Source organism: Tympanuchus pallidicinctus, unplaced genomic scaffold, assembly GCF_026119805.1.
Source record: "Tympanuchus pallidicinctus isolate F22 unplaced genomic scaffold, pur_lepc_1.0 scaffold22, whole genome shotgun sequence".
Lineage (NCBI taxonomy): Eukaryota > Metazoa > Chordata > Aves > Galliformes > Phasianidae > Tympanuchus > Tympanuchus pallidicinctus.
In genome coordinates, this window is record NW_026294739.1 from 22,582,116 (window position 1) to 22,704,011 (window position 121,896).

The following is a 121,896-nucleotide window of genomic DNA, read 5'->3' on the forward strand; positions in this document are numbered from 1 at the left end:
TCATAAATCAATATTTCTGCTATGTTTCCTTCTAGAAGATTCACTGGTGTGGAGCTGGGCCAAACCCTGCTGCAGCCAGTGACAATCGTGCTGCTGGGTCCTTAGCATTGCAGCAGTGTAGTTTGGGTGCATTCCTTTTATTTCCACTGGCAGACGCATCTGTTTTAACATAACATAAAAATATGCACTGCCAGAAAGCACACTGATTATGGAACAGCAGCCATTATCTCCAAACAAAGGCCACAACAACCCAAACCTGTGCCATCTCTCTCCCTTGCTGCTGCCGGGCTGCCCGCAGCTTCCAAAGGCAAAGTGGGCACAGCCGAGGTGCTGCTCTGAGCTGCTCCACCAAGAGCTGAAACGGGGCAGTGCACTGCTCGGGGCAAAGCGCTGCGTTAAATCCAACCCGGCTCGCCCTGTGCTTTCCTGGTGTCTGCAGCTACAAACGACGGCAGCGATTTGTCTGAGAAGCAGAAGGTGCAGGGAAAAAAAGGAGAAATCAACATTCCTCCCCAGCCCTGGTTTGTTGCCCTCCACTATAGCTACAGCTAAAGGAGAACTGGGCCATGAAATGCAATAGAAAACAGCATTTACTGCTTCTGCTGTTTCACTTGTGTGTCTAGAATTGCACTGCAAACACAGGACTCTCTGCCTTGGTTTGATAAGATCCATAAACACAATCACTGCACGCTGTCACTTCTTCCAGTACTTCTTCAATATCGCCTAGTTTACGAGATTCTGAATTAATGTGGCTGGAAATAGAAGACAGAATTTGCCAAAGGACACAGCTTTCCCCAGTTCTGCCTCCATGAACTCAGAGGAGAGCTCTGGAACTCCTCCACCTCCTGAAAGCAGCCCCTCTGCCCTGCCTGGGAGCACAGCCCCGCTGCTTTGCCACCACCATTTCCCGTGGAACACTCACAGTGCAAGAAGATCAGAGGTTTTAGACAGGGGAATTCCTGCAGATATTTGAACTGTTAAATGCAGACAGCCTCATATTAAACCAAAAACTGAACAACCACCAAATCACATTTCTGATTCAGTGCGGTTTGAGACAGGCAGCCTTATCCTGGTTTGATGGCTAATTACATTCTCCAAACAGCCTAATAAAACAAAGCACGCCGCCAAACGGGGTCTCTAATTAGCAAGCAGTCATTTGGCTTCCAATACTCCCTTCAACAAAAACAAAAAAGAAAATCTAGCAATGCTGCCCTGCAATGCTGGAACAAAGAGGAAAATCATATTGAATTGTCAAGCTATTCTACCTGCTTTTCTACAGTAAAGAAAAAAATGAGGAAAAAAAGAGGAACACTCATGTCCTTTCTATCTCCAGAGAGCAGCTGGCATCCTAGCACTTCAGGTGCCACATTGCATGATGTGCAATGACATGAAACCAATTTATGTCACCTAAATGACTTTCCATTGACAGTGTGTATCAGCAAGCACATATTTATAGCTGGGACAAGCACATTCAGACTAATTAGCAGCTTTCTCCCCAAATGAAAAAGCAGCAGCGTTTCAGACAGTCTGTGTTACTGTGAGCTTTTAGGAAGACAGATTTTAACAGCGCTGGGAGAACAAAAGAGCTGCCTAAAAGAAATGATAGGACTTGCATATGGAGTTCATTGCTTTCGAGTGAGTTTAAGAGTTAAAAAGATGCATCGCCCATTGCTTCTCCTGCCACAAACAAGTGGGTCAGGCAAGGATCTGTGCTATAAAGTAACTGCATCCCAGCTGTTGGTGCTTCAACCCAGAGCGATTCTCCTCTTTGCCTTTTAATCTTCAGTTCCCGCCCTTCTTGTTTCAGCCAATGACATCACAGTGAATAATTTTTATCTGTTTATTAATTCTCGGAACCAACAAACTACAGTCAAAGTGACAGAAAAGACCTCACCAATGGCTCTAGGCATTGGGTACCCTATAGGCACACCTCCAGCTGTGATAGAAGCTGACACATGGAGCTTGGAGGGAGTTTTCAGCCAAAATGCAGCACAAGTCTAATGTAAAGGAGGTGACAGATGGTATGCTTCCTATTCCAATTTGTAGAAAATTATGAAAAATTAGAAGTGCTACAAGCTAAGCAAACCAGTGCTAAAAAGGGGAGGTGGGGGGTGAAATTGTTAGAACATTTGAATTAGATGCATCAGAATGCATTTGCTATTTTTCGGAAGCACAGATTCCTTATCCCCAAGGCAGATCTGCTCCCCCCCACCCCGCAGCAGGGGCTGCTCCAGGAGCAGGGCACTCACCTGCCGGGCTGTGGGACACAAACAGTGAGCAGCAAAGGAGGACAAGAATCGGGCCTCGTGAAAAGGGCCGGATTGCGATGGCTCCTGTAAGCTGTCGGCGCTGCCACAGGGCTGGCAGGCAGATCTGCACACCAGCACCCAGCCCATGTCCTCCATACACTGACATTCAGAGCCGGGATGGGCGCCCTGCGAGGGCTGCAGACTGCCCACACTGCACAGCAGTTTGGAGCTGCTCAGCAGCTACAGAACAATGCAGCAAGTGAGGCTTCTTTTGGGATTCGGCTTTACCTTCCCCTTTGGTTTACAGATGTCTGCCTACACAGAACGGGTCAGAGAGCCGGCTCCCAGCTCCGAGTGAGGAGAAGTCCCCTGCAGAGCCGTGTTACCGCAAGGCGCAGAGCCGAGGGGCTGAGAAGCGAGCAGCTGGCACCAAGGGGCTCAGTGCTGTTAGAGCTGCAACCTAAATGAGTCTCCAAACCACGCCGTTCATTATCGCCTTCCTGTGCTCGTTGCTTGCATTGCCTGGCAAGTATGGGCTGTGGGCTGAAACCAGAACTGGGCAGTAGCAGCAGCCTGCCATTGCCATGCCAGCCCCGTGCCCCCAAGCCACCAGGCTGGGCACCGACAGCCACTGCACACCTTCATACACAACGTCAAACCATCCATCTTTTCTCTTTCTCTCCTTGCCAGCTTTGGTAAAGCAGTTTATAGAATAATAGGAGATACTAAACACTGTATTCTGCTGTTTAACACATTGCTCCCAGTTTGCTTTTTTTTTTAAATGCAAAAGGTGATAAGTCCTGATCCTTATTCTTTGAAAACTCCTTCCGAGGAATAAAAGTGAAGATTTGTGTCTAATGACCCCAGCTTCCCCACTGCAGGCTGCCCAGTACCCACCCAGCCCAGAGCACCCACAACATCCCCTCCCTTGGGTTCTGTAGTAGATAAAGGTTTCTTTCTCAGAACAGAAAGGAAAAACTCTCAACAGCAAGAATTTTTTGCACTGCAGATTTGTTGCAATACACGAGTGCCAAATGATTCAAAAATTGTGACGACTTCCAGCACACATCACAGTAACTGCAGCTCTCTCTGAACAGAGAACAGCTCATAGGTCAGCAAGCATAGCTGCAGCCGTGCTGCCCAGTTCTATTTACATGTACCACACGTTTTTGCACAGGAACTTCTCCAAAAGAAACCTCAGCTTGAACTGAAATCTCTATTTCACTTCTACATGAACATATCACAGCGCTTAACCAAAGCCCCAAAAGATCAGAAGGGGAAGCAAATAGGCAGATTCCATTCCTCGTGCGATGAGGCCGGAATGGTGCATCACAGCTTTCGTCCTGCAGCCGTCCAGCGCTGCCGATGAATTCAAAGAGTCAGGAACATAACCATAAATCCTTTGTTTCAATAACAGCCTTCCTAACCCTTCGCTCAGGATGACGAGGAAAATACAAACCTGTGCTCTCCTGCCCAGCCCTGGGGAAGCCTGCCAGAGAAACGTGTGCTCCGCTGCGGTGTTTGGGAGCACTTCTGTGTTAGGTGGCAGCGGGGCCTGGACAACAATTGCCCGGTCCTGGTGTGTGGATATTTGATCAAAACAACTTTCCCTTCCAACATTCAACTGAGAGAGCTATTTGGTGTCAAAGTGCTGGAGGAATTCAGTGGGACCGGTTATTGCCTCTTTATGCATAATTCTGAATTTGCTGCTCTAATGAGCCCTTCTCTATTTCCTCAGCAACTGTCGCTCATCCTGGTGAAAATGACTTGGCCTGGCTGACCCCGTTAAGCCTCAGAAATTAATTGAGATCTGAAAATGCTTGAGTACACATCTGTAGCTTTACATTCTGTTCTGATCAGCACTGTTAGTTAAGTAAACCTGCTGGAAAGCCGATAAACTTCGAGCTATCAAACAGAAGCGATTAATGGGGGCTGAGAGTAACTGGTGCTCCTGAGATCAGGCCTGAAAGAGAGGATACAAAAAAATTAATAGAGAGCTGAGCTAACTACTTGGAACCATCTAGGTCTATCCTGGCCAGAGCACAGGATGCCCTACAAGAGGAGTTGCAGCAGAAATCCAAGCTTACCCTGCAGCAGTACAGCACAGAAGCAGCAAACAGGCTGCCTGGAGCCTTTAGCTCTACCCTACCACATCCCTGTCAACAGATGCTGGCAGAACTGCTGTTCCATCTTCACCTTCCACTGAACAGCTGGTCAGCAGGAAGAAAATCAAAAAGTTACACTCACCAAAGAATGGTCTGGATAGGGTAGCCATCAGGATTGGGCTGCCTGTGACAAAACAAGGCAGGAGAAGCTGGAGCTGGGGGAGATGTTTGGACAAGCTTTTGGATTCAAAGCCTTTGTTCTGGTCTCCCCCAGCCAAATCATGCTTCCAGGAATGGATTCTGCTGGTTATTTTTTAAATAATGTATTTAAACCAAGAGGTCTCTTAATACAGGTGAAAAGTAGTAGAGGCATTCAAGAAGGCATCTGGAGGAAAACACAAGAGTCAAATTTTGTAGTGCCGATTTTGAAGCTATGAAGTGAAAACTGACCACTGAATATTCTCTTGCACATCATAACTAGATAAAGAACACAAACACCAGGAAAATATCTAGCAATTACCTTTAGGGCTGGACTGAGAGTAATAAAAGCCACAGTGATCTCACAGCAACGCCAGGCAGAACCCGAGTAGTGGCTGGGGCAGAATTACACAAACAGATCCGAGGAGATGGTGAAACCAGGGGAGAGGGGCTGGGATGGCAGCGGGTCCAGCAGAACCCACCCATCTGCTTTTCTTCTCCAAGGTCTCTGCACAGCCCCACTGCCCGGAGCAGGAATTGCCCGCCCCACCTCCTGCTCACACTCAGAAATCATCTTGCCAGTAGCTCTCTTCAATTTCAGATAAGGTTAGTTAGGAAAATGGACTTTCAGACTGCTGTGCCCTGGCTTGTACAGAGCCCAGACAGCACAGAACTGCTGTTATGGCTGAGTGCCCATGCACCCAGCACAGCTCCACTCCCCAAATCAGCCCAGCACTGTGCTTGCTGCCCCATCTCCCCCCGCAACACAGAGCTGTGGCACACCGTGCCCAAGTCGAGCTGCCTCCCTGTGCCAGCAGCTGAGCCCACACCCAGCGCAGCACAGGGCGCTGCTCTGCGGGCACTGCGACCCGACTGGGCTCTCACCCCCTCTCCTTATCTCTTCTCACTGCTGTACACTGGTATTGTTACAGATCTATTTTTACTCAAATCCCCGATGAGCCGATGCAGGTCTATAAAGACTGATTTGAAATTCTGCAGCTCAGCAGGAGCGTCACAGGCAGGAGAAAACAGGCTGCGAGGGTGTGTGTTTCTTGGCCACATTCTCTGCTGCTGTCAGTATTTACAGGCAGGCTGGGAAGCCACATCTTTTTCCTCTAACAGCTTTCTCCAGGCTGATCCACTACCTAATGCAGAAAGCACATCTCCAAGTTGCCACTTGCAGACGTTTGACAGCCTTCAAGAAACTGATGCAGTGCCACAGAGCCAAGATCCTCCAGAAAGCCGTGCTGAGAAGGCTACAGACAGTCACACCTGAATCTTTAAGGAAAGAAAAACAACGCCATGGAAAAAAGCTTCGGAAGGAGGGAGATGGGCAGGGGTCAAAGTTTACAACCAACAGTGACATCCATCCCAGGAGAAGGAGGAAGTATTGAAGCAGATGATCTGACCAGAGATGCCGGGACCCAGCACGCGGAGCCAGCATTGCAGGGAAGCGCAGCACTCTTCCAGAGTGGAGAGGGGCAGAGGATTGTGCCTTCCTGCACGGGGCCAGCCGAGGAGGAGGTGCTAGGGCCTCACAGCAATGCCTGTCCGTGTCTTGGTGTCACCTCTGGTTTCTGGTTTTTCTGAGAACAAAACTGATGCAGTGGCCCAAACACACTCTGCAGGACTCCGGGATCATGAAACAGGATCCCTGACGACAGATACTGCGTTAAAATCAAAAGCTGTTTTGGCACATGCAGTTTGTATTTCTGCTCTGTCTCATGTATTCTTAAAGGAAATAGCACTGGTTTAAATAATTTAGCCTTCGTAAACTGCCGGCCTGATTAAAAACATCGCAAACTGTCGCATACCGAGAGACATCAGCAGCTGTCTCTTCAGTTACAGTAGGACTGAGATTCCTACACACAGATCTACAAGTTTAGGCTTCAAATCGAATAGAAAAACAAGGAGGAGAGGGCTGGTAATGACAAAAATATGTATCTGGTAATATTTTGATCACTCAAAGTTCGGAAGACACGTGAAACTCATTAATGGGAGTGCTCTGTTTTGGAACAAATTGCAGTGGCCACGCACCCCTCTGCAAACAAAGAGGAAAAAAAGCATTGCCAGGAACTGCTAGCTTTGCCTCATCTCTCCCATATGCAAACTGCACAGATGCTGTGACAGAGGCACAGCTCTCCGGTCTAAACTTCAGAAGCAAAACCTCGAGCCAACTTCAGCACTGTCACAGCAGAAACCCATCTGTGTGCTAAGAGCCAGGCCCAGCCCCAAGGCCGCGTGTGCCTGCAGACACAACGCAGCAGGGCGCTCCAGATACGGCCTCCCACCTTTCGTTCCAGGCTGTTCTGCACAAAATGCATTAAGCAACCAAAAAGAAACAAGCAGCAAGGAGAACCTTCAGAAAAGCTGCACTTCCGATTAATACTCCAACGTAAAACCCAGCGAGGCAAAAATGCTACACTGGTGTTACTAATTTATTGGTCGCCATATTCTGGATCACCTAGCGCTGCGTGACAGGAGACGCATATGAATTAAGTTTGTGCTGCATGGCACGCAAACTAGACAGAATGTGCATCTATCTAGTTATGCATATGGAGCAGCGATTTCTGATTTATTATGCAGAGCTCCTAGATGGCTGCCAAGTCACCAGAAACATAGTATATATTATATGGGTGCAATCTGAACAAAGAACCTATAAACATTCACATTATGCAAACCTTATTCATCCATGCAGCACGCCTTCTAAAAAAATCAAACCCCTTCCTTTTTTCTATCCAAGGAAGACAGCACCAGCAGAAACAATAAATCACATTGCTGCCTCGTGCAGACGAAACCTCTGCGGGCTGCCATGGCTGCTGAGAAGGCTTCCTTCATCACACGACCTCTTGAGTCACTTCCAAAGTCAAATCCTGGCTGATTAGCAAACATAATAATGTAAGCTGATTTTAACACCTCAAAAGCAACAAAAAGCAAGGGTTTGATAAGATGCAATAAGTGTGATCTTGATTTTAGTTCGTATTTTATAGAGGAAAAACTGATTATCATGTCAAGCATTCAGACGCCGTGCAAATACATTTCTAAAAATCAAATGCACAAAGGGCAAACTATTCCTGAGGAAATGAATCCCACAGTGGAAGGAAGACCCAAGGACCCAGCGACAGCATCTGATGGGTGCCATCAAACTAGGATGCTGGGCTGTCCGTTAGTGAACAACGAGGGAAAATACAATGGCCCAGCATGGAAACCATGGGAACAGTTACCACCTTTGCTGTTGCTGAGTTCATGGCAAAGGATTCAGACGTCCTAAAACAATCGCAACGTTCCGTTGGATGAAGCTTTCTGCTTCATTACTGGTACCTAAATCAAGAAATAACATCAAAAATTCAAGCTACATTGAAGCAGAATCAGTTCCAATCTAAAGCTGTTCAGCAAATAAAGAAACTCCATTTTTAGGAAAAAACAGCAGAAATACTTTGAGTTTTGTTCTAGCACATTCAGATCCAATTTAGACCAGTTCTTAAACTGAAAATTAGACGTCTTAAAGCAAAAAATATGTTTTTAGCGCTTCCCAAATGAAGCTGGGTTTTGAAGATATGGAACAGAATGCTTCCCACCGCTTCCCCCGCGCCCTGCTCGCCCCGCATGCTGCCCCCAGCTCTGCAGGGACAGGCGCCGTCCGACCGCCGCTTTGAAAGAGAAGTCAGAAGAACCTGTGGCACCACAGCCTCCTGCTGCCCCACGCCAGGCCCACGGACCCCAGCATCACCCACCTGCGTGCTGCACCGCGTTTTGGCTTCGAATGGAGCTGCCGTGCCAGCGAGGGGCCAAGGCACTGCACAGCTGGGACACCGCGTGGGAACCGACACTGGCAGCTGCCAGAAGCCCTGAGCAGCAGGCTACAAAGCCCCCGGGCTGTGCTGTGTCACAACTGGAGGCCCTCACCCACACATCCTCTCACCTGGCACACTGCCCCACTCACACAGCAATCACCCTTCTCCGGTGAAAACTCATTTCCTTCCTACATCTCGTTTCGCTCCCTTACAGCCAGCTCCAAGCACCACCTTTCTAATTAGGTGAAAATCCTCCAAACGCAGCAGTGAGATGGCGACAGGCAAGAAGACGGCAAACAGGTGCCCACAGAAAGGGCTGCGGGGCCAGAGGGCGGCCAAACTCCTTGGGACCTGCACTGACCCACCAGCACAGCACAGCTGCCCCTCTGCCCTGCAAGGAGTTGAGCACTGCTTTTGGCCATGAGAGCCGGGTGTCCGGCAGGCCCCACACCCAGGGACAGCAGTGCTGGAGGAACACAGCCCCACTGAGGCATCGAGCAGCCACAGGGCCCAGCCAGCACAGCCACCCCATGGAAGAACACTGCTGAGGGGAGAGCCTGGGGCTGGAAAGGGCAGGGGTGGCTTGGAATGCTCTTAGCACCACTGCGATAAAGGAGAGAATCTCCACGCTCGCCAGCCCCCTCTCACCTCCCTCATTTGCATCTCCCGATGCCAGCTCACTGATACAATATGGAACAGTTTGACCAAGCGATGGATCTGCAGGTTTCTATGGTGATCAGCACATAAATTGCCTGCCCAGCCGCGTGCGAAAGGAGCCATTCGTTTTGGAAACAGCACAGAGCGGCGGGCAGCAGGAGCAGCAAGCAGCCCAGCACAGCAGAGTGCTGCAGAGCCATGGGACGTGCAGCTAGCCATAATGTGGGAAAGGATAAATAAAATAAGGATAAAATAAGGATAAAAGGATAAAGTACAAAGCCATACTAACTACCCCTACAGAATTACACTACAAAGCCTCATTTCTCAACACCTACACACAGAAACGCAATAGAAGATACCTGTAAATATCTGAAATTCTGATTTAGCGACACCTGGAAACTCCACAGAGAGCTCAACGTCAGCGTTACAGCACGGCCGCTGGGCGCAGCTGGGGGACCTGACGTGCCTATGGGAAGCACTGAGCACTGGGCAGCTCAGGGGAAGCCCTTGCAGAAACAGCAGGGCTGTCACTGGGATTTTGGAGGAAGCTTGGAAGTAGGAAATGCGACAGGAACTCAGATTTCTGCTTTGTGCTTTTCTTGAAGATGGTGCCTGGAAAATATTCACCTTCTACCACAAAGCAGAAAACAAAGCTCCATGGAGCCAGAAGAGACAGCGCTGCCCCTTGCCATGCTGCACTGGGAGCATTTTTCACATTGCCTAGGAGAATTTTTCAGAGCAGTAAGTGGCAAAGGAGGACCTTGTACTACAACATATGATAGGGAACTTTTAAAAGGACTCCAAAATTCTGCTGAGATGAGAGATTATTATCACTGCTAAGAGAAGGAAACACAGGACAGAAAATGGTGTTAAGGAATCTGAAGCCAATGAAAGGTGCCCTGGAGACATGCTGAAATTCCTGTACTGAAGCTTGTGCTTTCTTTAACTTCACAAAGAACATGGGTCTGAGATTCTGCCAATCTCTTTAATTAAATAAACGCCCTAAAAATAAAGAGAACAGTTGGAGTGGAGCAGAAAGGGCTGGTTTATGCTGGTTTATTCATTTCCTTCAGTTTTTGTCCTGGCATTAATCCCAGAACAAATATGTTCAACAAAAGTAAGTTACGGTCAAATATATATGATCAGCATAAACACTAACAATACGCCATAAATAGGAACTTCTTTCAGAGCTCGAATCATCCACACAGCAAGTCCCTCCGCTGGCTCCTCACCAGGCAGTCAGCAGATTAACAGTTCTATCAAAAATCAATGTAAGACCTCAGGACGGGCATTTTATTCGTAGCACTCAAAGCATCCAAATGCTGTACAGAAAGCTTTTATGATCTACCCTGGAACCCATAGAAGTGATTTTACAAGTGGATAGAAAGGACTCCACGCCTTGTTTTCCTGCTGAAATAGCCAGTTTGGTACCAGCAGAGAAAACAGCTGGGGCCCACGAACGCAGCCCTGTTGTGGGCAGAGAGCAGGGCTGCCCCATGGCAGGTGGGCACCGCAGCCCGGATCCGGCAGGGCACAGTGGGTAACAGTGCTGCTCTGTGCAGAGCGCCTGCACTGCGATCAGACTCACAAGAAAGCACTTCAACAGAAGCACATTCGGCAGAGTAAACGATGCTTTCAGATGAATACATCTTATGTATTTTCTCTAATACGTCGGAATACCACTGGAGCAACACACACACTACTCCTGCTTACATGGCATGAAATACAGCAATACTGTCCAGGTACCTCCTGAGCACACAGCATTTTCCACTACACTATGAGGAAGCTAAGTGAAAAGCACCAATTCTCACATTTCAGACAGCACCATTTCTGATGCCACACGTCCTTTTCCATTGCAAACTGCCCTGCCCTGCTCCCCCCACACCAAGCAAGGCTGATGGGGCAGGGTGCACCAGCACGGCTGGAAGCCACATCTGTCAGCAGCAGCCATGGAAGGCATAATTAGCAATTCTTGTATGCTCTCCACAAAATATAAATTAAATACAAAAATTTTTAAAAAGAATCAGAAAAATCAATTCATACATACTCCTAAGAATGAACACCCATTGAAAAGAACTGAAAAAAAGTTGAAGCAAAGACATTTTCCCTTAAAAGTAGTATGATTGCTTCTGAAACATCTACGTGCGTAATAGCTGACATCCAACAGCAAGTATCAGCTACACTCATATATTAGTAGTGCAAGCAAGAAACGCCAGAAATTAACGAAATTACTGTACTTTGTAATTATCTAATTGTGTAATCTACGTAGAAGACATCTGACTGCACGTTCACCATCCCTGTGAATAGTGGCACGAAGCCTCACCTTTGAAGAAACATTAGTCCCTCCCAGACCTGTACGATGCTGAAAAAATCTTGAATCCTGACTGCCACATCCTTTTTGTAGAGCACTAACTGGCTCTATTTATTTTGGACATTGCCAAAAGAGAAGGGTGAATGTTAAAGTGAGCACTGGCAGGAAGGCAGGCCTTGTTAACCAGAGCCAAGTAAATGCCTGGCTGGCACTTCTCAGCTGAGGAAGCCTCACCCACCCTCCTGTGGAGCACTTTCCCCATGCCCTCCTGCCAGCACCACCTTGGAAGGGGACTCACTGACAGGAGGCACTCAGGCACCTCGTGCAGCGCATTCCAGGAGCCCGACCCAGAATCTGTCAGTTCCAGCAGCGCTCAGAGTAGACAGTGATGCAAGGCTAAGGGGAACTAGTTCAAAGTGGATGTTTATTCCCAGATTTCCACACTAATAGGCTTTGAAATGCCAGCCATTTTTGCTTTATCCTGTTATGGAGAACATAAATGCTAAGTCCTAACACATATTAGGAAATTAGTATGGCTGAGAAAAAGAGTATAACACACACAACAATTTTCTCTTACAAAGTAAATTGCCCTGGTTTCCAAGTGTGAATTAAGCAGCTGCAGACCTCTGAAAGCAGCGGTGCCACGTGCACACCGCGCTCTGCACAGCCTGCCTGCATGCAGCATCCAGGTGCTCGGCCAGAACTCACAGCCACAGCTCAGAGCAGGAACCAAAGCCTGCTCTCCTCTCTCCCGACTCCGTGCAGTCACCTCAGGCTGCACAGCTCCCATCCCATCCACTAGGTTTGTGCTTTGTGAAGTACCAGGCGAGCTGAGCGCATGGGGGAGAGGAAGGAGATGCTGGCTCCACACTTCCTGCATCACAGTCTCACTGGACTTGCTCAGAGCACGGCTGCGCTCCTCTTTATAGTTGCCATACAGAACTACTGACTGGCAGCAGCTCCTGCCACTGTCAGTTTAAAAAGCTGAACAAGGAGCACTGTGGTACCAAGGCACATCCTTTGAGGACCTGATGCAAACACAGATCCGGGAGGTGCCACGAGAAACCCCTTCTGGAGATACACTCCCACAGAGAAACAAAATCCAAGCACAGAGCCAGAGCACCACTGCTGCTCCAGGGCACCTCCTGCAAAGTCACCCAGCCCTGAAGGCTTCACGCAATGGAATTCCTTCCCACACACATGCACGCCGCTTACACGTTCACCTACCTGCACCACTTCGGAAGAGGAGCCATCATCAGATCCCTGCTGAGCTCCAACCGCTGGGCTTCTGTGCGGGGTTTCGTGCCATGCAGCCATGACCAGGCTGAAGGGTCACACTGCTCTGCAGCCCTTCTTCCAAGCAGGCAGGAAAGGCACCAGGTAAACAGGTCACCTCCAACCCCCTCCCCCCCACCTCAGCCCACAGGGGCTCTGCCGGCCACCAGCAGCTGCCAGCCCACACACAGCCCTCAGGACTCAAGACGGCCCAGCCGCCACAAGTTGAGGTATTTCCAGGCAAACAGGCGTTCATCGGATGCACATCACCAGCAGTGCCGCCCTGCACCATGGCAGCCCACTGCTCCTCACCCGCTGTGCTGCCTGCTTGCAGGGATGGGCGCCCATCACATGGAAGAGAGGAAGGAGGGGGCACCACAACTGCAGAAGTAACTGCCGCTCTACTTCTGCCAGCAGCAAGCTGGGCCTGCTCCTCACGTGCGGCCTGGCAGGGCTGTGCAGCAGGACGGACCTCTGCAGGGCTGCCCTCAGCCCCACACACTGCGCTGGGCAGGCCGAGGCCAAGGCTGCCGAACAAGGGGCTGACGTGCTGCCTTCCAGCCACAGCCCACGAGATCAAACTGAGCACACTGCATCCAAACACCGCTGCTCATGCTAAAATTCCCACAGGATGGTGAAACACGGAGATACACGTCCCCTATTCTGCAGTGGTAATTGAAAGAAATTATCATGCTCTGTCAGAGCCCTGCAGTCACCACTTTTCTGACTGAACCTTTCTCAAGAGTAGTAAATAACTCTTTCCTCTTCCTTGAGGGTAATTATTAAACTTAAAAATTAATGTTTTTCCTTGACAGAAAGCAGCAGCCGCTGCCGAGATTGGCCTTGCTACCTGCTACAACCCTCCCAAACGTGGGAAAGCACTCCTTTTTTCAGCACACCCAGGGATCTACTCTTCCTGTTGATTCAATGAGCAGCGTAAGGGGTCATCACAAAAGCCCTTTTGAAGCAAGCACGCTTTATCCTTCAAAAGGATTGATTGGAAATTGACCCAATTTCAAGCAAATGAAAATCATAACGTTTACAAATGAACCCCACTTGCACACCCTCACACAGCACTTTTCACAAGCAGCCCCTGGATTTCAGACACAAACATCTCCAGCTTTCTCCAAAGAGCCCAGGGTGAGGGAGGCAATCTAAGGAACAAATGGTTCTCTTCCCGAAGGTTCTGCAGCACAGCACAGTACTCACACCAAAGCAGCACAGAAGTCTTACTTCCCGAGGTGCAGAACAGCAAGGCTTTTTATTACAGAATCTATGTTTCTATACACGTGGACCATACGCCTCTGCAGTGACCCATAGACTCCAACACTCAGAGTTCATCTTTTTCTGAATGCAGAAAAGGCAAAAGAGTAGGAAGAAAAGGAAAGTTGAGGGCACCTTTGTTCTCCCTCCAATGCTGACATAGTTCAGGGGTTTATGTTGCTCCTGGCATCGGCCTTTAAAGGAAAAAAAAGCAACAGCTTTGCTTAACTTTGCTCTTTGGCTAAAGCACAGAGCAGCTGTGGTGCAGAGCGCTAGGGGCACAGCCCAGCAGTCACAGCACAGCAGCCTCGGGGCTTTGGAGCCATCAGGCGTTGCTGCTCTCTTGGCTGCCGGCTGCTGCAGTTGCAGCAGGCATCATGGACTGCACTGCTGGGACAAGGATTAGTTTATGCATCAGTTCAGAACCGCTGCAGATTTCAGTCCGATGAACTACCACACAGAACTCACCTGGCAGGATCATTATCCTTTATGTAGATAATGCACGGTGCTGAGCAACAAGTGTGCATGAAGCTCAACGCACAGCCAGCACGCAATGCCTGCACCTGGCCCAGGCATGCTCTGAGCAGCACTGCAAACACCAGGGACAGGAGCAACCTGCAGAGTCTGAGCAAGTCCTGGAAACCCATACAGACAATGCAGAAAGAGCACAGTGGGAGGCTGCTGTTTGCTCTGGAGAGCACACCTCCAGCAGGGCTCCGATCTGCAAAGACCCAAGCACTTCTGACTGCTAGTGAAAGCTTTCCCTCTTATCTCTGCCTCTTTTTCAAATAAGTTTTTGACAAAAGCAATTTTTACTGCACACACACACACACACATATATATATATACATAGGTGCCATCAGCTATGGACTCTGAAAATAAACCTTTGTGCTTGTAAGCCTACCTCAACATCCTTTGGGCCATACAGGGTGAAGGGTTCTTCCGTGATTTTTCCCACAAGAAAAATGCCATTGAACATAGTAAAAAGAAGCAGGATTTGGTAGTCAGTATCCTATTTAGAACTGATGTCTTGAAGTTTTGCAACGAACAACCAGGATGGAGGAGAGGCCTCACCCTGTGCACAGCTCAGCCCCCAGCCTGCCAGCGCGCAGCACCTCTGCACAGCACATTGGATTAGATAACACTGCAAGGGTAAAAGGTTGCCTAATGAATGTGAACAACAGGCATGAACAAACCTCACTGAACAATTACTATAAATCCCAATAGAATGGAAAGAAACAAATGCATCAAATTTACTTTCTATCAACCTTTTGCCATTTTAAGTTGGCATTTCACAATTTATACTACCCCAGTATGATTTCAATTTGAGAAAAACCCACAAAGGTTGATAGAAAGCTGCATTTCAGACATCTGAAAATCCAGCTAAAGTCACAGGGGAAAGCATTCAATTAAGCCTCCTCAATAATGCATTTAATGCTCGTAGTAATGCTTACTATGAGCTCCCCGCGCCCCACACGAGGCTCTTTTCACTCCCTTCTTCCTTCCCAAGAGTAAAGGAGAGCAATAAAGAAATCCTCTTTGAAGCAGATATTCAGGAGCAGCGGGACAAAAAAGAAACAGACTCATTTGTGTGGGGGCAGCGCAGGCAGGAGGCACAGCCGTGTCCTCCCCACTCCCCACGATGTGGCTGAAGGCGCTGCCAGTGTCCTCACTGAGCAGGTGAGCGCCACTCTCAGGGAAGAGCCTCGGTCAGATCAAAGAATCACACAATACTTACAATTGGAAAAGACCCGTAAGATCCCCAGCCCAGCGCCCTGTGCCCACCTCCCTCAGCGCCCATCCCTGCCCTCCTGAGCACACCCAGGTGCGAGGAGCCCAGCACCGCAGGCAGCCTGAGCCCCTGCACCACCGCTCTGCCGGGGATCTGCGGCATCTTCTGAAATCTGTGTGGTGAAAGCGTTCAGCTCATTTACTGGCAGAGGGACTTGATGTGCAGTAAGAACCCAGAACTCTTTTAAAGGGTCACTGCTCAGGTTGTGGTGCCCCATCCCTGGAGGCATTCAAGGCCAGGCTGGATGCTCTGGGCAGCCCAGTATGGTGATTGGCAACCCTGCACATAGCAGGGGGTTGAAACTAGATGATCATCGTGGTCCTTTTCAACCCAGGCCATTCTATGATTAGAGAACAATGTTATTTTTAAAGTATATTTCAGTGTTTTTTTGGTTTTGTTTGTTTGTTTGTTTTTTTTACAGGCTCTTTCTCAAACTGACCACACAATTTAGAACAAACTGGGCTTCAAAACCCTGCAGAATTACTTAGGATTCCTAACAGTGTCCACCAACACATCACTGAAGTTACATTAGAAGCTCCACTGTATCCGCTGTAGACAGCCAGGGCACTGAACACGTCACTTTGGTCTGTTTACATCCTGGAATATTACAATTATGCCTTCGTATCAGTATGCACAAACACACTTGCCAAATGAACTCCGGTTACCCATCAATTAATTTCTGTTAAATAAGTGCTGAAAACCCCTGAGTGACTGATACAGGAAGTCAGCATCCCACCAACACCTGAAACAAGCTATGACCAGTTGCACATTGGGCAATTCCAATTAATCATAAAGTCTCCAGGGAATCCAAGAATGCCCATCCTCGAACTCTCAGTGTTTCTGTCAAGGCAGGTTTGGTTTCAATTTACTTATCACGAGCAATGCAGCAGTGAGACACGAGCTAGAAGGTTCACCCACAGACAGCACTGACCACAGACACTTCCAACTAGTTTAACTGGTTGCCACCCCTGCAGCTGGTGCAAGGCTGCACACACCGAACAACCGCTGTGATTTTCTGGCTTAGGAATGCTGAAAATTAATTTGTGCCAGGCCAAAAATGCCTGAAAAGGAACAAGAGGACTCTGTTTTGTTGCTCCTAATTGGCTGTATAAATACATGCCTATATTTCTATGCTACTACTCTAACATTCAGTGCTTGTAGGCACCTTATTCCTGGTTTTCTATGCCCAGCGTAGAGAAATCTGGACATTTCCCAAATTGTGGATACCAGATACAACTTCGTATGCATACATAAATATTTATGCTCAGAAATTTGTGACTTTTGCTCAAGGGTTTTAGCAGAGTAATTCTGTAAGTAAATGAATACCAAAGCACCTATGAGCATTCTAGTTCACTCCACCACTGACCTGATTCTTTGGTAAATCAATTTTTTCAAGCTGTTTCTCTGCTGAAAGTCCCAGCCTTGGAAATACCTTAAATATACAGTATTCTCCTTGTTTTCATGGCAAAAATACATAAAATGTAGGGCACGTATTGCTGGAATCTAGGCAGCTCATGATTGTACAGTAATTCTAATGCGAATCTTCTCCCTGTTTTTTCCTGTGGTTTAAGAAAAACACAAAAGATCCAACAGCTAAAGAAAAATCAGAACCCATACTAAGGGAAACACAATATTTGAAACAAGGAACCCAACAGAAGAACAGCCAGTCTGGAATGCAGGCGAGTATGCAAAAGAGTCTGGAAATCAAGATCTCAAGTATTAGAAACTTAATTACTCAAGTACTTCATTAGCATGCTTTCATCTTAACTCCGTTAATCATCAAGTAAACTTGGCAGGAAACTCCCAATACCGAATTGAGGTATGTAGCATCACCACAGTTCATCCACAGAATAAAACTATCACAGATATAATGCTTAAATACACACGGCTCCCAGCTGAGTCACACTGCGACCATCGCCAAGTCCCATCCAGGTTAGCAGAGATTTTGGTGAGCTATAGCGTGCAGAAGCAAGGAAGACCTGGTGTCACATCACCCCTGGTGCACAAACTTTCTTTGCAGTTTTGAATCCACTCAGAACCAATGAAATCCACAGCAGATGTTCACAAGGCCTTATGAACTGCATGACATACATATCAGCTCTTAGAACAGCCCAACAGCCCCTCAGCACCTCTTTGAGATTTGGGCTGGGAAAACGTATGATTTAGAACAATAACTGTTTAGCACATCACCAGTTTGACATCTACTCGCTTAAAAATGGATGCTTTCATGAACTTGTGTAGTGCAACAGACACTGCTGCTGCTCGGTAACAACACACAGGGACATCAGATGGCCTTCCAAAGACCGTGCACATTTAATCCAGAATTTCAGCCTTTACAAATGCGCGTTTTGTGCCCAATAGGTTACAAGACATGAAATCAGAGGTCAGCCCAAGCTGCGCGGGTACGGCTGCGTGCAGCCCAGAAGTACAGACTCACCCAGGAAGCAGGGAGGAAAAAGAGAAGTAAATCTGAAGGTTAGGAGCCACTCTGCCCATGACAGACACTAACAGAAGGCTATTATTTTACCCATGAAACAGAAAATTTCAAGCAGTTCTCTCCCAGAGCACCCCGTCCCTGCAGGCATGCTCCTGTCTCACACCACAAACCCGAGATCCCTGTCCTCCCCAGGCCGTGTTCTACAGGCCCCACACTGCCAGCCCTTGGTCACGTACTCCTGCCTCACAGGAACGCACAGGAGGAGACTGTTCAGCGCACAGGACGTCATGGGGACACACATACAATAACCCTCAAACTGACTTTTGCTACGGGCCTGAAAAAAGCACACGTGCGACTTGTGATCACCCCCAGATTTCTGAAGAAATAGGCCTCTCCAGCACACCAGCCGTGACGTGCAGGGGCAGAAACACAACACAGCTGAGGAATTTAAACAGAAGTCACCTAAGTTTCTTAAAAACAATACACACAAAAAAAAAAATACCCAGAAAGATTCTGCTTTCACCCCCAGAATCCATCCATAGAACGCACATGTGAAAAGCACTTTCAGGATACCTATGCAAGACCTCTCTTGCATGCCAGCTCTCTGGACACACAAAAGCGAATACAGAGCACGTGTACCAGGTGGTGAAAGTGGCAAAGATAATTCTCTGAAATCATCCAAGTGCTCTGCCTCCAACTCAAAGTGCTCTTAAGTGTCTCTTCTGAATTAAGCATAAGGCTTAATTAAACTAAGATCTCTGCTAGACATTCATTGAAAAATTGGCTTCCAATGTTTGCCTCTGTCTTAAAGGAAAAAGGTCACATCCTCTTGCAAGAAACATTTCTGCAGCATCCTTACTCTCTCTCCATCTTCTTCCTTTATTTCATTTGGTACTGCAACTCCAGTCTGAAAACCTCAGGAGAAATCAGCGCACCCGGACCAGAAGTGATGCTTTGACAAAACACACAGTGCAAAAATGGAGGTGTGGAAAGCAGAACAGGCGTGCTCAAGTATACAGGAGTTTCACAATGAAGCAGGGAGGCAGAAGCAGGGCACGGCACTCCACAGGGCGAGGGGGCACCTGACAGCCAGCAGGCCAGGCCTCACCCCTCCTCACGGCACAGGTGCTGTAAGCCGCCTGGAGACAGCAAGAAGGCGAGGAACCGAAATGCTGGCTGTGAGCAGGGACGCACCGTGCCCCTGCCCCCGGCCACACACCTCCTGCTGCCTGCCCTCACTCTGCAGAACACAAGTGGGCACACAGCTCACCGACAGCCTCAGGAACACCTGCAGTGCAGAACTTTTAATGGCAAAACTGAGACTTCTTTCCAAACACCCACGCTGGTGTCCATATCTGCTAATCCTGCCTATTAATAACAGCAGGTCAAATGCAGGCATACACCCGCAGCTCAGTGCTTACGGTCTTACCTGTAACTCTAGCAAAATAACATGAATCTGTAGGTATTCACACCAAATATTTAATTGGTTTCACAGTAGCATGGTAGAAACAAAGTATAACACTGACATACCAGAGAGAAACTGGCAAAGGAATACCGATACAAATGCTGGCCTGCACCTTTCTCAATTCCCAATTCAAAGGGAAAACACTTCTTTGGTGGGTTGTTTTTCCCTGAAAGCTGATTAACGACCATCCTCACAAATAACCTCAAGCATTCCATTGCATCATAGTGCCATAACACAAAAAGGCAACAACCCACCTGTATAAACAATGAATATACAGATGTTATAATTAAGAAATTAACAGAAAAGTTTGGATAAACAGATTATCACACCACAGAAGAATGGATGAAAAGCTTACCCTTGTCCTGGGCTCGCTGAGAAGACTCCAGGAGGAGCAATCTCCAAGAGAGACCCTTCCCCAGTGGCAGTCAGCTCTTAAATGGGCTCCAGGGGAGGCACAGCCCAGCACAGGAGAATTGCCTTCACCTGTGCTCCCAGGGCTGACTCACGGCTCACCTCAGGTGGTCAATCAGAGGCTCAGGCCATGATTCAGCAGTTCCCATACACCACCAAAATCAGTGTCACTGATCAGACTGTTTGCCAAGGGATTTCTTGCAGCAGAAACATCTGAAATTCATTACCTGGACTTTAGATCTATTCATTAGGCACTTTTTATAATGTTCCCTCAAAACCAAAGAATTTTGTAGAAGTAAAATGTTTTCTTAAATCACTAAAGCTGAAGTTACACGTCTGACACTCTCTAAAACCCCCCTTTGCCCAGATTGTCAAAACAAAGCTTTGGACTCCAGACCACTTAGCCTTGTCTGAGCCCAAACTTCCCAAAGACCCAGATGCTGTGGAGATATTAAAGTTACTGCACAACAGCTGCTTCCAATCTTTTAAGACTTACTTGAACAGCTTACAAGTTCTAGTTAATTCACTTCTAATTTTACAGTCTTTTAGATAGGATCTAAGACACGTTAGATTTTGCAGATTAAGTATTTATCTATAGTGTTTGGTTTTTGCACAGTACGTCATCTACTTGAATCACCACGCTTGGCATCAACAATATTATATCAGCACCCAATGTTTTGGTTAGAGTACTCATACCCCCCAAAAATAAGACTGCTACAGAGAAATTTTAATGTCAGCATCTCTCAGCAGTTCAGGTTTCACTGCGTGTTTTCTCCGTGCAGTAGTGACAGTGTGCAGCACGGAGACCACAGAGGCTGAGGTCGCTGGTGCTAAGGATGAGAGTTTTGACTCCAGCCATGTCAGCAGAAACACACAAGCACACACCACACACAACCACTCTTCCTTGGGAAACACAGAGAGCTTCTCCATTACAGACTGGCACAGTGTGAGGAGTAGTTAAAGCCAGACCAAGGCGGCCCAGTGCTGCACCCCAGGTGTCTGGGCTCAGCTCACTCAGGCACCTTTAACCGTTCGAACCATCGCTATTTCATCACTCTCATACACGTGCATATGTTTCTCAGAGTTCCTCACTTCCAAATAAAAGATTTTAGGAGTCAGGCAGATGCTGAATTCCTAAAAAATGAGATTTCAGACCACGATGTTACAGCAATATGACAGAAGAGCCTTTTTGACATAGACGTTCTGTACGAAGCTATAAATGCTGCTGACGAGGCTCTGGGCTGTGAAGGCCATTACTGAAGACCATCCCACCTTTGACACAGCGCACACACATCCTTGCTTCCAGAGCAGTCTCTCTTCAGCCCGCGGACGGGCGCTGATGGCAGCAGTCCTCCAGGGTACAGCAAAGCTCTGCCACGAAGGCTCCCGGGCTGCCTGCTCTACTCATGTGAGTCGCAGAGCTCCTCATGGCACGCTGCTCCAAACGCTTCCCATGGCCGCCCAGGGGAGCTGAATGGCAGAGGATTCAAGGACGCCGCTCCTTTTCACACAAAGCTCTTGGAGAAAATGGAAGGTCTTGCATTGTGTCACTCCTCGAGGAAACGCGAAACTTAGCAACACCTGCACGCGAGGAGGATCCAGATGAAGAGGTCACAAAGAGCCAGCTGCCCTTTAATGAAAATAAATGCTCTTTGACAAAAGCCTGCCACACATTCTTTTGAGAGCAGCAGAACCTCCAGGAGTCCCACAGCCAGAGCACCGCCCTCAGAACTGCACACATCAACAGAGCCTGAGCAGGGGTTGGGAAGAACCACACTTGTATTTGCAACGAAGTCCGGAATACGGCATGGTTACAATCACAGAGACTGGGATTTCAAAGGCATGCTTTCTGGCGATAGAACAAGCTTGGATTTTTAAAAATACCATCATTATGTACAGCAAAATATGTGGTCATAAGACCAGCCTTAAACCAAGGCCTTGTTTATACAATTTCTGCACTGTCAGGAAGTATTCTGGCTGGGAATGTAATTTTTCTTCCAAATCGATTACATTTTTGCAATTCTCACTGTGAAAAGAACTATATACCACCTTTGTATTGACACTGGTATAACATATTCCCACAGGGAAAAGGAATAAAAGAGTACCTTCATATTGATACAACATTTTTTTTCTAGTGTAGAAGCAAATATAGCTTTCATTATTCAGTCAAGTTAAAGCAGTGTGATTTTGTTTCTACTTGATAGACAAGGCCTATGTTTAACAAGCACCAGAACACTTCAGAGGATTTGGAAGATCAAACACTGAGTTCTACTTTTGTGCTGTCCTCACCGAGGCATAGAGAACACTGAACACCTCCATACATTCAGAACTCCGTCAGACCCACGCCATGGTTTCTCTAATCCTTCGCCGTTTGACGAACACCCCTTTTTGGCAAGAATTAAGAGCAGAGCTACAAAAAAAGCCAGCACAGTCCAGAGTTTCCTTAGTTGCCTTCAGCTGCTCTGCCAGGCTAAGGAACACAGGACTCTGCGTCCCACCGTATGCTGCTAACATCCATTTGTACATCATTCCTCAATCACAACACGGGCAACAGGAAAACAGGAGGCACTACGAAACATGACAAATCTGCTGTCTGCTGCAGAGAACTGCTTTTACCAAGCTGAACGACTTGCTTTCAATACATCGATCTGGCACGAGGCCGGTTAGGTGCTGAGCACTACACAGTCTCACTGAATTTAAGGCAAACGTTGACCATCGCAATAGCTGAAATGTGAATTTATGGCAAATTTTCTTCCGTAAACTTCAGTGCAAGATAAGCCTGCAGTCAAGCTTTCTTTCCAATGCATCATTCCTGTTAAAAGAAGCCCCTAATACTCAGCATCCAATTTTTTAGTAGGTATTGGATGCTGCTAAAATCAATACTCAATCTTCAACTAAAACATAATATTGTAATTTCAATGTCAATCATTGGGGTGAATTTAACAAATTCAGCCAGCGCTGAAGCAGAAAGCTTTCCTACTTAAAAGAAGAAATGATCAGATCGGTGTTGGGCATCGAGGCAGCCAGATCGCGCCAGCCTAACTGAAAACCCTTCATGCAGCACTGCTCAATTTCTGCTTTCATGCAGTAAGACAATTTCAAGTTTTCTCGGCAGGGAGAGAAAGCTGCACTTTCTGTGTGCTAATCTTTGAAGAGGAGCTAAGAGAGAAAGGTAAAGGAGAACAGCAAAGCCCAGGTGCCCCAGCTCACTGAAGGTACAGCGTCCTCCCACCCCGCTCCCTCTTCAAATCATGAAACCACAATTTCCAGGCATTAAAATGCAAAGAGATGAAAAGCTGAGATGTCATAAATAACTGACTTTCAGACTCTTGCTCTACCAAACCAGGCCGCCCATAGCGAAGAACAGGGTGCTAACCTTCCGAGACACTGCTGTTACAGCACAGGGCTTCCTACAGCTGCCCGCTGAGCGCAGCGCTCCGCGCCGGCTGCCTTCACACAGGACCGGGACCCGAACACAAGTGAAATTCTGTCTTACTGTTCTACTGGCAATTCAGTCACCTTGGGCTTCGGCATTTGGCCGTTTTGTTTAAACACCATCCTCAGCTAAACGAAGCCCCTCACACCCTTCTTACTGTGACTATGCTATGAACCAGGATTAACAGCCGATGTAATTAACGTTTAACAATTAACGTTTGTTCCACGTAGTACACAGAAGCGCACAAAGTTGTTTTCTAAAAAACAGCATCTGTATTAAAATTCTTAAAATGGATAGACATCTCTTAACTGCAGGTCTGGAATCAAAAGGACAGGTGTTAGAATTTTCTTGGTACGTCGCAATGTTGAGATTTCTTCCGCTGCTGGCTGGAGGTTCACCCCACACAACAATCATCATAAAACACAAAGAAGGAGGCGGAAAAAAAAGCCCACCAAGTCCCAAAATGCTGAATTCTCACAAATTTGAAGTAAATGAAGGCCAAACTTGCAAGACGTGGAAATTACAGCTAAAAGGCTCGGGTGGAAACAAGAAATAAATCCCACCAACAATGGGCCCTTTTGTCCTGGCCTGTTCGGCACGATTACCGAGAGGGAACTGCGTGTGGGTTCCGAGTGGCAGAGAAGGGGATTCTGCGGCGCTCACAGGTTGGCACCGGCCGGCACGGGGTGCGGGGAAGGCACTGCGGGCACGGGGTGCGGGGGGCGGGGGGGCCGCGCCGCTCGGAGCGGGGCACTGCGGGCAGCGCCGACCCAGACAGAGCCCGGAGAGGAAGGAACGCCCCTCTCACCCACCGGAGGGGGGGGATAAAATAACGAAATCACACACGCACGCACACCTAAACATTGTGCAGACTTGTAACGTTTTCACAGCTGATCGCAAAAAAAAGAACCATCAAAAAATAACGCCCTGCCAATCTCCTGCGGACCCCCCGGGATACAGCAGGTCAACAAAATAGGGAATCCTTTCACAGGCGGTCGCGCCGCCCCGCGCTCCGTCCGGTCCCGGTCCGGGTGGACGCGCCGCTCCCCGCGCCGCGCTCCACCTTGCATAGCGTGTCGGGGCGCCCGGCCGGCCCCGTTACGGCGGCGGCCCGGAGCGGAGCAGCGCGGCGGGGCGGGCGGGAGGCGGCGCCCCGTGCCCGGCCCGGGCGGTGCGGGGCCGCGTCCGTCCCCGCGGGCGCTCAGAGGATGGCGCAGGCGGCGCAGCAGGGCTCGTCCCCGCCGGGCTGCGCGGCGTAGTTCATCTGGCGGACGATCTCGGCGAACAGCTCGTCCACCGAGGCTTTGTGCTTGGCCGAGGTCTCCATGAAGGGGCAGCTCCACTCCTCGGCCAGCGCCTTGCCCTCCCCGAAGGACACCTCCCGCTCGCCCTCCAGGTCCACCTTGTTGCCCACCAGGATCATGGGCACCCGCTCGTACCGCTTGACGCGGATGATCTGGTCCCGCATGGGCTTTATGTCCTGGAAGCTCTGCTGGTTCACCAGGCTGTACACCAGGATGAAGCCCTGCCCGTTCTTGATGTAGAGGTCCCGCATGGAGGCGAACTGCTCGGTGCCCGCCGTGTCCAGGATCTCCAGCACGGACGGCGAGGAGTCCACCTCGATCTCCTTGCGGTAGAAGTCCTCGATGGTGGGGTCGTACTTCTCGATGAACGAGCCGGTGACGAACTGCACGGTGAGGGCGGACTTGCCCACGCCGCCCGAGCCCAGCACCACCACCTTGTACTCCCGCATGGCTCCGGAGCGCCTCCCGCGCGGCGCCGCCGCTCTCCGCCCGCCCTCGCGGAGGGAAGGAGGGCCGCTCCCTCCGGCCGCTCTCCGGCGCCGGGGCGGAGAAGGGGCGGCCGCGCCTCGCGGAGCCGCGCCGGGCGAGCCCCGCCGGGCAGCGCCGCGCCCCGGGGAGGGGCGGGCAGCGGGGCCTGCGCGGAGAGGAGGGGAAGGGGCGGGGAGCGCCCCGCGGAGCGGCCCTCCGCCCGCGGCCGTCCGTCATTGGCGGCTTCGGAGCACGGCTCCGCCTCGCCGCCGCTCCGCTCCGAGTGCGGGAATGGCGGCTCCTGCCCGCCCGCCCCTTGTGGGCGGTGCTGCCCGGCTACCGCCCCGCCAGCCCGCCGCCGCTATCGGCCCTGCGCGGGGCCGCGTGCTCGCGTTGCTCGTGCCGGGGGGCGGCTCCTCTGGGCGGCTTGCGGTGTCCCGAGCCCCGTTAGATCCGCCCAGGCCCGGAGCGGCGCTGGCTGTGGGCGGTCGCTCCCCGGTGCCGGAGCGTCGTGCCTCACTGTGCGCGTCCTGAGGGCTGAACGCCGCTCACGGCGAGCCTTGTGCGCCCCCCTGTGCGCCCCCCCGGTGCGCCCCCCCCGGTGGGCCCTCCTGTGCGCCCGCCGCGCTGCCCTGCAGCCCCGCACGCCCCGGCCGGGCGCGTTGAGTGGCGGGCGCTGCCTGCTCGCCTCTGTTCGTACGGGGCTTCCTTCCACTTTCTGTCCGGAGGAAGTTCCTTTCAAGGAAATCCCGCCGGTTATTTTGGCACGGCAAGCTTTTGCATTTACATCCCACCCGGTTCCTTACGGTTCTCAGCCTTTATTCAAGTGTTTGCAACGTGTGGCTCTTTCTGATTGCAGCCTGATAGCTGATGCCATTGGAGCACGCCAGTGGGTGATACAGGCCATGGGAGGCAAAGTACCCCAAATAAATCATCAGCTGCACGCTGTTGTCACTGAACAGTGCTGCGTCCATCTGTGGGTCAGTGCCACACCTCAAGCCAGGAGCTCACACCAAACCCCTCTGCTGTTCTTCGTGTGCGTGTTTGCCAACCATGAGCACAGAGCTGCATTCCCCCAGCCCTGCTGTGCCATCGGTGGCTGCACAAACCACTCCTGCTGCCAGCACCGCCCAGTGCTGTGCTGCGGCTGCAGATAAGGGTTGCCGCATTCACCCAGGATAGAAGCAAAGTGTCAGGCTGCAGCCTGCTTCAGGAGGTCACGCGCCTGAAACCCAGCGCTCTCCTGCTCGGTCTGTGGGAGCAGGTCGTGTCCCATGTCTGTCTGCTGGGATCCCCCAGCTCTGCCAGGCCACTGCCTGGTTCCCCAGGTGCGCGCTCACCTGCAAGCGTGGACTGCAGGTTGGTCCTAGGCTACACCTGCAGAGCTGTACAGAGCAACCTGGAGATGGATGGAATATTTTAGAGTCATAGAATCACAGAATGGTTTGAGTTGGAAGGGACCTCTGAGGGCCGTCAGTCCAATGCAATATGGGGACACCCAGAGCTCCTTCAGGTTTCACAGCCCGTCCAGCCTGCAGGGTGTCTGCAGGCTGCAATGAAAAGACCAAATCATGTTCTGCTGACTCATTTCGCTTGCAGTGCTATGAAGTTTTGGGAACAAATGTGTTTGTTGACTTCCACCTTCTCTATAACAAACCCACACATAAGTTACCTATACTACATTTTCTAACATGGCAGGAACAGCTTTTATAAAGACCAGCTAATTATGATGCTGGATTGAATCAGCCCCTCAAATCCCAACTCACTATTGAGTTGGGGTTGGTTTTGGTTGTTATTGTCTTTTTGTTTGTTTGTTATTAGTGACAATAAAATTTCAGTATCTGTTTTTTCATTCTACGCAATACTATTGATTGTTGTTACTTCTGAAGAAGAAAATGCACTGTGTTCAGAGCAAAACCTGTTCTTTATGCTGTCGGCATCTCAGAAATGTCACGTATAAATCAGCATAAAAAGCACAGACGTGATCGGTAGGCAGTTTACCATACAGTATTTACATCTACAGCTGGCTTTTGCTGTGTAGAGTAACCCTGCTCACTTGGTAAGCCAGCAGACAGGTAATGCTTATTTCTCTGCATGATGTAGAAGATGAAGCCGTTAGCTTTTCTGTTTGTCCATACGAGTATCAGCGTCACACGGCTCCAAAGCAGTGCTGTTTGCTCTTTTTAAATTTCCCCCAAATCTATTTAATTATAGGTAAAGACTGAATCAACAACTCATATCAAACTGTGAACTGCAGTGCCATGAAAGTTCATCAGCACCTGATGACATCAAGCTGTCTGAGCACAGGTGCAGTGTTCTGGTACAACCATCCAGCCAGCTCCCCTGTGCTCCTCCTGGAGGAGACGTAGCCAAACCACTCTCACACACAGCATTGCCCCCACCAGGGTCAATGTCAACAACGGGATGCATAACCTGACAGCTAATTAAGTACAACTGAGCTTGTCTGGGACGAGCGAGATGTGCTCTGCTGAGCTGGAGTTGATGTGCTTCTGAACGTCAGAAGGCCTGAGCTCTGTGAATGAACCAGAGCCAGAACCTGCAGGAAATGCCCCGGTTGGTTAAAACAGACCCTCTGAAAATGCGCTCAGAATTCGGTGTGTGTAAATGTGGTTGTATCTGAAACTCCTTAAAGCTCAAGCGGCAAGAGATGAGAGCCTTCGTTTAGGCTTTCTTTGGCTTCTGACAGCGGCTGCTCATTTAAAACATTTTTATTAATACACAGGAAACGCTTCTGACTGAATGAGTTCATCTGAGATCACAGTGCTCTGCCACTGACTGGGGGGTGGAACTGAACTGTAAACTACAAACAATACTGAACACATTTTGATATTCAAGCTTAATGAGGTAGTAGTGATTTTAGTGACAATTTCGTAACACGTTTTTAGGCAATGATTTTCCAGGGAAGAGGCAGCTCAGTACATACTTTTCCTCCTTTCCTCCATGGCAATGTGACAAAATGACTTCATGCCCTTTTTTGCCCTCAGTTACACAGTAATAGTTTTTAGATCCATGGTGTAAACAGGCCCTGCAACAACCACCAACTGATCTGTGGCAGGAATAAACCCTTCTGATGTGGGTTTTGTTAAATGCTTATGGGCCACTGGGGCCGAATGCAAAGAACTGAAGAGGGAATCGGTACCGCTGGGGCTGAGGATGCCTTAATTCAGCTCTGCTGTTGGTAAAACCCCACAGCAGTCCTGGTTGAGGAGCACTGTGCAGAGTCATTTCACCGCCCGACAGCCGAACCGTTCCCTGGATATATCAGAGATCTGTTTCTTTTCACTTAGGTTGTGACTTAAAAGGCTCATAATCCAATATAGAACAGTCGAACTGAGAGGATTTGGAATCATTTGGGAAGAGCTGCTATTCTCCCACTCCCATACAGCCAATATGTAACACGAGTATTAGCAGTGTACTGTAAGTAAAGGGAGAATACTGATTGAGGGAAGCTAAGAAGATGAAATAATCTCCAAAAGTTCAAAGTACAGAATTACACTAAGTGTTTTCTGGCATTGGACAAATCTGGAGAAAATGTTCAATGTTTATTCATTTTGAATATATGAATGTGAATGATCTGTGGGCCTGAACTAGTTTTCAATTCAGTGGCATACCGAAGTCTTCATTGCGGATTCACCGGCTGTTTGACTGCACATTGCTTAGGGAGCGCAGGAAGGAGAAGATGACCTTCTGAGCACAGATATGTAAGTGTTCACACTTTAAAGTATTTGCCATTTTTAATAATGATTTGGAAAATGGTACAATTTTTAAGATTCTGGGTGCTCAGTAATACCTCCCCTCACCCCTCTGTTAGCTGTGAGTGGCTTTGGTTGGTATTCTGTTATGCCTGTCACAGTAATTTCTAGTACTATTAATACTGACATTCAGTGCGCCTCTTTTGCTCTGGAACAATGTCTTCAATTCTCCTTATCCAAACTGGATTGCTCCCCTTGAATGGTGGTCCTGCACTCAGCACTGTGCAGCAGAGATGCTCGGCCCTTAAAACCTGCTGCCAAACTTTAACCGGAAGTCAGCAAGAAAGATTTGTGCGGTGGGTATGAATTTGTTTTAGGAATAGAAGTGGAAGCTGCTGACTGCTTCTGAGCGTGTGACCACATCCTGGCAATGGGTGATTGAAGATCTCTTTCATCCTATCTCTACTTCTCCACTTTCATCCTTCCTCTTTCCAATAACAGGAAGTCGGAGTGCTGATCAGAAGGCAGTGCAACAGATTGCTGTAATAATGCATGCTGCTCTCCTGCTCTCCCCCAAAAATGTGCCAACAGTGGACATGTTGGTGTCCTAATTATGGGATTGTCAGTAACATTGCACTTGTTTTCCCACAGAAGGTTCATATTTAAGAAAGAAAAGAACAGAAAAGAACTTTCAAATTCTTCACAAAAAATAAACTGGCATTCCAAGAGAATTTAAATTAGCAATAGTTAACTTGTCTACACCTTGAGTTACTCCCAGTAATTCTGAGTGTGAACAGATATCTAAAACAAGGCTGCCTAATTTCTGTTTATCTTTATCCTGTGGTATAAACTACTCTTATTCTAAATCAAGATGCCCACACATGGAGCTAAATGAAGTAGTCAATTAGGGTAATTCCACGGGTAGAGTCGTTTTATTGTAAGCGAAACCGTTCCACCAGTTCCACCCAGATAATCAGAAAGAAACCGATCAGGCGGATCGCACGGTGACTGTGGGCAAAGGTTCTGCCTGATGCTGCAGCGCCAGGCAGTGCAGCGGCGCCAGCTGCTTTCTGCCCTGACTCACCCAGCAGAACAGATCCCCTCCGCCGGCTCCTTGCTGAGCAGGAGGGGCTCTGTGCCCTGTCCTGCTGCCTGCCTGTGTGTGCAGGGCCAGACGCGGCTTTGGGAAACGCGGCCTGGCTGGCGCTACCTGCTGCAAAAGGAACCTGTGCACATGGAATAGCTGCGTCTCGGTTTCGTGAGATAGTAACAGCTACCAATGAACGTGAAGAAATAGTAATTGAAGTTAATCTGTAGAAAAGAAAGGCAGTTTCCTCCAACAGAAGTCCTGCCAGAGATCAGTGCTGTAAATACAGCCCATGCTGCCACAGCTCTCTGCACAGGGCCTCATTAGAACTGATGCAATGATGCCGGCTTAGCTGCCTGCCTTCCGTTTCTTGTTTGTATCCCACTCATAGATACGATGTTTCTAGTAAAAGCATGCATAACACATCAAAGCTCAGGTCTATTTCACAGAATCACAGAATTGTAGGGGTTGGAAGGGACCTCCAGAGATCATCGAGTCCAACCCCCCTGCCAAAGCAGGTTCCCTACAGCAGGTCGCACAGGTCGGCATCCAGGCAGGTCTTGAACATCTCCAGAGAAGGAGACTCCACCACCTCCCTGGGCAGCCTGTTCCAGTGCTCCTCACCTCACTGTACAGAAGTTCCTTTGCACATTGGTGCAGAACTTCCTATGCTGCAGTTTCCAGCCGTTTCCCCTTGTCCTGTCTCCACTCACCACTGTAAAGAGTCCGGCCTCACCATTCTGCCCCCCACACCTTAGATATTTCACCAAATATCAGTCCTCTTTTAGGGCATTTGCCTCTGAAGCATCTTAAATATGAGGTGGTGAGGACTGGGGTTTTACCACTTGAAACCAAGACAGAAGGCTTATCTGTCAGTGCGTGCAGCAGGCAGGCTGCAGGAGGTGTGCTGAAACGGCTTGTGGAGCCACAAATGTAATCTTGATAGCACCTGTATGGAAATGGAGCTATTGTATGTTAATGGAAATGGTATCATCAGCATGAACCGAAACTGATGACTAATTTCGAAAATAAACTTCCTGTATGCAGCAACTGCCCTTTTTGTTGAAAAATGCGTTTTCCTTCACCTCTGGCCTGGTGTCACACTGCAGAACAAACTCTGCTGGCAATAAACAGCAGCGAGTCAAAATGTGGAGAGTTTTCCCCCTTTAATTAGTTGAATTTGCTTCTTCTTCCCTCACCTGACCAGGAAGAAGGAGCTTCTCCTAGCAGACACTTGTGGTCACATGGCAGGGAGGCACGAGCCCTGTTTCGTAAGAGAGGTGGGAATTTCCAGAAGTCCTGAGGAAGCAGGAGGCAGGCTGTCGAGAACTGTCGTCACGGCTTATCTGCTGCCTCAGAACGGAGATGTGAAATTATGGCTGTAATTACTGGGAGCCACTGAAGTCCGGGGATTTCTTACCTCGGTAACGGTGAGAAGAGCATGCACTCATCTGAAAAAATGAGTGTGTCTGTGGATGGAGGTGTAGCAACAGCACATAAAAAGGTTTTCATTTTGGGGGTGTTCATTGTTTATTGTTGGTTGGAAAAATAAAATGCCAAGTTAGGAACACGGATCGTGACAAACTGGATGGAGATGTGGAAGAATTTCACGTATTCTACCTGCAGGAACATTGACATAAATTCACATCTGACCCAGTAGATCAATGCGGATCTGCCAACTGACTCATTGTTCTCAGCCCTGTGTTAGCATACCCCATCCTTCAGGCTCCTGAGCCAAATCAGATAGTACTGAAAAAGGCTTAAAATAGCATTTCTCTGATGGCTGCTGAAGACAAGCTGCAGTTTGTCTCTCCAGGTTTAACAAGGATTGTACAATAGTCAGTGAGCTGTCAAAGCTTTAAAGCCATATAAATGCACAGAGCACATTTGCCTGCTTTTCTAAAAAATATATTTTTAATTCTTATTCATGGTTGGGAGAATCAGTGGTAAGAGCTGTGCAGGATGGAACTCTGACACAGAGCGTGTTTTTCTCTCTGAATCTGTCTGCACACAATTTTATCAAGAACAACATTGCTAGACTTGCAGAAGCTCACAAAAAATTGCACCCATTTTAAGGCACTTATACAAACACGTAAAATATTTACAGCTTTACAGTACAGCTCTTTGGGAAGCTGGGCGTCTCTAGCTCTCATGAAGGCAGGGAAACCTTGCACCCTCAGCCTTACTCTGACTGAGTCCTGGAGACTGCAAGAGGAAAGAAATTAAGCTAGACGAGGGGACCTGCCTGCTCCATTGAGCTCATTTTGCAGTGCACAGGCAGACTGCAAGCTCAGCGAATCTCTGCAAGCTCTGTGGCCATATGGGCAATGGCAGTTTATGAAACAACTGTGCCAAATTTGGCAGTGTTTCTAATGGCCACATGGCAGGTCAGTGAGAACCATTTCGGTGCCAGTTGCATAATTTCACTCTTCAGTCACCCGAGAAGAATACATAAGGCAAGATCTTAGAAAGGATGGCATTTGTTTCAGCACGGAAACCAACGCTGCTCTTTGTAAAGTGCACACGCTTCCTCTGTAACCAGCAAAGTTCTTTGCTGCATCTTAGGTGATTGATAACATTTAAGCGTAGGTGTTAGTTGCTATTATTTGCACGTGTACAGCCCTGTGTTTGAGTATTTCTATGTACATCTTAGGTAAACATATCAACAATGGAGCATTTTTTTAAGAAAACCACGTGACAGGCTCAGACTATCTAGTTCAGCCCCAATAAACTTCAAATCTCTCAAAGTCCTCCACAGGAACAAAACACGACTTTTCCTGCACGCTGTAAGAGGCCGGCTGCTCACAGCTCCTGCTGGGTTGTTTCTGTCTGGTCAGGGTCAGAGGGCTGGCTGCTGGCCGTGCCATCAGTGCACTCACCAAACACTCCTTCATCTTCCCAGGCCTGTGGCTGCCGGGCCAGATTACCACAAACGTGGGAGCAAACCAAGCCTTGCGACACCTGGCCTCTGCAGATAACCCCACCCAGCCTGACTCCAGGCCGAGCCGCAGCACATCAGCAGCCTCTGCTCTACTGACGGATGACCTCATGAGAACGAAGAGATAAGATGGGATGTTGATTCTGCTTGATCTGTAAGCCATGTTCGGTGCTGTCTGTCCAGGCAGCAGGAATGCTGATGTGACCACACACTTTAGAGAACGCATGTGGAAGCGGTGATGGTCACGCACCGCCGCCACTGGCTGCTCCTGTGGGCGCTGAGCCCCAGCGCCGTGCTCCTGGTGCTGCAGGACACCCTGTGTGTTTCTGGCTGTAACTGCAGCAGTCAGGACAAAATAGCATCACTCGCTGAATCAGGACGTATTTATATCCATGGACACTTTGTCATCAGCGGGTTCAGTATGAAGGAACTGCTGTTCAACCTGTGCCAGTAAAACACACCCCGGGCCGGACTGCACACATGGGAAAGAGCACAGGGCTTACCTGAGGAATGTGTGGATGAAAGTACAGTAACATAGCAGGAGGTGATCCATAGTAAACAGGAAATGCACGTGAGTTACTTTATGTACAGGATGTGTATCCCCAGGATAGAACTGAGCTCTGCTTGTTTGTCCCACTCATAAACAGCAAACACAACATCTGCTCCCAGCATCTACCCCTATCAGGTTTACTCATGCTTCTGCTCATCTGGGTGGGTTCTGACTGTTCAGGAAGGGGTGAACTTTGAGGATCTCTTAGGATGAATGGAGCAGATGAGATGTTATCCCTCAAGCATAACATAATGCAAAAACGGTCAGAGAGGTTCAGTTTTCAACCACCCTCCACTTTTTGCTTTGGCATCACCCTACTAGTGAAGCCAGAAGGCTGCTGCACCGTGTGAGAAGATTCTTTTTGTGTAAGAGCAAATTAAAACTTACAACTAAATGCATCATTAAGTTTGACATGCAAGGCACAAATGTTGGACAGCTATCCAATTTATCAAAGCCACTTAAAATTCTGATTCTCTTCTCCAGCGTGCTCATAACCATCGTGATAGCAGCAGCAAATTTTGCATTTGGACTTTTAGTGTTAAAACTACATTACAATTTTTTTTTATCTCTTCCAGTTTTATGGCAGACTATTGATAACTACTCTGAATGCAATAAAGGAACGTCATCATGGTTTTCTTCCTAGAAGCAGAGGATGTGGGAGAAGCTTTTCCACAGTCCAGAACACATCACAGCCACTGATTTCCATTTCTTCTAACAAAAGGAAGACTGAGTACACCGTGGTGTGGTTTGTTCATAGCTAGATCTGGATTCACGTTCACTTCTTATCAGGTTGTTCTCTTCCTGATCCTTTCACAGACTGTTTAATGAAGCTGTGTGCTGATGCTGGGGTGACTGACTAATGCAAACATATGCATAAGAGTCAGTTTTGGTTTCACTGTGGACTAATCTCTCAGTATGTCTTTGTACAGCAAACAACAAACATCACAGTTTAGATGGGATTGATTCCTTCTGCAAACAAATATAAATAACTGCTCTTGTGAGAACAGGAGAGTAAACTCTGTGGAACCTTTGTGGCTGCACTGACAAATCAATTAGAAACCTTTCAGTGTTTCGTTTTTTCTGACAGGAGCACTCAGCATTGCAGGGCTTAGCACCTGAAACAGGAGGACCGTGGGGCTGATGGCAGCAGCAGCACTGGGGGCAGGGCTTTGGATCCCACCACAGCAGGGACTGAGCAGCAGGGCCCGGTGACAGTGTTGGGGTGCCTGGGAGCGTGGTCCCTGCCATTTAAGAAGTGTGTGTCAAGTTTGCTTGCTCTCTGCCAGATCCACGGCTGATGGGAAAGGTGCTGAGCTGACCCAGCCTGGCTGCAGCCCAGCCTTATGGTTTTCTGAACAAACTGGTAACACTGAGGTAGAATCACAGAGTCACTCTTTTTGTCTGAAGTTTCTGGCCTGCACTGGGCACTGCTGGGCACAGCAGGGCTCAGTCCTCCTGCACCACCCTGCAGGGACGCGTGGATGTGGAGGGGCAGCTCGGCGCTGGTCCTGGCCATGCCTGGCCCACAGGCTCCAACCGTTCGGCACGCGGAGCCTCTTTAAGTGCACGGTCTCAGAATTCGGACATCTATTGCTTAATTAAAGTGTTGTGGCTGTTGGAATAGATGAAGTGCTATATAAATGCTGAGTACGATTCAGCTGCCAGTAGCTGAACGTAACTTATGCTTCACACGGACTTTGGGATAAGAAATTCCATAACATTTTGCAAAATGGCTTATGCATTCCCAGTAATTTTACATAAGCTCTATTCATGGTGTCCACTGACTGGAAACAATATATGTGATTCTTCTACTCAGACTACTTAATTCAGCAGATAACCGCTGCTGCTCCGTAGCTCGTGGATTAGAATTTAAGAGAGCAGCTGAGGCATACATTAGAATTCAATTAATGACAAAGGAACCGTTTCAGAAAACAGAGGGCATGCTGTCCGCTCGGCTCAGCGCAGAGCACAGAGTCACAGTGACCACTTCCAGCCCAGTGCAAAGCGGGAGGCGAGCACAGCTCTGGCACGGCGGCATGAGGATGAGGATGGAGCAGCAGCAGGGCACAGGGCCTGGAGAAACGTTGGTGGTGCCTGGAGGGGAGGAGAGGTGACACTGCTGTGCAGGGTGACTGCGGAGTGCAGCTGAGCGCAGTGATTGCCAACATTTTCGGAGAAAATAAACCTGAATTCTGATAAAAGAATTGTCTAATATTGTCTGAGACTGACTCATCCAGACACGGAGTAACAGAACGGGGGCTCCTTGTTCATCGTTTTGGCCAAAATCCACAGACTAAACTCAGAGCTGTGAAATCAGAGCCCGTGATTGATGGCACTAGTTACATCCTATGTGCTTGCTCCCTTGCTTTCCTGTTTTTTGCTTGCTTGAGGTGGATCCAGAGATGGCTGCTAAAGGCTACAGAGAAGCTGTGTTGGGTAGCTGTGCTGCTTCAGGGATCTGCCTGGGGGCAGCTCGGTCAGGGCTCAGTCTGCTGGAGGACCAGGCCAGAGCTGCTCGTGCTCCTCTGACATCCTCACTGTCAGCAAAAGCTGCCCTGGGCTGTGAGAGCGCTTTGTGCCCACGGCACAGCAGCAGCACAGCGAGGGGAGTCCAGCATGCTGGGTCTTTCCAGTGAGTTTCATGAAACACAAACTACTTTACCAGCTCCTAGTGGACATGAATGACTCACAGGGTTGGGAACGGGATTAGGTCATTGGTTCAGAACCAGTTCAGGGCCCATATCCTGTAACCTGATACACGGCACTGAGCTCTGTTTGCTTCGGGGCTTTGGGAGGCACACTGGTTCGCTCCTGCAGATCTCCGTGCAGGAGGCAGAAGGACACAGACTGATAAGCACTGCCAGACTGATAAGCACTGCCACTAAATCGTTGGTTCTTGCTCACATTCTCCTTTCTGTTCTCGGCTCACGTTCTCATTGCTGAGTTGCATAACAGCACTGAAACCCCTGCACAGAGGAGGAGCGCCCAGCTCTGCAGAGCCCCCGGCCCCAGTCCATAGCGGGGTCTGAGAGCCCCTCGGGGTCCCGCTGTGATCAGCACCATCTGGAGCTGCTGGTGGAAACGGAGAGCCCCTGGGATGGGGGTGAGGGGACACCTCAGTCAGATGACACCAAGGCTGTGCAATGGTGCAGGGCGAGGGGAGTGCCTGCATCACGTGAAACCACAGCTAGTCTGAGCTGGGCAGAACGTGCCCGACCAAATACAATATTAATGTTATTTTTAACACAGATAGTTGAGGAACCATGTTAAATTGGAAACATGCATGACATGGACAACTCCCAAGAAGACTACAGGGACAATGACTGGATCCAAACAGAAGAGACAAATATAAAGCATTTAACTTGCATGTTAAAAATAATTTGCAATAAGTTCCAGCTGTCTGCTCTGTAAATCTCCAGCAGTAGTGCAGTGCTGAGGCTAACTACCGTGTCAGCCACCATTGGCTTTGAATGATTTGGAATTAGGCACTCAACTATTCAGCCAACAAATAACTAACAAAAGGTATCAAGGCCAGTGCTTTCCTAAGAGAGCAAAGAGAGCTCTTGCAAGCCCAGGTCTTGACTCAGGGACACTCTGCCATGGGGCAGCAGCACTTGGTCCAAGCAGAGGTTTTGTAGAGCTTGTCCATGGTGTTTCTTAATTCTGACCTAGGAATATCTGCAGCAAGAGGAGCTCTCTTTGTGTTTCCTGTCTCTGAATGGTTGGTGTAGCCATTCTATCTCATTATTTAGCAGTATTTTATTACTTCTGATACAGAAGAGTGGGATCTTCCTCTGTAGTGCACGGAAGTCCTGCTATGGGTAAGAGGCTAAGCTTCCAAGTGGCTTGAGCTCAGACATCTCAGAAGATTGAGGTTCACATCTGTGCAGGCTGGGATAAAAAGCATTTTAATTGTGTTTTGTGAGAGCATCGTTGTGTCACCATGTCTCTCTTTCAAAGAGCTTATGGAAGGACAATGCAAGATGTCACAGTTTGTCACCACGTTCATGTCACCGCCTCCTGCCTTGCCATCCTGGTGACAGCACTGCTTCTGCCCAGCATGGGCAGCTGTCCCCTCCCAGAAGCCCTTTTCTCCCTCTCTTAGGCTTCATGTATCTGATAAAATTGCTATTCTAGCTTCCAGGTCTTCCTAAACGACTTGCAGAAATCAGTGACAGATTGCAATTTCAAACCATGTAGCCCTTTTTACGGTGGATCATCCTGTTGGATGGGCTGCTCCTCCTCAAGTTGCTGTGGTTCCAGCTGAGCGAAGGGCACACTGATGGTGGGGAGCCACAGAGGGGAGGGCTGCAGACACATCACCTCAGCAGGAACAACAGCACTGGTGGCCAGGAGCCGGCTGTGAGGCAGTCTCAGTGGTTTCACACCACGAACACGTTTTGAAAAGCTGACGTGGTTTTACAAGTCATAATGGCCACATCTACTGCCATTGTGTTTAAGGACTATTCACCCCCACAGCCAATCTTCCAAATAATTGACACACACAGCATAACGCTCCCTGACAATTATTATTTCAGAGGAGAAAGGAAAAAAAAAATAGCCTCCTCCTGCCTTGTAGCTGTTAACTTCCCATTTAATACAGCAAATGACAATCTGCTGATGCAGGACAGATAAATGTGGTGTGGGCCCTGCACTCCATTAAGAAAGCAACAGTTTGATTTATTATTAAAGAAGCAAATTGAAAAAGTATATCAGGAAAATATACTAGAGGTAATATTATTTTCTTGAGCAGATAATAAATGCAGATGGTTTCCTCCAAATGCACAAAGTCACAGGCTCCCCTAACATGGCACAGAGGGGCTCACACTGTGCGTGCTGCGGTGGAGCAGCGGGCTCTGAGGTTGTGTCTGAACTCGGGGCAATGAAGGGATAAGGGCTCCAGAGAGCTTTGCCTCTCCCAGCATTTGCCAAACTCCTCCTGCATAGATGTTCACTCATCATTTGCCCTTTGTATTTCATCTCTGTGCAGGCAGAGGGTCTGGAAAGCCTTCACTCATCCAAGGAAGGAGTCTGCTGGGGGGTTTGCTCTCAGAGCCCAGTTCCTGCAGGCTGCACACGGGGCTGCAATACCCTCAGCCTGCAGCTGGGGGTGGCCATAAGCACCAGCCTGAGCTGGGCATGGCAAGGGGCTGGGAGTGCAGGCTGTACTTACTTTCAGATTTCTGGCCTTAGTACCAGAGCCCATATATTAGGAATTATCTGCCCTTGAAAAGCGCTTCCTTTCATGCTGTCTTGTCATTGCATTTCTGGCATTGCTCAGTCATCTGGACCTAGACTTTGTTTTAGTGGAAGAGCCTCATTAGCTTCAGCGAATGGTTGTATAATCAGTGAATATACAGATGTTACAATTAAGAAATATATACAGGAAAGTTAGGCTAAACAGGCTGCCACACTAAAGAACAGATGCAAAGCTTACCCTTGTCCTGGTCTTGCTCAGAAGACTCCAAGAGGAGCGATCTCCAAGAGACCCTTCCTCAGTGGCAGTCAGCTCTTATGTGGGTCTAAGAGAGGCGAAGCCAGGCTTCTGGTGCCACCCTTTCTGGTGGCACAGGAGAATTGCCTTCACCTTCACCTGTGCTCCCAGGTTGACTCACTGCTCACCTCAGCTGGTCAGTCAGAGGCTCAGGCCGTGATTCAGCAGTTACTGTACAATGGTCTACAAATCCAGTCCAGACTTACTGCTGTTTGCTCGCACTGGGGCAAATTCTGTGCTGGGTGTGTGAGCAGCCACACACAAAGGAGGCGTTTGATGTTCAAATGGGGAACTTCCAGGAGCATGGGAACTTGGCTAGTGGGCATGGTGGGGAAATTTAGGTTTGGATGTGGGCTAGGCTGTGTATTTAGACCAGCTACATGGAACCATGCAGCCAGTGTGCTGCAGTGCAGGACATGCAGTTCCATCACACTGTGAGTGACTTGGGCTGTACTGTGGGAGCCAGTGGGGTCAGCAGGAGCACCTGCTTGGCCAGGCTGGGAACAGCCCAATGATGAGAGAGCACAAAGACTTCACGGATCTAAGGAACAGCATGGGGAGGCTGCTGCACTTCCACTGGCTTCCACTGAGCTGCCCCAGTGTATAAATGCTGAGTCCTGGGGAGCTTATGAGGACTATGGCCTGGTGCCACCTTACTGCTACCTCTCGTGCTGGTTTGCAGGAGGTAGGCAGCACCAGGTAGACTGCAGCCCCAGACCAAGGCTCTGTGTTCAGCTCTGTTCCTGGTGCCCAGAATCCCTCCAGCAGCTCTGGCTGCTGGCCACAGCCATTGTGAAGCATGCTCCTGCACCAGGGTGTGAGCTGCAGGGTTTGTGTGCACATAGGGAGCTGGGAGCTGGGATGAGAGTGGAGAGCACTGGGCAGGCTTCATCTGGAGGCAGTGCAGCCACATCAGGCAGCCCGTGGCCACAACACCTGCCTCCCGTTGTGCCCACAAGGGCCAGGTGTGCAGCTGCTCTTTTCCTTCAGGGCACAGAGGGAGCAGCCACCACCTGTTCTGTGGCAGCCCCCAGCACCCCGACCCAGCACTGTGCCAAGGAGCTGTGGGATTGGAGCTTTGCACGTGCTGCATGACAAATGTCTCCAAGGCAACGCAGCACAGCCTGCAATGCTCAGCCGGCAGCTTGCCCTGAGCCCACGGGGTGCCCTCAGCATCATGAGCGCACCTGGGGCTGAGTTATACCTTTCTGCCTTCCTCTCATTGTGGTTTGGTCACTCTGATTTAAGAATGAAGACAACAGAACCCCCCTCAGAACAGCCTCTGCCCCTCGCTCAGATATGGATTGAAACTGAAGTTCCGATTCCAAGCAAAGCCCAGCACTAAGAGCTCTCTGGTCCAACAGAGAATTACTGTGGTTTGGTTATAGCCTCTGAATGCTGCGAGGAGGGATAAAGCACTGACCACTTCGCACATGGCTCCAAGCAGCACTGCTTTATCCAAACACAATAAATTGTATTCCTGGCCAGGAGCAGCTCTGATCTGCCTGGGGAGAAGCATCATGCCTGGGGAGTGGGCAGCGGTTGGGACATCTTGCAGGTGAGCTGAGGGCTCCCCCAGGCAGGGATCGTGGGGTACTGACATCAGATCAGCCATGAGTGCCCACCTGCCTGCACCTCTTTTCCTTTTCCTTTTCCTTTTCCTTTTCCTTTTCCTTTTCCTTTTCCTTTTCCTTTTCCTTTTCCCTTCCCCTTCCCCTTCCCCTTCTCCTTCTCCTTCTCCTTCTCCTTCTCCTTCTCCTTCTCCTTCTCCTTCTCCTTCTCCTTCCCCTTCCCCTTCTCTTTCTCCTTTTTCTTCTCCTTCTCTTTCTCCTCCTCCTCCTCCTTGACCTTCTCCTTTCTTTTCCCTCCCCCGGGCCGTACCGCAGCCCCACGCCCGCCCCCTGGTGCATCGGACGCGCAGCGCAGCGCAGCGGGACGCGCACGGTAGCGGAACAGCTCTGCGCTCGGACATTGCGGGAGTTCCGCAGCGCGGGGCGGCCCTGACCGGGCGGTAGCGGTGGATCTCCTCAGTCACAGCAGTTACCGCAAAGCTGCGGTCCTTTAACTCCTTCAAGCAGCAGGTCGCAGAGCCGCCTAACGTCCCTCCTCGGATGGAAGGGACCCACAGGGATCACCCGAAGCCAATCCCCGCGGATGAGAGCGGTGTCCCAGTGCTCCCCGAGCCCTGGCGCTGTGGGGCCGTGACCGCTGCCCTGAGCCGCAGCTCCGTCCGTGTGCCGGTGAAAAGCACGCCGTGATCCTCGCACTGCTGCCCGGTGCTGCTCAGCCCGACGTGTGCTCTGTCCCTGCAGGGCTGTGGGCAGAGCAGCAGAACCTGCCGTGTGCGGAACGAAGGGAAGCAGGCGGAACGAAGGGGAGCAGACGGCCCTCCGCCTCCGCTCTTTCCACTGCGCTCCGAGTTGCAGTGGTGCCATACACCAGCTCATCCCCATTCTGTTGTTTTAGCTCTGGCTAAATTTGAGAGAGCACGTTCTCAGCTACAAAACATAATTTTTCAACACAGTCACCACCATTAGCTGTGCATTTTCACCAGTGATGAATAAGAGCTGCATGCCACACTTGTCAAAATCCATGCCAGCAGAGATGACCTCTGTTGCTGTCACCTCAGCTGAACATTCTACAGTGCCTGGCTGTGGCTCTTTGCCTTGTGGCTTGCAGGGCAGCAGAAAAGCCATTCGCTGGGGGGGGGAGGGTTGCATCAGTTTGTTCTGCCCCCTCTTCATGCTTTCCATGCAGCAGCAAACCGGTGTGGGATCCCTGCAGGATGTGGCTGCGCTGCAGCCGGGAGCTTTGCAGAGAGAGCCTTGCTGTGCGCATGGCTGCGGTGGGTGGCAGTGGGTCTCCCTGCAGCCCTCTTAGCAGCTGAGGGTGTTGTCGGGGCTGGTCCTGCCTGTACTGCCCCTGTCTGAAGGCAGATCCTGAAGCTTTTCAATAGAGGAAAGAGGCCCATTAGAAAGCACCAACCCTGGCCCGTGCCAAGCAGCGCATGTGTGATGGGAAGAATCTCTGAGACACTGAGATATTGGGATCCAACAAGTGCATTACCATACCTAAAGGGAATAGAGAACCTTCAGTGCTCAACAGTCTGGCACACTTCTAAATTGACCCATGATACATTATTTAGGAGCTCACATTAGAACCTCTTCTCTCTTTTAGTGGGGTTGGGACACTATGGAGCTCAAGAGCAATATATCATCTCTCCAGAAATAAAACCCTTCCTGATTTTAATGCAACTTCTTGCTACTGACCTATTTGAACAGGCCTCGGTGCCAGAGCACTCTGTAAGCTGCCATGGTGGGCGGACATCCTTTGCTTTGGGTCCACTCTACCACACCTCCATACTCAGGTCGCTGTTTTCTGAGCATGCTGCCAGGACATTTTGCATTTTACCAAAACACCATGGCTCTGCTCTGGGCCTCTTCCTGCCTTCCTCACTGTTGTGGCACCACATGCTGTGCTCAGTGCTGTGCTGGCAGGGCTGGGACTGCCTGCTGCAGGACCTGGGCACACAGAGATGCACCTGGCTCCTTGGCACCCCTCCAAGGCACAGGGTGCTGAAAGGAAGGGCAGGCTTCTGCTGGAAGGGTGATGGGCAGCAAACAGCTGCTTGCTGGTTCCAAGCACAAAATGACTTTCTAAATCAGCAGCAGTTTTCTCCCTCATTTACATTGAGAAGCCTTGTGAATTGCTCAGCCTGCTGTAAACAACATATGAAATGGAACCGCTCCTCCTGCCCGCATCGTGGGCACAGCCAGTGGAGCACGGGTGACATCGGGCCCAGTGCTGCCAGCATTGCCTCCACAGTGCCGGAGCCAGAGGGGCCATCCTGCAGCCCCTCTGCAGGCCTGGGCTGTGCGCAGCGCTGTGTGCAGTGGGCAGCCGGGCCTCTGCAGCATCTCCCTGCAGCCAAGGGGAGCACACACAGCTCCAGCTTTGTTCTCCCCGCAAAAGCAGTTTAAGGTTTGTTCCCTTCCCCAACAGAAGTTTAGATTTTGTTCCCCCCCTGGCTTCTTCTGCAGGCACTGGTGGGGGACGGAGCTGAAGCTGCAGCAGTGCGTGGGCTGGTGGAGCCCAAAATGCTGTGCTATTGCAGGAAAAAGCAAACGTGGGTGCGCGGTATCCCTTGTATAACATTTCTGTTCCTGTCTGCTATGCAATACTAAATGTTATCTGAAGTGCAGGCTGAGCCCCGAGTGTGGGTGCTGTGCTTGGGGGACACGCAAAGCACTGGCTGGGCCAGGGCAGAGCAAGGGCTTGGTGTGGTGTGCAGGATCCAGCTGGGGTGGAAGCACTGGGCAGCGGGAGCTGCTCCTGACCTGGGTGCCAGTGATCACTCTCCTGCAGCGGCTCCTTCTGTTGTTTCCAGCTTTGGAAGCTCTGGGCTGAAAGCACAGCTCACACAATCACATCCATAGGATGAGTGCTCCGGAGTGCGGCTTTGCTCCCTGTGATGTGGCAGCTCACAGGCAGCGGGTGCGGGGCTGCTGGTGTGCTCCAGGCACGGTCCACCGTGCTCAGGGGTGGCACAGCTGCCCTCAGGCACTGCTGCAAGAAGCAGGACCAGCTGCGGTGGAGTGCTGAGGGGCAGAGCTGCACTCAGAGGGGGACTGAGGAGCTCCAGGTGACACCGCGCTGTGCTCACAGAGGTGACACACAGTGTGTCTGTCTGTGACACGCTCTAACTTCAGCCCAGTGCTGCTGTGACATATTTTTCTGTGCATTTAACAAATGGAGTCTGAATGAAGCTCAGCACACTGGGAGACCGTGTGGAGCAGTCAGAGAGCGGACTCCTGCAGCAAATCTTTCCTAATGATTCTGGGCTGCTGAGAAGAAGCATTTTACTCCTGAATGCATTTGGTAGAGAAGATTTGCTACCATATGGAACTAAACCTCTTTCAGTTTTAATGGCACTAATCAGCTTAGCGCAGTGACAGGCACAGCGAGGTGTGGGGTGATACAGAGAACCCCATCCCTGCGCTGTGCCCCACAGTGGGCTGGGTCCCACACCACCCGCACTGTGCCCAACACATGGCTCAGTTCAGTCCCATCAGGTGCCATCAGTTCTCTGGTGCCTTCAGCACACAGCAGACCTGCGGGCTGCATGGGGACCAACAGGGGATACCGCAGTCCAAGACAGCCAGCTCGCTTCTGGAGGTGTGGAACCGCATTTCCAGCAAGCAGCCAAAACGCTCTGAGTGCCAGGTGAGCACAGCAGCAGGCAGTGCCCAGTGCTCAGTCCATGCTGGGGTTCACAGCACAGCAGTGTGTGCCCACACCAGCAGCGATGTGGGTGGGAGTGGTGGAGAGAGAGAGAAAATAACACAAAGCTTTCTGCTTCCCGAGGGGGTGTGCAATGTGGTGTTTAGGGGACGAAGATGCTGATTAATTTGAACAGGCAGACAAAGACCCTGACATCAATTAAATGCTGCTGATGAGGTGAGGTCAGTGGTAATTACAACCTGCTCCTACCTTCATGTGCTGCAGTGTTGTTTAATCTTTGTGTTGAAAAGCTTTTCGTTGAAATGATGTGGTATGATAATTTCCTACAGTGTCCCGCTTCTAATTAAGTGGTTGGAAATGTGGTGGGCTGCACTTCATCACCTCAGCTTCACATAAGGCTTTGCTAAAGAAATACCCTCACTTTTAGCTCCGATTATTGCTAACCCATGGCTGCTTGGGCAGTGCAGGGCACAGGGCACACACTGCCCGGGGGTGCCACGGGGTCTGGGGGGAATGCTTTGTGTGGGATGGAGCAGCAGGGCCGTGCTGCATGCTGGAAGTGCTCCCGGCGCTGCTCAGCAATGAGTTGCCACCCAGGTGTGGCCGGTGGTGTTGGTCTGTCTGCACCATTGATGTCCAGGGCTGCCACCGGCTGCTGCTTTCTGCATGTGCTGTGCTCACTGCTCATGTGGAGGGTGCTGCACGATGCAGGTGCCGCACACTGTGGGCACAGTGCTCAGGCTGTGCATGCAGCTGAGGTGGACAGATGCTCTCCAGCCACGTGCTGGGGCTCTCTGTGACCACGGGCCACCCCACAGCTCCCCGCATGGCTGCAGCCGGGGCCGGAGGTGCAGCAGGGATGAAGGTTCTGCCTGCAGCTCGCTCCAGCTCCTGCCTCCAGCACTGGGACACCAGGCTGAATGCCACCTGCAGTGCTGCCACTGCAGCAGCACTGACCCCATGGTTGGGTCAGGAGGACAGAACCACAGCCAGTGCCAAGAGAGGCGTGAAAGGGAACGAGCTGCATCCCACGTGCTGCTCCCCTTTGAACAGGGTGGTTTTTTGCTCCGGGGGCATGGATAAACCCTGCAAGCACTCAAGCACTGCCACTCCCAGGGCCATGTCCCTGCACAGAGCCTGCTGCTATGCTGCTTGCCAGCCCCAGCCTGGTTGCCTCTCCCAGAGCTCAGCAGCTTTGCTTTGCTGGGAGCGCCCCTCTGCTCTGCGTGAGTGCGTGGTGCAAGGCAGGCAGCTCCCAGCCATGCCCTGTCCTGCAGCTGCCTGCCTGCTGCTGCAGCCCTGACCCTTCTCGCACCAGAGCTGCCTCTCACAAGGTTGCATCTACTTCTTTTTGCATTAACATCTGCAAATGGCAAATTGCAGCCCACGAGGAAAGCAGCAGGCTGGAGATCAGCTGACAGTTTGCAATCTGATGATGAAAGCATGTATGTATGAGGGAAGGAAGTGGTGCCAGCCCCGATGTATGGTTGCTGTGCAGCAGGGAACAGGAGTGCATGGAACCTTTCTGTTTTTCCTTTGCTGCAGCTGACATTTCCTTAAATCCCAGCAGTGACATCAGTGCCAGCACAGGCATTCCACTTCTTTTTCTTTGCCACACTTGTTGGAGGGATGAGGCACAGTAACAGCTTCCTGGGTTTGGAGCCTATGAACACAGTGTCACATGTGAACCACTTCCAAAGCAGAGAATGTGAAAAGCCCCAGCAGCCCAACACCCTTCCCCATATGCTCTATAGAGCAGCTCTGTTTACAGCATGAGCTGGCAAATATCATGTAATATAGCTAATAATTAGATGACACTGAGGGGTGACTCACTTGGAGTGGTCTCATGCATATTTCTGCCCCTGGAAGCTCACAGGTTGGGGCGGGTAGAGGTGCACCAGCTCTGTGCCTGCCCCTGGGTGAGGGCCCCGGGCACAGCGCTGTGCTATGGTGCTGTGACGTGGTGCTGTGACATGGTGCTGTGCTGTGATTTGCTGTGACGTGGTGCTGTGATGTGGTGCTGTGACACAGTGTGGACATTCCTGCAGCCACAGCATCAGCTCCGTGGTTACAGGGAGCAGTGATGCCACGTGGGCCATCATGCAGGATGGACCCTGCTCTGCATTCGGTCGCTGCCATTGGGCATAAGGAGGCTGTGGAGAAAGGCACAGATGGGCACACCTGGCTCCTCACCTCACGCCCCAGGGCTTCCCTGCACTGCCGATCTGCAGAGTGACTTCTGGCACTTGCTGCAGACTGTGTCCAGGTGTAATTGCTTTACCTTATTTGGAGGGGCAGAATATGACCTGGTGTCCTCAACAACTCCTACTGGAGGGCAAGTGTGGCTGCTGGAGCACAACGGTGCATGGATGGATGTGGCTGCTGGACCTGGTGCTGCACCTGGAGCACAGCAGGATCCCATCTGCACTGTGCTCAGCCCCGTGCCGTGTGCCTCCCCCCCAAACTGAGCAGCAGAGAGGCAGCAGTCTCCAGCAGAGAAATCCTGAAGAACTCACAGCAGTGGCTTCAGGGCCATGTAAGGCAGAGGGCTGCCTGGAACAGCACTGTGGCACTCTGGGTTCAGTGCTCATGGCCACAGAGTGGTGTTGGCATTGTCTCTTTGACCATTTCCAAGCAGTGGTGATGGGAACTGAGATCAAAAGTGCACAACATTTCTCCCCGTGTCACAGTGAGCAAAGACCAATGGGGCATTGAAAGTGGAAAAGGAGCATAAATCATCACTGATTCCTGGCGTTCCGCATATGTGCACATGCACAGATTTATATGCATGGATATATGTGTGTCCGTGTAGCTCATGGTATATTTTTAGGTACAGTGCAAACTGATCCTGTCCATAAGCTCACTGGTGAGATTGAGCAAAATGGCAGCTGAAGTCTTCTGTCCCTGTAACACCACAAAGAGCTGTGCTGGTCCAGAAGAGCAGCAGGAATTGACACAGCAGGACTGGTTGCAGCAGGATGCACGTGGCAGGACTTGTTGCAGCAGGCACACTCCTGCAGCCTGGGCCAGTAGCTGGTTTTGGATCCAGCTCCCACCACCTTCCCCTGCACACCTCAGCTCGCTGCTGGTACCACACACAGCCCAGCTCGCCCTGTGCTCTATTCTGGGTGCAGGGCACTATACTTAGGGGTGAGTCATCCCTCCCAGCATCGGCTGTAGGAGAGCTCCAAGCAGCAAAGCTCGGGGCAGCCTGGCCCTGGCGCAGGGCTGTGGGCTGGGGCAGTGCGGCCAGAATTGCAGCTGGGACACCGCAGCTGGGACGCTGCCCACCAGCCCTTCAGGTGCGCCTCCCTGTGTGTGCTCTAAGGCAGCTGCTGACACAGCACCGCCTGGGCGCGGCGGCTGAGCGGCATTCTGCATCCTTCAGCTCTGGGCAGTGGCTGAGGAGCCCGCGGCGGCCGGAGGAACCAGCCCGGGTCTCGTTGAGGAACGCACGTGCTGCTGGCCGAGCAGTGCAGATATCAGCGGGACGATACCGGCCCAACCGCACCGAGGAGCGTTCTTCCTTGCAGATTCATTCCCTGTGCAGAATGGAAGGCTGCAGAACATGTTCATTGAACGCCGTCCAAGCGCTCCGTCAGCCTCTCCCATCTGCTCGCAGTGAGGGCTGCGCTGCGCTGCTCCCCACTCTTGTATCACCATCGTGCTGCTCCGGGCAGCCCCTGCCCTTCCTCTGATCCTCGCTGGGCTCAGTGCTGCTGGCGGTAGCTTTCTGCCCAGCAAAAGAGGGCTTGGGAGCAGTAGGTCGTTCTGGTGATTCTCTGCCTGCAGGAGGAGCAGGCTCACAGAACAGGAGCTTCTGCTCTCAATTGAGTCCCCTAAGTAATATATGAATATTGGCATCGTTTTCTGAAAACGTTTAACACCGGCAGCTTTATTTTTAGTGTGTAAATGTCAGCAGCAGCGTTGGATCGCTCTCATTCCCGCTGCTGAGTCCCAGCTCACGCTGAGCTCTGATGGGGGCTGACGCCCCCAGCTCCCACTGTGCCATGGAGGGGTCCTGGTGCGGGCCCAGGGGGCAGCCCCCGAGCTCTCACCTCCCCAAAGTGATTTTGTTTTAAGCAAGCAGCCTCCAGAAATGTAGGGCAGGAGTGGCTCCTGCCAAAATTAGTCCTTGTGTGAGAGCGTGAGCAGGATGCTAATGGACAGCCGGCCGCGTGCAGGGGGGAACGGGGCTGCTTTCCCTGCCCAGCAGTGGTGTCAGCAAGGCCTGGAGCAGCACACACACTCGTGGGCATTTTCTGCAGGAAGCTTCGATGCCACAGCCCTGGGACATGCAGAATATCAAACAGCTTGCTTCTCCCTGCGCCCGACGTGTCCCAGCACATCTGGGGTGGAGGGGAGCTGCAGCTGGGAGGGAGTGCAGGCAGAGCTGTGCCGTGCTGCTGTCTGCCCGGTGGCTGCCGCTCACAGGGGTTGGTACAGGAGTCTCCCAGGCCTTTGTTCGGGTATTTGCACAACTGCAGAGCTTCCTCCCCTGAGAACAGTGCCTGTCCTGGGTGTGCCAGGGAGCGGCGAAGCCCATCCTGCGCCTGGCAGAGCTGTGTCCTTCATGGAGCAGCAGTGAGGATGGGGTAGGATTGAAATGGGGATGGTCCCTTCCTTGTGCTGCCACCCTGAGCAGCTCCATGGAGGTAAGCATTCTGGTGATGGAATTAGTAAAATAAAAAACAAGAGGTGTTGGTGGCAGGGAAGTACCTACAGTGTGCGCACCCAGCCTCGCTGTGCCCCTTCCTGGCACAGCCCAGGACATCTCAATGGGCTTCTGCTGCCACCAGCACCCCCTGATCTCAGCACCTGCAGGGCTCACACACAGGATGTCTGAAGGGGATTTGACGTTTCTTTTTAACTCTGTCAGATGAACTGCATCAGCAGTCTCCTCCTACTAGCAAAGGGGTTGATTATTTCTGCTGTGGATGTTTCAATCTCTGCCAGTGCTGGCTTCCTGCAGCATGCTGTGGGTGCCTGGCAGCACAAAGGCAGGGTCACCAACTCAGAGCAGGAATAAAACCACAGCATTTCCTGCTGCTACTGGTGCTGTGGAGTGTCCTGGGCTGTCCCCGGGCTGTGACAAAACCTGCATTGCTTTGCTTTGAATTAATTTACAGTTTTGAGGGCCATACTGTTCCAGAAGGGGCCTCTGCACTAGTGAGGCTTTTGTCAGTGCACAAGAGCATTTCTCTGCATGTGACCCAAACCATGATTATCTGCAGCACCACCAGCACTGCCTGCACAGGGCCACACTGTGCCACGTGGCACACATAGCTGTGGGGCAGAAAGAAGCTCTAGGTTCCCTTCAGCAGGAATGAGCTCTGGGCTCTCTGAGCCCACACTGCACAGCGTGGCGGGGACATTTGTGTCAGAGCAGTGACAGCAGAGTGGCCCTGCACGTGGCATTTGTGGCCACCAGAGCACCAGCATCAGGTGCCCACAGGATGGCTGTCAGGAGGCTTAGAAGGAGAAAAACCTCATCTCGTAAGACCACTGCCATTCAGTGAGTCTCCCATAGCAAAGGGCCAGCAATGTAGGACAAATGAGTGACATCTCCTTTACAGCACAGGGGGAATCTGCTTGCTGACACCACTCATCTGTGACCAACCACTGTGCACAAAGGGGAGCAGTGTGGTTCAGCACACACCTTGGGGAAGGAGGCAAAGCCATGATGCTTCTCCACAGCTGAGGTGCATGGAAGCTGCCCAGCCAACAGCCAGCAGTGCACTGGGAGCTGCCAACCATGCTCTAGAACAGGGCTGCTGCCCATGCTGCTCGGTGAGCTCAGTGCCCATAGCACACTGACACCAAGGGGCTTCAAAGTAAAGCAGGTACAAGTGAAATACGGCTGCACTATGTGCCACACACCTGCAGTTTGGACTTCAGGATCACAGTCAGAGCCCCACATCAACACCAGCAGCTTCAGCATCAAACACTTCTCAAAAACCAGAAGCCGCCCCCCCAAAGCAGAGTCTGGGCCCCAGGCACCAGCAGCTCCCAGCTGTGCACGACTGGGGGAGGGCTGTGCTCACCTGGTCCTCATTAGGACAATCAGCACTAAGAGGAGTAGCTGGGAGAGTGCTGGCAGGGATCTGGACTGGAGCTGCCTGGGCTGTGTGCTGGAGTCGGGAGAGGTCTGTCAGTCTCCTCAGAGCATCTCGCAGCACACATCCTTTGCAAACCTTCTATTATCTATTTTTAAGCGTGTATTGCTGTCTGAGGATTTGCCCGGGAGTGTGAGCTAATGGCAGGAGCACAAAGGCAGGAGGAGGCTGCTGCTGAGCCCTTCCCATGCAGGTTGCTAGGTGCAGAGCTGCGTGCTGCAGTGCTGGGCCACTAAAAATAGTCCCGGCTGCAGAGCTGTACCTGGCACTGAGCATGGCTGGGCTGGGCTGGAAGAACAGTTCTTGGTCACTATAATTATGCAAATTGGGATTTTTTTCACTACTATTTAATGAAAGCAGGTGAGTAAGCCAAGAAGCTTCAAAGCTGGAGTACTGAGAGGTAACGCGTCTCTGTGGGAGCTGCAAAGCCAGATCTCACTGGAGCTCCTCAGAAATGGAGCTCACCAACATTAAATCACAGAGCAGTAGAAAACAAACGCTTTCACAAATACCATGAACTCTGATGGCGTGGGGCTCAGACCATTGCTGCCGTGCGGGCTGGGATGGGGCCTGAGGTGCTCGGTGCTGCCTGCTCACAGTCCTTGGCCAGCATCTCATAGCCTTTGTGTTCTACAGAGTGGGTACGAAAAAAACAGGATGGTTCAGCTGGAAGGGACCTGCTGATCCTCAGTGCTGTTCTATGAAGGTGCCTGAACTGACAGCAGAGCCTGTGTATGTTTCATCCCGACTTCATTTTGTATTAAAGATTGCTATGTGTGGGAGCTAATGGGCATAAATGAGAAGAAAAGCAGCCCCATGAGCAGCAGCACAGTGCAGCCGCTGACAGCAACACCTTCCTGCATGGATCCCTGCGTGCTCAGCAATGGCAGTCCTAGGCTCACAGAGAGATTCTTACCTCAGGCTGGTATTGGCATCTTCTGCATTCATTATAAGATTCCCAGATAGAGGAAAAAAAGTTAGAGGTGTGTAAAAATCAGAAGGACCGACGCAATGAAATGGTGATACGGGAGGAATAACGACTAAGGGACAAGCGTGATAGAAAGCTGTTGCAATGAAAAAAGGAAAGTGCTCACCCATCTCTGAAGATAGGCTTGCAGGGAAAGCTCCATAGGACAGGAATCTCCAACCAGAGATCCTTCCCCAGTGGCAATCAGGCCTTAAATGAGGTCTAAGAGCGGTGCAGCCAGGCTTCACCCCTTCCACTCACACCACTGAATTGCCTTCACCTGAGCTCACAAGACTCACGGGTCCTTTCCCCGGGTTCTCCATCAGGCCAGGACTCAGCAGTTCCCACACAGAGGTGCGACCTGGAATCCTGGTGCATGGAACCCCGTTTGTAGCCGAAGGTGGACACAGAGCAGTGAGGGGAGATGGGCTCTCAGCTGGCGCTGCAGTGAGATGAGGGGTAAAGGCAGCACTGCCCGCTGCCAAAAGCGCTTGCTAATTACCGGCTCCATGACCTGTCCGCCCTGGGTCGTTGCCCTGCAGGTGACGGCGGGGGCTGTGCCCACGGGGGACGCAGCGGGGCAGGATGTGCGCTGAGAGTGCTGTGCTGTGGGCTATGGGAGCAAAAAGGACGAAAACGAGCCGTGTGAAACGCCCGAGGTCCTGCAGGGGCCGGGTCTGCCTTCACTGCCATCGGGAGCGGCGGTCCCGGCTCAGCAGAGTGCCGGCACGAGGCTCCGTGTGCTGCCCTGCCCGTCCACTCAGGATCTACTCACAGGTGTGACTTAGCAGAACGTTGTGTTTCCAACTGACAGAAAAGAGAGAAACAGCCCCGGGAACTCAGAGCTGCAGACCCGGTTCCCACCCAGAGCAGCGGTTCGGAGCATCATCCCAGCCCCACGCTGCAGCTCTGCTCCTTGTGAACCGCAGCCCTTCCCTGTTGGTGTGAACAGGCTGCGCTGTTCGGCACTGTTTGTCAGCAGGGATTAATTAGCAGTTGACCCCTGGTTGGGGTTCTTTTCCCCTCTGCGTTCTTCACCTTACGGTGCTAAATGAGGTCGTAATGTTGCTTCAAGAAGCTGTGCTTCCTGAGCAGTGTTTAATTTATCAAGGGGCAATCCATGAGCTTAATTTGTCTCCGGGATACATAGAAGAGTGAAAATCAGGGTGGAATTGAGTTTATTATAAAGACGTTCTGTCAGAAGACATGGTATTACAGTGACTTAAACATGCTGCCAAATTTCCCACTAATGCCCAATTCTGATATGAACACAGAACCACACTTTACAAACTCGACATTTAGTCTTCTAATAAATAAGTTCAATAAATAGGGATTCTGCAGGCTGAGCTGTGTGTCCGAGCAGAAGCTGCTGTGACCAGGGCTGCTCCTGCTCCTTACTGACCGCTCGAGTCCGTGAGCAACGTAGAGCCGTCTCACTCACCACGAAGACCGGAGGAACGAGGATCTGCTGAAGTCACCCCCAGCATCACACAGAACCCGATTCTGCACACCGAATCTATAACGTAAAGCATGCTTTCATACTGTTTGAGCACAATATTTTCAAACACGTTTCTTAAAAATATGAGAAAGCACTCAGACCGCCCATGGAGGAGCTCAGCCGCGCTCCGACCGCTCTCGCGTTACACAACACCTGGCTAATTTTAGATGACCTATTCCATGTTGGGAGAAGATACACCGAGCAGTGGGTTTAGTCTGCGGAATATCGCAACGTCCTCTTAACGCAGTGATGTGTCACAAAACCGAGAAATCAGCTCCCTCTCAACTACTTCAATGTAGAACACAGTCCGTGTGTACGTTTTCATTTTGATGACTGTTTTCTTGGGAAGCGACAGGCGCTGCCGAAGGGCTGCAGCACAGCGGTGTTCCCGCACCCAGCGGGACGCAGGCAGCTCAAGGACCGCAGCCCCGCTCTTCTGGGAGCTGTTTCCAGCTCGCGCTCCTGGCGCTGCCCCGTACGAACCGCACGAAGAGCCGGCAGCGCGGCCCGGCCCGGCACCGACGGCCGCACAGCACTGCGTGTGCCGGGCGCTGCCGCCCCGCCTGCAGAGCGACCCGTGCCCGCTGCCCCTCCGCCGAGCCCGTGCCCCCGGATCGTCCGACGTGCGCGGCGGTGGACACGGCTCTGCGGCGCCCGCGTTCGGCGCCGGTGCTGCCAAAGCTCCGGGCGATCGCCGAGGCCGGGAAGGAGCGGCAGCGCTTAGCGCGCAGAGCCGGCAGCCGCGCCGGGGCCGTGGGCAGCTACCAAAGGGGCAGCTCCGGGGGCCGTGCTGAGCTCCTCGTCTGCATTTCCTGTTTGCAAGGGAGGCGGGCGAAGATCCTTTTGGAGTGTGGGAGTCTGAGCCATTAAAACAGAAGCACTTTGATTGCTCTCTTCCTTCAGGGGATTTGCTTCATTTTACTTCATCTGACACAAGTCAGAAAGAAATGAGAACTCTGCAAGGAGCAGGAGAGCTGAATTCTGACATGTTATTCTCCACTAAGATTAAAATTCTTCCACTTACTGTGTTAAGCTTTTTCTAATCTTAGAAAAAGAGCCTTTATCTAAAATGAATGGGGATGGCAGACCATCCCAACACACGCGTGCGCAGGGCTGTCCGGCGGTGTCAGGATGCAGCGTTACTGCAAAAAGGAGTCCCCACACCTTTCACATCCGTTCACAAACTGGTGTCCCCGTTCTGCTTGTACTCTGTCAAAATATTGAGCGTCATCTCCTCGCTCTTGGACTGCACGTTGGGCTCGCTCCTCCGGGACGACTTGCGGGTGGCCCTGGAGAGCCGCCGGCGGAAGGTGTCCCCGGCCAGGAAGTAGAGGATGGGGTCGACGCAGCTGTTGAGGCTGGCCAGCCCCCGCGTCACCTGGTAGGTGGCGTACACCTTGTCGTTGAAGGCACACATCTGCGGCGTCTGGAAATCCAGCCTGGCCCTCAGGTTCAGGGTCTTCATCACGTGGAAGGGGAGGTAGGAGACGGCGAAGACCGTCAGCACGATGATGACCAGGTAGATGGACTTCCTCCGCAGAGGAGAGTTGTCCAGGTCCTTGTAGATCAGAGCTTTCACGATCAGCCCGTAGCAGCCGAGAATGACGATGAAGGGGATGCAGAACATGAACACCGTGGTGCACATGCTGTACACGAAGTAGCTCCGCAGGTACTCGTCGGCCGTGGTGTCGTAGCACGTGATGGTTTTGTTCCTCCTCACCCCCGTCCCCGAATAGAAGAGGATGGGCGCGATGACGGCCACCACCAGGGCCCACACCAGTGAGCTGACGTACACAGCGTTCTTCTTCTTCAGCCTCCCCAGCGACTTCAGCGGGTGCACGACGCCCGTGTACCTGTGCACGCTTATGCACGTGAGGAACAGAATGCTGCCGTAGAGGTTCACGTGGAAAATGAACCTCTGCAGTTTGCACATGACATCCCCGAAGATCCAGTCGGTTTTGTTGAAGTAGTAAAAGATGAGGGCGGGCAGCGTGAGGACATACAGGAAGTCAGCCAGCGCCAGGTTGAACATGTACACCGAGATGCCGCTCCACGGCCGCATGTGGAAGACGAACATCCAGATGGCCACGCTGTTGCCCAAGAACCCGGTGATGAAGACGAGGATGTAGACGGTGGGCAGGTAGTAGAACTGGAAGCCCGTTTTGGTCAGGGAGCACTTGGTGGTGGCGTTCCCCGCGGCCCAGCCGCCGGCCAGCAGCTCGGGCTGCGTCCCGTTCAGAGCAGCAGAGATGAGGGCTTCGGTCATGATCCTCCCGGCGCGCTCACGACGGCCTGGGGCGAAGCGGCGAAGGCTCTACGGGAACAGCAACGCATCTGGAAAAGGAGAACGAAGCAGGGGAGCACGGCGCGCCGGGCGGGAAGGTGAGCGGAGCCGCGCAGCCCGACACACCGCGCCGCGGCCGGCCGTCCTCCGCGGAGCGCAGCGCGGGGTGGGAGCGGTGCGGGGCACCCGGCGGCGGATGGCCGCTCCGCCCGCTCCGCGCTCTTCCCCCCACCCCACCCCGCGCCGCCCCACCTGCCTCCCTCGCCGCGCTCCGCTCCGCTCTCTCTCCTCCGCTCCCCGGCGGCGCGAAGCGGCGTCCAGCCCGCAGCTGTGCCCATGGCGGGGCCGCGGCTCCATCCGCCGCCTCACGGCCCCGCGCCGCGGGAGGGAGGCAGCGCCCGAGCCGGGCGGGGAGCGGCGCTGGGGGCGGCCCCGGGCAGCGCTCGGCCCAGGGGCGCGCCGCCCCGCACCGCCCCGCACCGCCCCGTCGGGAGGTGCTCCCGGCCCCGCGCCGCCCCGCCCGCGGCCCCCGGCCCCGCCGCGTGCCCGCCCCGCGGGATCGCTCCCCCCCGCTGGGTCCGGCCGCCCCGAGCCCCCCCACGCGCCCCGCGGTGCGCGCCCGGCTCGGCGGTGCTCCTCGTCGTGGCGACGCTCATTCCGCCTCTCCATGCCGCCTCTCCTCGTTCGCGTCGGTGTCGGACGCGCGCCGGGAGAGACGCGAGCCGGTCCGAGCGGCTGTGGGATGAAAGCTGCGTCTCAGACGGAGCGTTGTTAGTGCCTCATGCATATGGATTCATCCCTCAAACTTCGGAGTCTGGCTCAATTACAGGAGCGCTCCGTCGAGCCGAACCGGGCCACCCCCTGCGCCCTGCGCTGTGCGGGGGGGCCGTCCGCCCGGCTCTGCCACTTTGAAGCAACGTCTGGAGTTCTGTCCTAATGAGAGCTTTCCGTCTCGTATACCCATTTTTCTGTAACTGCACGTTTGCTGCTTTGAAGACTGCTTAAGTTTAATACCAAAGGAAGAGAAAGACCAGGGGCGGCGCGGGGCGTTGCGCGGCGGTGCGGGGCGGTGCCCTCAGCCGCAGCCTCAGACGGAGAGCCCCGGCCCCGCGCTGTGCGAGCCGCGTCCTGCCGCGGGCAACCAGGGTCTCTGCTGGAGGCAGACGGGGCTCGTGGCAGGACACTGAAACGCGAAGCACCGCTGTCGGCACATAAGCCGCGCTCCGGGCACCGCCCGCTCCCCACTGCGTCCCGGCAGCGCGGAGAGGTGGCCCTCGGTGCGACGCTCCGGAGGGGCCCGCGTGCAGTCGGGGATGGATGTGAAGACGTAAATGAGAGGAGAGCGGCAGTGCGGCCGGACGAATCGGGCGAGGTGCCGCTGGGCCGCCGCTGACGGCCCCGAGGGCTCCGAGGAGCTCCGCCGCCGCGTGCTGGGCGGGATTCTCAAGGTGTCTCGGCCCCCCCGTGCCTCCAGTGCTCCCGTCTCCCTGTTGCTTTCTGTAGAGCGGACGCGGCGCTGCGATGCTGCTGCCTGCACAGCGCCCTCGGGTGCTCCGCGCCCACCTCGCCCTGCTGCCCCGGGAGGAACGCAAAGCACTGCGGGACAGCAGCTGCCACGGAGACATTCTCTTTCACACAGCATTTAAGCCCCTTACACACAGTGTTTATGTCCCTTTCGTGCAGAGTTTAGGTCCTTTTCATGCAGTGTTCAAGTCCCCGGCGTTCTTGCCTCCTTCCTCCGGTGGTCCCACGCTTTGCTTTAAAGTTTGCCCATTCCAGCTGCAGTACTGCAACAGTTAAAGGCCCGGCGCTTCCACCAGAGAAGAACGAGGCATGTTTTTTAGCAGCCATGCTGTTACATGACTTCATCTGCAGGCAGCGAATTAGCGTCTTCCTGCTTGTGCCACTGATCTGTTCTTATTTTGGAGCCCAACCATCCAACATGTTCCATTTGCACCTTTCCTCCGTGCTCTGCCATGTGCTGCCGGGAGCTGCTTCCCACCGCTGCGGTGAGGCTGAGCCCCTTGCAGCTCTGCCTCCCAGCTCCCCTCCTGCACACGCTGCGCTTTATGACGCCGACTTCCATTACAACGAATGTTTTGTTCTTTTAACAGCTGATTAAACTCCAAGGGATGATACATCCCTAATGAGAAATGAGTGCCCACCAGAGAGCACATGGAAATTCCCAGCCAGGCTGATGAGTGCTGCACTGCAGCGCTGTGTGTGGGGACGGCCTGGGATCGCTGCGGGGTGCAGCCTGCGGGGTGTGCAGAGCTCCGTGTGTTGGGGAGCCAGGGTGACGAGTGGGCCTGAGCTCGTGCCTGGGCTCTGGGTGTGAGCACAGCAACAGCTGCTGGTGGTGAAGGTGTGGGCACGACTCTGTGTATAGGAGAGTGTGTGCAGATATGTGCAGGCTCAGGAAAGGCTGGCTTAACGGATGTGGGCAAACTCCGTGCAAGAGAAGCAAGGCTCATTTGTGTCCGTTTAAAAATGCTTAACAACAGGCTGTTAGCAATGCCAGCTTTGGTTTGCTTGCTGAGAATGCCCAAGCTCGGCCCTGACTCGGGAGTGATGCATTTGGGAAGCATGAGTGCGAGCAGACAGGTGTGCAAAGGACAGGCAGTGAGCGAGTTCTGCCTGCTGTGAGCAGCCTGTGGGACAGGGCTGAGAAGGAAGCCAGGGATATCAGTGTGGGGCTGATAAGGGCTGTGGGGTGTCTGCAGCAGATAGGGTCTGAGCCGCTGCCAGGAAGCAGCCTGCCTGCTGCCTACCCACACGTTGCAGCAGAGCAGAGCCCAGCAGTGTCCTCAGGGTTGGCTGCTGTGCCTGGCCACACTTGGTGGGCCGGTGCCCCCAGCCTGGGGCACTGTGCACTGTACTGCCATGCCCCGTCCCATCTGGTGGGAGCAGTGCTGCTGTGTTGTACCCGAGCTGACATTTGGCTCTCAACAACACAAGCCATTGGTGGGCTGGGTCTGGTAGTGGCAGTTAGGGTGTAGAGTATGGTCCCATAATCTAAAGATTACAATTTTATGGTCAGCAATGGGTAACCTGAGAACTCAGAGTCATAGTCCATACTGCACAATACCCAGCACAACTGTCACACATTCCTATACAAACTGTCTTTTCCTCTCCCTCTCTGATGAAAACTTCCTCATACCATAATCCAAAGGGTATCTGAGCCACAGTTTGGAGCCTGAGCCTTCTGAATTTCAGAGCATGCGAATGGCTCCCGCTCCGCGCTGCTGCCGTGCTGCACAGTGGAAGTGGCTTCATGGTCCCAGTCGAGCAGCCGCGCTTTGGGTTCTAAAGATAACAGGAGTGCTGGAGAACTGCTCTCATTTCAGCATGGGGCACTCTGCCTCCTTCCCATACTGCCATTTTAAATGGAATTACTGTTCTCCATAGATAAGGTATTTGGTTCAGCTTCTGGCAGAGGAAGGCAGAAGAGTGGGCACTGCGTAGGGAGGGAGCCGAGCCTTGGGACCAGCTGCCTCGCACACCCTAAGTGCCCTGCTGTGACATGGGTGGGCAGAGCCAGGACTGGGGGCGAGGGCTGTGCCAGGCAGAGCCTGAGCTGCTTGGGCTGGGGGTCTCTTGGGGATCAATCTTTGATCCCAGGGCTGGAGCCCCAGCAGCCTGGTGCAGAGCCTACTCTGAAAATACAGTGGAAAATAGTTGGAATTATCAGAATCTTTTGTAATCTCTAGAATTTATCTACGAGAAGTTAAAGAAGGCAAATTACCTCTGTTAATGTTCAGACATGAGCGGGTATGTTTGCTGTTACACAAACCTCTTAAAGTTATTAATGATTGATTTTAATGTCTTGTACTTAATGGGGGCAGATCTGGCTCAGCGCACAGCGCTGGCGGGAGGGGCACGCTGCCTCGGCCATGGGTTCCCCATCCAGTACTATGGGGTGTGCAGAGGGGCTCCCCTGGCCCCAGAGCCCCCACCCCATTCTGGGACCCCCAGCAGTTGTGTCACCGCACGATGCCGCCCATCTTCACAGACTCCAGGTCAGCTAAACACAAGAGGTCGGTTCCCCACGGCCACATGGTTTACAGGAAGTGACCGGGATGTGGCCGAGCAGTAAATACAAATTGCTTTCATCTCGTGCCACGCTCTTAGTGCGATCCCATCCCAGTGCACAGCTTCAGGAGAGCGGCTGTGATGTGCTGGTGGTGCCGGGGGGATGCAGCTGAGCTGTGAGTGCAGCCGCAGGTGCCGTAGTGCCACCCCTCGCCCGTCCCCCATGAGCCCTTTGCAGGGTCCCCACGCCGTGTCCCCATGTTTGCATGGGCACTGCTAGGAGAGCCGTGCGGGCACTGAGCAGGGTCAGAACAAACACAGCAGGTTGGTTCCATGGCTCTGGGGCTGGGTGCGGTGTCCAAAGGTGGGCAGTGAAGACAAGACGGCCGCTGATCCTCAGGGCTGCAGCGAATGCACGGAACCACATTCACCATTAGTTACTCTGTGCTTGAAACTGGTGTTTGGCAACTACTGTGCTCCTCAGAACAACAAGCCTGGAATTATAGAATGCACAAGAGATGAATGCTCAGTTCCCTGTGTGGGGGTTTCCATGTGGCCGGCGTGGGAGGGCGGGAGGGTGTTCCTCACACAGCTCTGCAGCTGCTGCGGCCCTCAGGGGTCACAGGGGGACATGCAGCGAGGGGCAGAGCCCCACAGTGCACGCAGTCGGGGCCCTGAGGGGTGCGGGTGGGACAGCAGCTGGGCAGCCAGACAGGGGAAGGGCAGTGGGACAGAGGAAGGGCTCTGCTCCCTCCAGTGAGTGCGCGCTGCCTTTCCCCAGTGCCCCCCTGCACTGTGCTCACAGAGATGTTGGCCCAGCGTCAGCCCACCCCCCTTCCCCCCCACTTCAGGTTCCATTGCAATACGTGCTCTCTGTGCAGTGTGTCTGTGTTTTCAGACCTTCTCCAAGTGCTGTTTCCCTCTGCACAGCTTCTGCTTCATTATTCTGATTGAATCAAGCTGTAGCTGAGGCAGAGGGCAGACTTTCTGGCTAATGGCAGACCGTGACTTGTTTGTACTTCTTGTTATAGATTTTTCCTAATTACCCACACTTCTCGGAGCCAGCTGAAAAAAAAACAGCGAGCAGGCAGTGGATGTGAACCCCACTGCATCTCCTGCAGCTGCAGAAAAAGCACTACACTCACAGGGCTGCACACAGTGGAGGCAGAGGGGCCAGCAGGCTCCCACCACAACCCCTCCTGATCCCATCGCTGCCTGGGAAAGATGGGCTCTCCCATCCCACGGTCCCACTGGGGGACACACGGGTTTGGGGTGAGCAATGGGCTGAGTGGGACCGGGCTGTGCTGGAGGCTCCCGTTTTCGCAGAGCAGCGCAGGATGCAGAGCACAGTGATGGGGCAGCACTGGTGGCATTCCCTGCAGCACATGGCCGCTCTCAGTGACCTGCATTGGATGGCTGAGCGTTCTCGTCCATGACTCACTGCAGAGCAAATGCCGAGTGTGACATGGGGGAAGGAATACAATGGCCCTCCATGCACTGCGGCCATGGCTTTTGGCCTGCTGCTCATGCATGTTGGCCCGTGCTGTGCTGCGAGCTGTGCAGCTTTGGTTTCCTCCCTGCAAACCACGCTGGGGCCTCTGCTGCCAGCTCCTTCCTGCAGCAGTGCAGGGCAGGGTGGGCCCCAGCCTGACCACAGCCGGCGGGAACCACCACCACTGAGCAGAGCAGACAGCAGTGCACGTTGTGCTGGGTGCTGCCACCCCGCTGCAGTGCTGCTCACCTCCTCCTCTCCCAAATGGAGGAGTGCTGCAGGAGGAGGTCCTTCCAGGCAGCCCCGTGTTCCCACAGAGCCCCCAGTTGTGCACAGCTCTGTCTGCACTTGGCTGCAGCAAGGGGGAGTGAGCTCAGGTGGGCCTGCAGGGAAGGAAAGCAATTCTTCCTCTTGAGAAGTCCCAGTTGGTTCCCAAGGGATGACGAAAAGAGTCTACAATGGTCCCAACTTTTGAACCTTCAGCTGCTCCTGTAATGCCTTTGTTTACATTTAATAACTTTTAATTTATTGATGTTCTTCCCATGCAGTTTGCTGCTCAGCAGATGCAGCTGTTGTGCACGAAGAGCTCTGCAAACAGCACTGTGGCTGCTGGGTGAGTTGAGCTCCTGGCCCTGCAGTGTGAATGGTGCTTTCCTGCTGGGATCGTCTGCTTTGGGCAGGGATGGGGCAAAGGAGCAGCACCGCCTGGGGCCCCACACAGCCCTGTGCCAGCACTGCTGTGCTGTGGGGAACGGCGACATCCTGAAATGAGTGGCAGATGTCTGGTGCTCAATTTGTCATTCTGTAGTTGGAGTCAAAATGTTCATGTTTTCACACTGAGTGGTGTTAAAACTGAGATGCCGGAATGTGGCAGCTCCTCAGGATGCTGACAGCATTTCTCTGTAAAACGTCCATGTGCATGGGGCAGGAAGTATGGATGTCCCACATGGATGCAACCCGAAGCTGTGGGTGAAGCCAGCAGGACCTGGCAGCTCCAGCACCCAGAGCTGAGCAGTGCATCGTGTGCCTCAGAACTGTCTCCACTCCAGAACTGTCCTGACTTAACAAGAGATCCATGCTGGCAGCAGCAGTGCTGCGGGGATGGGGCTGAGAAACAGAGCAGGGCTGTGGCTTCTGTGCTTTGGCCGTGGGGCTGCAGTGGGGACCTGGCCCCCCATTGAGGTCCCCCCCAACGTGGTCCTCCTGGTCAGCAGCTGATTTTGCCATCAGCCCCACTCCTGCAGCCTCCGTATCCCATCACGCACCTTATGAGACAGCTCGTAATTAACACAAAGCCCCACACGGTTTGCACACAGTCTGTTTTTAATCCCAGCCCCACAGTGCGTGGGGCACGCTGTCGTGTTCACACAGAGGCTCAGAGCAAAGCCTGCCCTGCTGGGACACGGCAGTGCCTGCACACAGCGGTGCTGAGGGGCCCTGCGGTGCCGTGGGGCTCTGGCTCACCGCCCTGCAGGCGGAGCACAGCCGCGCACAGCCCTGGTGCTGCCCGTGACACGTGTGCCCGCAGCACACAGCCGGGCCAGGCACGCCGCTCCGACACGCAGAGACACGAAAGTGTTGACACATTTCTTCCTGTTCCCATCTCAAACCGAACTGCGAGTGGTGCTGCCGGAAAATCATGTGCCTCATTGCACAGATTTCTCTGCAGAGCGAGCGCTCGCCTCGGAAGGGCAAAGCATCGCGGACTGAAATTAGTAAATACTCTGATTGGTGAGAGGCTGTCACAGCACGCCTGAACCAGCTGCCAAATTTTTCACCGTCAGCGCGGTGAGTCGGTGCCCCTCGGAAAGCAGGAGACCTCAGCGCGGCTCACACAGCCGTGGATGTCCGTGATGCCGGGGGAGGACTGACAGAGAAACCGCAGCACGGCGGCCGTTCACCTGGAGGGACCGCAGGCTGCTGCGCTGCAGAGCTCTGCTGGGACAGAGAGGAGAGAGCCGCTCCGCGCCCCGGGCCGGCGGGGGCTGCCGAGAGGCTTCACCTCTGTGCCCGGGGCGCCGCCGTGCCCGTGTCTGCAGGCAGGAGAAGCGCGCGGGCAGAGAGCGGCAGCGCGGCTGGGTTTGGCCGTGCTGAAGGCAGAGCGGGGGCTGATTCCTGCAAAGGAAAACAGATTGCGAAACACAGGATTGCCCAACGTGCCCACCGGTGACTCACGGAGCTCAAAGCCACACGCGCTGCTCGAGGGGCACCGCTGCCCATGGCCGGCAGCCGGGCCCACAGCCCGCCCTACACGCGTGGCCCCGCGCAGCGCCGGGCTGCGGGCAGGCTGTGGGGCAGCAGAGCTCTGGGTGCGGGTAATGGGAGCGGGACAAAGCGGCGCTGCCCCGTGCCGAGCACCCGCCTTAAGACGCTAACGCTGCCGCTGCGTTTATCGCCGAGCGCTGGAGGCCAACGTCCTGTTTGCCAACCGCCCGCCTCCATCTGCTGCGGCCCCTCCAAAGGACAACAACCGGGTCCTGAGTGCTGGGTGCGAAGGTCAGCCGCCGGGAGAGCAGCACTGACCCGAGGGCTGGCGGAGGGGGAGGGATGGAAGCCTAGAAAATCACTTCAGGGCAATTGTGAAAGGGTTTTTTTTACAGCTCAGAGTGCAACGGACTTCTTCCCTGGAAATGAGGCCACTGAGGCGTGGGAGGCCGGGGCTGGGGAGCGGGGAGCCAGGGAGGGGGGCAGGGGCCAAAAATCCTAAAGCCAGAAAGTGGAAGGTTGAAAAAAAAACAGGGGTCAAAAAAAAGACGGAGAGGCTGAAAAGGAGTGGGAAACTGGAACAGAAGTGGGAGCTGAGAAAAGAAGTGAAGACCAAAAAATCAAAGGGTTGGCCAAGAGACCACGAGCAGCAGCCAAGAGGGGCGGCCTGGTGCCACCTACAGAGAAATGGCAGAGCTGGGACCTGGAAAGCCTGAGCCCATCTCTGAACCTGCAGCAGAGCTGGGAGTGCAATTAAAACCCCCTCAGTGCGCCCAGCAGGGGTCTGCATGGGGTGGTGGGGGCTCTGGGACAGCAGCATCTCCCACCCAGCACCCGTGGGATGGGATACGAAGGTGGCACTTTGAGTTTGGCACTTATGGACCAACTGCACTCCAAAAACAAAAACTCCCCATGTTTCATTATGAGCCAGAGCTGCTCAGTATATAACGTGCCAATGCTCCTGGGGTTGGCAGCGCTCGGTGCCCAGCCCAGCTCTCAGCTCTGGGGCTGCACCCAGAGAGCACCCCGAGGAGGAGCACCCCAGTGCAGGGCAGTGCCCACTGTGGGGGCAGCACCGTGAGTGCAGGCACTGCACGGCTCCCGGCAGCTCTGCTGTAGGATGTGCTGCAACCGGGAGGAGTGAGGGCGGCAGGAATGCAGCAATTGAGCCACACAGGGAGCTGCAAAGGAGCCCCATCTGCAGGCACACAGCACTTGCAGCTCAGCCTCCTGAGGCCAGGCCCGCAGCTCCCCACAGTGAGCACAGCAGCAGTGCCTGCTCACATCTCGGGGACGCAGCGGCTCTCAGTGGCTGATGCGGGTTTTTACCCAGCACTGAGAGCTCAGCGTCTGAGAGCTCCGTTCTGAGCCAGGCCCTTGTGAATGCAGCAGCACAGCTCACGCCGCCACAGCAGCACTCAGCAGCAGTGCGTATCGGGAGCGGGAGGCAGCCTGCAGGGCCGGGGCTGGCACAGCTCTGCACTCCTTCTCCACAGAGGTGCTGTGGAGCTGTAAGCTGTCCCCGATGGAGCAGGGACAGGCAGAGCCCTGTGGAGGTGTCTGCGCTCTGCAGCGCCGCACTGCACAAAGCAGGACCCCCTGGGCAGCTCTGGTGGGACCGTGAGATTCCAGGAGGAACTCATCAGGTGAGCAACCAGATTTTCCTCTATACAGATGGAAGCCAATGGTTCCTGGTGCACGCTGGGCACGCCGCTGCAGGGCACAAAGCCCGGTGCTGACCTGAGCAAGGCACTGCCCCCGGAACAGGTCGGCTCGCCGCAGCGTTCTCCCCTGGCACCGCACACTATTAACGCAGGGAGGCACCCAGCTCATTTTGCTCGAAGCCCTGAAAGACAGCAGTACTGGAGGGGCAGGTGGGAAGAGGGACGGCCCACTGCTGAGCCACTCCCGGACCAGAGACGTGCTTTTAGAAGACGAAATCGAGCAGCGGGTGGACGGGGCTGTGGGCAGCAGTGCTCACAGGGGGCTTTGGGGCCCGCAGCTCCCGTGGGACTCCAGGTTGGGAACCCCAGTTGCGTCCCAGCCCAGCGCCTGCAGCAGTGCAGCCTGCGGCGCGTGGGGCTCAGCTATGTGTCCAAAGCTGCCATCTCCGCCCCACTGCCGCCGCAGCTCAGCCCTGCAGAGCCCACGGCTGCTGTGTGCTGGCGAAGGAAACCGAAGCCCAGGGGCACCTCAGGCTTCTTCCCCCGCAGGTAGAGGATGTTCTCTCAGACGCACGAACACACGGACACAGCTGTGTGAAAGAGAACGGTGCAATTTTTAACCTGCTATCAGAAAACGTAATTAAGAAAGAGAACTTTTATTAGGGCAATTTCACTTTATTTTTCCATACAGCAAGGTCAACTATAGCAGTAAGAATAAAATAAGCATAAAAACAAATTGCAGCCCAGGACAGAGTACATAATTCGGAGCAACTACAAGCAAAAGTAAGTTTGTGATTACATAATAGTAAAACCAAGCACATCTGTCCTTTCAGCAGATGAAAGTTGCGGGGTTGCAAATAAGTGCAGCTTACCCCTCGTTGCGTCTGAGCACCGGAGGGAGGTAAGGAACGGCCCCACCGCCTTTTCTTTCCAGCTTTGGCATCGGCAACCACGAGGTTTATTGAGTGCTTCCCATTAAAACTGTAAAATTTCGTCTGTTTTTTTTTCTTTTTTTTCACCTGCTAAAAGAACAGGACCACTACAGCAATAAAAAATAATCACGTAACAACTACAGCTACGGTGTGCTGTTCGGTTTGCCTGTTCATGATTCAACTCTTTTGTGAAAGTCAGTATCGGTTTTGAAGAATCTTTTTTGTGAACAATAAACCACTGAAATGGTCAGAAACTGGTCGGAGTAGTATATACCTTTAATATAGCTTTGATACTTTAAACATGCAGTAGTTTCTGAGTAATGTACGCAATACTGGATCCATGGGTTCACCTTGATGGTTTGAAGTACCGGCTTTTTTTTGTTCTTTTTCCTTTTTTTTTTTTTTTTTTTTTTTCCTTTTTTCGTAATGGTTTTCAGGCAGATTTGAACCAGTGGAGCTTTTGTCAGTCATGAGATCTCGGAAGGATGGCAGATCTTTCCAGCTGAAAAAATCCTGGCAAACTACAAGCTGTCCACATAAAGCAAAGCAACTTTTTCGAAGGGGTATGGAGTGCTAACTCTGTGCCACTTTTGCAAGCAATTTTGTTCAGCCTGTCATTTTATTAGCCTTAACAAAACTCCTTGTAATTATAGACATTTTTATTCAAAATAAGATCTTACTATTATACAGGTTTCTCTCTTTTTTGACTATATACAGAAGTGCAAAAAGTCAACCTTCTCCCGGTCCGTTCCCACATGCTCAACTGCAGCATAATCAACCCTCACGAGTTTGCACACACACGCTATAATTCTCATTACGTAAACTTTGAGTATTTGGATTATCAACAAAAAGTCCCTTGATCTATCGATTATGCAGCTTATTTATAACAAGGCCTGATATCCAGGGATCTCAAAAAATAGTTAAACAATATTTTAACATTTGAAATGGATACAGTAGAAAATAAATTTTATTCTAATATCTAGGAACTAGATTTTCTCATAATAACTAATTACAAACAAAATAAATCATCAAAATATTACTCAATTGTCTGCCAGGATCGTTGCCATAGCAACAACTTAACTCCTTACTTAGCAATGATTATATAATTATAAGATATCCATATAAAAGATCTTTGTTCTTTTAATGAGAACTAGACAAGAACTAACGATGACTGACATTCTTACATTGTCATATTAAATTGGCAAAATAGAAGTCATTTTGTCAACAAGAATACGAATATTCGGATGACGCTACAGAGATCCAAAACTGAGTTACGTGATGAAGAAAACTGCTCTCTATTTCAGAAAACTCATCGCTCAGCTCTGACAAAACACGACCCCAGGAGCTGAAACGGCACTCAGCTGGTAATAGGAAACGAAACGACCTAATAAATGTAAGAAATGAAAACTACACTTCCGACGAGAAGAAAATAAGCAATATTCTATAATGTCGAGTAACTACGATAACATGTGAAGTCACCTATACTTTCTTAACACGATTGAAATTACATTGGTATGGGTTGTAACCCGTAATGTAATAATCTAAGGCTTTAATAGATGTACAGTACAATCAGTAAAATCAACACGTCATTCTTAGACTATAAAGCATCTCTCTCAAGCATAAAAACTCGCCGTAAACTCGGAAGTATGGAGGGTTCTAGAACCGAACCCGCGCTTCTTCCACCCGCTGTGCTGCCAGTGCCCTGGCCCCCACGTCAGCACTTTGCTGAACAGAGCAAAAATACCCTTTACGAGCTGCAACATCCAAACCACAAAGAGGAATTCCTTTGGATGAATCCGTTCTTAAAACTTGAATGCACATCTATCTGTTTTTTATTATTATTTTGTAAAGGCTTTCTAAGGCTATAAGCAGTTAATCTGAACAAAAAATCACATATAAAACTCACCCGAGCATTTACCCCCCCCGGTTCCTACGCTATTCAACATCTCCGTTTCGCCACGTTTTGGTTTGTCGTGCATCTGACCCAGTGCTTCCGCCGCCTTAGTTTAGAGTCACCAGTTAAGGCGTGACTGTGCGAAGGGAAGGCGCAGCCCGTCTGCAGAGCGTTTAGAGTCCTTTGACTTCTGACAGAGGCTGTACAGAGAAGCAGGAGAAGTTCCTCACACACTTGTCACCGCGTCTCAGAAATGGCTTTTCCCTTTCCGGCGCGCGGCAGCACAGCGAGCGCCATTTCTGAGACGGCTTTGGTTTGGAAACAGAACGGTGCCCTTTGCCTGATCGGTACGAGCAAGGAAAGCGAAAACGTGGTTCTGAAAGTAACACTGCAAAATAACACTCTGGTCTGATGTACAGTCTATGGCACTTCATGAGAATCCTTAACAACGTGGTACTTAAAGCCATCGACGCGCTTTAAAATAGACACGGTTGTGGTTTTGCTTGGCACATTCATCTCTGTCAGATACCTCTCTTACCGCTTCTTACAATCTATTACATTAAAAATATTACTCTTAAAACAAAAATTACTGTGCATGCACGCTCTCATCTATAATGGCAATTTTAAATACAAGGTGCACCTTTGTTATTTGTAAACCTTGAAAGAAATAAACTTACTTTAAAAAATTATATCTTGGTCTACAGACGTACCAATACATAATAGATTCATGGTTACATCATAGTCTGTCTTTTCAAGGTGACGCACGTGGTTATGTGGCAAACAGGCCGCACACGCGAATGCGAGCGCGTACGCACACTGCTGTGCTAGAAAAGACAGACAATGTTGTAGTTCTTAGACAAGAAGATCACCTCAGCACAAATATCAATTAAATGTACAAAGTATATAGGCAACAGTGTGCAGTGGATTTCCAAGTTCTCGTTCGTCTCCATAACATGCAATGTGTGGATGTCTTACTGCTGAGGGGGTTCTGAGTGTGGCTTGACGGTATATACATTATGGCTAATGAACTTGTCCTTCCTCAACCCAAACACACTGTCCTTTTCTCCTCAGTGATGATCTGGAAAGGAAAGAAGAGTGCTGTTATCCCCGCGGCCAGACGAGGGAGCAGCCAGAGAGCACACAGCACAGCGGGGCTGTCTGCTGGGCGCCCTGCCTGCTGCACTCATGGCCATAAGCACGGCACTGCAAGGCACCCCTGCTGCACTCATGGCCATAAGCACGGCATGGCACTGGCCAGCCATCACCCAAAGCAGTGCCCTGCTGGGACCAGGCCCTGCAGTGGCAAACACTGCAGAAACAGAACACAAAACGTAGAAGGATAACACAAACAGCATGGTACCCAGAGGTGATGTGCTGCTGATAGTCTGAATTCAGCATGCCAATTAGCAACAGTTTGAAAACTACATCTGGCTCAGAGGAAGACACAGGAGGGGAGAACCTCTCCGGCTCAGGCACTGACCTCAGGCTGTGCAGGAGGAGAAATGTGCTGCCACACACTGTCTGTGGGCACAGCTCCAGCAACACATGAGCAGCACCCGCAGCGACACCCCTGCTGCACTGCCTGGCACACTGCTGCAACAGGCCCTGCAGACAGCAATCGGGCTGCAGCTCGGTGACTAACCCTGCACGTGGTGACTAACCCTGCCTTTCCAAATGTGGAGAGTTAAAATTGCTTCTTTCTATCGAGAGCTTGGCATGACTCCTTCACCTAGAGCTGGCATCATCATCCTTTATATATAGGAAGCAAAACCCCAATCAGAGAGACTCTATTTTGCTATCCAAAAGTACATCCGCACGCAGAGTGCTCCCCATGCATGCCTGTCCTGACACCAGGCCAGCACAGGGGCTGGCGGGGCACTGCCAACTATAGGCTCTTCCTTCACAGAATGGCAGCAGTGGGAGCTCAGCCTCCTCCCTCATATCTCAGTAGTTTTCTTTGAAAGGAAATAAAAACATTATCCCCCTGCAAATGACAAATTAAGCATGCGTAAGAAAACTGCAGGCAGAAACACATTGGAAACTTACTGTTTGATGACAAAATGTCTACATCTGTGTAACATACTTGTGGCTAGTCAGATGTTCGGCAGATATTATGGGTATCTATAGGTAAAAAAATGTAAACAATGAGTAACACGTGCCACAAGCCAACCCAGAGAGGCAGTATTTTGCTACAGAACACAACAGTCTGGAAAAGTAAGCATCAGCTGTGAGTTGGTGGATTTTACATTGTAACTATAAGTTAAAGTCAACTGAAGTGCTACAATAGCAACTTAAAATGAGAAAACATTGTGCTAAGTACTACTGACAAATACAAATAAGTATTATTGGTCATTGAGGAAATAACAGAAGTTAAAATCTACAAAAGTCATGCAGTGCGGTAATTGAAAATAGCCCTTTTTGTTGGCCTACACAAAATTTGGTGCTTTCAGTGTATCATTTCAAGTCATTTAAAATGACAAATCCCACCCTGGCTTTGCTTCAGCCCGATTTTGTGAAGTGCTCCTGCTCTCCGTGTCCCTGGGCCCAGCCCTGCAGCACCCCGGGCTGGAGAAGAGCGCAGCATGGGGCACAGCTGGGGCTGCCTGGCACCGCTGGGCGCCGTGGGCCTGGCTGCCGAGCTGGGACTGCCCCAAGCAGCAGAACGCTTCTCAAAATCTCCATGTGCACAGGCAGAATTCACTGCACGGCTTCTTAAGTGTCCCATCAACCCATCAACTCATTTTCCTCTCTTCTTCAAAACGAAGTGAAGATGCCAGCGGGCTACCAGCAGTACGGCTATGGAACGCACGCCCTGCCCCCCGCGCCGGGCGCAGCCCCGCAGCACAGCGCCCCAGCACAGCTCCGGCCTGTGAGGAGACACTAATGCACACAGGACCAGGAACTGTGGTTACCCAGAGGAAAAGGACGTCCTGCTGGATGGAGCAAATGGATTTGTTCGCGTGCAGGAGGACGTGGCACAGCACACAGAACAGCTCCGTACAGCCACACACAGCTGCTGCACTTGAAGAGACTCTCTCCTAATGGCACTAACATTGGTCTATTAACCCAAGCACGAAAGGCAATGAAGAGGACTTCTCCTAACCAAACCGGCGCTAGGTCTCGGTGCTGTTTTCTCCACCCTCTTCCCTCTCCTCCCCTAGCAGTGTCACACAGCTCCACCGCACTGCTCACTTGCACGGAAATGCCTCGAGGGTAAGGAATTGTCTCGTACCATTCTCCTACTGCTGCAGGCAGGCTGGCGCACCCAGCTGCGGAGAGCATCGGGGCGGTGCTGGCGGGACATGGCAGGGACCTCCAACACCAGTCAGTGAAGATGAAGGGCCAGATCTGAAGACTTTGGCATGCATGCACATTGCATCGTGTGGCAGTAAATAACTTTAGCATTGCTCACATGGTATATACATATATCCATAATATATGTATATATTGAGGTTTGGCTGCGGTACTTTACTAAGTGTGTTATGAGGCTCCAGGGAGGAGATGCGTGAAATGATCCATTTCTACAACGGAGAGCTTCCCTGTGATCTGTCTGGGAAAACGCATGGCAATTTGGACAAAGAAAACTTTAGAACTGATGATGACTCTCTGCTGCTTCTTGACTTGTTCCCTTTGCTCTAATGGAGAACCTACGGACAAATCCTGAAATGAACCATGCAGTGCAGTCCATTGTGGCACTGAGATGCTTTGGGGACACGCAACAGAGGCAGCTGCAGCTCTAGGCTGGCCCTGCCAAACACCCAGCAGTTCTCATACTGGTTTGCACCCAGGACATGGGCACTGGGCAAACATCTCCTCTTCCAAGGCAGAGGCACAGGAGCTCTGTTTGGGATGCACAACACTAAGGCCTGGCTGCCAGCCCTGTGCATCCTGCAGTAGAATCACCTCTGGAACGGCACCTCTGAGCCCTCGCTAAGTGGCCCCAGCACCACGGCACAGGCAGGGCGCTGCAGGAGATAGGGAGCCTCCCTCACAAACTGACCTCCCCCACCGGGATCAACACCCATACAGTAGCACACTTGCAAGACGTTACAGGCCATGTTTCCTCTCCTCTTCTAAAAGGCACGTAGTGATCCCTCACTCAGAGCAGAACTGACGGCTTAAGGACATATGGCAATTCTCACTTGCTAGTACAACTCACAAAATCTTTTGCTTTTCTAAGAGAAACAAGACTGTCATTTAAAAGCTTCTGCTGGTGCACCTTCACCCACATACTGTGTGAGACTGCCTGCCCACAGCCCAGCCATGCAGGTGCAGCCCTTGGGGCCACTCTGCTCCCCAGCCCTGGTGCTTGTCCCCACCGCAGGCTCTCTCTGGGGCTCCTGGCAGGGTTTCCAATTGCTCATTCATTAAAACACTATTCTTTTTTTCCAAAATACATCCGAACATGGGAACAAGTGGGGTAACTGTCTGGAAAGAAAGTCAAACCTTACTGGACATTTTATTAGCAAAAGTTTGTCTAGCGCAGAAAGTAATTGGCCTTTGCCTAGCAGAATTGTAAGTAGAAAAAAAGGCTTAAATCCTGCTTCTGCATGGCCCAGCCCCAAATGTCTTTGCTTTGCTTTTGGAAGAGCTGAGGAGAATCAGAACACGGTCAGGCTGCTAAGCTCAGAGTTACAGTCCTGATCCTGCCATCCCCACGCACAAAAGTTGTACTGATCTGAGTGGAGTTCTGCACAAAGAGGAACTGTAGGCTTCACAGAAATAGAAATAAGTAATGGGTTCCTTGTATTATCCCTTTCTCTTTGCATCTCTGAGAGCAGAAATAAGCAGCACGGCCCATAAATGTCGAGACTGAGTCAGAAACTCCATTATCGATTATTTTTAGCATCAGAAATGGAACTGCAGCACCTTTGGAGCATGGATAAAGGCTTATTAAGCTGTGCCACAGATCTTACAGAGAATGTGTAGGCCAACAAGAGGCATAATCAAAACCCCCATGCTCATTAAAGCACTGATTTCAAGATGTCTGTAAGGAACAAAGCTGTAAATTAGCAAACCTGGTTGGCTGTGGCTGTTGCAGCGAAGGGAACACTTGTGGCAGATGTTGTTGCTGCAGACACAGTGGCTGGCGTAGCACCGTGCACCATGGGAACTTTCGGAAGGAAAATCATATAAGCAAACATACAGAAGAGTGTAGCAGTATGGGAACCAGAGCGACATGTGGTAGGATCATTGAGCATGGTATTTATCACAGCAAAAAGCCCGAGACGTCATTGGCAGCGCGTGACATGCAACCACAGTGCAAAGCAGGACAACATGCCGGAGAGAGAGGGGAGGGAAACGAAAGAGAAAAAAAGGGGAAATGCTTGTTACCATCAAATTGAGAAATCGACACAAACAAGCTTCATCATTTCAGTACAAAAATCAACAGAAGAATTTTAAAACGCCCTTACACTTACATGTTTTTGTCTTTAAAATTTCAACCCAAATATTTACTCAAAACAGAAATTACTCTTGTCGAAGGACAGTATACTCGCACGTCGCTATAGCAAGACACAGTCTTTATTTAAAACGAGATAGTCTCTGAACACTGGAACTCATAGTCCAATCAAAATCCACCAAGGAACATTGTGCAATTCAAACGAGTGCTATAGGGGACTGACAACATCTACGTGTCTGTGTCAATTAAATAAAACGACTGCATTTAATTGACAGGTGTTAGTGCGGGAGGCTGAGGGGACGGATTGGCACAGGAGCTACCAGTTACGATCTAGCAGTGGATTTTGAGGGTCCGTGAGCTGCACCACAGGTTTAAGATAATCAAGAAACAAAGCTGGCACCTACCAACACTTGTAGCGGGTGTCATGCACAATATTGAGCCTGCCCATCATGCATTGCAACAGGAAGGTGGATTTGGAAAGGGAAAAGAATTAAAACAACCCATCACACGTGTCATTAGAAAATTCCATTTGAACAAAGAAGAAAAATTGTTATTATGGGAACAGTGGCACGTAACCGTCAGCACAATCAAACCACACACAGCACAGTGATCCATCAGAACTGGCCTTCAGAAAGGGAGAAGCGGGCTGAGCCGGATATGGGGCTGAACTGGGGGCTGAGGCTAAGCTGGGAAATGGGGCTGAGCTGGCTGTGGGGCTGTGCTCGCCTCTGCGACTGGAGCACCAGCACTGCTACGTGGGGATCCTGCAGCTGAACCTCACTGCTGTCCCGCATCTCTCTGCCTGTCGACACAAGTGTGCAATGCTCTCTAACTGGAATTCCTCAGACACAGCAAAGACTCAACTGCACCTGCCTACAGCAGCCCAGGTCTGTGCTGTGTGGGCACTCTGCAGCCCTGCAGCCTTCCTTGGGCTGTGCAGAAACTCCAGGTGACACCACCTGCTGGATCCTTCCCTTCAGCTACAGAGCCACGAGGAACTTCATGAACCAGCTTTAAAATGACAGTAAGCTGCTAACTGCTTATGTTACACAGCAAAACACCTTCCACCACTCAACTCAGGCTTCTCTATTTTTGATTCTGTTTTGATGTGAATGCCGATGTTTCAGAATATCTATTAATCCATTAATAAATATCTAATTAAGCTTGATGCAGCAGACAGTAAGTCCTGAAGTCCAGGAATTGCAATGGAGATGGAGCTGTCGGTGGTGCAGTGCTGCTTTGGTGTTCTGCAGAGCTGTGGCACAGAGCTCTGCTCTGCAGGGGACCCAGTGCTGTGTTGGGGCACACACGGCTTCAGAAGCATTGAAGTAAGCAGGAAAAGAGTCAGTCATCAGCACTGCTGCCAAGGACAAGGCGATTCCCTGTCAACACTGTGTCTGTAGGGCTACAAAGAAAAGGGAAAGATTCTGTTTCCTCGTTACTAATCTATTTCTGTGTAATGGAGAAGATGAAAAATACACAGAAAGGTTAAAAGAAGGGTATCTTTCCTGATTTGCCCCTGTGTGAATCATTGCTGATGTCAGTGGGACCACTTATGAGATTAAGGAATGGAACAACATTTGGCCATGAAGTACAAACATGAGTAGAACTGTTTTCTCAGTCATGTTCCTGACACTCAGGTGTTAATGGGGATTTATAGAAGAACCTTCGAGTCCTGCCTCTCCAAAGAACAGCCCTATTTATAAGGTAGTGCAGTCTTCACTATATCTGGAACATTAGATCATTCCACGGATAATTAGGCCTACATGCTAAAAACAGGTTAGACTTTTGTAATGACTCTCTGCAATGTCCCTGTGAAGATTTCAGCTCAAAACTGCACTCTGAGTTATCATCATTAGCGTTATAACCAGTGCACAAAGCTCTGGATGAATCGCAGCAGATGAACTTAAGGCAGAGACGAAAATCCTAACTAGGGTGCAATGATGTGCAAATATGAAGACACAATGCTGTATGGCCCTCTTACCAGCAATAAAAACCATTTTTGCTGTGACCTTAATATTCATCTTGACTTCAGAAGCTCTGACTAATGAGAACACATGAATAATAGATGCCCAGTCGCAGACATTCCCGAGCTGCTCAGCACAAGGCAGAGCGTTAACGCAAGGATGTGCCAGTAACTGATGGCTGCCTCACTTCCCGACCATTTCAGCAGAGGAGTTGAGCTAACTTGAATATTCTATGTTCACCTGTGGCTTAAGCAGTTTCTTCTCTTCTCCCCTTCACGTTGTTTCTTTCAGCCTATTATATTCAGTCCAGTCCAGAAAATCCCAATGGGATGTGTCACCTCACAGCACCAGCGCTCCTGTCCGGGCAAGGACTGCAGACACCCGGTGCTTTCCTTCGTCACACACGGAACTCTGTGCTTCCACAGCCCCTGGGAGCCCCACAGGGCAGCGCCCAGCAGCTCCCACAGGCAGCAGCAGTGCAGTGGCTGAGCCCCTGGGAGCAGCCCACACGAAGGTGCCTCCCTGCTGGGATATCTACTCTCAGAGCCCTCCTGTGTGCACTGGGCGTGCGCAGGCCAGGGTCAGCCGTACAGCCAGCTCAGCTCAGCTCAGCTCAGCAAGCCAGCACCATCAGCGCTGCTCTCCGTGCTGAACACCTCCAGCCACTGTCCAGGATGGGGAGCCCCAGCAGCCCAGAGAGCAGGCACTGTGACATCGGCTCCCTCGGGGCAGCACGGCTCTGCTGGCCCCTCACTGCCCTGACCCTCCTCCTATTGCTGGGCATCCACTGCACTTGAGTGGCCAAGACAGTTCAAGTGAAGCACCAAACTTCTACAGGTTCCACAGCAGGTTGGCTAAGTAAGAAGGTAGGCTGTGTTGATAAGGTCTGGTGTACACAAACTATAACTTGTGTTTCTAAGTTTAAAGGGCATAATTCAGAGCAGTTTGAGTACTTCCAGAAACCAGCCAACCCCCCTTGACTTAATGGAAGTGGGAAACCTCTGCAGATAACTACATCAGCCACTCGTTACAAAGCTTGTGAAATTGTTAACATCAGCAGGATGGGCAGTGATTGCTTATGCATTTGGTCTGTATTTTACAATGTGGTCTGAGTCCTGGCCTAATGTCTGCTCAGTCAAAGCCTTTCCATTGACCCCACGAAGCTTCTGCTAATACACACTAGAGGTTGCAATTAAATTAAATTAAATTAAAAGTAAGTTATTACCACTCACTACATCAAACAAATAGTTTTTGTGGCATTTGAATCACTGTATGCCAAAATTCTACCAATAAGAAAGAATGGTAAAAGGCATTGCACCAAATTCACAGGAACGCACATGCTGAACATGCTTGGGTAAAGACTCAATAGCTGCATTCTTCTTTCTCCCTTCCCCTAGCTAGCCTAAGTTACAAAGGGCTGTCCTCAGCCTCCTTCCAGTTTTGAGTATGTACCTGTCAGATGTCCCCAGCTTTCCATCACTTACCTCCTAGACTGACGGTGCTGCTCTACCATGGGCTCATGTGCAAAAACCTGACTCGCCTGCATTAATACAGGCAGAAGCTCACAGAGTGGGCTAAAATACGCTTCTGCGTGAAGTGCTGTTGGCAGAACCACAGCCATATTCAAGCTTTGTGTCTTGTTTACTTCAAAGGGATTTCTGCTTATGTGCGTAGCACAGACATCAATGCTTCAGCAGCTGCACTAGGATGAGTGTAACTGTGGTTGTGCTGGATTAAAACCAAGCACACCTCACTTCTGCTTAGCTGAACTCAGCCCCGACGCTCTGGCAGCAGAAGCGTGGATTCTGCTTGCGTGTGCTCACGGTCAGCTACCTGCAAGACTGCCTGGCTGGGCCTTATGACCACTGCACCGAAACTGAAACAAAGCCCTCCAGTTTTGACTCACACCTGCCTCTAAGCACAGCAAAGCTAAGGGGTCTCACAGCAAACAGAAACAAACACAGGAGCTGAAGAGATGTGTCATAAGGAAAAATTAATTGAGGGAAAGAGGAACAAGAGAAAAGATTTCCAGTTCTGATTTGGGAGGACAGAGCACAGTGCTGATTTTTATGTTAGAGAGGAAAACACCCACCCAGCCTCTGAAAAGCACCGGAGGGAAGCAGCCTCCTTGCCAGCATCCTCCGCTCAGCACGGCCGCACCGCACTGCGGCACCGCACGGCGGCTGGTGCTGCCCCACAGCTCCCGCCCTCCCACCCCGCCAGGCACGCGCTGGCACTTACCTGGTGGGAGAAAGGCTGTGTGCTGCTGCAGCTGCATGTTGGCAAGAGCTTGCTGGTATTGGAAAATACCAGTATTGAACACTGCGGTGGCACCATTGGTTTTTTCAAGCGCAGGCCTCTTTGGTAAGGGGGGAAGTACAGCTTGAGGAATTCCCTGAATGGTGGATGGGCATAAAAATAAAGTCCAGTAAAAAAAAAAAAAAAGGTGAGGGTGTGGGATGTGGAAGATGGGAGGGAGACAAAAAGAGAAGAGAGAAAGGAGAAAAGAAAAATCAGTAGAAGGCAAAAAAAAAACGGGCAGCACCATGTTTATCCATGAGCAAGCAAGCAGCGCAGCAGACTTTTAACTACCAAATAAAAGGCGAGGTCAAAGCTTCACAAGGGAGCACTACTTCGGCCTACCATGGCAGCAGTACAGGGAGACGTGTCGGAGCCGCGCGTTGTAAGAACTGGAGTAACCATTACACTACGGTAAAGCTTCAGGGCTCGGGCGAGGAGCAAGGCTATCGGGCGGGGGGAAGCAGCGCTGAGAGCTCCATGAGGATCAACACGTAGAAGCGATGTTAATCGGCACGGCGCGGCGCTGCCGGCACTACCCCACTCCCGGCCCCAGCGCCTGCCTGGCATGCAGAGCTTGCCGCATGCCGGCTCCCCCGGCCGCCTCCACGCCGCAGCGCCGCCAAGCCATGCCAACGCACCCTGCACCGGGCCCGGCCCTCGCGGCTCCCAGAGAAGGGACGGGGATGGGACTGGGATGGGACAGCAACAGGAAGGACAGGATGGGGATGGGAGGGGATGGGACGGGGACTGGAGGGGAGGGGACGGGATGAGAGGGATGGGATGGCATAGAAATGGGGATGGGGATGGGAGGGCAGGGCGGGGGGCGGCAGGGCCTGCGCAGGCTAAGGTTGCCGTGGGGCCTGGTCCCACTGCCCCCACGCCCATCAGGCAGGGAGGGAGGGATCCGGGAGCTTTTGGATTCTGCACGTTAACCCCCAACTCGACTCTACAATACAGCTACATGCCAAGCTAAAAGGTGAAAGGTCATAGTACCAGGTCAAAGGTTGCCTCGAGGGGTCGCTTCAGTGATTTGACAGCCGACTGAGTCTTAATTAGCAGGCAGCGAGCACATGATGGCAATGGCCAGTGGGGTCAAGCGCATTAACATAAACAGCAAGCAGAGGTGCATCATGGGGGCAGCAGTGCATTTGGGTAGGTGAGAAAAAACAAATAAAAACAAATCACCGGATGCCGTGTACAACGGTAACAAGACTAGGCATGCACATCGGGCCCGGGGCAGCGGGGGGCGGTGGGACGGGGGCTCTCAGAGCCAGCCCCCACGTGCCCCGCACCACAGCCCGGCTCCCTGCACCCTCCCTGCACTCACACACATGGATGGCGCGGCCAGGGCCTGGGTGGCCAGGGCCTCAGTGCTGTCACGGCCTCTATGGTCAGGGCCGGGGCCTGCATGCGGCCAGGGCCTCAGTGTCACCATGGTCTGCATGTGGCCGGGGACCCCACACCGCATCGGCCGCTTGTCAGAGCCGGGCCCTGCGCTGTGGGCTCCAGCAGCCTGCCCATGCTGCCCGCCGCGGGTGCAGGGTGGCTGTGGCCTCAAGATACTCTGCCGTGCACGCAGCCTGGTGGCTGCTCACCACCATGGGTCTGTATGTGCCTCCACACAGGTACGCATCTACCCGCACACTGACATACAATAGACTCTAGATACACGTATGCACACACACACACATATGCACATGTACATGTACATGTACTCCATACACCAGCAGGCAGAATTAGTGACATACTGTAACGGTCTGAAACTCTGCAAGAGCCGGTCTGGCACCACGTGCTGGGGCAGCTCGCTGTGCCCCATACCAGCCGGGACCCCAAGCACATCCCAGTAACAGTAGCTAACACTGCTCACTCCCTCTCGGCGCACTCATACCGTCGGATGCGGCTTCCCAACTCACCATGGCAGCCGCCGTTGCTGCTGCCTGGGCAGCTGCAGCCTGGTTAACCTGGTACTGGGCAGCCTTGATCTTGGCTTGCAGATGTGCTGGAGGGTGGAAGTATTTGCACTTTTCCCGTGAGCATCTCCCTTTGATGTAATCCATGCAGACCGTAACGGTGTTATCGTTGGTGTCGATCATGGCGCTGTCGGCGGGGTGAGCGAACCGGCAGTCGTTCTCGCCCCGGTTGCAGTTCCCGCGCTGGTACTCCCGACACACCTGCAACACCGGGAGGAGAGCTCAGCCCGGCGGCCATCCCACCCTGCCAGCACAGCACCGAGCACCAACAGGAGCACTTGTGGTGCCAGGGAACACCGGGAGCGGCGGTGCCAAGAGCCACACACACAGCAGGCCTTACTTCGGCCCCACTGAGCCCCACTCAGGGCAGCGCCCAGCAGCGCGGCTCTCGGCCGCCACCCGGCCATCCACAAGTCAGCAGGGCCGTGCTGGGCAGGCCCCTGTGCTGTGCTGAGCATGCACAGCACTCTGGCTTCCCATGGCTGTCATCAGAGAGCAACCTGGAGCGGCACCTGCACATGGGGCTCAGGCCATGGAGCAGCAGAGCAGCCACCAGCCTGGCACAGCCACGTCATGAGCAGAGCAGCAGAACCGTGCCGGGGGACCAGTGAGGCTGCAGAGTGCAGCCGTGTCACTGCCACCACCACATGGTACCAGCTGGCACCACCACTGGCTGCATCCCGGTGCCAACAGTGGTGGCCCCACCTCAGACACCTTGGAAACGTTCTCCTTAAGAAAATGGCATGGGTTCTATGGCCAGCTCTTCAGAAACCACAGACAAAAACACATCTGTCATTTTAGGTTTCAAAAGTTGTAGGAAACAGAAAGAAACAAAAGCAAGCAAGTTCCTAAAAAATAAAACTGCTTTAGTAGGTGGGATTTCCTTTTAAAAGTGGGTGCCACAAGCCTGGATCAGCAGCACTTCCTCGAGACCCTTGGCTCCGATCCACACAACAAACCAATCTCAGTTGATTACTGCCTCTCCATCACTGCCAGCATGCTGGCTGCTTTCTAGCCGCTGTGCTGCTTCAGGCCCAGCTGCCCATCACCCACAGCTCGGGAACAACACCCCAAGGACAGGCACCCTGCCACGCTCAGACCTGCTTGCAGGGAGCATCCTTTCTTCACTGTCATCCCTATTTATAGTCTTTTTTCCATATGGTGACAAAGGCTGTGAATGTATGTTTGGCAGTAAACACACTGACCCACAAAAGCCAGCCAGGGCACCTCCCTTCCTCTTCCATCCCCACCGCCTGGCTGCTTGCAGCTCCATGCTCGCAGGCTGTTGTTGTAGCACACATGGAACAGGCTGGGCACATTCCTCAGCTAGCAAACAACCACTTGCTTGCCGGATGACTTTTGGGATGATTGGCTCCTAACCAGGCCCTAGTTCCCCTTCTGGGCTGTAAATCAGTGTCTGTTACCCAAACACAGGCCTCCTAAGTAGACAGGAGTGGATAATTTTGTTTGATTATTTGCTAGAAGTCTAGAAAAGCCTTTTGCTCTGAAGATAAAAGATGCAACAAACAAGAGCTGGCTGCCTCTGCTCATCTTCTGCGCTGGTAATGCACAGAACCAAGGTCTCAGAACAACTCTGCATGTAAGCAGGAACTGCTCAACAAATAACCCAAGGATGACACACAAAATACACAGAAAAAGAGAGAAAAAGAAAACACACATAGAGGTAAGGAAACTTAACCCAGTTAAAAGCCAAAGGAAAATGACCAGAAGCCTAGAATAGCTGGGCAAAGGCCTTGGCATACACAGTGCCAGCTTTCACAGAGCTGTCACATGGTGGCCAACAGGGCAACAGGGCTCACAGCGCTGCTTGCCCATCTTTGAGTACAACTCACAGCACCAGACACAAGCCATGAAGCCACTGTGCCTTCTAACCAGGATGACCTGCATTGGCTTTGGAGCCACTACGATGCTAGCCAAGTGGTTCCAATTCTTGTTTACTTACAAGCAAACAATGAAAATGGTGTTACTTCTTGCCATAGGCACACAGTAATATATCACTCATTTGCTGGAGCACAGAGAAGCTTGGAAGCACGAGATGTGGTCTAGCCTTTCAGATCTGGAGAGTGTTTATCTGTTTGTTTATTAGTAGCTCCGTAATTAGCATCATCATTTTCCACTTGGTAAGCTAAGAAGCACAAACAGAACCTAAGACGCTGGCAGGGAGCCGCAGGACTCCAGCTGCCAGCCAAGGGAACCGCATCTCACTTGGACGGCGCGGTGCCAGCCCACCCCCAGCAGCCTGTGCTTTCACCTCCTTCCCTGCACCGAACTTATCACAAGGGCTGCACTGTCATCCAGCACGCTGTGAGTATCTGCAAGTCTCTGAGAACTTATAAGCTGCTTTTATCCAGAAAAAAAGTGGCATCTGTGAAGCATGCAGGAAACATGTGGCTGTTCTGATTTTCAAATACTTTGAATATAAAAAGATAGCACTCAAAGGGAACAAACAGGGCGGTGAGTGGCTTCTTCCTCCTCCACCTCCCCTCCTTTGAGGGCTCTCTTCTTGCTTACCAGAAGAGCCAACTTCTGTTCAGGATCTCTACGGCTGGGCAGGAACATGAGGGGAGCTGAAGGAAATTCTGAACCCAGGAAATCTCCACCCTGAGCCCAATGCCTTCAGTGAGTGGCTGCTGACCACCTGCACATCTGCTCACCATCAGCATGGGCAGTGCACCCCAAAAGCTTTGGAAGGAGCCGTGCTGCAGGAGCAGGCACCAGCCCAGCCCCACCAGCACCCACAGCTGCCCAGGACGACACTGAGCCCTGCTGCCTTCCTGAGCCCTGGGCACGCGTGCAAAGAGCTCTCCGCTGTGGGACAGTGTGATTCAGTAGCCTGGAACACGTGTGCCAGCTGAATTAACAACCGAGTACATCAGTCTTGAAAATAAGTATTTAAAATTCTAACCAGAACAAATCATATTCCAAGATTAGATGCTAACATCACATGGTTATTTTTTCATGGGACAGCTCATTCCGAGAGAGAGCCAACCATATAAAGCTCTGCAGTCAGGAAGAACAAACGGCAGCACGGTGGCAGTGCAGGGAGCAGAAGCCACGCGCTGCTTGCGGTGTGCCAGCTGCTGGGAGGTAAAATCTTCCCAATCTGCTCTGCATTCTTGTAATCAATAAAACACATAACAATGACCTACTGTTCATAAAAAATATGCGTTGATTCATCATTTGTACACTAAATCTTGACAGCTCAGATTAAACAGCCACTACACTGGACAGCAATGCCACATTCCCTACATATTAAACTACTGAAACTGCATTTGCCAAGGGGAAAAAAGGAGGAGGAGCAGCCCCTGCCCACAGCAGGCACTGCACGTGTGTGGGAGAGGCGTGGAGCTGCAGAACGGCTGCACCGAGGCAGGCTTCTTGTCATAGCAGAACACACAGCTTGAGGAGAGCAGGAGGCTCAGGGAGCTGCAGGGTGAAGGCAGGGCCGTGGGAAGGCCTGCTAGGAAGGCATGGGCTGGGGGGAGAGGAGGTGGGATAGCTCTCCTTCAAGGACAAAGGCATCACTGAGATGCACAGCCAGCTGAGGTACATGCAATCACACCAGAGAAGCTGCCAGATGCTGGCAGGCTGAGATGTCAGGAAATGAGAGGGAACTTGTTTGATTTCAGGTATTTTTGCAGACCTTTTTCTAACTGTGAGAGTAACACTCTCACAGCTCCCTGTCGCATGGAAAAGTGTGGCCCAGCAGCTCAGAACCTCTGACAGAATACGCTGCCAGCAGAGGGCTGGGCCTACAGGCAGTGGCTCACCTGCTGCAGCCCCTTCCCCTGCACCCTTGGCTGCAGGCAGGGTGCTTGGAAATACCCATCTCCAAGTTTTATTTCTGAGCCCAATGTGGTTTATTTAGGAGTTTATCTGACAGCATTTTATTTTAATCCCTTTCCTGTAAATCTCTCCTGTGAAATAAAGAGCAGGCGGAGGAGAAATCTCTTACAGTGGAGGACATGCCTGCCCGGGAAAGCTGCCCCTCCTGCAACCTCAATGTGCTCCAAGGAGCTCCTTCCTTTGATACACCAACTCCATGGGGAAGCGCTGTGACCCTGCAGGAGGGCACCTGTGTGGATGTGGCCCAGGAACACCAGTGCCAGGCAGCTTGCTGCCTTCTGTGCCTCGCACCACACGCTCACAGCATGCTGCTTCTGAGGTGACACCACTGAGGAGAAGGCACTCATGGCCCCCATCAGCAGACGCATGCCCCATCACCGCAGATGCCTAGGCAGGTAGAAAGGCACTACCATTACGGCTGGCTGCACTCTAAAACAGATCCCTGCCACTGCTCCCACCACACGCAGGGATGACCTCTACAACATCAGCTCACCCTGTGCCCCCAGACACCTGTGGTGCAAGGAGCCGGTGGGTACCCCGGGAGCTGCTGGGTGCTGCTTCACATCTGTGCTGGCACCAAGGGCACCACACACAGCATCACACAGCATCACACTGCCTGCTGGGACGTCACCCACCTGCACCACCCAGTACAACGACTGCATGGCACGGCGCTGCCTCCGAGCACGACGCCAATATGGTACCGAGGACACGGCCAAGACTTTCAGATCAGAGAGATTCAGGGCAAGGGGGAGCGAGAGCCAGCGAGGACCAGCGCTTGCCAGGGCCACAGCAAAGGAGCACACAGAGGCGCCGGGCAATGCCAGCAGCACGTGCCCAGAGCAAGAACACGGCAGAGCTGGAAGCGGCTCCCAGCCGGCAGCTGCAGCAGGCCCTGCGCCCGTGCCCATTAGCAGCTGCTGCGCACACATTAATGCGGCCTCAGGACACTCTCAGTGCTCCGCTTCCCTCTGGGCTGCAGGGCCAGGAGCAGAGCCACAAGCACGGCATGGGGCTGCGCGCTCTCCCTGCCCTCAGCCAAGGCAGGACACCATCAGCTGAAGTGACGCTTGCGGTTTGCTTTTGCCAGAGAACTACATTCTCCCTGGCATACGCAGCGGCTGGCACTGCGGGAGCAGCTACCATTGGGCTCCTACCTCCAGCCTGTCCGTCCTCATCAGCTTCTGCGCAGCAGCAGCGGCGGCAGCAGGCACCGGGACACCAGGGTTGCCCGCCACCAGCATGGGCGCGGTGGGCAGGATCTCCGCCGGCACCAGCCCTGGGGACACAGGCCCCAGGTAGGGGTTGAAGGCAGCCGAGGCATTGGTGGCTAGGCTGGGCGCGACGGAGAACATGGGCTGCAAGCAGAACAGAGACACGCGTAAGTACGGGCACCTGCCGCGCTGCCACCCGGCGCTCGTGGGCACGGGACTGGTCTGCGGGTCTCGGAGGAACGCAGCCAAAGCACGTGCAGGTGTCTGGTGCTGGTGAGAAAGGACCGGCACGAGGGCTGCGGCACGCGGCAGCAAGCTGCAGGATCAAGCGCTGCAGCGCGGATCGGGACCTGCTGCCCCACCGAGGGCAGGGCACGGTGCTGGCACGGCCCGTCGGACTCTGCCCAGCTCTTTGTCTCCAGATCCAAATAAAGCAGTTGCTCAAGGCGTTTCCATTTTTCTTCCACGTAAATTTTTAGAAGGAAAAACAACGGAGTTAATGCAACTTTTTTCTCTGTTTCCTATCTATGTAGGCCAGCCAGCACAGAGCACCACATGGCTTTGAGTTCCTGAGGAAATGACCCAATTGTTTGCAAGCAAGGAGCAAGTCTGTCTGAAACACTGCACAAAAATATATGCAAAGGTTACTGGAGAAAGAAAGCCTGATATTTGCATAAACCAGAGGCCTCTCTTCGATGTATTTGCTTTTTCATCCACGTGAACAAGGAAGAAATACGTAAATTTCACAAGAAACAAAATAGTATTAAATTTGCTATTAATTAACCATACTTTTCATTACTGTGTTATCGTCTATGCAATAATGAACCTATTAGTAGGATGATAGAGAAGAATCTTTTAAGCAATGGCTTTCACCATCTGCTGTACGTTGACTTTCAGCTTCTTCATAGCCCCCTTCATAGTAAGACTGCATTGGCACCAGTGCGGCATCACTGTACTCCAGTCAGGAAAGAAAAACAAAACTGTGGCATACTGTGCAGTTGAAAACATACGGGGAGGCAGCTCTGGAGTTAACGCCTGCACAGCAGCACAGTGTGGCCTCACTGGTGCTCACACGGCAGCACGGCCTCAGCTCGCTCCCTCACTTCGGTGTGCAGTTGTATTGAAGGATGCTCAACAGAGCACGGAGAACGCCCTGTCTTCGCACACTGTGGTAACTGCAACCAAAGGCAATTCACTGTGAAGATCCCTCCACAGCGCTTTCTGATCTTCCCAGCTACATACACTTTTTCTTGAAATAGGTGAGGCATAAAGTTCTATGGGAGAAGTTGTATTAAATAAACCAAACAGGCCACAGAGTGCAAGCGGGCCATTCTCTGCATCTGTCCCCCTGCTGCCAGCCCCATGGCTGCAGGCTGAGCTCCATGCATGACTCACACTGAGCTCTGCCCCGCAGCATGCAGCCAAACCAAAGCCCACACAGAGCACCCGGAGGGCTCCCCTAAATGGGTGGAATACAGCCAGCAGGAATCTTCCCCACAATTTCTCAAAGCATATGAAATTGCAAAGGAAATAGCTGTCTACTAAAATCACACACACATCGCTCACATTCCTAAAATTAAGAAATATATTATAAAAAAGACAATTAAATTAACAAGTGAAACAGTGTAGTCTCAAGCAAGGAGGAATTGAGTAGCACAAAGACATGCAGCCCAGCACTGGATTTCCCCATTGGTTCCTGACATCTATGGGCTCCTACAGGCTCCCACCCCCCAGCACTCACTGCCCTGGCCCCAGGCACATACCACAGGCTGCAGCGGGGCTCCGGGCATCATGGCATTGGCAAGCTGCATCTGCTGGGCCAGCATGGCCATGTTCTTCTGCTGGATCAGGTTATTGCGGCCATTGATCTCCAGCTGCGTTTTTAAGTGCGGCGGCGGGTGAAGGTACTTGCAGTTCTCCCTCGAACATCGCCCCTGAGGAAGAGAAGGAGCACAAGAGACTTAGGCAGGCAGAGGCACATCTCCTGGGGAGCCCCCATCAGCCCAACCCAGCCAACCCTGCAGCCCCAGCCCCTTCCAGGGCAGCCAGGTGTGGACGGAAGCGACTGCACGGCTCTGCTACCAGCTGCCTGCTTCGCCTTTCTAAACCACGCATTTTGCAGAGCAATGCTAATAAAATGCTGCTGCTGCTGCTGGAAACCAGGCAAGCAGCAATGGTTGTAAAGTAAACCATGCACATTCCTTACAGGGATGCATTTTGCCCCATGACTGCAGCACATAGTGGGGCTGGAAAAGGCTCACCTGGTGCTGGCCCCACACTGAGCAGCTCTGACCCAATGTACAGCACCAGGGTCACCGGGTGGCACTGAGGCCACTGCAGCCATCTCAGAGCCAGGACAGAGGGGTCACCTGCATGCACTGAGCAGATACATTTCATGCACTGCTTGCAGGGTGACAGAGCAGCTTCAGCTTTCACTGATGAGGAGATAATGCAGTAATGAAAAAAAAAGTTAAAAGGGAGAAGAGAATTGAATCCTCTTCTGGAAAAACAGATCCTTCAAATTACAGTTCTTCTCCTTTACTCATTCCTCTTTGAAACAAATCCAAGCAGGAACAGTGACAAGGCAAAAGAGAGCCTTACGTTCAGTAAAAAAGACATTTTTATCAGGAAACAAATCAATTCAGTGCAGTTTGACCTTATCCTGCAATTCAGCTCAGAACACTGACTGCGCTCTCGTTACAGCAGCTGCCAGCAGCCTGCACTGCTCTCTGTCCTGCAGCCCGGGCACCCAGCTCAGCGCTGCCTGCAGGCCCAGGCTCCTACAGCACAATCTCATGTCTTGCCCGCTGGCTCTGCCCGAGTCCTGCGCAGAAGATGCAGCTGATGCACAGGGCGGCAGCCCTGATGCTGGCTCCCAGCAGTGAGGATGCACACTGTGTTTCTGGGAAGGCAGATTTGTGTCAGCACAGCACAGTGCTGAATGTCACATCTCCCCTTCCCACAGCGGGGCCTACATGGGTGCTTACTGACACTCAGCAGTCACTGTGGTGGTCTAATCAAACCACTCACCTCTGCAAATTCAAGCCACCCTGAAACTGAGCGCAACAGCAGCATATGAGGATGTGCACCGAGACACTGCGGGCTGCCCCTGGCCCAGCCCCCAGCTTCCCCCCGGGAATGGACAGTGCTGCTCTGCCCCCTGTGCCCCACAGCCGCCCCACTGGGGTGCTGGTCCCACCTCCCAGGCACAGGATGAGCAGGAACAGCCCCGTTTTCCAGCTGTCCTGGCCAGGTCAGCTGCTGGATGCTTGTGGGCAGTGCTTCAGAAGCTGTCCCTGTGACCTCCTGGTCCTCACTCAGGCACATAATGCACAACATTCTGAGAGTAAAAGGGGCATCTTTGTGTCTGGATAGAGAAGCAGATGCAAGGTGTCATGGATTTACAGTTATTTAGCACTGCAGACCCACACACTGCACCTGACTGCCAGCTGCAGGCATGGAGCACAGCTCAGCACAGTGTGATAACAAGTCGCTCTCCCTCCTGCTTAGTTCCCCTATTTCAACTGCCACCAGCTGCAGATCTGCTGGGTTCTGCTGAAGCTGCCCAACGGCTGCACTGCAGCAGCATTAACGTTGAGTGTGATGTCCAGGGTCCCAACCTCCTGGTGCCACAGGACAGAACACAGGCAGGTTGGCACACCCTGCACCCAATAACAGGGACCTTGCTTCGAGGAGCCTGGAAACAGTTCTGCGTTACCTAACTCCAAGTTAATGGAAAGAGCACCATAAGAGGGATGGCATAATGGATAGCATCATACACTTGTTAAATAGCCAGCAGGTCTAAAAACTGCTCTCTGCCCTGGGAGGAGGGAGAGCAGCCCCTGCAGGCCATGAGCCTGCTGCTCTGTGTGGGGCTGCTGCCCTGCAGCCCCAGCAGGATGGCCTCCTGCCTCCCCTTGGGCCTGCGCTGCTTTCTTTCTCCACTTTGAAGCAGGCTGCATGCACTCCTAGGTCTGAAAAAGGAGATGCAACTGCTTGCACATGTTTTAGCGGAGCGCTGGTGCGGTGTGTGGCTGTGCTACCTGTGGGAGGCAGGGGGCAGGCAGAGTGGTCACTGGTGATCCCACCATGGGTAAATACGCTGGCACTCACCGTTATGGACACTATATTTAAAACTGAATTGCTATTATACAAAAATAAAACCTTGCTTTTGTGATTTAGGAGCAGGCAGAGACAGCGCACAGCAGGACCCGGCGCACGGCTCTGCAGCACTTGTGCCGTGAGCAACAGTGCAGGGCTGCAGCTGCAAAGCACTGTGCTTCCCTCTGCACAGGGGCACCCGAGAGCAGCCCCATATACCCACTGCTCAACCAAATCATCCTTTGCAAATATATGAAGTATTTTCAGAGTGCTTCTTATTACACAAGCGACCAATGGCCCTCTTCAAGCGGTGCATCTCATCCCAGCACACTGTGCTGCACCCACCTGCTTTACCCACAGCCACCCGAGGGCAGTCCTTCAGGAAACACCATGCAGCTGCCCACATTCTCATTTCCCAGCACTGCAAAATGCTGAGGCCACTCCCTGCTGCAGTGCAGCTCTGCTGTAGGTCAGGTCTGCTGAATGGCCAGGGTTGAAAAGGACCTCAAAGATCATCTAGTTCCAAACCTCTCCTGTGGACAGGGTCACCAACCACTAGACTAGGCTGGCTGCCCTGATGATGTTGCTATGGATGTCCCTTCCCAGCCCTGGCAGCCCCAGCCCTCCTGCCCTCCGAGCAGCACCCAGCTTTGGTGCTCTTCGCAGTGTGGGAAACACAGCTACTAAATGCAAGACCTTAGAGCACTCAAGGAGTGAAACACGTAATAGCATTTCTAACATGCAGAAATAATGCAGGAAACTGAGCAGAAGCCATTGAATTCTTAGCAACAAAACTACCTGGAGCTACCACGCGTTATGCCTCGCCACAACTGCTGAAATGCGCGCTTGTTTCTCAAGGCACAGAACTGCAGTGCACTTAGGACTAATTCAAAACCTGAAGATAGACCCACGGGCTGGCAGCACCCAGCGAGGTGCAACGTGCCATACAGCTGGGATGCAGAACGTGAGCACAGCTGCTTACAGCGCAGCCACCAAGATGCTGCAAAGCCCCAGCAGGGGCCATGTCACTGCCTGGGGTGTGGGGCAAAGCAGGGCACAGGAATGCAGAAGGGCCGAGGGCTGCTGGCTGTGGTGTGAGGCAGGGATAGCAGCAGTTCCTGCAGCACTCCAATACAAACAGGCAGGAGTGCAGCTGTGCTGACAAAGCCATGATCTGGACAGCAGGCACAGAGGAATGCTTTGCTTTATGGTCAGCGCTCATCACCACAAGAACTGTGGAACTTAACTGGGGATGTGTCCTTTACTGTGTAATTTATTAACGTGCAGAATTCAGCAGGCAAAAATTAAAACAATTGCAATTAGTACTTTTTATAGTGCTATGGTGCAGTCAAAAGGAAAAAAAAAGCACAGGCTCCTGCCCATGCTCAGCCAGGCCTGCATGCTGCAGATCACCAGGACTTGCAATTTTGTGAGAAACTGCTTTACATTCCATATCATCCCAGACCAGCTGGGCACTACTGTTATCTACCAGCTTTATGTCTCTTAACTTTTAGAAAAAGGTTCTCTGAAGGAAAGCCAAGCTGTAGTCCTGCCTACAGAGCACACCCTGCTGAGCATCCTGCAGCAGCCACAGCCCCGCAGCACCTGCTCCCCTTTCCAGCTCTGAGGCCAGCAGAACCAACACTGCCACTTACAGAACCAGGGATCGGTGTCACATCAGCTAACTCAGGCCGACCTCCAGCAGCACGGAGCGCTTCAGACACCGCAGCACACAGCAATGCACCGCACCTGGCCCAGCACCAGGAGGAATGCCCCATGCTGTCACCAAGTCCAGGTGACACAGTGAGCCCAACGGGCAGAGCCAAGCAGGGCTGGCAGTCACGCACCATTGCCTCCAGTGCACCTTTATGGCTCCTGCTGCCATTTTTACACACGTGCTCACAGTGGCTCAGTCCTGAGTGTGGGTGCAGAGCAGTGTGGCTGCTCCCTTACACTGCATACAGCTGCCCCAAGGAGTGTCACCCTGATCACCTGTTACTCAGAGGCTGCTTCTGAACTGCATCGCTGCTTTAAGTGCTTACCTACCAAAATCAGCGTTAGTGCCATCTGAAGCTTGCACGCAGCCCGCTGCTCCTGCCAGGTGCACCAAACACCCAGAGAACCACCACCCACCCTGGGCACTCATGGCAGAAGCAGTTCCACTGAGCAATGTGTGCTGCAGGAGCACCCACACAACAGCACCCTGGCGCTCCCTGCACCCCCGCAGCAGCCCCAGCAGTGCAAGGCATGCGGCCCACATGCAGCCTCAGAGCAGCTCAGGGCAGCAGCCCCCAGCTGCTCACATCCCACACAACCACGGGACACCACCCGGCCCACAGAGCATCCTGCTGCCATACGGAGCAGTGCTGGAGGCTCTAGAGCTACGTGCTTCCCATGCTGTAATGGCATTTTGTGGAAGCTTCAGAAGTGGGGGGAAAGTTGAAAGGAGGATCAGATTGCCCCAGTGATGATCTTCTGCATGGAAAACACTGCTACCACATTGCAGCACTCACCAGTGAAGGGACAGCAGCATCAGATGTTGGTAAACAGGCAATGCCAGAAAACCAGTTCAGTATTTGACTGCATAGCCTTCGGGGCATGCATACACAGCAGGAAGGAAAGGCAAGTTTAAATAATAATAGATTGAGAGGGAAAGCAATCACAGCAAGCCAAAACAAAGACAAGATAGGTTAATCGTTTTTTATGGCATAGGCAAACAAAGGAAGAAAAGGACATAATGAGCAAATGGTTACACAGCAAGAAGTGAAAGGACTTGACCATAAACTTTATGATTTAAAAGCTAGTGCAGTGAACGTCTCTGTGTAGTTTGGATTTCGGTGGTAAGCAGAGAACCAGTAACCTTGGTATGTTTGATAATGTCAGGGAAAGGGGAGTCAGAAGCCTTTAAAAGAAGAAAGAGTTTAAGCAAATGAAGGGAGGTGGGGAATGAAGGCAGACATAGCAGGGCTGCTTGGACCAGCAGGGCAGTGCTACGGCACAGCACAGCTTCCCAGGCACAGAAGCAGCCCTGGACAGCACTGGCTGTGCGCAGCACTCCGCAGAGACCCACGGGGGACCTGCAGCGCAAGTGGATAGGCCCAGCAGCGAGCACTTGGTGCAGCCTGCAAACACTGAGCCCAGAGCAGGGAATGTGGGAGCCAGGAGCCCAAAAAAGCTTGGGAACCGCATGGGCAGGAAGGAGACAAACAGCAGAAAGCACTGCTCGGCAGCTGGAAGCTCTTAGAGCACACTGGGGCTCCGAGGGAGTAAGGATGCGAGGATGGAGCTGTCCCTGCTGCTCTGCTCGAGCTGCTGAATGGAGGTCACTGGGTACGAATCAGCGGCAAACACAGCCGGCAGGATTTATTTTTCTAAAGTCATACCATCCCGAGATGTGCCAGAACAGCGCTCTGCAGCCAGAGCTCCCTCTGACTGTTTACTTTGACACCGGCACTGGCAGGCAGAGCAGGGCCTTCCCGGGAAGCAGTGGTGCTGCACCAAGCCCAGAATGATGGGCAGGGGCTGGCTGAAGGCACAGGGCTGCTGGGGAATGCCGGCACATGCTTTTTCTGGCAATATTTTAAGCTATCAGCTGAGCCTGCACTGATATTACCTTGATAATGCCAGCAGGAAGGGGCAGATACAGGTGTCCTTCAATGCACTGAAGAGTTGAGCTCACTTTGGAGCCTGGAGGCTCCGTTAAGCTGTGCCTGTAACCACTTCAGTACAGCCAAGCACTTACCCACGTGCACCTGTTCTGCAAAGTCCCTTTTTCCCTTCCCGTACAGTGCTGTCACAAAGGAAGGCTCATGCGCTCGGTTCCACCCTGCACAGCCCTGCCCAACACCAGCTGGATTTCCAAGAACCACATGGGATGCTGCTGGGCTCACAGCACCACGCAGTCTCAGCAAATACACCTCCACTGCTCCAAAGTCAGAAACCAGATGTAATCCTTCGGTCCTGGATGTGATTTACTTGTTGCTTCCAGCAAACTCAGGAGTGAGCCCTGGCAACAGAGCTTCTGTATTCGGGAGAACCGAGGAACTCTGACTTGGGGTCAGCCTCGAAGGACAGAGGCCTGGCAGGCTGCTGCCAGTCACAGGACAGCTCAGGCTGGAGGGGCCCTCAAAGATCCTCCCGTGCCGAGCCCTGCCATGGGCAGGCTGCCAACCACTCCATCAGCACCCATGGCCCCATCCAACCCGGCCTGAACGCCTCCAGGGATGGGGCACCCACAGCTCTCCGGGCAGCTGTGCCAGCGCCTCGCTGCCCCCTGATAAAACATTTCTTCCCAACATCCAACCCAACTTCTCTCTTGTACTGTAAAGCCATTCCCCTCGTCCTGTCACACTGTGTAAAAAGCCGGTCCCCTCCTGCCTGCCAGCTGCCTTAAAGAACTGGAAGGCTGCGATGAGGTCTCCCTGCAGCCTTCTCTTCCCCACACTGAACAAACCCGGCTCCCTCAGCCTTTCTGATGGCTCATTTGCAGGCTCAGGACAAATGGCAGAGTTCCTTTCACATGAGGTATTCTGATTGTAGGCCTCCTTACGTTTTTTCCCACAAATTACTTCAGAAATTTCCTCCTTATTTTGGCCGTGCACAGCAGAGCTCCTCGCCATACACATCAGCAGCCCGCAGCCGAGCAGCAGAGCCGGTGCCGAGCAGCCTGCGCCCCCCTTTGCCCCCTGTGCTGGAGCTGTCCTGCTGGCAGGCACACACAGGCTGAAGAGGAGACAAATCTGCCCGGCTATGGTCAGTACGGCAAAGCGGAGCTGACTGAGGAATCTGAGCAGTGTTCACACATTCAGACTTCTCTCCAAGGTTACTCTGTGAGCTGCATGCCCCGAGCCCGGCACGCTGCTGGGTGCTGCCTGTGCCTTACCTGCGCAGCACAGCATCGCACACACAGGCACTGAGGCCTGCTGCCATGCTCTTCAAGCAGGTGTCTGCATCTTTTTCCTGCCTTAATGAAGACAAAACGATCTGCCATTCTCACATCTTTGTTGCAATCAACTTACTGCAATCTTCTTTTCTTTCTATGTGAATAAGTAGGGTCTGGACCCTGCACTCTTCTGCACTCTAATGCAATAGGCAAGGATAAGTCAAAAATGTACTCTTGCTTTCTGAAGCAGTGCCAAAGGAGGGAGATGATAACAACATCTGTGAGGTGGCAGCAATAGGGCGGTCACAGTGTCATCTGCGATAACAATATTGTTAGCCATTTTTAAGGCCGCTCTACAAAAAGTGAAACGTCATTATTAAAGAGTTCAGGAGTTTGGCTTCTGAGACGTGAGCCGTTCCCCAACCAAACAGTGACACCTGGCACAGCAGCAGCCAGACACAGGGCAAGGGAGCTGCCTGCTGCCACGGCAGGACAGCCTGGAACTGTTCTGACAACTTGGAAATAACAGAGGAACGAGGATGTTTGAGACTTGTCCTCTGCTGCAGGAAGAGCACGGCCGAGCTCTCACACAGCACTGGGACATCCAACAAACACGAAGCCGCAGCCCTAGTGGCAAAGAACTTAGGAGAACTGAAAGCAGCCGTGCCCACAGTGTGCACCAGCTGTAAAGCAGCGAATGAATCACACCACATCCTTACACCAATGGGGCTCACATTAGCGAGAACCAAAGCGGTTTGGATGGAGGCAGCTCGTACTCCACAGAACGGCCATCAGGAGTGGAGAAGCACCTGCTGACAGCAGTGCCGAACGCAGCGGCCACAGCAAACACGCTCTGAATCCAGGTCACTCCTTTTCCCATTGCCTTCCTCTGTGCTTTTAAATTTCTGAACTGCACGGTAGGAAAGGCAGCAGAGCAGCACAGGAGGTGGCACACGGCTGCAGGCAGGTCCTGCAGCACACAGCCGTCCCTCTGCACAGCATCCCCAGTGCGGCTCTCGGGAAGCGACCAGAACTTGAGCAGTGAATCCTACTTGGGCAGATTTTTCCAGGAAAATATAAAAAAAAAAAGTGTTGTAATATGATGCATAAAATCAGACTTCTGTTGCAAACCAGTTTCCTGACTTGGGACCTCAAGAGCATATTTTTGTTGTGGATAGTTCAACAGGCTTTGAGGCGTCCAAATTTAGGAAGAAAATCTGATGGAATTTGAACAATGCAGAGCCAGAGCTGGAGCTGAATCAGCCACTCCAGCACCCAACCAGAACGCTCAGCCTCAACCTTTCTGTCTTAAAGTGACCCCAAAGCCACCCAAGGGCTGGCCCCCACACACACCCCTTGCCCAGCCTGCCATCTTATGTGCAGGTTTTATATTTTTGTTGCCATCTTTTTTTACGTTTTATTAAAAAACTTAAGTAAATATAAGAAGTTTTGTTACTCACATACATGATTTATATTATATACTTCATACATGGCCTGAGACAATTCCCCTTCCCCTGATGTGGCCCAGAGCAAGCCCAAAGGTTGGACACCCATGATCCACATTGAATGAGTGAGGCAGTAAAAGTTACAATGTCCCAAAAGAAAAACCTCTTTTTTTGTAACCTACTCACTGAGCTTCCAGAGCCAGACCAACTTGGCAAAACACTTTTCTGAGTTGTTTTTGCATAACATCTTATGTTTGTGATACTGCAGCAAACATAACACAGTGACCAGAGCTTGTTTAGCTTAGCGTGTGCAGAAATCTGCAAAAATCTGAAACACAAACACAAGGAGTAACTGCTGGGACTGGACGGGGAATTCAGTGCTGAGATATATTGTTTTCTCTTTGATAAAGACACTCTCCCACATTAGACAAGCTACCTAACCTAATAAAAAGAATAAAACAATACAGAGCCATTACTGTGGCCCAGCCCCAAGCCAGCAGCACGCCTTTACCATGAGCACAAGTAAGCACTCCTGTGAAGCAGTGTATTTCTTGCATATCTGGCTGGGAATCCTCCCTGGCTTACAACTCAATTAACCACACTGACTTGATGTGGGCAACAGAGCATCCTTCCTCAACAGAACACCCTGAAGCAGCACAGCACCATAACATCACCTACGGCCATTATCCAGGGCTCGCAGCTCCTGACAGAGATGATAATTATCTCCTTCATTAAGGCACAGAGGAACTCTGCCGAGGGGCAGAGCAGCGGCAGTGCAGTGCCACTCAGAACACCCAGCCGGGCGCATGGGCCGCACCAAGCGCAACAGCACCCAGCATGGGCTTCTGCCGTCAGTGACAAAGTGAGGACACCATGTGCTATAATTATTGCTGTTTTACCATTGAAGAAGCAACACAAACACCTTTCAGTTCCCATACACAGAGCAGGCTGGCGCGGTGAAGCTGGGCATTTTGGACCTGGGGACATCCTGAAGGCTCACATCTCCCCACCTGAGCCAGGTTTGAAGTTCAGATCTGTCACTTTGTACAAGCCCACCACAGGCCCTGCTGCTGCAGCTGCCCACTGCTCCTGGGGCTGGGGCTGACTGGGAGAAAATTACGCAGAATGAAGAGACCAATATTTCTGCTTCCCAACTTTTGATTTTTATGTTTACGTTGAACTAAAATGCCCATCCTACAAACGGCGCTTTATGTGCTAAGATAATTGAAGTTACCAAAAAACAAGAGAAGGAGCTGCAAACACACATTTTCAGCACTGACTGCTACAGCCAAGATACACAGAGCCCAGCTCAGGCCCAGCCCCAGCACCGCACTGTCACCTCCCTGCACCCAGGGGCACCACGCACCGCTGGGAATCAGCCCTCCCCACACCTGGGCCTCAGTGGGAAACAGAAACTAACCGTGTGTCCCGAGCAGCAGCGTAAGCACAGCATTCAGGACACCCACGGAACACGGAGGGAAAGCACTGCTCCAAGATGTGCATGCCGCTGCTGGGGACAGCACAAGCCTGCCTGCAGCCATGGTGGGAACCAATCACCATATTGCTTACGCATCTGTGCTATTAAGAACAGCGAGTCCCCACAGTGACTTAGCTGTTTCTGAACGAAATGCCCTCTACTCCATCTACACACAGAGCAATCTGGGGCCAGAGGACTCCTGGCTGCAGCCACACCAGCTGACCCCAGCCCTGCGGAGCTCATTCTGTGCCAGTCCATCGTTCCCTGGGCCCGGAGAACGACAGCAGCCCTCAATGCCAGCAGCAGCAGCACATCCCGAGCGCAGGCAACCGCACTCCCTGGGGCTCCGGGGTCTCCACCACCGTGCCTGCTCCTCCTTACAGCACGCCCTTGGAAACAACGTAACGCTTACTCACTTTCAATGAATCGAAGCAGGCGATGACACGTCCGTTTTCCACCTGGCAGCTTTTCGACGGGTGTGCAAATTTACATTCCGTGTCCGGCCGCGAGCACGTCCCTCTCTGGAACTCCCGGCACACCTCCAGCGTGAGCCACTTGGTGTCGCGGATGGGCGTGACACTGACGGCCATCGTTAGGTCCTACGGGGTCAACGTCCAACACAGCAGCGGGGCCGAGCAGAGCGGCTCCAGGCGGTTCCCGCTCCGCTAGGGGCACATGGGGCCGGGGGCGCCGAGTGGTCACCACGCGGGGGGAGGAGGGGAGGCGGCCGGGCTCAGCACCCCATGGCGGGGCCGGGGCCGTTCGGGGCGGCCGCTGGGGGGCACGGGCGGCTCGGAGCGGGCGGGGGCGGCCGGCTGCGCTCCGCCGGAAGGCTCCGGCTTTCCCGGCAAACTTTTACTGGGACGCGGAGGCGGCCCGGCAGCGTCTCTCGGTTACGGGTGGCGGCGGCTCCGGGTGCCGCTGCGGGCGGCACGAGCGGGGCGAAGCGGCGCGGCGTCGGGCGGGCCCTCAGGGCCGACCTGCGGAGAGAGAGGACAGCGGTGAGTGCGCCCGCCGCGCCACGTGACCCGCCGCGCGACGGAGAGGCGGCCAATCGCGCGCGGCGTTGCAGCGGCGCTCCGGGCGGCGAGCCAATGGCGTGGGCCGTCTTATGAAAGGTCGCGCCTGTCAGACGCTCACCACCGCCGCCGCCGCGCCGGGTACAGCAGCGCGGGACGCGCTGAGCGCCGCCGCCTTCGCCCCCTCCCGCCGGGGCTCCGGGCCGGGTTCCCCCGTCCGTACCGCTGGGCCCGCACCCGGCGCTTAAGCGGCGCCCGTCCGGGGCGGCGGCGCGCGGTCCCCGCGGCCTTCAAGCGCCGCCGTGCAGCGCCTTCCGCACGGTGCGCTCTGACGGGAGAGCGAATCCACGAGGAGCCCCGAGCCGGGGCGCGACGCAGCACGGCGGACCCGCACGGCGCCGCGGCAACGGCGGGGAGCGACGTGGGACGTCCTGCCCCCGATCCGCGCCAAACGCTCATGTGCACAGGGAGAAGCGCCGCGCGTTCTCTATGCGCCAAAGCCGAAGCCAGGTCAAAGCCACGCCGTGCCGAGCTCGCCCCGGCCAGGAAAGAAAGCTACGCACGAAGGCAAGGCGGCGGATTACAGAGCGAAAGCAGATGAGAACCCCGCTCTGCGGCGGCAGCGAATCCGGTGACGCTCAGGAAGCGGCGCGATTCGCCCTCAGAGCCGCGGCACGCACTCTCTTAGCGGCCGGAGCGGCCGCCGCCCGCAGGGAAACGCTGCAGGCCGGGCCGGGACCAAGCGGGGCTGCGCGCACGGCGCTGAGCTTCGCCCTGCGCTCTGCCGGCCCCGAGCAGGGCAGTTCCGAGGAGCTGTGCGGCCCCACAGGGAAATCGTCTGAATGAGAAGAAATCCTGTCTGCGCAGTTTCTTGAAGAAAAGACGCTTTGTTGGACTTTATCTACCCGAAAGCAGCCAGAAACGACAGCCTTTAAAGCAATCCTCTGGCAGGAACAAAAACTGCTCCGGGCCGGCGGCGCGTGCTCAGTTCTCCACTAAACAAACTGGAGGAAACCCTCGGCACACAATTACAACTTTTAATTTGCATAAACTGTGCTCCTATCACTTTGAAATTCTCCTGTGATATTCCAAGCCAACAAAGATGTCACCCGGCGAGCCTCAAATCCTAAAGGATACCATCGTCTCTGAGAAGCCAGCAGGCCCATAAGATGTCGCTTTGGAGGTGTCTGCACTCAGCTGGGAAACACTGCAACAAGTCCAGAGGGCAGAAGTGGCTGTGAGGGAGCACGGGGCAGAATGGATGCACATCTTTGTGATTTACCTACGGGCTGTCCCTACCGCAGGAGAACTTCACACACACACAGGCCATGTGGAACTGCCTTTTTTTTTTTTTTTTTTTTTTTTCCCCCAGATGTTTTGCCACTTGTCCTGGGACTGCCAAGGTATAACTTTGTATTCACTGAGAAAAATAAATACAAGTGGTGAAAACAAAGTTTGAGACATCAAAAGCAAATAAAGAGGCTATTCTCAGAAAGGGCAGAAGCAGAAGTAGGCTAAGTAACACTGAGCAGTCATTCCTTAAGGGGGTAATGGAGATGATTCAGTTGTCTGCTGAGCTGGGTCGATGAAAATTATTAAGAAACAGCTTCAAAAAATCAATGAAATTGCAATCTGAAAATGCCCAACAGAAAAAGGAGCACATGGTTACAGTGTTCTGCTTAAATGGGTCCGATTTTTATTACTTCCCGTTGTTTCTATAAGGACATGTTGTGCAGTGGGGTTAACGATGCTCTCTTCCTCCTCGTTACAGTCCTTGACACAGCAGCAAGGCGCTGGAAGCGGCTCTGCAGGAGCCATTGTTTTCACTCTTCCTGTAAGGGGATGGCTGGGCATTCCTGTCTTCTCTATCTCAACTCACACACGTCTCTTAAAGAAAGAGGTGCAAGGCTGCATGATCAGAACGAGCAACGATAACAGCACGGCAGCGACGGGCGCTATTTTTGTGCTCACAGAAAGTGGAAGCTGCAAAAGGAGTCTCAGTGACACGGGAACTGTCAGTGAGAGCAGATAATTACAAAACATGGATCCATCCTCATGACAATGACTCTAATGAGATAGGAAATGGGATAAAATCAATATCCTATTTACACTGTCGGTACAGTTCAAAGCCTGAAACTGCCAAATAGCTGTCTTTTAAATAAAGAAATACAAAAATTACCGACTGCCTTAGAGTATTTTCAAAACTCCTCTGCCAAATGCAAAGTTTACCAATAACATATCTCAGCGTAAAATTTGGAAAAGATGCGGCAGTTATTCATGGCACAACTGAGGGCTGCAATTATAGCACCATCATAAAATTAAGCCGAAACAACGAGCTAATTAACATCTTGGCCACCTAACAGCGAAGGATCGGTTAAAGAGAAACATCCTCTAGTCAACTCCGCTGCTGAACAAGCGCCCTGTACTGCACCCACAAAACCACTCTCCGTGCCGCCAGGGCAGCAGGCAGGGACGCAGCAGGGCAGCAGGCACAGCCAAAGGGACGCTGCTCCCCAGTGCTTCTGTGTTCACCCATTACAGCTGCAGCGAGGGAACTGCCAGCCACACGCCGCTCCTCGAGATGCATCTCGGAGCCCCTCACCCGGCAGCGACTTACAGCCCTGTCAACTGCAGACACATCAGCACTGAACTGCACAGCAAGTCCCACACCGAGATTGTGAGATACCAGCCAACATTCAGAGGGATTTAGACAGGCTGAACCTCTGGGCTGAGGTTCAACAAGGCCAAGTGTCGGATCCTCCATTTTGGCCACAACAACCCCATGCAGCGTTACAGGCTTGGGGATGAGTGGCTGGATGAGTGTGAAGAGGAAAGGGACCTGGGGGTGTTGGTTGATGCTCGGCTGAACATGAGCCGACAGTGTGCCCAGGTGGCCAAGAGGGCCAACGGCATCCTGGCCTGCATCAGAAATAGTGTGGCCAGCAGGCACAGGGAGGTGAGCATCCCCCTGTACTCAGCACTGGTGAGGCCGCACCTCGAGTATTGTGTTCAATTTTGGGCCCCTCACTACAGGAAAGATGTTGAGATCCTGGAGCGTGTGCAGAGAAGGGCAACAAAACTGGTGAGGGGTCTGGAGCACAAACCTTAAGAGGAGCGGCTGAGGGAGCTGGGATTGTTCAGTCTGGAGAAGAGGAGGCTCAGGGCAGACCTCATTGCACTGTACAACCTCCTGAAGGGAGGTTGTGGTGAAGAGGGATCTGGCCTCTTCTCCCAGGCAACGAGCAGGACACGGGGCAATGGCCGCAAGTTGTATCAGAGGAGGTTCAGGTTGGACATAAGAAAGAACTTCTTCTCTCAGAGAGTAGTCAGGCACTGGAATGGCTGCCCAGGGAGGTGGTGGAGTCACCGTCCCTGGCAGTGATCAAGACGCATCTGGATGACGTGCTGCGTGATATGATTTAGCGCTAGTGGTGGCAATGGTGATGAGGAGACGGTTGGACTGGATGATCCAACCGTGTGATTCTTGTGAACATTACTGTAAGGTCACTGACAACCCAGATATTCTGCATAAGATACATGTTTTGCTGGCTGCAGTGTTGGGAGCGGTGTTTTAAAGGCTATTTCCGTGAGGGTCTTGCTGTGGCAGTAGTGGGAAGGCAGCACAACCCCAGAGCTCAGGGGGCTTCCAGGCAGCCCCCCTCTGATGCCTTTGTCCCATGTACAGTTTCAGCACAGCCACCTCAAAGCAGCATTACACCTGAACTGAATGCATCCAGATTGGCGCGAGAAGCCTGGATAAATAATGAAGAGGTAATATCACAAAGAAAGTGCCCCCAGGAGTGCATCCATCACTGCCTCGTGCAGAAATAAGGTGTTTTTCTGACATCAGTTCTCCAAGATGTATATCCCTCATCAAACTGCAACCTGATTCCTACCAGCAGTCAGGGCCATTCCTGTACCAACGTACAAAGCCCATACCCAGTCTTGTCTTAATTTACACTAATGCTATTTTCCAGCCAGGGAATTGTACTGCAAAGTCCATAAACTTTGAAAAAAGTTTAAAAAGCCCCTTTTCCTCAAGGAGCAACTCTAAATAAAATACATCAGGATAAAGAAATATGACTGATGAACATTTTTTTTGTATTCGTTGTTACGTTTCAATCTCCTTCACAAAACTGGTAATAGTTCTCATTATCTGAAAGCATTAGATGGATGCGCACTCATAAATGAAAACAAGAAAAGGTCAGGCTGCCTCTTGTCCAGCAGGAAGGACTGCTGGGCGTTCAATCCATCGCTATCGATTGATGTATTACAAAGCACTCACATGTCCAACATTAAAATTGCAGAAGTTGTTCCTGGTAGTAAAAGCTTACCGACGCGATTATTCCTTCACCACAGCATTTACACTGTATGTTACAAATAGGAAGTCCTGCACTTTCCTAGGATTTATGGGGGAATTTAAGCCATGCAATAAGCATGACACTTCCCAAACAAGTCTAAAAACAAGCTTTATACTAAAAAAAACACCCCAGTGATCTACCTTAAAATGCTGAAAGCTACACCACAAATTGAAACAACCAGAAACTGTAATAACCAGAAGCTCTACTCCAAAACCGAAAGTGATCAACTGTATCAACTATTCAACTATGCACTTCCAAAAGGCAAAATGCTACTTACAACCAGGCTCTTGCACATTAAGACATCTGACCAGCTACAGACCAAAAGGCCGACTGCATTCGGGAAGCAGGGATGGCAGCGTTGGCCACGAAGGTTCTGGAGCACAATTCTTAAGGGAGCGGCTGAGGGCACGGCGATGGTTCTGTCTGGAGGAGGCGTGTGGCCCGGCCGCCCCTGTGCCCGCAGCTGTGGGACGCAGGGCTGTGGGTGCAGGTGGTGAGGAAGGAGCTGTGGGTACTTCTGCTTTCAGCACAGCTTCCACCCGGCCAGCCCGGCCACTCGTGCAGAGCTGCGGGGAGCAGCGGTGACACTGCGGCCATCGCACGCCTCTGCCAAAGCACGAGAAAGCACTGCGAGCTGCTCCCATATCTGCTGCCAGGCCCAGAAAGCCAACCAGCTCTCTTTCCCAAAGGATCTCACGTCCAAAATAGAGTAGTTTCTATTTTTTATCACATTGCGACCTTACACTTGATTTATGTCAGGCATATCCTGCTGGTGTTGTAAAAACTCGTACAACCCATACGCTGAACCTCAAATGACATACTTGCACTACATACGTAAAAATAAAGGTCCCTTCCAACTCAAATCATTCTGTGACAAAAACCCAAACCGTATGGTTTGTCCCCACCTGAGGTGCCTGTGGCAGCTCTTGTGAACCACGCAAGATCGGAGCGGTGCAGGTAGGAGGCAGAGCCAGGTGTAGGGGAGCCTTCCTTGACTCCACAGAGATGCCTACAGACAGTGCTCGGGGCACACACCCTGATGTGGTTCCCTCTGAACAGCCTCACACCAGCTCAGAGCCATGCCTTTGGATAGCAGAAGCTCTGATCAGTCAACAACATCAAGAAATGGCTATGCTTTATTCGGGGAAAGAAGCGAAACACCTTTGAGACCTTCTTAAAATCAATTTGCTAGAATTACTGTTACGTTTGCTCACCCTGAAGGATGACATTCCTTCACTGGCATCACCAACACCAACAGCTCACCAACAGCTCTGCACAGCACACTGCAGCGCTGCCTTTACACCAACACGGCACCTGCAAACAGCTTCTGCACAGCTTGAAGGAAAACAAAGTAGTTTTGACACTTACCATGACAAAAGACAATGCATACAAATCATAGAGAACAAGAACACAGAAAACTCACAGCAATAATTCTGTCACTCAGGCGAAAAATGAGTGAAAAAAGTTCAAGTCACTGTATGTGAGCTGCCACCATTGAAAGAAGGAACAGGGCTGCATGTGCTTTCACAAAAAGCAGACTCGTAAAGAGTCCTTTAAGGAAGACATCTACAGATAACAAAGCAGTGGTGGGCAGCCAGAGATTTTCCAGGGACCTCCTCCACACAGACCCAGGCAGCAGAGCCCCCACACCTGGAGAACACCGCACACAAAGCAGCACAGGGCCGTGGTCCCACTCTGCCTGCACTGCTGCCTTCTGTTGTCACTGCTTGGGAAAGGGATCCCAAAGTCAACTTTGGTTCTGCCTCCTTATTGGGCACCGAAGGGCTCCCATACAGAACCCTACAGACAGGAATTACCCACAGACAGGAACGCTGTCTAGGCACTAATAAAGCTTCCAAACATGGGAAGAAGCTATTTTTTTCTTTTTTTCTTTTCTTTTTTTTCTCCAGCTTCTGAGAGTCACAGAAAAAATACTATGGTTTATTTGTGCGAAGGAAGCTGCGCCGTGTTTATCAGCCTGCGTGGCTGGCAGGAGCTCTGCCATGGAAACCAGCTGGCACGCCGTGCTGCAGCCGCAGGGCCGGGGCTGCCGGGCTCAGCAGGCGGGAGCTGGGCACCGGCCCTCGGAGCGCGTGCAGATAAGGGGCCGTCTGGGGATGGGGCTTTGCCCTTTCTTTTTCTGCAGTGAATCCAGGCCTAACACTTCAGCCTCTCAACCTGCTTGGAAAACCTGACAGATCTGTCTGTGTCATTGAGCCCCCAAAGCCTGAAACCTCCACGGGAAGGGGATGTAGGAGCTTGCGGGCCGGGCGTTTGCCCAGACCCACAAATGCACTGAGCTCACTTCCCCTGCAGCAGCCAGGTACCGAGAGAGGAGCGCTCCTCCGCAGCAAGGCCACGCAGCAGCAGTGACCCCGTGCCACCGGGCACACGCAGCCCACACAGCCCCAGGACACGAGCACAGGAGCCTGTGGCCGTGCAGCGTGCTGTGGCCGTGCTGGCGCTCTGTGCCTGCGCTGCCTTTTTTAGCAGAGTGAATTCCCACTAAGTTCTCTGGAAGCAGGCTGGGCCTGGAGCCCAGACACGGCCTGGCTTCCTGAGCCCTTACTCACCCGGCACAGCCCCACGCCCTCCCCCGGTGCAGCACGTGGGCAGCGGTGCCGTGCCCTGCTCCCCACCGTGGGCATGCTGCTTGGGGGCTGCCTGACCCGTGGGCACCACTGGGCTGCTCTGGCAAACACAAACTCCCAAAAGGCCACCCGAGCTGGGGACTGTTAGTTACGTTTGCAACATTTCACTTTTCCTTCCAAGAAATACCTGCTTTAAGTTCAGCCCAAGGCGCGTTGCGCTTTGCCTGATGCTCCACGGCTGCCTCATGACTTATGACAGTGTTATCATCACTGAGCTTAACAAACAGGGAGGATAAGTCTTTTAATCTTCTGAAACACAACCGGTCCGCAACTGTAGAAACAAAACATCTTACCATGAGATACACAAAATGTGGCACAGTGAGATAAGGGGAATTGCAGTGTGCACTCCTCCGTTTTCTCCACGTGACTGCAAGCAAAGCTCTCTGTACAAACCAACTCTAAACACAACACTGATGACAAGCATGTAAGTGAAAAAATGTTTGTTTTATGGCAAGTATATAAGTGAGAAATTCCCCCTTCCAACAAAAGCCCCCACCCAGGCAGGCAGTGAGCTGTACCTCCAGCAGAAACACCCCCCACATACTGAGATTCCAGCCACCACCTGTAAGCTCAGACAGAACTGACAGGCGAGGCACATGCAGCTGGGCTGGCAACCCAGTGCTATCTGAAGCCTCACTTTTCCAAATGTCAAATGACATAAAATTCTGATTTTAGGCTGTCTGAGGCTGCAGAAAGCACACACAGCTCAGGGTTACCCCATCCCAGCTTCCCGTTTTCTGTGCAATCTGCAGATTCTAATGCAAATTCACTCTGAGTGCACTCAGCATCCCAGGGCCATCAGTATGGTTCTATCTTATAAGCTGCTCCTGCTTCTAATTGGTAACAAACAGCAATTCAAGCCGCATTAGTGGATGCTTAGACCCAGTGAGAAGAAACAGATGAGATCCACAGCAGACGTTTTGCTTTTACAGTACATTAAAAAGAGTTTCCAGTGCTATATAAATAAGGATATTTCAGATGAAGATACTCTTTTGTAACAATGCAACATGCACACATAACTCAAACCATGAGCAATTTCAGCACATAGCAGCTGACAGCACACAGACATGCACAAACCAGACATGCACCCAAAGGGATGGCAGCTCTGCCCTGGAGCTGGGCTCACCCTGAGCCGGCCCACACCAAACCTCATGGAGTGCAGCCGGCTGCTGGGAGCCCAGCTGAGCCCTGCCAGGACGCTCCCAGCTTCAGGCACCAGAAGTGCACTGCACTGTCTCACAAGCTGCTCAGGCCTCACGACTGTGGTGAGCTTCTGAGTGCCCTTCTCCTGCCCTGCTAAGTGCTCCAAGCTCTCACTGACACCGATGGGAATTACAGCGGTACACGCTCGTGCAGAGCGGGTAGCAATAAAAAAGCACTCAGATGTTTTTCTTTTGGTAAATAATTATGGGCCAGTAGGAAGGAAATGTTGTTTACTTTGCTGCATTAGTTGGGAAACTAAGTTTACAATAGACAATTATTAATAAAAATCTGAGGACGCTGCTCCCCAAGGGCGGTGGGGACCACAACATGCAGCATGGAGCACTTCCTGCCCCTGCTGTGCATGCAGCACTGCAGCAGGAGGTGCCAGGGCTCACCGTCCTCACAGGCATCCCTGCATGGTTGCTACCTCTGCATTAAACCTGAGCAAGCAGAATAAAGTGAGTCCTTGAGGGAAACAAAAAGAGAGAGGATGCCGTGATGCAAAACAGCGCAGCTTGGACACTGTACAGAGGGCACAGAACAAGAGGTTTATCAGCCCTCTGCAAATCTCTTGCAAGATGGACTGCAGTCCTTTGCATTGCATTACTGACCTCAGTACCATCTTCTCTGCTTCAAAAGCACAGGGCAGCACATCTGCAGTGCTCCCTGAGCAGCACACCGAGCAAGCAGTACAGCCCTCCAGACAGGGCAGGGCTTAAAGGAAGGCAAGAAAATCATTCTCTGCCCTCAAACGCTTGGCCAGGGTGTGATATTTGTCACCAGGGTGTCAGCTAATTCAACCCTTGGCCACTCCATAGGAAGTGGAATGAAGATGAACTCCTTAATTGTTGCTGAGTGTCACCAGCAAATGATGAACAGTATCTTAGTCTTAACAAGGTGTCAGAGTGCCAGAATTTGAAAGATGGAACACCACAAAACAGAGCTAACCTTTCCCCAGAACTGAAAATGAAACTCTGAACTTCGGCTGGAACAGCTCAGTTCACACCCACTTATTTTTACCTTCCTTCCTTAGTTTCCCCAAAGCACAGTGAACCAACTGCCTGACACTCCCAGCCCGACGAACATCAGCAGCGAACCCCGAGCCTTTCCCATGCAATCCCAGGGCCAGAAGAGGCTGCTGGCTGCCTCGCGTCCCACTGCACAGCCACTCACACCTTCAGCTCAGCACTGTGTCTCCTTGGCCCGGCTCACAGCACCGCACGCCGACTGCCGCCACACGGGAAGGAAACGTCCTCTGGCCGCGTTTACCCACAGAGCCTTTGCACGCAGCCTGTTCTGAGTGACTGTTATGACTCCTCCAGCAGTTAGATAATCGTACAGCAGAGAAATTTAATACTAAAACTCTCTGCTTCCACTAGCTGAAGTGACCTGTTAGTGCTCCTGAAGAGGGATCCTATCCGTGGCCCCGTTGCTCACAGGACCCAAAGCCGTGCCCTTTGCTGCTGTGAGGGTGAGGAGCGCGGCCGCCCACCAGCTCTGTGCGCAGGGCAGCAATCAGTCTGGCCCTGCTGTGCCTGCAGGAGGCTTCCAGGGCACCACACTGAGCACACGGCTCTCCAGCACACAGCCCGATGCACCTCACAGCGCTTCGCAGGGAGCGAACTCAAAGGGGGATCTGCTGGGAAAAGAGGAAATGCCAGCACTACTGCACAGTGCGAAATGCCAGCTCTGTGGGGTGGCATACAGACACAACTCCACCTGTGGCACTTGATGGCGGCTCTTACAGGACAGCTTCGGTGCTGCTCTGTGCCTCAGGTGAGCTACAAAGTGCTCACACACCACTCTGCTTTGCCCATCCATCCCACTGCCTCACTCCAAACCAGTACCTTTGAGCTCAGACCCTACCCTGCCCTTCAAAATATACTTAATCTAACGATGGCTTTAAGCAAACAACACAGTAAATAAGCCTGTGGCTTTTTCTCTGATACATCAGTCCAAAAAACATGCTGCCTGCACATCCTCCCTCAACAAGGAAACAGTGGTTGCACAGCCCTGTATTTTAGTTGGCACGTAAGCCAGGTACATGTCACAATTACCATAAATCTACACATACGACACACAAGGTGGCATGTTTTCAAAATGTTCTCAAGTCTAGAGATGACTTGGTTATAACGCTACAAATTGCCACCGCTTTTTGTCTGCATTAAGCCTAGCAAGGCAGCCCTGGGGCCCAGCAGCCCGGCCGTGGCACACGGGGAGCCCAGCACCACCTGGCAGCACGCGGCCTTGCACCCTGCGCAGGCACCCGGGACGCCCGGTGCCGCTGCTCTGCCACCGCTGGGTCCCCCGGCCCCGCAGTAACAGCCCAGCACCGCCGTTAGCGTAGCGTTACACAGCGAGCCTCCTCCTCAGCGCCCTGGGATGCAGTGCGATGGCAGAGACCCTTTTTAAATGCTGTACCCAATAAGCAGTCCAGCCACTTAATGCATTATTAATTTTTACATCGCTCTTTCCCGTCGCAGCTCCTCGTTAAAGCCGCTCTCACGGTTCCATTTCGTCTCCTTCTCTATTTGACACCTGTGTCCCGCTGCCGCCAAACGCTCCCTCGAAGCCGCCGCCCCGCGTCTCCCTGAGCTGCCCACCCCTGCGCTTTCCCCTCCCGCACACCGGCCTTTCACCTCCCGGCCAGCCCCCAGCTGCAAAGCGGAGCTTCGAATTCAACCCCCTCTCCCCCCCCCAACCCCCCACCCCAAACACACGCAGAGAAAGAAAAAAAGGCAAGAAAAAAAAAACAACAAAGGAACAGCCAAGAGGCTCCGTCCGCCCCAGCTGACACTGAACGCCCCGAAGCGCGGAACGGGCGCACCGAGCGCGCCACGTGCCCGGCGCCGACAGCCGCGCAGCCACCCGAGGCCGCTCGGAGCCCCGCAGCGCCCCGCGGCTCCGCGCCCGGGCAGAGCTCGGCCCGGCGGCCTCCGGCACTGCGCGGCCCCCCCTTCCGGCCCTCCGCCGCCTCCCGCCGCCCTCCTCTCGCGGCCCCTCGGCGCCCGCCCCGCACTAGGCCGCGGGCGAGGCGCAGTGCCGTGCCGAGCCGCACGGCGCTCACCTCTCGCTCGTCCCCGCGGCGGCCCGGCGCGGCCGAGCGCCCGCTGCATGGCGGCGGCGGCACGGGCTCCCCGCGAGGCCCCGGCCCCAGCGCCCGGCTTCCGCCGCCGCCCCCGCCCGCCCGGAAGCGCGGCCCGAGGGGGGCCCGGGCCCCACAGTCTCCCCGCTCCGCTCCCCCGCCCGCCCCGCTCACCTCGGGCTTCGGGCGGCCCCCGGGCACCGGGCGGGAGGCGGCGGCGCTGCTGGCGGCGGAGCGGCGCGGAGCGGCCTGCCTCATCCCCGGCGGGCCCGCGCGCCCCGGTGCCTCATGAGTCACGGTGCCGGAGCCGCCGAGCACACGTGCGCGGCCCCGCGCGGCCGCCTCCGGCTTCGGGAGGGGAAGGAGGAGGCGGGGGGTGGGGGGGGGGCGGCGGCGGCGGTGGAAGCGGCTCCGCGCAGCGCCCGCCTCGGGCCGGGCCGGGCCCCGCGCTGCCGAGCGGGCGGCGAACCGGGAGCGGCTCCGCGCCGTGCGCCGCCCGCGGGAACGAAGCGCCGCGCGCCCTTCGCTCTGCCCCGCCATCCCGGCCCGGGGCTCCTCTCGGGGTTCCGCTCCGCGGCGAGCGGTGCTCGGCCCTGAGACGAGTGGAACGGGGCTCCTCTGGAGACATCGCCTCCGGTCGCACGGAACCCAAAGGGTGTTCAAGAGCCGTGGCGAGGTGGCTCTGTTGGACGCGGCTCAGTGGGCACGGTGGGATGGGTTGGGGTTGGACCTGGTGATCTTTTTTCCAACCTTATCGATTCTGTTATAACATTCCCCAGAACGAGTTGCAGGACCGCACACTCAGGCACAACGTGAACATGTCCCTTTGCACGAGGCTCATCTTCACACCCCAGAATCCATCACCATCACTTGCAAAACGACGTGGGGAACTGGAGGGCAGAGGCATCCCATGAGCATGGAGCAGCCTGCAGCACGCAGCCTGATGCCACCAGCACGGCCCCAGGAGGAGCAGTGTGCAGGGAGAGCTGAGGTGGTTCTGCAAAGCCAGAGCTGGAAGGGTGGCAGCAATCTCCCAAGGTTTAAAGAAAGCACAAAGAGCAAGAACCTTGTCTCTGTGATGCAGAAAACAAGGCGAAAGTCATAAACTGCTCTAAGAGAGAATCAGGCTGGACTTAGAGACAAAAGAGCCAAGGATACCAGGCCCGGGGCGAGGAGCAGCTCAGTACACTGGGTCTGCTCTGGGCCAGGGGAGTCGAGTGACCCCTGTGGCCCCTCTTGCAGGTTTACCCCTGACTCCACCAGGGTTTGTGCTTTTGGAGCTGTCCTCATACACAAGCAGCCTGCTCCAGCCCCGGGGCTCACAGCGTACCTCTGATGGCTTTCATTCACAGAGGTTTTTTTGTCCTTTTCTATAAAATATTCACATCTTTGAAAATTATGTTTTTTGGTTGCTTACTTTATATTTTGCTTTTTTAATAAAATCAGTGACAAAATTCTCTGTCTTTTGATTTCCAAAACCTCACAACTATCTGTACCGATTCCAGCTGTTTAAGGTTTTGTATCCTATGGAACACCGATATACTGATAATACGAACTGCATTCTAATGGATACACGCATACACTTTCCAAAATCTCGCTTTCAGTTACGCATTTGTCCTCAAACCTCATACTTCTGTTTTCTCCCAGAGGGACCCACCAGCCCCCAGTAGTGCAGCTGTGGGGCAGCCAGCCCTATCTGCGCCCCCCGGGCTGTGCCGTGCCGTGCTGCTGGCCTTGCTGTGCTGCGGCCATGCTGGGCCATTCTCCCAGCCCTGTTCTGCTCAGCGTTGGGCGCAGGCGCAGCTCGCCCAGCTGCCAGCATGGCCCCAGCCCCAGCAGGAACCAAGGTTTTGGCAGGAAGTTTCCACAGAAGCTGCAACTGCTTTTAGAAACAGAGAGCATTACAGGCGGCCACAGCTCCACCTCCACAGAGCTTCTCTTTTCAAAATTAGTTTGTCAAATAACTGAATGTTCACTGTAAGAGTCCTGTTCTGTGACAGCGTTTTTCACACTACGCCAAAAACCCGGTGATGCCTGTGGAAAAGTGTATTTTTGAGGTCCTCTCCCTGTTACACACCGGTCTGTGGCCCACGGGGTCTGCAGCACGAGCTGGCTGCTCACTGGGTACCACGCACTGCAGAAACCAGCACCCCAAAGCTATGGAGGGCTCTGGCTTCCTCATCACTAGGTTTCTCTCAGGCAGCAGGAGTGGGGCTTCTTCCTGCCCATCCCCTCCAGCAGCAGACCACCTTCTTCCAATCTTCTTCCTGCTGAACGTACTGAGGTTTGTGGCTCGGACTGAACTGCCTGTTCTCCCCCTCTCATGCTTATCTTTCCCCCCTAAGTCATGTAATTTGTATTTATAATTTTGAACATCACTTGCTATCTAAACCTAGTTGTTTCACAATGCTTATTTTTACTTTATGAATGGGAAAAAGGAAAAGAAAAAAAAAAAAGGAGTACCTATAACTGAATTCTGTTTCATTCAGTTATAGGTACTGAGCTCCTGTCAAGTTCTGAAGTTTCAAGTGATTCCTCAGAAATACATCCTTTAATCTGTAACAGAATTAGACAAACCACTTTGCTATTTGCTTTGACATTTGTTAGGCTTGGCGACTACAAGAAGGTAAATTTGCCTTTTCCCCAGCTGCACTGGAGCTGAACAAGCAAAGTCAGGTTTGTGAAAGGTGATAACACGCTTTGTGGCTTCCGTGCACAATTCCTTCACTTCGGGGGACAAACGATACCTCCTCAGAGATCTGAACTCCGGCTGTTTCCTTCTTAAGATTTTATGTTCTATTGCACAGCCTGGCATTAATATAATTAACTTTGCTCTTTGTGCGCTGCAATCACAGCACACAACAGACTGCAGCACTGCAGCTCCTCGGGGAAGGACGGCCGCCCTGAGCAGGGCAGGTTGGAAGCTGCCCACATATGGCACCCGAGGAAGAGGAGGCACTTTGCTGACGGGGCCCTGTGGCATTTCTGTTTGCCTGTTTGAGTTTTTCTCATAAAAAATGAATGCTGAAAGGACGTAAAGGAACAATGATTTTCCTTTGAGGAAATTTGCACTTGTGTTTCAAAGAAGCTCAGTGTGGATCAGGGCGGACTCGGTGACAATTGCTATCCCATGATATTTGTACCTTTCCCCGACTTACATCCCTCTGCCTGTCACCACATAAAGCGAGGGCACAGATGCAGCACACAGATAACTTCAGCACTGATTGCACAGCCTTGGTAGTCCCTGGGAATGAGCGCAGCAATGGGCCGTTTGTCCCTCTTCCTGTTTCTGTTCTATCACAAAGGAGTACGTGAGCCTGTTTCCGCTCTATGTGCTTACATCAGTACGCCGGGCATTTGCAAAGCCCTTGTTCCGGTCACAGAGTATTCTGCATGAACTCTTTGTTGCCCAGTTTTCTCTTCATTCACGGCAGTGGGTCAGTGCCTGTAAAAACTGTATTTTCCTCACGCAGAGCTGGCTTTAACAAACAACCTGTGTGTAAGATGTGCGTCCTTACATGGCCCCAGCACGAGGCAGAGCATGGCCAGTGGGGTGCTCACAGCCAGCAGCTGGCATGGCCACCACAAAGCCCCACTGTCCCCGTGCAGCCACCTCCACTCCACTCATTCCAAGGGCCTTGCCCCAAAGCCGTCACTTGGTTGCACTAACACTTCAGTTTTACTTCAACTCCTGTCATTTTCTCATTTTCATGTAAGATGCACTGACCTGACTGCTGGGTCAGCTCCGGGCTGCCTGGGACCTGCAGCCACCTCAGCTGGCCCACCCCAGCCACCACTGGGACCTGCCACCATTGGGATGTGGCGCTGCTGGAACCTGTCACCACCAGAATCCATCATCGCTGGAACCTGCCCAAAGCAACCTGCCGCTGCTGGCACCTCCCTGTGCTAGAGACTGAGCTCAGAGCACACTCCTCTTTGATAAAGTACAACTCTAGTTTGCTTTATCATTAGTTTCATGCCTAATTCCTAAGCAATGTGCTCTCTCACTGTATCCTATGATGCCTTCATGCTATTTACTATAGGCTTTATAGGTCACAGCAGACCAAACTCTCAAGTCCCAGCCAAAGTATGAAGTACAAGCTCTGCAGTAACATGATGTCCAGGCAGGGCACTGGAAAGAGGAGATTGTAAGGAATTCTCAGGTTCAGGTTATCATCTGGAATACCAAACAGAACGATGGACTAATTACCTTCCAGGCAAACATGGATAAAGAAATGTTTCATCGTACGCTCCAGCTTCACACATATTAGAAGAAAAAGCTATAAATTAAATGATGAGGGAAGAAAGAGAAGCATATTGTGTGAACAGAAAAGACATTTCATGGTGCAGAGTCACGATGCTTTGTTACAACAGGAGCACAAAAGAGGAACCCCTCAGCACCAGGTTCGGCAGTGACTCTGGCAGTGAAGCAGGGCTCCGACACCTTGGGACTAAAGGAGCTCCCCAACGCAGCAGCAGTGGTGGATGAGAAAGGAGCCCAGAAAGCTGTGCTCAGGCCCACAGACACTCTGTGCTGCACAGCTGGAAGCAGGGCTGTGCCTGCCATAGCAGTGTTCTGCTGCACCCGAGGCACAGTGCACAGAGTATGGCTGCAGCACATGACTCTCAGCACCAAGCCCTCACCTCTCCTTCTGCAAACCAGAACACTATGCTATGCTGCACACTCAAGGCATGCCTGGTGCCTCCGCTTACACCATCACAAAACAAACCTCCTGTTCTAGTTTTCCATCTTTTTGCTGGCCTTCATAAAAGGCAGATCATACATAGCTTCAATTGTAGACCCAACACGATAACAGCCCTCAGGAAGCTCTTCAGCTCCTTATGTTGTTTTTGTTCAGCACTGATAAGGCACATGTTCTCCAAAAGGGTCTGACATTAAGTTTCAGCCTTGGCAGTAAAGAAAGTGATTCTTACATCCCTTTTGTCACAGTGTGAGTTCTTCGGTGAAGAACTTCCGCTTCTGCTCTGCAGCAACATGGAGGCACCCAACTCGTGCTGCTGTGTTAGAAGGGGTTTTGTCTGCTGTGGCAATACCCCGACATGTGTGCTTCAGTAAAGCAATGGGCACGTTTCATGTCCAGCATTTCTGCCGCACGGTACTTCCAGCCAAAGCCTTGTGTGAATGTGCAGCAATACTACTTTTATGAAAAGTAGCGAAACGTTCAGCAAAAACTTCTACAAGTCTTCAAGAACACAAATGAGCAAAATCTGCGCTAACGATTTCACATCAAATAATTGCAACATCCAGAGTGTGTTCTGCATAACGGCCACTTTACAGCCGTTTAACCAACAGCAGGGGCCCATTTCCACTCACTGCAACCCCCACAGCGAGAGGCGCAGCCGCCCAGCCTGTGGGCTCAGGGAGACATAGGCACATGGCCTCAGCTTTCCTAGTGGAACAAGAGCCCAAACTGACAGAACATCGCTCCACAGAACCCAAGAAAAACTGGAGAGGCATTGAAGGCTCCATGTCTGCCTGGTGGGGCCAGGCGAACTGCCCGCATCCCCGTCATGTGTGCCACGTCCCACAGAGCCCACAGGGAAAGGTCTGCATGGCTGTGATCTGGCCCCAAGAGATGGCTGTTGCCTTCACTGCGCCCAGTGAGTGCAGAGAGCTTTACATAAAGTTTGCCAAGCAAAATTTCCAAGTTTCTTTACCATGTTCCTTAAATCTTCCCAATTTATCTCACAAAATACATTCAGTAAGATGCAGTATAACGAAACAGCATTCCAAACAGCTTACCATAACCTCCCAGGGCACTGCACATCGTTCTGCCGTGAGCGTGCAAGGGCGCAGCCAGGACAGCACGCAGCTCCCGCTGCCTGAACGCCCGCCTGGCTTCCGCCTGCGCACAGCTTCAGTGCCACTGCCGGCCCACAGTGCTGCACAGCACTGCCTGCTGCTCACTGCCTGCTGCTCACTGCCTGCTGTTCACTGCCTGCTGCTCACTGCGCGCTGCTCTGCAGCAGCAGGATGCTCCTGGCCTGGGGGGGCGAATGCAGCAATCGCACCTTCTGAACTCTATGGGTCTGAGAACGTGGAATTAGCTGTTCTGAGTAGCATAGAGCAGTTACCACAGCAACAGGCTGCGGTTTGCATATATATTTTCTTGCAGAAGCAAAATTACTGACAGCTAATAAAAAACCGCCATGCTACAGGAAGTGCTTTGCATTGCCCGCTGGGCACAGCCGCGTGCTTCAAACTCCCCAATGGCGAGCGCGGGCCCGGCCGCTAATCGGGTGCTGCAGCCGGTGTGATGAGGCCAGGCCTGGAGCTGAGGGCTGTGGGTGGTGCCCAGCCCCACGCTCCCCTCCTGCACCAGGCCTGCATGACACAGATAAGGGCTGCACGGCCCACGGCTGCAGCCCTGCATGAGGAGAATGGCTGGCGCTCCTGCCACAGCACCACAGCGTTGAGGCTGCCCATAGAGGTGACCAGCAGCACCGTGGCCGCTGTGGCTGAGGCTGTGGAACCCTCTGGAAGCACCCGGCGCTCAGCCTGGGGTGGAGACTGTAGGAGGGATGTCTGCCAGCGCCGGGCTGGGCAGCAGGCAGTGCGTGGGGAGGAGGAAGTGTTGCGTGGCTCCCACTGCGCTGTGTGAGGCCCTTTGGTGTGTGACGGGTGAGCGGCTGCAGGCTGTGCTGTCTGTGCCAGCCTGCATCCCACCAGGGCTGTGCTCCCGGGCTGATGGGGGGCAGCTGCAGCCTGGGCAGGCAGCGTGCAGGAAAAACATAGCAGGAAAAACATAGTTACCTGCTCATGCAAGAAGTACTGCTTTCCCTTCAGATGTAAGCAGCCTCTCCAGATGGGGCACTCGGAATTAAAGGCAGAACCAGAATGTGGCAAATGTTCCAAATCTTGTGCCCCAAATTCAGCTGCTGATCAATAATAAATTCTGCACAAACTGCAAAGTTTGAACGATAAAGTAATTGGTTGGCTATTGTCTGGGTTTACAGAGTTTACAGTTATCTTTACATTCTCTTAACGCTCTCCTCCCATTTGTTCTTATGCCAACAGCACACTGCTGCAGGACTGCACTGCAAGCACTGGGAACTTTCAAAATGATTCTGTTTCTAAGCAAAAGTATTCATATGGATGTTCATCAGTTTCTGAGAATTTCAGATCTATGAGATCCACAGTATAAAATTAAGATCTATTTCCTGAAAGCTTGACTCAATTATTTCACGACTGTTCTTTTAAAAGACTGCAAAGCCATTTAGGAATAGTCATCCTTCACTAGGCGGGTATGCTGCCTAAGGACGCTCCAGAGAAAGCACTGCTTTCCTTTGCAGGAAGACTGGGAAAGCCCTGCAGTCCTGGGCAGGGAGCACAGCACAGGGCTGGAGCTGAGCAGAGCATCGCCTTGGCTGAGAGCTCTCATGGCTCAGGGCTGCACCCATCGGGTCACGGACGGAGCTCCAGGGCTGTTCAGAGATGGAGGGATGCTGAAAGGCTGAGAAATACTGTGTAGATACACAGCTGGGAAACAATCGTGCTCTGATGAATGAGCAAAACAACTAATTAACTACTAATTAAAGATGAACTTGTTGGCACCTTGTACTTGGATCATGGTTTGCCTTTCTTTCATTTTCTATCCATCTGAAGTGCCATCAGCATCAGACTGCCTGGGTAGATTGATGGCCACAGGCCATGCTTTCAATCTTGTTTCTTTCCTTGATGTTATTATTGCTTCCAAAGTGTTGTCCAAAGCCTGAAGACCTCCACGGGCCTTGTTCATCTGTTACTGAAATACTGAAGTGCCTGGGAGGGGCTTTCTTCTCTCAGAGCACAAATTATCCTCACAGGGAATTCGCCGGAAGGAGGGCAGACAAAAACCCAGGAAAAATGTCACTATCTGGCTTCTGCATCCACCCTGAAACCAAATCTTCATTGCTTGGCAGCTCATCAATGCTTGCTGCGTGTTCCTCAGCTGAAGTCATAGTCCTGTGTTTGTGAGTTGTTGCTGTGGAGATGGAGGTGGCTGCACCACAACACGGAAATATTATTCCAGGCAGCAAAACAGTATGCAAAAGCAAAAGAACTGAACAAAATGCCTTTTTTTTTTCCTGCACAAATATCATTAGCAACTAATAACCCTCTTTAGAGAGAGCTGTGAACGTCTCTCTGAGCATCGTGTGCCGAGGGCTGTGCCTGCAGCCATGAGCACAGCTGTGTGGCAGACAGGTGCCTGTGCACACAGCACAGCCGTGCACAGCACAGCACAGCACAGCACAGCACAGCACAGCACACTGCTCAGCCATGCACAGCACAGCACAGCACAGCACAGCAGCACACTGCTCAGCACAGCCATGCACTGCATGGCCAGCACCACACAGCAAGCTCTGCATCGCGTGCTTGGCCTCCTGCACCCACGTGCTGGCCATTGGCTGTGACTTGGTTTTTCCAGTCATTTTCCAAAATGCAAACACATCAGGATGTTCTACTCATAGTTCATTTGAAGAAGTTCTGAGGAGCATCTGAGGTGGCACAGCGGCCCACTGGGACTAAAGGAGCATATGATGATGTCACTTTGTAGAGTGGAGCAGAGCTGAGCGACCCAGAGATGCCATGGGCAAACTGCAGTTTTACTGTTAAAGACAGAGAAAGTACTGGGATAGCAGCAGGCTTTGGGTTAAAGCCCTGACTTTGTGGAAGTAGGTATTCAGCAGGTGCCCATGGAACAGCTTAGTGGTGACTGATGGCAAAAGCACGGCGTTCCATTGCTCCTGGTGTGCAAACAACCCTACATCACTTCATTTTTGAGTCAGTAATAACATCAACATAACTGATCTCACTTGTGTACATGCTTCTGTAGACTGGGAGGGAAGTGTACTTTCCTGTGCCATTTTCTCTATCTGTGTGGAAGTTTTTGTGTTCTCAGTAACTAGCAGTCGTAACGCTCTCTTATTAGAGCTGATATTTCTTATTTCCATTGTTTTCCTGAGCTTTGCTTCAGCTCTGTGCAGAAAAGCGGTGATTCTAACAGGGCCAGGAGCATTTTGTTTGAACTGAATAAGGACACTTTGATTAATTTGGAAGCCGTTATCCGAATCGGAGGAAATGTGGGAAACACATGGACAATCTGTGCTCCCCCCCGCTGCGAGAGAAGTCTCCTCTCTGTCCGTTCTATCGAGTGCTTGCAGATAACAGCTCTGCCTTCCTGCTGTATATCTTGTCCAACAGATCCAGACTTGGGAACACCGTTCTCTTTCCCGATACGGGAACAGGTAGCAGGAGCCCTTGTCTGTTTCTAAAAAGTAGCAGTCATTAATAATAATGAATTGGGGCTGCAGAAATCTCCCTTGTCTCTTCTTGAACTGCTTAGTAAAGTTTTCAGTTTCCCACTAGGACCGTATGGCTGAAATGCACATCTTCACGCACCGAATTGAGCACGAACCCCTGGTCTTGTTTCCCATCTCTCCCATCTGCCTTTCAGACGAGGCTCCCAGGCAGCGTGCAGTGCTGCAGTGCCAGCAGCTCCCAGTGCTGCCCACAGCCACCCCGCTGCCTTGGCCGCCACACTGCACCCAGTTAATACCTGACTGCTGCTGGAGCGACGTTCCTCTCTTCAGGTGTCTCTGTTCTGCACACAGCTTGCATTAACAGAGAGCTGCCCGGAGGCCCAGGTGATACATTTTAATCAGTGGATATGCAGCTCACTGCCTGGTCTCTTCTCCTTGCTGCACAAGACAGCAGAAGCAACGAGCCGCATGTAGAAGAGCATCTCTTGCTCTCCCAATCCCTTGTGCCTACAGTTATTTCACTTTTTTTTTTTTCTTCCAGGAAAAATACTCTTTTTGCCAAAATATGATAGTGGTGCAAAAACTTCCAGTTCTCACTTGTCCGGAGTGTTACGCTTGATCTGTAGCAGTCTGGAGTGTGTATTTGGAACGAAGGAGGTTGAGTCCAGCAGAACCCTGGCAGCAGCTCCAGTATGGGGGTAAATCGCCCCAAAACGGGCGGGGGGTGTTGGGTGGGAGATGGGTGGCCATGGGCAGGTAATTGGTGGGCGCTGTTCTGGGCCCGGAGCTCTGAGCAAACGGTGCATCCCCTTTGCCAGCCACCAGGTGCTGCCCGGGGAGATGCTGCAGCCAAGTGCTGAGCGGTTGTTTAACGCTGGGCGCAAGGCTTGAGCTGCTGTGCTGACAGAAGCTGTGAGCGCCGGCCTGTTTGCAAACTCCGGCATTTTGGCACTCAATCAAAGTATTTGCTTCCCAAGAGCATTTGATACAGCTGTGATCCAAAGGATCACATTTTAAAAGTATTTTGTTGCAAAACTGTCAAGTTGCTCAAGTGGAAGTACATGGCAGCTGCTCCTCCTCAAAGGACACGGCGATTTCAATGGGACGGTTTAAGGGATCCCAGCTGTCGAGCCAAAGCAGAACCTTCGCTTTTCCCCAGACCTGCCGCAGACGCAGCAGCTGATTAACAGGAGCGATACTGTCTGGCTTTGCGGCTGAAATACGGACATCTGCTGAACGCGCCGGGTCAGTGCAGCGCCATCAGCAGCTGAGCTGGGAGAACTCAGCGATGGCACATAGCTGTGCTGCAGTGCTGACACGGCAGATGGCAGCTGAGGTGGGGCACAGTGCCGGTCCTGCCGTGGGGACAGGAACAGCCCCGCAGGATCCGACTGCGCACGGATGTGAGCATGGAGTCACAGCAGCCAGCTGTGCTGCAATAATCACTTACAACGAGCACAGCATACGGGAATTGGTGCCCCACAATACCTCATGCAGACAGGCAGAGTGCTGCTTGCTCCTTTCTCACAGCTCGTCCAGCTGCATGCTGCCCTGCACACCACTCTGTGGTGGTTTGTTTCACACCCTCCTGTCAGCTCTGGTGAAAACAAATGTTGGTTCATTCCCAGTTTAGCATTTCGACACGGGGAGCCAACAAGGAAATGATGTTCCTCTCCTTTTATGGCTTTCTGCTCTGGCCTGACTAGAACAGGAGCATTTTGGCGATGGTGATGGATCTCTGTTGGACCATCTTGGAATAGCTGCAGGCAGAGCAGCCGGGGCTGCACACAGCACCTGCACAAACAGCAGCACATGCACACAAATTGTGTGCACACACAGCACCTGCACAAACAGCAGCATGTGCACACACAGTGCGTGTATGCACAGAGCAGAGCTCCTCACGCACACCACGGGCTCCCAGGGCCCTCCAAAGGCTCTGACTGCCACTGGAGCTGCATTTAGTGAACCTGGGAACAAACAGCCAGCCTGGCTGCCTCTGCCTGCACTCAGCAGGGCCGTGGGAGGCAGGGAGACAGGAGCACAGCTGCATGGAGCCAGCCAGGGACATGGTGTGGTCGAGCGTAGCCTCGTGCAGGGCACTGTGCTCCTTTTCTGTTTTCTGCACTTGTTTAAAAAGTAAATTGCAATCCGTGCTATAGAAAATGCTATGGTTTGGGGAGCTCTGGTGTCAGAGCGTAGCCATAAACACGCCAACAGAAGTGGATGTTAGTTGGTGCTCTGGGTTTGGTGCTTTTCAGGGGAAACACATGAGGGAAGAACAGTGCAGTGTAAGGTCCATAAAAGGTATTTGTCTTATATGTGCATTTGACCAATGACATCATTTATTACAAGGAAAGGAAAAATGGGGCCAGTTTCCACTTCTGCACATTCCCTCTCAGGGGTTGAGGGGCAGCCCAGCACCTCCAGAAACATGCCTGAGTTCCACTGGTCCCATATCCCTGTACTGGTGCTGCCGAGGGAGGTGCTGCCAAAACGCCCCTGTGCAGGCTGCAGCAGGCAACACAGAATCACAGAATCACCGAGGTTGGAAAAGACCTTCAAAAGATCATCCAGTCCAACCATCCACCTATCACCAATAGTACTCATTAAACCATGTCCCTCAACACAAAATCCAAATCCACGTTCCCACCCTGCCTATAAGGAGCAGAACTCACCCAGCAAAGCTCACACTTACAAGCTTGGGACATAATGAGGCATAGGGCGATAAATCCACAGCCCTGGGTTAATGATTATCTGACTCCTTAAACGTAAGCTAGAACTTCCAACCCCATATTTGAAGTTATGCTCCTTATAGCAGTGCTACAAGGAGTAGTAGCTTTGTAAGTGCCAAGCACAGAAGAGCGTTACAGGAACCTGACTTTGGGTAAATTATCACTGGTTATTTTGTGGGTTTTTTGTTTGTTTTATTTTCTTAGCGAAGGGAGCTCTCTGCACTGGGGCACAGTGCTGGGGAGGCAGTGGGGAAAGAAGAAGAGAGAAAGGAGAAGCAAAAAAAGGAAGGTCAAGATCAACCGCTTTCACTGTAACTGAAAGCAGCATGTGGGAAAGAAGGGACACGTCTGGGGTCAGTGAGAAGGGTGCTGAGGAGCAGGAGAGAGGTGCACAGCAGAGGGGATGGCAGGGGAGGGCTGCAGGAGGGCAGAACGGTGCTGTGCTGCACAACAACACGTTTCCTTCACTGTTCCGTCCTGCTTGCTTTTGACCAAGCTACCTCTGCTCCCTGTAGGTCAGAAGCATTGCAGAACACATTGCAGGAGGTACCAGAGCACACGCACACTTCTGTCTCAGGAGAGAAAAGGACCCAGTGACAGAAAGACAAGGCGCACACCCAGACAGCAGGGAGTCAAAGCAGATGCAGAGATGGCTGCTGAAACCAAAAACCTGCCTTAAAACATGAGTGAGATGTGAGCCCAGCACAAGGAATCGAGCACAATTATTGCGTGCTATGAAGCACTGCTCAGAAAATGATTATTTTCCTTTATAACAGCATATGGTGTGATGCATCGAATCATTACAATGAGATGCAGCAGCACTCAACTGAAGAAAGCTTTCTCTGAGCATTCCTAAAGGAAGCACACACCGGGCTGCTCCTGGCTGCACAGGCAGAGCCTGAGGGCACTTTGCTGAGCCAGTGACACAGAACTCCTCAGGACCCCACGTTTCACAGGGAGCAGGGAAACTGCTGTAAGAGCAGGGTAATTACAACCAAATGCATTCTCCTCTGTTTATTTCAGCACTGAAGGCAGCTCTGGTGCTCTCTCTTCCCTCAGTGTGCCGTGACAGCACTGTGCCCAGGGCTATCACCCTCCATCCAGAGGAACACAGAGGAGATGCTGGCCATGACAGTCCTGCAGAGCTCATTTCTGGCTCCTGAGGAGCCCACAGGCTTTCCCACACTGGGAAATGATGAAGCAAAATAGAGGCACACACAGCACCCGCACACATTCAGACCGCTGGGGCTGCTCCCCGCTGGGGAGCCCGGACACACACACAGCATTCATTCTGTCTGCACAGCTCAGCAGCTCAGCACAGCCCAGAGATTTCCACCAAAGCCTCTCATGCACCACAGAGAGGTGCCACACACCCGCACAGCTCCGCACCAAGAGGCCCTGGGCACACAGTAGCCCCACACTGTTATTCAGCACTGGGTTTAAGTTTCACCATTCCCAAACTTAGCTCCTCAGAGGTCATGAAAAATTTCCCACTTCTGACCTCAGTGTCAGCCAAGCCATCTGACACAGGTCATGGGGTGGGACTGCAAGCACAGCAAACTGACCAAAGGAGTGGGCAGATCGCACATCCCCATGGACACCCGCTGACACTGCACAGCAGCACTGCTGGCAGCCAGCAGAGCGGTGGCTCAGGGGCTCCGTCCCGTTGGGCCTCTGCCCACAGAGC

General features: G+C 52.3%; 3 protein-coding genes and 2 long non-coding RNA genes across 17 annotated transcripts; 1 reads left to right on the forward strand and 4 right to left on the reverse strand.

Moving 5' to 3' along the window:
• Positions 1–22,846: 22,846 nt before the first annotated feature.
• On the reverse strand, positions 22,847–25,275 carry RAP2B (RAP2B, member of RAS oncogene family). Its single transcript, XM_052687188.1, has one exon. The coding sequence runs from the start codon at positions 25,144–25,146 to the stop codon at positions 24,595–24,597; it is 552 nt and encodes a 183-aa protein (XP_052543148.1). The 5' UTR covers positions 25,147–25,275; the 3' UTR covers positions 22,847–24,594.
• A 27,157-nt stretch (positions 25,276–52,432) lies between these two features.
• P2RY1 (purinergic receptor P2Y1) lies at positions 52,433–55,471 on the reverse strand. 2 transcript variants are annotated; one of them, XM_052686435.1, is made up of 2 exons: positions 55,306–55,471; positions 52,433–55,083 (listed from the first exon to the last, which is right to left on the reverse strand). In XM_052686435.1, exons 1-2 carry the CDS (start codon positions 55,408–55,410, stop codon positions 53,947–53,949), a joined length of 1,242 nt encoding a protein of 413 aa, XP_052542395.1. In that variant the 5' UTR covers positions 55,411–55,471; the 3' UTR covers positions 52,433–53,946. The 2 variants fall into 2 exon arrangements, with proteins under 2 accessions (XP_052542395.1, XP_052542396.1); XM_052686436.1 differs by having other exon boundaries at positions 52,433–55,103; positions 55,306–55,429.
• A 6,411-nt stretch (positions 55,472–61,882) lies between these two features.
• On the reverse strand, positions 61,883–63,476 carry LOC128081777 (uncharacterized). Its single transcript, XR_008207393.1, has 2 exons — positions 62,301–63,476; positions 61,883–62,203 (listed from the first exon to the last, which is right to left on the reverse strand). It is a non-coding gene; the product is annotated as an uncharacterized LOC128081777 (long non-coding RNA).
• Positions 63,477–65,086: 1,610 nt separating this feature from the next.
• On the reverse strand, positions 65,087–114,345 carry MBNL1 (muscleblind like splicing regulator 1). 11 transcript variants are annotated; one of them, XM_052685357.1, is made up of 11 exons: positions 113,978–114,339; positions 96,311–96,874; positions 85,753–85,923; positions 83,933–84,133; positions 78,855–79,112; positions 77,935–77,988; positions 76,882–77,035; positions 73,078–73,113; positions 72,291–72,385; positions 69,319–69,393; positions 65,087–68,350 (listed from the first exon to the last, which is right to left on the reverse strand). In XM_052685357.1, the coding sequence occupies exons 2-10, from the start codon at positions 96,482–96,484 to the stop codon at positions 69,337–69,339; spliced, it is 1,200 nt and encodes a 399-aa protein (XP_052541317.1). In that variant the 5' UTR covers positions 96,485–96,874; positions 113,978–114,339; the 3' UTR covers positions 65,087–68,350; positions 69,319–69,336. The 11 variants fall into 11 exon arrangements, with proteins under 11 accessions (XP_052541317.1, XP_052541323.1, XP_052541318.1 ...); XM_052685363.1 differs by lacking the exon at positions 83,933–84,133 and having other exon boundaries at positions 113,978–114,345; XM_052685358.1 differs by lacking the exon at positions 73,078–73,113 and having other exon boundaries at positions 113,978–114,212.
• Positions 114,346–114,597: 252 nt separating this feature from the next.
• Positions 114,598–115,795, forward strand: LOC128082047 (uncharacterized). 2 transcript variants are annotated; one of them, XR_008207521.1, is made up of 2 exons: positions 114,598–114,856; positions 115,253–115,795. It is a non-coding gene; the product is annotated as an uncharacterized LOC128082047 (long non-coding RNA). The 2 variants fall into 2 exon arrangements; XR_008207522.1 differs by having other exon boundaries at positions 115,528–115,795.
• The last annotated feature ends 6,101 nt before the right edge of the window (positions 115,796–121,896 follow it).

Bases quoted from the DNA above. Each gene is read 5' to 3' on its own strand.
- RAP2B (XM_052687188.1), bottom strand. From the start codon at position 25,146: ATGCGGGAGTACAAGGTGGTGGTGCTGGGCTCGGGCGGCGTGGGCAAG.
- P2RY1 (XM_052686435.1), bottom strand. From the start codon at position 55,410: ATGGAGCCGCGGCCCCGCCATGGGCACAGCTGCGGGCTGGACGCCGCT. The intron at 55,084-55,305 runs GTGGGGCGGCGC...CTGTTCCCGTAG, and splicing joins GAGCGCGGCGAGGGAGGCAG to AGCCTTCGCCGCTTCGCCCC.
- MBNL1 (XM_052685357.1), bottom strand. From the start codon at position 96,484: ATGGCCGTCAGTGTCACGCCCATCCGCGACACCAAGTGGCTCACGCTG. The intron at 77,989-78,854 runs GTGAGTTGGGAA...CTGCTAATTAAG, and splicing joins CAGCAACGGCGGCTGCCATG to ACTCAGTCGGCTGTCAAATC. The intron at 77,036-77,934 runs GTACTATGACCT...TCCACCATTCAG, and splicing joins TCGAGGCAACCTTTGACCTG to GGAATTCCTCAAGCTGTACT.